This window comes from Dama dama, chromosome 9 (genome assembly GCF_033118175.1).
Source record: "Dama dama isolate Ldn47 chromosome 9, ASM3311817v1, whole genome shotgun sequence".
Taxonomy (NCBI): Eukaryota; Metazoa; Chordata; class Mammalia; order Artiodactyla; family Cervidae; genus Dama; species Dama dama.
In genome coordinates, this window is record NC_083689.1 from 82,007,248 (window position 1) to 82,151,426 (window position 144,179).

General features: G+C 38.5%; 3 protein-coding genes and 1 non-coding gene across 15 annotated transcripts; 3 read left to right on the forward strand and 1 right to left on the reverse strand.

Annotated features, from left to right (window-relative positions):
- The first annotated feature begins 9,093 nt into the window (after nucleotides 1-9,093).
- Nucleotides 9,094-66,734, forward strand: ZFYVE16 (zinc finger FYVE-type containing 16). 9 transcript variants are annotated; one of them, XM_061151911.1, is made up of 19 exons: nucleotides 9,358-9,584; nucleotides 12,393-12,516; nucleotides 22,950-23,058; nucleotides 23,697-25,951; nucleotides 27,522-27,618; nucleotides 30,356-30,517; nucleotides 33,177-33,319; nucleotides 35,193-35,568; nucleotides 36,759-36,881; nucleotides 40,509-40,664; nucleotides 41,988-42,212; nucleotides 44,854-44,936; nucleotides 45,900-46,004; nucleotides 46,366-46,513; nucleotides 47,844-47,924; nucleotides 59,050-59,212; nucleotides 60,810-60,915; nucleotides 61,854-62,021; nucleotides 64,758-66,734. In XM_061151911.1, the coding sequence occupies exons 3-19, from the start codon at nucleotides 22,989-22,991 to the stop codon at nucleotides 64,920-64,922; spliced, it is 4,626 nt and encodes a 1,541-aa protein (XP_061007894.1). In that variant the 5' UTR covers nucleotides 9,358-9,584; nucleotides 12,393-12,516; nucleotides 22,950-22,988; the 3' UTR covers nucleotides 64,923-66,734. The 9 variants fall into 9 exon arrangements, with proteins under 9 accessions (XP_061007895.1, XP_061007900.1, XP_061007894.1 ...); XM_061151913.1 differs by having other exon boundaries at nucleotides 9,358-9,548; XM_061151914.1 differs by having other exon boundaries at nucleotides 9,358-9,548; nucleotides 12,467-12,516.
- Nucleotides 46,568-46,708, forward strand: LOC133063064 (U4 spliceosomal RNA). Its single transcript, XR_009694359.1, has one exon. It is a non-coding gene; the product is annotated as a U4 spliceosomal RNA (small nuclear RNA).
- A 6,965-nt stretch (nucleotides 66,735-73,699) lies between the features above and the next one.
- FAM151B (family with sequence similarity 151 member B) lies at nucleotides 73,700-104,565 on the forward strand. Of its 4 annotated transcripts, none has more exons than XM_061151918.1 (6): nucleotides 73,700-73,856; nucleotides 78,919-79,044; nucleotides 89,556-89,721; nucleotides 95,838-96,055; nucleotides 98,483-98,618; nucleotides 102,564-104,564. In XM_061151918.1, exons 1-6 carry the CDS (start codon nucleotides 73,832-73,834, stop codon nucleotides 102,721-102,723), a joined length of 831 nt encoding a protein of 276 aa, XP_061007901.1. In that variant the 5' UTR covers nucleotides 73,700-73,831; the 3' UTR covers nucleotides 102,724-104,564. The 4 variants fall into 4 exon arrangements, with proteins under 4 accessions (XP_061007901.1, XP_061007902.1, XP_061007903.1 ...); XM_061151920.1 differs by having other exon boundaries at nucleotides 73,810-73,914; XM_061151921.1 differs by lacking the exon at nucleotides 73,700-73,856 and adding an exon at nucleotides 75,009-75,119.
- An 11,638-nt stretch (nucleotides 104,566-116,203) lies between these two features.
- Nucleotides 116,204-120,825, reverse strand: ANKRD34B (ankyrin repeat domain 34B). Its single transcript, XM_061149495.1, has 2 exons — nucleotides 120,764-120,825; nucleotides 116,204-118,674 (listed from the first exon to the last, which is right to left on the reverse strand). Exon 2 carries the CDS (start codon nucleotides 118,650-118,652, stop codon nucleotides 117,114-117,116), a length of 1,539 nt encoding a protein of 512 aa, XP_061005478.1. The 5' UTR covers nucleotides 118,653-118,674; nucleotides 120,764-120,825; the 3' UTR covers nucleotides 116,204-117,113.
- Between the last annotated feature and the right edge of the window lie 23,354 nt (nucleotides 120,826-144,179).

Genomic DNA, 144,179 nt, shown 5'->3' on the forward strand with positions numbered 1-144,179 from the left:
CATTGCTCACTGAGGAAGGCTTTCTTATCTCTCCTTGCTATTCTTTGGAACTCTGCATTTAAATGGGTATGTCTTTCCTTTTCTCCTTTGCTTTTGGCTTCTCTTCTTTTCACAGCTATTTGTAAGGCCTCTGCAGACAGCCATTTTGCTTTTTTTCATTTCTTTTTCTTGGAGATGATCTTGCTCCCTGTCTCCTGTACAATGTCACGAACTTCCTTCCATAGTTCATAAGCACTCTGTCTAATACATCTAGTCCCTTAAATCTATTTCTCACTTCCACTGTATAATCATTAGGTATTTGATTGAGGTCATATCTGAATGGTCTAGTGGTTTTCCCTACTTTCTTGAATTTAAGTCTGAATTCAGCAATAAGGACTTCATGATCTGAGCCACAGTCAGCTCCCGGTCTTGTTTTTGCTGACTGTATAGAGCTTCTCCATCTGTCGCTGCAAAGAATATAATCAATCTGATTTCAGTGTTGACCATCTGGTGATGTCCATGTGTAGAGTCTTCTCTTGTGTAGTTGGAGGAGGGTGTTTGCTACGACCAGTGCATTCTTTTGGCAGAACTCTATTAGCCTTTGCCCTGCTTCATTCTGTACTCCAAGGTCAAATTTGCCTGTTACTCCAGATGTTTCTTGACTTCCTACTTTTGCATTCCAGTCTCCTATAATTAAAAGGATATCCTTTTTAGGTGTTCGTTCTAGAAGGTCTTGTAGGTCTTAACAGAACTGTTGAACTTCAGCTTCTTCAGCATCACTGGTTGGGGCATAGACTTGGATTACTGTGATACTGAATGGTTTGCCTTGGAGACGAAGAGAGATCATTGTGTCGTTTTTGAGATTGCATCCAAGTACTACATTTCTGACTCTGTTGACTATGATGGCTACTCCATTTTTTATAAGGGATTCTTGCCCACAGTAGTAGATAGAATGGTCATCTGAATTAAATTCACCCATTCCAGCCCATTTTAGTTCATTGATTCCTAAAATGTCAACATTCACTCTTGCCATCTCCTCTTTGATCACTTCCAACTTGCCTTGACTCATGGACCTAACATTCCAGGTTCCTATGTAATATTGCTCTTTACAGCATTGGACCTTGCTTCCATCACCAGTCACATCACAAAAACATGTTGTTTTTGCTTTGGCTCCATCCCTTCATTCTTTCTGGAGTTACTTCTCCACTGATCTCCAGTAGCATATTGGGCACCTACCGACCTGGGGAGTTCATCTTTCACTGTCCTATCTTCTTGCCTTTTCATACGGTTCATGGGATTCTCAAAGCAGGAATACTGAAGTAGTTTGCTATTCCCTTCTCCAGTGGACCACATTTTGTCAGAACTCTCCACCATGACCCGTCTATTTTAGGTGGCTCTACACAGCATGGCTCATAGTTTCATTGAGTTAGACAAGGCTGTGGTCCATGTTATTAGATTGGTTAGTTTTCTGTGATGATGGTTTTCAGTCTGTCTGCCCTCTGATGGAGAAGTATAAGAGGCTTATGAAAGCTTCCTGATGGGATAGACTGACTGAGAGGGATACTGGGTCTTGTTCTGATGGACTGGGCCATGTTCAGTAAATATTTAATCCAATTTTCTGTTGATGGGTGGAGGTATGTTCCCTCCCTGCTGTTTACCTGGGGCCAAACTACTGTGGAGGTAATGAAGATAACGGTTCAGTTCAGTTCAGTTTAATTGCTTAGTCGTGTCTAACTCTTTGCGACCCCATGAACCCCAGCACACCAAGCCTCCCTGTCCATCACAGGGAGTCTACTTAAACTCATGCCCATTGAGTCGGTGATACCATCCAGCCATCTCATCCTCTGTCGTCCCCTTCTCCTCCTGCCCCCAATCCCTCCCAGCATCAGGGTCTTTTCCAATGAGTCAACTCTTGGCGTGAGATGGCCAAAGTATTGGAGTTTCAGCTTCAGCATCAGTCCTTCCAATGAACATTCAGGACTTATCTCCTTCAGGATGGACTGTTTGGATCTCCTTGCAGTACATGGGACTCTCAAGAGTCTTCTCCAACACCACAGTTCAAAAGCATCAATTTTTCAGTGCTCAGCTGTCTTCACAGTCCAACTCTCACATCCATGCATGACCACTGGAAAAACCATGGCCTTAACCAGACGGACCTTTGTTGGCAAAGTAATTTCTCTGCTTTTTAATATGCTATCTAGGTTGGTCATAACTTTCCTCCAAAGAGTAAGCATCTTTTAATTTCATGGCTGCAGTCACCATCTGCAGTGATTTTGGAGCCCAAGAAAATAAAGTCTGACAGTGTTCCCACTGTCTTCCCATCTATTTCCCATGAGGTGATGGGACCAGAAGCCATGATCTTAGTTTTCTGAATGTTGAGCTTTTAGCCAACTTTTTCACTCTCCTCTTTCACTTTCATCTCCCTCAAAAGATCCCAGGCATGTACTGCCACAGTCCATGCCCCCAACCCTGTAGCAGGCCACCACTGACCCACGCCTTCGCCGGAGACTCCCAGACACCCAGAGGCAAGTCTGCTGTGGGGTCACTATTCCCTTCTCCTGAGTCCTGGTGCCCAAGGTTCTGTTGTGCCCTTCAAGAGTCTATTTCCCACTCCTATGTAAGTTCTGGCAGCTCTATAGTGGGGCTAATGGCGACCTCCTCCAAGAGGACTTACACCATACCCACACCCAGAGCCCCTGGAAAAGGTCAGTTTTCATTTCAATCCCAATGAAAGGCAATGCCAAAGATTGTTCAATCTACCGCATATTTGCACTCATCTCACACGCTAGTAAAGTAATGCTGAAAATTCTCCAAGTCAGGCTTCAACAATACATGAACCGTGAACTTCCAGATGTTCAAGATGGTTTTAGAAAAGGCAGGGGAACCAGAGGTCAAATTGCCCACATCCGCTGGATCATTGAAAAAGCAAGAGAGTTCCAGAAAAATATCTACTTCTGCTTTATTGACTATGCCAAAGCCTTTGACTGTGTGGATCACAACAAACTGTGGAAAATTCTAAAAGAGATGGGAATACCAGACCACCTGACCTGCCTCTTGAGATATCTGTATGCAGGTCAGGAAGCAACAGTTAGAACTGGACATGGAATAACAGACTGGTTCCAAATAGGAAAAGGAGTACATCAAGGCTGTATATTGTCACCCTGCTTATTTAACTTATATGCAGAGTACATCATGAGAAACACTGGGCTGAAGGAAGCACAAGCTGGAATCAAGATTGCCGGGAGAAATATCAATAACCTCAGATATGAAGATGACACCACCCTTATGGGAGAAAGTGAAGAAGAACTAAAGAGCCTCTTGATGAAAGTGAAAGAGGAGAGTGAAAAAGTTGGCTAAAAGCTCAACATTCAGAAAACTAAGATCATGGCATCTGGTCCCATCACTTCATGGCAAATAGATGGGGAAACAGTGGCAGACTTTATTTTCTTGGGCTCCAAAATCACTGCAGATGGTGACTGCAGCCATGAAATTAAAAGAGGCTTACTCCTTGAAAGGAAAGTTATGACCAACCTAGACAGCATGTTAAAAAGCAGAGACATTACTTTGCCAACAAAAGTCCATCTAGTCAAGGCTATGGTTTTTCCAGTAGTCATGTATGGATGTGAGAGTTGGACTATAAAGAAAGCAGAGCACAGAAGAATTGATGTTTTTGAACTGTGGTGTTTGAGAAGACTCTTGAGAGTCCCTTGGACTGCAAGGAGATCCAACCAGTCCATCCTAAAGGAAGTCAGTCCTGAATGTTCATTGGAAGGACTGATGCTGAAGCTGAAACTCCAATACTTTGGCCACCTGATGCGAAGAACTGAATCACTGGAAAAGACCCTGATGCTGGGAAAGATTGAAGGCAGGAGGAGAAGGGGACGACAGAGGATGAGATGGCTGGATGGCATCACCAACTCAATGGACATGAGTTCACTGGCTTGGAGAAGCCTGGCTTGGAAATTTTGATCATTACTTTGCTAGTGTGTGAGATGAGTGCAATTGTGTGGTAGTTTGAGCATTCTTTGGCATTGCCTTTCTTTGGGACTGGAATGAAAACTGAGCTTTTCCAGTCCTGTGGCCACTGCTGAGTTTTCCAAATTTGCTGGCATATTGAGTGCAGCACGTTCACAGCATCATCTTTTAGGATTTGAAATAGCTCAGCTGGAATTCCATCACCTCCACTGGCTTTGTTCTTAGTGATGTTTCCTAAGGCCCACTTGACTTCATATTCCAGGATGTCTGGCTCTAGGTGAGCGATCACACCATCATGATTATCTGGGTTGTGAAGATCTTTTTTGTACAGTTCTTCTGTGTATTTTTGCCACCTCTTCTTATTTTTCTTCTGCTTCTGTTAGGTCCATACAATTTCTGTCCTTTATTGTGACCGTCTTTGCATGAAATTTTCCTTTGGTATCCCTAATTTTCTTGAAGACCTCTCTAGTCTTTCCCATTCTATTGTCTTCCTCTATTTCTTCACATTGCTCACTGAGGAAGGCTTTTTTTTTTTTTTTTTCATTTATTTTTATTAGTTGGAGGCTAATTACTTTGCAATATTGTAGTGGTTTTTGCCATACATTGACATGAATCAGCCATGGATTTACATGTGTTCCCCATCCCGATCCCCCCCCCCACACACACACACCTCCCTCTCCATCCCATCCCTCAGGGTCTTCCAGTGCACCAGCCCTGAGCACTTGTCTCATGCATCTAACCTGGGCTGGTGATCTGTTTCACCCTTGATAGTATACTTGTTTCAATGTTGTTCTCTCTGAACATCCTACCCTCGCCTTCTCCCACAGAGTCTACAAGTCTGTTCTGTACATCTGTGTCTCTTTTTCTGTTTTGTATATAGGGTTATCGTTATCATCTTTTAAAATTCCATATATATGCGTTAGTATACTGTATTGGTCTTCATCTTTCTGGCTTACTTCACTCTGTATAATGGGCTCCAGTTTCATCCATCTCATTAGAACTGATTCAAATCAATTCTTTTTAATGGCTGAGTAATATTCCATAGTGTATATGTACCACAGCTTCTTTATCCTGAAGGCTTTCTTATCTCTCCTTGCTATTCTTTGGAACTCTGTGTTCAAATGGGAATATCTTTCCTTTTCTACTTTGCCTTTTGCTGCTCTTCTTTTCACAGCAATTTGTAAGGCCTCCTCAGACAACCATTTTGCCTTTTTGCATTTCTTTTTCTTGGGAATGGACTTGATCCCTGCCTCCTGTAGGATATCACATACCTCCATCCACAGTTCTTCAGGCTCTCAATCAGATCTAATCCCTTGAATCTATTTGTCACTTCCACCGTATAGTCGTAAGGGATTTGATTTATGTCACTGAATAGTCTAGTGGTTTTCCCTAGTTTCTTCAACTTAAGTCTGAATTTGGCAATAAGGAGTTCATGATCTGAGCCATAGTCAGCTCCCAGTCTTGTTTTGCTGACTGTAAAGAGCCTCTCCATTTTTGGCTGCAAAGAATATAATCAATCTGATTTTGGTATTGACCATCTGATGATGTCCATGTGTAGAGTCTTCTCTTGTGTTGTTGGAAGAGGGTGTTATGACCAGTGTGTTCTCTTGGCAAAACTCTATTAGCCTGTGCTCTGCTTGTATTCCAAGACCAAATTTGCCTGTTACTCCAGGTATTTCTTGACTTCCTACTTTTGCATTCCAGCCCCCACTAATGAAAAGGACATCTTTTTGGGGTGTTAGTTCTAGAAGGTCTTGTAGTTCTTCACAGAACTGTTCAACTTCAACTTCTTCAGCATTACTGTTTGGGGCATAGACCTGGATTACTGTCATATTGAATGGTTTGCCTTGGAAACGAACAGAAATCATTGTGTCACTTTTGAGATTGCATCCAAGTACTGCACTTTGGACGTTTTTGTTGACTATGATGGCTACTCCATTTCTTCTAAGTGATTATTGCCCACTGCTGCTGCTGCTAAGTCGCTTCCATCATGTCCAACTGTGCAACCCCATAGATGGCACCCCACCAGGCTCCTCCTGGGATTCTCCAGGCAAGAACAGCGGAGTGGGATGCCATTTCCTTCTCCAACGCATGTGCTGCTTCAGTGGTGTCCGACTCTGTGCAACCCTATGGACAGCAGCCCACCAGGCTCCTCTGTCCACAGGATTCTCTAGGCAAGAATACTGAAGTGAGTTGCCATTTCCTTCTCCATTTCCTCACCCACAGTTTTAGATATAATGGTCATCTGAGTTAAATGCACCCATTCCAGTCCATTTCAGTTCACTGATTCCTAAAATGTTTATATTCAGTCTTGCCATCACCTGTTTGAGCACACATTGGTGAGCAAAATATCCAGTCTAGGAAGACACATGTCACTTCACACAGTTCATCAGCCTGAATCAGTCACTCGGCCCTATTCAACCACATGGGAACCAGAAGGTACTCTGCCATCACATGTCCAGAAGAGATAAGAACTAGAAATACTTGGCAAAGAATTCTGACCCCCTCAACAAGAAACCCTGTGTCATGATGTTGAAGCAGTATCAGACTTGAGCTCTGGGCATGACGGTACCATGTATCACCTCTAAGAATGTATCCAGATACAAGTGCTCATTAATCATTTTGGGTATATTTCTTTCTGATGATTCATAGTCATGAAATATATTACATGCAGAGATTGCATAATGAATATTAAGTAATTGGTTGACTCAGTTATGAATTCAGCAATTCTTTTTAAAAGGAACTATTCCATTTTTCCTCTTGGATTATTAAAGTAATATGTTCTCATTATTAAAAAAAAAAACTTGGAAAATAATGGAATACTCAAAAGAAGAGGGAGAAATCACCCATAATTTCACCTTCCAAAAATAGAGTTACTATTTTAGTAGAATTCCTTCCAAATTTTTTCTATATATTTTTAAAAACTAGCTGGCATGCTCACCAAAATGATAACTATTTCTTCATCGGTGCCATTGTTCTGAATAGCTGATTTAACTGGCCCTAACTAGCTGACAATTTTTTTTAAAGATGTTTCAGCTCTTTTCCTTGTAACACTGGTATTTTAGCATGGCTATATAGCACTTAAATGCTAATCAGTAACTAACTGTTGCAGGTCACATTCTGTATTTTGGAGCAATGAATCCCTAGTTTAAAAATTGTTTTTTAGTCTCAGACCAGCCATAAAACAAATGAATAATTATAATAGTTATTTTTATATGTTTCTGGTATTTTCTCTACCCAGTTTACTTATGAAAAGGGAACAGCTTTGGAAGTTCATATTACAATGAAATTTAAGCCACTTAAAATAATCAAGATTCTAGTTGCCTTTCAAAATAATAAAAACTGCTGATGATCCAAGTAATGGCTAGTCTAAGGAATAAATTAACCAAATATGTTAGAACTAGGATGATGGCTTTTCCAGAGTCCATTTAGTTATAAACTAGACTCTTTAGGTGAAAGATAATACATCAATATATTTCAGTAATTATTACTCAACTTTTTCCAAGAACTCTTTTTCCTTAATATTTTTTTGGGCATTGCATTTGATGTGTAGATTTATTTCAACCAACAAAGAAATGTTGGCCAAGCATCTACACACAGCTCTTGTAATTTTACTATACTGCAGCAATCTTTCAGCTGTTTACGTTAATAAATGAAAGAATAACACAATGGATTGTGAACTTTTTCAGGAAAAAAATCATAAATTATCCATCTTTATAGTACTTACAACTCCTAGCAAAATGCACTTTATAGAGGAAACACCCATAAACAAATAAATGTGATACAAAGTACAATCTGTATGTGAAAGGTATTTGAGTTTTTAATATATTTTCCTGTTACTCATCTAAATCTTTGTATTCTGAAATATATCCTTATAATTTCCAAAAGAAAAGCTACTTATTAGGTCATGTGAACATTTCTTGAAATGAGTTGACAAGTAACTTTACAAAATCTTTGTCCTCATTTATATCCCCAACAGGGCATGAGTGCTCATTTCAGTCTACACTCACCAATGGAGTTTACTCACAAAGTAAACAAACTAATTAGATCCACAGGACATGTCTCTTTTGTCTTCTCATTATTAATGAGTTTGAACATTAGTAAAACATGCAGTACACATTTCTTATTTTGTGAATTGACTGTTCATGTCGACACTTTTCCCATTTATCTGTTTAAGGTCTTAAGTGTTTTCTATTTCTAGTCTTTGTCCTCACATTGTGCAATATAAATACTTCCATCTCAAATAGGCACTTGTATACATGCATCACTGCTGTAAGACTGTTTCTATAAGGGTTAGTGACTTCTTTTTATTTATCTGGGAGCAACAGCATACATACAGTAGAGAAAATGCACACTGCACTTGGTAGAATTATTCTTAGGATTAAATGAATAATCTAAGCAAAGCACTTAGAGCAGTGTCTGTCACATAGCAGATGCTCACTAAATTATTTTAAGAAATCAATACGTTTCCCTGTTGAGCCAAACCTACACAATTTCATTTCAGAGTTTAGGAAAATCAAGATGAAGTATCTTTGAAAGATCACAAACCATACGTCCAAGTTGTAGATTTGGATCCTGACTCTCAAATCTTTCACCACAAATTTACATCAGACTGAAATACTCTTGAGATGCTAAAGCTCTTGAAATTTCTGAAAGACCAGTATGGATTGTGAAATTTAAAACTTTTTGGCCACCGATGGATTATTTTCCCTAGTCTGTAACACTCTGCACCCACATTGATGTCTTTTCATCCCTCATTTAAATTTATAGGAAATTGGTGGTGAAAATAGTAAAGCTCAAAGAAGCCCAAATATACATCACATGATTGACGTTTACTTCTCCAGATGAGTTAGCTTTTGTTTGCAGACAGAAGAGGCAGCTGTTCTCGTGGCCACTGTCAGAAAAGCAGAACTAAAAGCAAGTGAGAGGCAAAGACAGAGCCCTTGGGAATGGCCAGTCAGCTTGAGGGCTTAAGGCTTGGCAGTCGGTTAGGAGCATTTCTGTTGCTGCCAGGAGGAAGGGTGGTGGGGTGGTTACAAAACTAGTCTGAAGCCAAAAAAAAAAAAACTGAGGTTTTCCGGGATAGCAGCAGCGCCGGGGGCGGGGGGAGCAGGCCGGGTTGGCTGCCCAGCAGGCGGGTGTGTCCAGTCCAGGCCGGAGGACGCAGGAGGCCGGGGGTGGGAGGCGGGGGGCGCTGCGTCTAGGTCAGCGAAGGACGAAAGAAGCCGGACAATGACACCGGCCGCCACCGGATCCCGCCTCGAAGGCCTCTAGTGAGAAACCGACTCCCAACCTACGGCCGATTTTCCCGGCATTCGCGAGACCTCGGAGCCTCCTCAGGCATTTCCGGTAAGAAGCCCAGGGCCCGGGGCTTAGACCCCTGCATCGCTGCGCGCAGGCGCCTTGCGATAGTAGAGGCCGCGGACGCCGAAGGAGGGGGCGTGCGAGTCAGAGGAAAGCCTCTTCTGCGCCTGCGCTGTCTGCTTTTTCCCCGGTCGCGGAGGGAAGGGGTTGGAAACAAACCTTGAGCCGACGTCTAGCACTCTCTGGACTCCAGGCCGGGGTCGCCCTTCAGTCCTCCGCGCGGCGTCTCGGTAGGTCGTCAGAGAGCTCCGCAGGGGTGTGGGGAGGTAAGAGTTCCCTGTTACAGACGTCTTGGCTTCTTCTCACCCCTGTTGCCCTCCCGGAGGGGGCGGGGTGGCCGCTGGTCGCGCTGAGCTAGGCGCTGGGTCTGGCTCTCCTGCGCCTCCAGGGGCAGAGCCTTGGGCCCCCCGGAGCCATTCCTTTTCCGACCTCCCCCCCACGAAACTGGCTGGGAAATCAGCACCCTCAACCTGAGCGGCCCCCTCGGTAAAGCCTGGAGGGCCGAACCAGGCTAGGATGGCAATCACGGCGACTGTTTGCCGGGTCCCACCCACCTGGGCCGCCCGGAGTGCTCGGCGCTGCCCGGGGGAGCGACCCCCCTGGGGCCGCGGCGGGTGGAGGGAGAAGCGCCCCCCGTGACCCCGGGCCGCCTGTCCGGCCGGGGCTGGGGTGCAGCGCCTGCCCGAGGGGCTGCCGTTCCTCGGGAGAGAGTGGCAGCCTCTGCGCCGAAAGGACTCGGCCCCCGCAGACCGATCTGTCATCGCCGCCCGAGCTCTAGCTAAGCCTGTTCCGGCACCCAGGCATTTTTTTTTTTTTTTTCTGATTGTTTTAGACCCGAAGGACGCAGCGGTGTTCCTTCCGTCTACGTTTTCTTTTGTACCTTTGAAAAATTATAAAAGGTGATCTAACTTTTAAACTGTTAACTTCATTTGTACTGCTGTGATTGCCTATTATTATATTCCAGACTGAGGGTGTTCTTGCACCCTCTAGCCCCCACATTGGATAACTATTTTTTTCTTTGACAAAATAGGCAGCTTGTTGATCGAATTAGGTTCCTTAATTTATTGTTTCGAGCTTGTCTTTTGAATTAGCAGTTCAGTGGTTTGATCTAGTAGAACTAGTTTTTCATCTAATTTCTTTCTTTTTTTTCCTCCCCCGGATATTAAACTGCGTGTTTAGTGTAAATTTTTTTTAATATTAAAATAAAGGAAAAGGGAAAATAATCAACTATGATTCCACAGTTAAAGGTAATCAGCAATAGTTAATTTTGACTTTTTACCTGAGTCTTCCCCGTGGCATTTTCTTAATTAAGATGATGAGATTTTATATACAGTTGGATTACCCACTTTTCTTGCTTAAAATTATATTTTGAGCATTTCCCCATGTTTTAAAAAAACTTCATAGATATAATTATGATTTTGATTACACTACTGATACATGAACAAACTATCTTTTGAAATAGTTATATTACAGGTAAAACTAAATTACCTGTTAACTGTCATCCCCTGATATGCTAGATAATATGAAAGTATCACAGTTTATTTAATCCAGTGGGTCTCAGGTTCCCTTTCTACACTTAAATATTATCGAAGAGTAATAGAGTTTTTGTTTTTCTAATGAAGTATATATGCTACTTTAGAAATTGAAACTGAAAATTAAAAGTTTTCATTTATTCATTTAAAATTAACAATAAACCAATTAATTATATATTAAAAATAATGTTTAAAATAGCTAAAGTATTTTTAAAAAAATATTAGGTGGTTTTTTGTTTGTTTTTTTTTACATTTTTTGTAGATCACTTTAACATCTGGTATTATAGGAGACAGGTAGAATCTCATTTGGTGTGCTACCTTATTTAAGCTGAAGCATATTAAGAAAATCCATCCTTGCACAGATAAATATTTGGACAGGAAGGTCTTCACCCCCGGAAAGATTTGGGGTTTTTAGGGGCCCTCAGGCCACAGTTTGAAAAGGCTGATTTAATCATTCTCATATCAATGAGCTGTTAGATTCTTTGCAGTTTTCACTATTACAAACACTGCAACATTGAAAGTTCTTTGTAATGTATATAAGTTGTATGTAATGTATGTTTTTGAGCATAGTACTAGTGTTTCTTTAGAAGTAGAGTTGCTAGGTCATAGAGTATGTACCTTTGTCTTGACAGACATAAACATTACTTTTGATGTCTACATAATCTTTTATGTCCTAATGTTGGTGTCTAGATTGTTTTAATTAATGATCTGGCAAAATATCTTTGCATAGTTTTAGTTGTTTTGAATTATTTTCTTGAATTTATGAAATGTGAATTATTAGATCAAATCTTAGGAATCTTTCTTGAGTCTTTTTGTATATATCGTCATATTGTTCCCCTGACTGAGTATACCGATTTACTTCTTATCATCAGGGTCTGTGAGGCTCTTTTTATCAGACCCTTACCAACCATGTGTGCTTTTATTATTAGAAAGATTGTATTCTGATTTAGTAGGCAGCTAAAGGTATGTATTCTAATTTGTGTTACTTTGATAGTACAGACTGTACACTGAATTTTTTTTCATGATTTTACTAATTGTTTGTTCATATTTTTTGCCTATTTATGGTCCAGTGTCCAAGTGTTTTTCTAAAAGATTTGTATTATCTTTTTATATTATAAGGATACATGCTATCATTTTTTGAAGGAAAGGAACAAAATTAACTTTTTTCCTATTTATAGTAGTTTATTTTTGTTAAAAAATACTATAAGGACATATAATATAGATGTGAAAAGCTTACATAATCTCAGACACCATTATTAATAGTCTGGCGTTTGCTCCTCTGTTTTTTTTCATTGTGCCCTTGGCTAATACTATTTTTTTTTTTTACAACTTATTTGTAAAAATGAGTTTGTATTATGCATGAGTTTTTATAGTTTGATTTTTTTCTTTTTTTTTGTCTTTTAACATTATATACTGGATATTTTTCTATAGAAGTACGTAGAACTCTGGGCAAAGTTCTTTCAGAGTGGCTTTAGGAATACCAGTTGTGACCTTTAGTTTTCTGATATCAGGCTCCTGTCCTCTTCTGTATTCTCTTCCTAGGTGATTTCATCTGTTAACAGCTATGTGCTGCCAATTTCCAAATCTTTATCTCAGACCTCTCTCCTGCATTCCAGATCCTTACATTCAGCTACCTATTGGACATCTCCCCCAGGACATTCTCAAGGTACTTCAAACACCAGTTCAAACGCAAACTCTTTGTTTTCCCTCAGTCCTGCTCCTCTTTGTATGGCCTGCTGTGGTCAGTGGTACTGCTGGCCACCTACTCACTTGTGATGGCAACCTAGCTGATCCTAGCTTTCTCCCTTGTTTTCACTCTCCAAAAGTCACCATTCTCTAGCCACTTTTATATCTGTTTCCTTTCTGTCTAATCTGTCTCAGTTCAGGCTCTCATCATCTCTCACTTGAACGATTTTAGGAGCATCCTTACTGTTGGTTTTTTGTTTTCTGGCAAATCTTCCACGTTGTTGCCAATTTGGTTTCACTCATGAAGAGATTTTTAAAAATCATTTTTGTAAAACTAAATAGTGTAAATATTTGTTTGTAAAATTATGTGTATGTAAATAACCAAGTGAGTAAAGGTACTACTTAAAGCAAGTTATTATGCACATGTAAATAAAATTCCTTAGAATAGGGATTATGTCTTGTATTTCTTTTGTGTCTTCTGTACAAGGTAGATTACTGGCACAATAAATCAGTCTTGACTGAAATGGAAAGTATGTGCAGTTTAATAAGATTTCATGTCAAAAGATTTCAGTATCATACTTCCTTGGTGGCTCAGATGGTAAAGAATCTGCCTGCAGTGCAGGAGACCAGGGTTTGATCCCTGGGTCGGGAAGATCCCCTGGAGAAAGGAATGACAACCCACTCTAGTATTCTTGCCTGGAGAATTCTGTGGACAGAGGAGCCTGGTGGGCTACAGTCCATGGCGTCGCAAAGAGTTGGACATGACTGAGTGACTAAGCACACACCCCATTATACCTTTTATAAATTATTAGATTATGATTAATTATCCTACTTTTTTTTTATCTTTTGAGTGCCTTAACATAGTGCTTAGTAATACAGTGCTATTTAGATAGAAATACTTTGTAAGTAGAAATACTTTATTAAGTATTACTTACTAAATTCTATATTCTTTAAGAAAAATTATCTGGCTTTTTCTAATGAGAATTGTTTCCTTCAGTTCTGCACTTTATTTTTTTTTAATACATTTTGTATTCAGAATTCCTTTATTACTTTTTGCTATGTTTATTTTTAAGGTAATATTTATCAAAAGGATACCTGTACATAATTTAAAAAGTCAAATAATACTACAAGACTTATAATGAAAAACAGCCCTCTGCCCTCATCCTCTCCCATAAATCCCCCTCTGCAGAAGCAAAAGCAGAAGCAGCTTTTCTAAGTGTTCCTCATCGGAATCACAAAACACAGAAATAATTTGACCAACTGCTTTCTCAGTTCCCCCAAGGGTGATTTATAACTATAATTGACCCTTGAACAACTGAAGTTTGAACTGCAGGTCCACTTATTCGTGGACCTTCATTTTTTCCAGTAGTAAATAAATACTACAGTACTACATGATCCTGCTTGGTTGAATCCATGGATACAGAGGAATTTCAGATACTGAGGAGCTGTGGATATGGAGGGCCAACTGTAAGTTATATACAACTTCATGCAGAGTCAGCTCCCATAGCCCACTGTTAAAGGGTCAACTGCAGTAACACTTTAGATGCATAGGAGAGATGTTAATTCATTACATAGAGTGGATGCCTCAGGGCATTAAGGATTAATTCTCTCATAGAACCTTTATCGAGAAATGTTGCCCCACAGTCAGCAATTATTCAACTCTTTTTTTCACCTCTAGGTTTTTAAATAAGATGCTTTCTTATACAGCTCTCTCTCTCTCTCCTACTCCCATCTTACCACAAAGTAAACAAATAAGTTTTAGATATTATTTACCAACTTCTGTTACAGAAGGTGGGAGTTTAGTTTTGTTATACCAACCTCCACGTTTAAATACCGCACTTCTCTCCTTTATGTTTGCATGTTATATGTTAATTTTTAGGGGCTTCCCAGGTGGCTCAGTGGTAAAGAATCTGCCTGGCAATGCAGGAGATGAGGAGACGCAGGTTCCATCCCTGGGTTGGAAGGTCCCCTGGAGGAGGGCATGGCAACCCACTCCAGTATTCTTGCCTGAAAAATCCCATGGACAGAGGAGCCTAGTGGGCTACAATCCAAAGGGTCCCAGCACACGTTGTTTAACCATGTAAATATTTTGTACAGCTGAACTAGGTAGTATATTACAATGATACATTCTTAGATAATTTTGTGTTTTTCCTATAGTTAAAATTATCTTGGTTTCTTAATATATCTTTTTTTCATCTTTTATTTAATATGTTAACAACCTTTCAGACAAGACGTAAATCTTTTGGTAGATTCTCATGTATCAGATAATCTGTTTACTTTGCAGCATCTTTCCTGTCACCCTGCTTCCATCTTGATGGGTAGCTCTCTAGACCTGTTGCACAGCTGTCTTCCTGAAGTGTCTGTTTATGGTCATCTGTGAATTTCTTTTGTCTCTCCCCTGTGGTGGATAGCTTGTTTCTAGGATGTCAGGTCTTTCTTCCTTGGTGTCTGTTACCTTCATGTTGGCAAAGTACATTTTCTAGTAGTTCCTGAAAAAGACCGAATGGGAGGTAGATTTTGACATACCTCCTTCATTGTGTGTGTGCAGTGTATGTGCACATGCGTTTCCTTACTTTCTGGCGTTATAAGATACTCCATGCCCTTCTTGTATATTTCCTGTCCCAGTCTTAGAGTCAGCCATTTCTGCAAGGAACCTAGAACTGTCTTGATTTTAGGCCCTTTTAGCTGATGGAGCAAGAGGTAAATGGGTTTATGATAATATCTACAAATATTTCAAGTAAAAAATTATTACAGATGTATAACCCCCTGTGTCCATATTAAGATAAACATGAATTTATTCTGATGTCTCCAGCTCAAATTTGTTACCATATGGATCATATCCTAGCTTCTTCCCCTTAATTTAACTATAACCTTTCCCTCTAAAAGTGGGAGACCTTGCTCCCACCATCAGCCATCCATTTATTTAATTTCATTTCTAACATGTGTATGATGGTTTCAGAATTAACCTGTACCCCCATGAGAAACAGTTTTATCAACTAGAGCAGCGGTTCTGCTGGGTGGTTGGCCCAGGGATCAGTTTTGTGGAAGATAAGTTTTCCATGGACCGGGGTGGGTAGGGTGCTTTCAGGATGATTCAAGTGCACTATATTTATTCTGTACTTTATTTCTATTATTTTATATCAGCTCTACCCCAGAGGCATTAGATCCTGGAGGTTGGGAATCCCTGAACTAGAATATAATGCTTGTGTTGCTTTTAGACTCCACTCATTTCCCAAGGTAGAACTTTTATTTTTCTATCCTCTTCAGCATGGTTGTTTTATGTATTCATAATGCATTTAGACATTTTTTTTTCAAATTCTGTGTTCCATCTGAGTTCTCCAGCCTTCTAAATATTTTTTAAATTTGCATACATTGAGATTGTTCTTTGTATTATAAAGTTGTATGGGTATTAACAAACAATGTTTTGTATTCACTATTATAGTATTATACAGAATAATTTCACCACTCTAAAAAATTCACTTTGCTTTACCTGTTCAGTCCTCCCCTAGTCCAGAGCACTGGTTATCACTGATGTATTTACTGTCTATCTAGTTTTACCCTTTTCAGGATATCATAAAATTAGAAACCTATAGTAGTACATAGATTTTTTTTAGACTGACTTCTTTTATTTAGCAATACCCATTTAAAATTTATCCATCTTTTTGTGGCTTGATAGTATATTTCTTCATATCACTGAATAATATTCAGTGGATAAATAAATTCCATTGCGTGGATGTACCAAGGTTTATTTATCCTCTCACCTATTGAAGGACATCTTGGATGCTTCCACATTTTGGCAGTTATGAATAACATTGCTATAAACTTTCACACCTAAGTGCCTGTGTGGACATAAATCTTTAAATCAATTGGGTAAATACCTAGTATTACCGTTGCTGGATCATATGGTAAGACAATGTTTAGTTTTATAAGAGACCACCAAGGTGTCTTCCAAGGTGACCGTACCCGTTGCATTCCTAAATGAAAGTTCTTGCTGCTTGGTCTCCTTGGGGCATTTGGTATTGTCAGGGTTTTTTTTTAATTTCAGCCATTGTAGTAGATGCGAAAAGGTATCTTATTATTTTAATCTGTAGTTCTCTAAAGATAAATGATTTCAGTGTTTTATCGTATGCGTGTTTGCAACTTTTTCATCTTTTTTAAATTAAAAAGCAATTTTATTTATTTCGTTTTTGGCTGTGCTGGGTCTTCATTGCTGTGCAGCCTTTTCTCTAGTTACAGGGAGCAGGGGCTCTTTTTTGTGGTGCATGGGCTTCTCGTTGCAGTGGCTGCTGCTCTCTCAAAGTATGGGCCCTCGGGCGCGAGGGCTTCAGCAGTTGTGGTTCCTGGGCTCTGGCACGTACTCTCAGCGGTTGTGGCACAAACTTAGTTGCTCCGTGGCATCTGGATCTTCCCAGACCAGGGGTCAGACGTGTGTCTCCTGCATGGCGCGTGGATTCTTCAGCACTGAGCCTCCAGGGAAGCCTTTGAACTTTTATTTCGTATTGGAGTACAGCTGATGAACAGTAATTGTGTTTGTTTCAGTGTACAGCAGAGTGACTCAGTTATACACATGCATGTACCCATTCTTTTTTAAAATCTTTTCCCATTTAGGTTATTACAGAGAATTGAGCAGAGTTCCCTGTGCTGTATGTTGTTGTTCAGTCGTGTCTGACTCTTGGTGACCCCACGGACTGCAGCACGCCAGGCCTCCCTGTCCTTCACCATCTCCTGGAGCGTGCTCATACTCATGTCCATTGAGTTAGTGATGCCATCCACCCTGTGTTATCCTCTGTTGCCTCCTTTTCCTCTTGTCCTCAATCTTCCCAGTATCAGGGTCTTTTCCAGTGAGTTGACTCTTTGCATCAGGTGGCCAAAGTATTGGAGCTTCAGCATCATTCCTTCCCATGAATATTCAGGATTGATTTCCTTTCTTATTTGGAGACATATCTGTTCAGAACTCTTGCCCATTTTTAAATTGGATTGTTTGTTATCTATTAGGTAGGCTAAAAAGTTTATTCAGGTTTTCCCATAACATCTTATGGAAAATCTGAATGAACTTTTTGGCCAACCCAATAATTATTGAATTTTAAGAGTTTTTTGAGGATTTTAGATACAAGTCCTTTATCAGTTATGTGTTTTGCAGTATGTGCAGTATGTGTCTGCTCCTTTCTCTCCTCCTCTCCTGAAACTCTTATAATGTAAGGTTAGTACATTTAATGTCGTCTCAGAGGTCTCTTGTCTTTTTTTTCCTTAATTCTTTTTTTTTTTTTCCTGTTCAGCTTGAGTGATTTCTACTACTCTGTCTTCCAGTTCACTGATCTGTTCTTCTGTATTATCCTACTGCTGATTCGTTCCAGTGTATTTTTTTCTTTCAGTTACTGTATTCTCCAACTCTGTTTGGTTCTTTATATTTTCTAATTGTTTGCTAAAAACTAATTTCTCACTGTGTTCATCTGTTCTTCTACCAAGTGCTTGAGCATTTTCATGATCATTACCATGAACTCTTTATCAAGTGGGTTGCTTATCTCCACTTAGTTCTTCCTCTGGGGTTTTCTTTTCTTCCTTCATTTGGGACGTACTCTCCTGTTGCCTCATTCTGTCTCTGACTCTGTGTGTTTGGTAGGTGGGTTGCACTTCCTGCTCTTGGACTAGTGGCCTTATGTAGAAGGTGCCCTGTGGTGTCCATGGCACTCTCCCCTCTCGTCCGCAGACCTCTGTGCTGTAGGGAGTGCACTCTAGGTGGACGGCATGGGCCCTTCCTTTGTGGTGGGACGACTGCTGTGGGCATCCTGGTAGGTGTGGCTGACCTCTGGTTTGGTTGCCAGGCCCTAAGTGGGAAGGCTGCCCGCTGCTGGTGGCAGGGGCAGGTCCTAGCATGGCTGGCTGTATGGCCTGGGGTGTCCCAATCCTGATGCTGGACTGCTGGTGAACAGGGCTGGGTCATGAGCTGATTGGCCCAGGACTAATACTGGCCCATTAGTGGGCGATGCTGGGTCCTGAGGCTGGTGTTGGCCTGCCGGTAGGTGGGGCTGTTTCCTGACATGGGTGGCTTTGAGATCTGGGGTGTCCTGGAGCTGATGCTGGCCTGCTGTTGGTTGGGTCCAGATCTTGTGGCTAATAAGCCAGAATGATGCTTATCATCACAAGTATCCAAATGGTAGAATGAGCTCTTCAAAATCACCGATGCCAGCCTCTGTGTCCCCAGGGTAAGTCCCAGTTGCCTCCTGCCTCTCCAAGAGGCTCTCTGAAATCAGCAAGTGAGTCTGACACAACCTCCTCTCAAATTACTGCTTCTGCCCTGGATCTCAGAGCATGTGTGATTTTGTGTGAACTCTTAAGTCTCTCTTTCTCCCGGCCCTCTGGCTTTCCTGAGTGTAAGCCTAAAGCCTCATGTTTGAGGGGCCTTGTCCTCCTGTTGCAGGACCTCCAGGCTGGGAAACTTGCTGCGGGGCTCAGCCTTCTCATTCCTTGGGCAGAACCTCTGCGATCGTTCATACTGTTTATGGGTCACCTGCCCAGGGCTGTGCGTCTTAACTGTACCATGTCTCCACCTTTCCTGCACGTCTTGTTGTGGTTTCTTCTTTATGTTAAGTTATAGAAGATCTTTTCTGCAAGTTCTCATCAGTGGTTGCTCTTTAAATAGTAATCTTAGGACTTTCTTGGTGGTCCAGTGGCTAAGACTGTGCATTTCCAAAGCAGGGAGCCTGGGTTTGATCCTTGGTCGGGGGACTAGATCCCACATGCTGCACCTAAGTTTGCCTGTGACAACTAAAAGATCCTGCATGCCACAACAGATCGAAGATAACCACATGCCACAGCTGAGACCTGGCACAGCCACAATAAATAAATAAATATTTAAAAAATAAATAGTAATTTTGATGTGTCCATGGAAGGAGCTATAGGTATTTTGTAGATATTCTTTACCAAACTGAAGAAGTTCCCCTCTAATCATAATTTGCTGAGAGTTTTTATCATGAGTATTGGGTTTTGTCAAATGATTTTTCTTTTGCCTCAGAGTTATTTGATAACTCTTCTTTAGTCTGTTGATGTGGTACATTACATTGATTAATCTTCAGATGTTGAACCCACCTTGTATACCTGGATAAATCCCATTTGGTGGTTGTGTATAATTCTGTTTATGCACTGTTGGATTCAGTTTGGTAGATCTTGTTGTAGATTTTTACGTCTATGTTCATAAGCTACATTGGTCTGCAGTTTTCCTTTCCTGTAATGTCTTTATGGTTTGGTGTTAGAGTCATGCTGATCTTATAGAATGATTTAGGAAGTGTTCCCTCTGCTTCATTTTTCTGGAGGAGACTTTGGAGAATTGGGATCATTTCTTCATTAAATGTTTGATAAAATTCACAAGTGAAGCTGTCTAGAGTTGGTGACTTATTTTGTGGAGGGTTATTAATTATTTATTCAGTTTCATTGATATATGTAGGACTTTAGGTTTTGTTTCTCCTGTGGGAATTTTGGTAGTTTGTGTTTTTCAAGAAATTGGTCCATTTCATTGAAATGATCATGTTTGGGGATATAGAGTTCATAATATTCCTCTATTTTTCTCTAAGTGTCCATGATATCAGTAGTTATGACCCCTCTCTCATTTCTGATATTGGTAATTTGTATTTCTCTCTTTTTAAAATTAGCCTAGTTTATCAACTTTACCTTTGTATAGAGTTTTTGGTTTCAGTTATTTTCTTCATTTCTTTGTTGTTTCCCTGTTTTTAACTTATTGGTTTCTGCTCTAATGTATTTTATTTATCTTTTCTGCTGCCTACTTTGGCCTTAAATTGCTTTTTTTCTGATTTCCCAAGATGGAAACTTAAAGTATGGATTTTTAGATCATTCTCCTTTTTTAATATATGCACTTAATACTATTAAAAACCCCTCTAAGCACTGCTTTTACTTCATCCTGTAAGCCTCACTTGAATTTTTAGATTTCTGCTATCAATTTCCATGATTGCTTTTTTCTCCATATATTCCTAATGTATGGCTTCCTCTTGCTGTTTCATAGTTGTGTTGCTTTTTTTCTGAGAATGTAAGTTTCCTTGATGTTTTCTTCTTCCTATATTATCTCTTCCTCCAAGTTCCTTTTATTTCTTTTGGTGTCTGTGTGTTTTCATGTACTTTTGTGTATGTATGGTATAACCACAATTTAAAAATAGAAATAGAAGTAATACACTTAAATGAATTAGGATGACATACCATTGTTATTGAGAATTGTTCTGAAGTTTACCTTGTGCTAGGATAATTAATTGTTCCTTTGAAGATGACCCTTTCCTTCTGTCTCTTCTGTCTTCAGGATTCAAAAGTTTCACTATAGAGTAACTATGGATTCCTCTTTGTAGCCTGTTGAACCATGTGAGCGTTAGGGATGCTGACCTTCTCTGCTGTCAAAAATTCTTCCATAACCTATAGTCAGTCCTCCGTATCCATGGTTCTTCCATATCCATGATTCCACCAACCCTGATTGTGCAGTATTGCAGTATTTACTATTGAAAAAAACCTGCATGTAAGTGAACTGTGCAGTTCAGACCCATGTGGTTCAAGGGTCAGCTGTGTTTATGTTGCTTGGTAGTGGGTGGCCTGTATCTGTTGTGCCTTTGATCAGTGCTGGAACTCCTAGCCGTATCTTTACAAGCATGCTTGTTCCGTGCTCTCCATCCTCCTGGTAGGGCGCCACTCTCATTCTGTCATCCATGTTTCTTCTTTTCATATTTTCTTCTTCCCTGTTTCTCTGGGCTGCATTTGAGGTTATTTCTTCAGATAGGTCAGTTCTTTGATTCTGTATTAAACTCTGTCTAACCTTTTTAATTATGTCTTTAAAGCATCATTTTTTTGAGCCTTGTGTCCCCAGTTTGTGGTAACTATCATCAGTGACTCTAGTAAAGCACTCTCATTTGTTTATTGTCTTGTATCTTTCATTTCCCTCTCCTTTTCCTTACTCCAGGCCACCATTCACATGTGTTTAATAATGTATATCTTTTTGTTTGTATATTATTGCAAAATTTGTATTGTGTTTTACAAAAGTAACAGCTTGTAACAGACCAAAAGCTTAAAAAGTCATTCACTATCAACTGTTTGAGGAACATTGCTGGAAGTGTTTCCCCGTCTGCACTTAGTCTTAATTGCTTTCTTATGACATCCTTTAATTTGTCGCTCTATGCTTGAATTTTCTGTCAACATGCAGTTAGTGCTAAAAGCTTGATTAGATTTGGAGTCAGTTGCTGTTTTTATCTTTTAAGTCAGGAATATTTTGTATGTGATTCTGTGTTTTCCACATGAAGCACATAATGTTTGGTTCTTTCACATTTATTGATGGTGAAATTGATCACCGGATTCATATGTATTGGCCTGATCCCACGTTATAAAGTTTCCCACCAGCCTTTCATCCAACAGTTTTGACATCCATTGATAGCCATTGCCTAGTCAATTTATTGCATTAGGGACTGTGAAGAGATGATTTTTAAAATGTTAACATCCTTCTGCATTTATCAACTGGAATTCTTATCTAAAGAACTCTTCCTTAGCAACTATTTTGTTATCCTAAAGTACATTTTGTAAATAAAGAGCAAAATAAATTCTTAGTTCTTTTCTCTTAATATATCAATTTTCAGAGTAATGGGTTACTGCCCTAGCAACCCTCTAGTGAGTGGTGGTTTTTGTTTCTGTTTTTAGTATCATTATGATCTCTTGGTGTGTGTGTGTGTTTAATCCACTTGATTTGTGGTCAGGCCTCATTTATTTGATGTTCACTTGTCCCATTTAAGCCAGTGGGATCACCTTCAGCTTAGCCCCTGTGTTCTTTTATATTTTCCCATTAGTCATTGATAGATTCCTTCAAGGTCTCTCAGGCTTATTTGGTGGAGTTCCTGCCACAAATCAAAGGTTCATCTACTTTATTCATAAAGTTAATTTTAGCTTTCTTGTACCTCTCTCGTATGCTTATTTTCTGTTTCTTTAATTTCTGCTCTTATCTTATTTGTTTTCATTCTTTCTTTCCTAGTTTAAGCATCTAAGTCTCTACGTATCTGTTGAAGTGCCACTTTTACTGATTCTCACAACTTTTTACATGCAGTATTATTTATATGTAGTATATTTTATATTATTTGATACATGGTACTTACAACTATTTTTAGTTTTAAGCTATGAATTCTTTGACCCATGAGTTATTTAGATGAGTGTTTTAAATTTTACAGTAGTTTATGTATACATGTTATATTGTTAAAGAGTTTGTTTTCATGTCATTTTTGTATGTATAGAGGAATTTCCCCAAATATATCACAGATTCTTCAAAACAATACTCTTAAATTTTATTTGTGTCTATTCCCTAACTATGTTTCTTGGCATGCAATACGTGGAATTAAAGGAATATAATGAATTAAAGGAACTATCATACTTTGTATTTTTTAGCCACACAAGAATTAAATTCTGAATAAGTCTACAAGTAGAATGGACAGTTATTTTAAAGCAGCAGTCAGTGACTTGGACAGACTTCTCGATGATTTTGAACAGAATCCAGGTTTGTTGATTTTTCATTTGTACCATTGATGTAATTTTAAAATGTTGGTAATTAGTACCCTTAGCAAAATAAGGTTTCAATTTTGGTCACATGGTTATCTTCTGTAAAACATTCACATATCTCATTATAATGAATTAGTGTAATCTTATACTGAATAGAACCAATAGCCAGACACAGAAGTAAGAAAACTAGACGTTTCTTTCCAGATATAAATTTAGGTAAAAGAAAGACCTTTAAAACCAGCATATGAACCAGCTAAAAGCAACTTGAGAGTTCTTCATGAAATTGGTATTTCGTTACTATGAAAGATCATGTCTTCCCTGTCTCAGGATGAAGACAAGGAACCTGGCGGGCAGCACAGAGAAGTTAGATCGTTTTGCAGCTTCTCCTCAGTCTGGTTTTTATAGTGCAACAGTTATTTTAAGTAGAGTTTCTATCATATTATGACATCTACATTTAAAGGTAAAAACCCCAAATAGTTTAAATCTAAATAAAAATAATTCTGAAATTATTATCAGTAAGAGAGTAATCTATCTCTGGTCTAAAAAAACAAGCTTAGAAGTTGTAGAAACCATAACATCTTTGTAATAATTTTGATTTGGGTCTCCTGACTAACATTATATTCCTGTTTTAATTAGATGAACAAGATTATCTCCAAGATGCACAAAAGGCGTATGATTCTAAGCACTATTCAGTCTCTTCGGAGTTGACTGCCTCACAAGTAACTTCATTGCTACCAAAGGATCAACAGTGCATTAATTGTTGTGTCTCATCAGAAACAGGTTATGAGACAAATCAGATTGCCCTGACTGAAGAAATACTTGAGGGACTAACTTCTATACAGAATGAAAAAAATGTAACAGGGCTTGATCTCCTTTCTTCTGTGGATGGTGGCACTTCAGATGAAATCCAGCCCCTATATATGGGACGATGTAGTAAACCTGTCTGTGATCTGATAAGTGACATGGGTAATTTAGTTCATGTAACTAATAGTGAAGAAGATATTAAAAAACTATTGCCAGATGATTCGAAGTCTGGTGGAGATTCCTTGATTGGACTGGGTTTATCTTCAGTATCAGAAACTTTCTGTGTGTCTTCAACAGACCATGGTAATAATACAGTCAGAGAGGAACAGAATGATGTCAGCTCTGAATTACAAAGCAGAGGAATCAGTGGAACTACAGAATTTGGTGTAAAAATGGATACAGCACTTTCAGATTCATGTAATTACAATGAGAAAGAAAATGTAGAGGATAAAAAGATCTCTAATCAGTCAGAACCAGTTGTTGATTTTAACATGCCATCTGCTTTGACTCAACAAAGTTCCAAAGTGTTTGATGCCAAAGACTACCCACAACACAAGAACCAGCTATGTGAGTTAGTAAAAGCTGTTGGCTGTTTGGTAGAAGAGAAGGAAGAGGTGCCAGGTAAAGCTGCCACAGAATGTTTAAAAGAAGGAGGCAGCAGTCTTCCAAAAAATGGAGGCTTATGCTTAAATGATTCAAATGTAAGAGATGAAAACTCCAAGTTACCCGACTTTTCCATTGAGGAAGATAGGACTGCTATATTTATAAAAGAATCTGTAAAAGAAGACTCCAGAAATTTAGATCTTAATGATAATAGAGATGTAATCCAAGATTCTGCTTCAGCTTTACATGTTTCAAGTGAAAATACATACTCCTCACTGTCCTGTCTTCCAGTACCTGCGTCTTTGTGTGGATCTTTAATTGACAGTAAAGGTCATGGTGATTTTTTACCCCAGAATGAAAATAAAGATAATGTACAGGATGCAGTGACTGTACATGAAGAAATACAGAAGAAAGTTACTCCAGGTGGGGAATCTTTGAAGGAGACTGATCTTTTGAAACAGGATAAATGTAAAAACATACTTCATCAGCCATTAACTGAAAAGATGGGAGATACAAAGGTAGATTCTAACCAGATGGTAATTAGAGTTGAATCTGTGGATTACCCTGATAACAGCAGTTCTTCTACACCCGCAGAATCTCAAATAGAGCTTTCTGGTGCTACTGCCCCAGAATCTCCTGATCATTGTGAAGGTCTCACTTTTTCAAGCAGTGATATTGATGGACAAGACTTAGATTACTTTAACATTGATGAAGGCATGAAAAGTGGTGCACCAATTAGTGATGCTGAACTTGATGCCTTTCTCACTGAACAGTATCTTCAGACAAGTAACATAAAATCATTTGAAGAAAATATAAATGATGCAAAGTCTCTAATGAATCAGATAGATATGAAAGGCCTAGATGATGGAAGTATTGATAATATATATTTCGATGCTGAAGCAGGAGCTACTGGGGAAAGTCCTGGTATTAATATGATTTGTGAAACAGTTGATAAACAAAATGCAGCTGAAAATGGTAGCCTTTCTTTAGGTGAAAAAAGTACAGTTCCAGTTGAACAAGGGTTATCTAGCAGTAAGTCTGAGATTACAAATGAATTATCAGTCTCTGATAGTAACAGTCAGTCTGTTCATGTTGGAGGGGCCAGACCTAAGCAATTGTTTAGTGTTCCATCAAGAACAAGGAGTTCAAAGGAATCAAATAAACTGGATATTCCAAATATGCCTGAAAGTAAACCCAGGATAACAAATACCACTGTTCCAACCACCTATACTACAGATTCTGTGACTGACCCTCGGGTTAGCTTCAATTCTAATTACATTGATATAGAAAGTAATTTTGAAGGTGGGTGTGGTTTTGTAACTGCAAATGAAGAATCTCTTCCTGCAAACACTTGCAAAGATGGCCTTGTTTTGGGCCAGAAACAACCTACTTGGGTTCCTGATTCAGAAGCTCCAAATTGTATGAACTGCCAAGTCAAATTTACTTTTACAAAACGGAGACATCATTGCCGAGCATGCGGAAAAGTAAGCTATAAAAATGTTTGTCTTTTATTCTTTTGAGGCATTTTAAATGAAATTTTATATGACAGAAAAACTGATTAATAGACGATTAAAAGATTCAGTTAATTTAAAATCATTGTTTTTCATTTATGTGGAAATATATAAAGCACTGCCATTTTTATAGATTGCTTGAAGTTTGAATAAATGTCACACAGTCATGGGTATTACATACCAGGAAATGAGGAACGCTGATTTTTGTGAAATCTAACAATGTGTGTCATTTTCTCCCTGACATTAATACATCAGATGTACAGAATTCAGTTAGATTCCAGTTTATCCTTGAATACTTAATTTCAGGACTATTCTGCAGGTAGTGTTATGCTTGATACCTGAGGTAAACACGGAGAAAAAAAGCAGATTGACTTGCCCGAGGTTCAGAACACTGCAGATAACTTCATTTGTGTTCTGTCTTAATTGTCTGTGAATTCTAAGACTTGCCTATAGAAATAACATTGCATTTTTTCCCAAAATGGCAACCCACTCCAGTATTCTTGCCTGGAGAATCCCACGGACGGAGGAGCCTGGTGGGCTACAGTCCACGGGGTCGCAAAGAGTCGGACACGACTGAGTGACTTCACTTTAGTTGCAGCAAGTAAGGGCTACTGTTTAGTTGCAGTATGCAGGCTTCTCACGGCAGTGACTTCTCTTGTTGAGGCTCACAGGCTCTAGGGCACAGGCTTAAGAGTTGTGGCACACGGGCTTAGCTGCTCTGCGGCACGTGGGATCCTCCTGGATCAGGGATGGAACCTGTGTCTCCTGCATTGGCCTGCAGAAGCCCTCTATTTGTGGTTTTTGTTTTGTTCTGTTTTTTTTTTTTAACTGAGTGTAGTTGATTTATAATATTATGAAAGTTTCAAGTGTACAACATAGTGATTCCCAATTTTTAAAGATTATACTCCATTTGTAGTTATTATAAAATCCTGGCTATATTCCCTGTGCTATACAACACATCCTTGTAGTTTATTTTGTACTTGTTAGTTTGTGCCTTTTAATCCTCTGCCCCTGTCTTGCCCTTCCCCACTTTCCTCACTGGTAACCACTAGTTTGTTCTCTGTAAATCTGAGGCTGTTTCTCTTTTGAATAACATTCTACTTCTAAAAGTTGTAAAGGAAGGAGACCTCCCTGACAGTCCAGTGGTTAAGACTGTACTTCCACTGCATGGAGTGTGGGTTTGATCCCTGATTGGGATTTGAAGATCTCACATGCAATGCAGCACAACCAAAAAGTTTAAAAAAAAAAAAAAGGTTTGTAAAGGATGACAGAAAGCTTTTAAAATTGTGAACTTATTACTTAAGAAAGTTTTTTTCCCCTTCTGATTAGTGTAATTGATTTAAAGGGATTCTCATCAGTAATATAATTTTAAGTTGTAGAAACCTCATTTAAGTAAAACAATAAAAATAAAAAATCATTTTAATAATTACCTATGATTACAGTGGTTAGAAAAATTGTCATGTAATCAGAAAAATGGTGTTTGCCTCCAGTAGGTATAACCATGCTTGAAACAAAATCAAATTTGATATTTTATTCTCTTCAGGTATTTTGCGGTGTCTGTTGTAATAGGAAGTGTAAATTGCAGTATCTAGAGAAGGAGGCAAGAGTATGTGTAGTCTGCTATGAGACTATTAGTAAAGGTGAGTATTAATCTGACATATCTTCTTCCAGTAATTGAATATATCTTAAAAACAACTAGATTGTGACAAAGATAAACTTCTTTATTTTCTTAAGGCGAGGACCTAGTGTTGACTTATCTGGCTTAGGTGGGACATCCCAAGGCTTGGTTTCTCTTCTTTTTGTTCCACTCTCACAATTATTACTACCAGTCTGGAAAGGAAGCATTCAGTTTCTGGAATGGCAGTTCATTAACTTTTAACAGGTACCAAGTCCCTAAATGCTACATTTCATCTGCCTATTTGTTTTTGTCACCATCATTGTCATCCTCATCATCTTAATCTAAACATTTATAGAATATCTACCAGTAAATAGTATCCAGTCTTATATATTAATAGCATAAGGCAAGATAATAGTTCCCACCTTATAGAAAATTACAACCTACAGTGGGAATGAAAGATAAGATAGTAATATTTATAATTTTTATATAAATTTGTAGAATTGTTACACTATTTGTACAGTTTCATCTTGTACATATTTCTTTCCTTTCTCAGTTTTATAATTTTGTTTGTATGTTTAGCTAGTTTACTATTATTATCAGCAGAAATCTTGGTGGTCTTGCTTGAGTTCTCACAGTTGTGTATGTGTCTGTATATGTGTATGTTTGTTTTTTTCTTCAAATACACATTTGTTCTTTTGAGTACTTCTTGGCATTTTTAAAGATTTGTTGACAGTTTAATTCCTAATTCCAAGCAAATATTACTTGGGACTTTTTAGACCAGACCTGTGCACTAGCTCAGGTACTGCTTCCTGTTAGCCAGGAGAATAAATACTTGATAATAATTTGTTTTTCTCTTTTGAATGAAGATAAATTTTTTCAGCAATTCTTCAAAAAGCTCTGATGTGAGTCTGTTAGCCTGAGGTAAGCTGCTTTACTCCCTGCTGTTGACCTCTGCTCTGGAAGATAATAGAGTATAAATCTTTTAATATTTCCATAATACCACCAGTCTTTGTGAAGAATTTAAGTACTTAGAGTTGTTTTGTATTTTGCTTATGCCATTTCAGTAGTCTTTAAGACTACTGCTGGTGCTACTGGCCAAGCAATCTGCTAGAATTAAGAAATCTTAGAGCAAGCTCCAACATAATTATGTCTCCCTGGTTAAAAATAAAGCAGCCATGAAGATTTGAAACATTCTTTGAGTTGACAAGTTAGATTTTTAGGTGAACATTAAAATATATTCTGACTTTAAGGATCCATCCAGGAGAGATGATACAGTCATTAAAGAAATCTACTAGGAAACTGAGATCAAGCATTGGTTTATTAAAGAAAATATTTTGAATGGATTTGTTTATTTAGGTATCTGTTTTATTTATTCTGTTTTGATATAACATGTAATTTCATTTGTGACTCTGTTTATCATTAATTTATACACCATAAGAAAACATAAATAAGTTACTTTAACACCAGCATCAGGGTTGAAAATAGTAGACATGATCATTTAAAATAGTATTACTAATAAGAGGAGAAAAATGTCTCAAGGACTTTTTTTAAGACAAATTCCAGGAAGAAGTTTCATTATAGACTGGATATGAGGAAGTTGTGCTAAGACTTTGTAAATTTTAAAGAAGCATGCATGTGAGTGCCATTACATAAACTTAGGGTAAGTTGGAAATTACTTTGAAACTCTGAATATTATGTTTGATTAGTGGAAGTCATTGCATGAGAGTGCTAATTCAGTGGCGCTTGAAGAAGATTATTGTAGCAGTGGCAGCATCTGTAGCAGATCAATTTGGAAAAATGCTTACAGGAGAGCTACCAGTGCTGTTCCATGTACTTTGGATACAAAATCATTCAACAGTGTACAGACACTGTTCTGTGCTTTAGAGATCCAGCTGAAAACAACACATATTTTCTGTTTTTATGGAACTTTTTGATCTCCTAGAGCTTATGAATGTGGGGAGTGATGGATAGGATAGCAAAGAATATCAGATAGTGATAATATTCTAAATCAAAATAAAAGAGTGTAAGAGGGATAGATGGTAACAGATTCAGGGGCAAGAGGTGGTCATTTTAAAAGGTGGTAAGAATAAGGGTTTATGATAAGATGATATTTAAGCAGAGACTTGAAGGAGATAAGAGAATAAAGCTATGTGGCAGAACATGCCAGGCAGAGAGACCTGTAACAGCACAGACCCTAACCTGGAAGAGTGCTTGCTTCACTGCTGAACAAGAAGGCCTCAGTGGCTGTATCATGATGAGTAGGTAGGATTTTAGGGAGAAATGATGTCAGCTAACTAGGAAAGCAGAGGCGGAATTAATAGAAATGTAGACTAAGACAGAGTCTTGTGGGCCACTGTAACAACTTAAATTTTCATTTCAGTAGGGAAGCCATTAAAGGATTTTAAACAGAAGAGTGATGTGATACGATTTATGTCTTTAAAGAATCACTAGGAACTATACTGGAAATAGACTGTAAGGGTACAAGGGCAAAAAACAGATGGTCATGTTAAGTAACAGTGATTTTCTTTAGTAGATACCAAACATAAGCCAAAATTATATTGAAATAACTAATTGGTAGCTTATACTGAAGTAGAATGCTGCCAACTAAAATAAGGAAGTAAGAATATTATCTTTCCCACGTTCTACTTCTTGTTTCGCCATTTGATTTTTTTCTCCTTACAACTTGAAAAATAGAGTATTTATCATAACTTACTTTGAAGTTTAAAAACATCTGAGATGAATTTTTTTTCCCTTTATAGCTCAGGCATTTGAAAGAATGATGAGTCCAACTGGTTCTAATCTTAAATCTAATCATTCTGATGAGTGTGCCACCGTCCCGCCTCTTCAGGAGACTCAAACATTGAGTATACCTTCACCTACAGCTTTACCAATCTCAGCACTTAAACAACCAAGTGTTGAAGGTAACTAGAAGAAAATGCTGTCTAATATTAAAGATAATTATTAAAATAGAAGTTTTCTAATATTCAGGGAATCTAGTGAGAATAGAGAACCTAGACTAGCTACCAGAAGGAACTTAATACAGGAAAGTAGTTAGAAGGGTATGAAGGGTATGTATGTTAGAAGGGTAGAAGAACAAAAAGGGCATGCTCATGTGACACTCAAGGGTGGAAGAAAAGCTATGACAAACCTAGACAACGTATTAAAAAGAAGAGACATTACTTTGCCGACAAAGATCCGTCTAGTCAAAGCTATGGTTTTTCCAGTAGTCATGTATGGATGTGAGAGTTGCACCATAAAGAAGGCTGAGCACTGAAGAACTGATGCTTTTGAACTGTGGTGTTGGAGAAGATTCTTGAGAGTCCCTTGGACTGCAAGCAGATCCAACTAGTCCATCCTTAAGGAAATCAGTCCTGAGTGTTCATTGGAAGGACTGATGCTGAAGCTGAAGGTCCAGTACTTTGGCCACCTGATGCGAAGAGCCAACTCATTGGAAAAGACCCTGATACTAGGAGGGATTAAAGGCGGCAGGAGAAGGGGATGACAGAGGATGAGATGGTTGAATGGCATCACCGACTCAATGGACATGATTTTGGGCAAGCTCATGGAGATGGTGATGGACAGGGAGGCCTGGCGTGCTGCAGTCCATGGGGTCTCAAAGAGTCAGACACAACTGAGTGAGTGACCAAGTGACTCAGAGATTAGTAAGTGCAGGAAGCAGCCGCTATCCCTGGGGTTGGGAGAATGAAAGGGGAGAGTCAGTGTTACTAGAACTCAGTACAGGAATACCAGGAGATGCTTGGTTCTCAGACTTGGTGTTCATGGTAGGGTACCACATCATGCGACTGGTGCTGTTGCTTCTAGAGGAACACCAGGTGGCAAATGCTGGGGCCATTAAGGAGCCTCATAGGATTGGTGTCAAGATGACTGAAGGAGTGTTCCCAGCTTGATTAATTGATTGATGTAAGGAGTACTGAAACTCACAGGACATGTAGGTATATCTGGTGGTGCTGCTGCTGCAGAGATCCTGGCGGGAACTAAAAACAGAAAGAATTCCTTCTCTTCCCACCTTTCAGTCTTCAACCAGTGCCTGTCATTAGTACCCTGACCAGAACCAACTAGCAGGGGGTCTGGGACTTGCGCTTTTCAGATGTCCAGAGAGTATCAAAGAGCACCATGTGGAAGGGTGGGCTTGGATTTGAAAGACAATAGGTAAATAATTGGCATGTCTCCCTTTCCTTAAAAATCTGTTTTTAAATGTGTATTTCACCACAATAAAAAATGTTTCTTATATCTTCTAAAAAACTTTTAAAGATTTAAAAACCTTTGGTCTCTCTGTTCGTTTCTACAACCTATTGTAGTAGGATCTTGAGTAAAACCTGTACAGACTTTTATTTAATTTTCAAATTGAAATATAGTTGATTTACAATGTTGTGTTCTTTTCAGGTGTATGATGCAGTGATTCAGTTATATATGTATATATATTCTTTTTCAGATTCTTTTCCCTTATAGGTTATTATAAAATATTGAGTGTAGTTCCCTGTGCTATTCAGTACTGTGTATATTTTTCAACATAAACTGTTAGTCTGTAACATGCTAGAAAATAACTAATTGTCAGACAAATTCAAGCATTTCTGTCAACTATTTTGAGTTTCACTTATCTCTAACTTAATAGCTATTTTCTATTTATCATTGTAACTTAAGAGGTTCAGTATGTATGGTTATATATGACAACTCTAAAGATGATGAATCTGCTTTTTAAAATATTTATATATTTTCTTATATTGACTTTAAAATTATTAAATTATGAAGCATTGCAAATACAGGAAAGATTCCTTTTTAAATATATCCACCCATGTTGCAGAAATTATATATGAATCCAATTTTTTCAGTGTTGTTTGTATTTTGATATGGAAAGTTGGTCCTTTTGATGTTATGTTCTAAAATCTGGTAGGAATTTTCATAACCTTCCTCCATAGATGCTTTTTAACAAAAGAGAACAGATATTTATGCTGACATCTAGTTATTTCCTCCAAATTTGAGAGGAAAATATTAATTACTATTAAGAAATGTAAATTAATTATATTTAAAAATGTAAATATCCAACATTATAAGAACAAAACATGTCATGCTTCTGTTAAGTTAGAAGTAGAAATTGACCTCGGATGCCCAAATGATCCCATTTCTTTTTTTAGACTTTTTATGCTTCTTTCTTCTGTTCTTCATACTTTTTCCCTTTGCTTACCTTCCACGCTCTGGTCTATTCCATTTTCCCTCCCTGTGCTTTAGTCCCTAAACTTTATTTGGTCTCCATACTCACAAAGTTAGCCTTAATAATATAGGCTTTAAATCTACATTTGATGTCTTTAAGGTGTAACCTCTCCTGTCTACACTTTTTTTGACTAAGGGATTCCTAGGGCCAGCCCTGCCTTTGTAGGAATTAGGAAAAAAACTATTCCAGGTAGATGAATCACAAAAAGCTATTTCTGTAGGCCTTAAAACCCTGAAATGCAGGGCTTGCCAATAGTTAGAAAAAGTTTTTGAAAACTTTTCCTGACCTATTTAATATTAAATCATTGCAATATCAAATTAAAATGCATTACTTTTTTAAACTGATTCTAGGATTATGCTCCAAAGAACAGAAGAGAGTATGGTTTGCAGATGGTATATTGCCCAATGGTGAAGTTGCAGATACAACAAAATTATCATCTGGAAGTAAAAGATGTTCTGAAGACTTTAGTCCTCTCTTACCCGATATGCCGTTGGTAAGGAATCTAAAGAATGACTTGCTAATTAGTAAAATTTTATTTCATAGGTAATTCCTTGTATGATTATTAGAGTCGTTGTTTAGTTGCTAAGTCATATCTGACTCTGACGACCCCACAGACTATAGCCTGCCAAATCCCACGGACTGAGGAGTTTGGCAGGCTATAGTCTGTGGGGTCGTCAGAGTCAGATATGACTTAGCAAGAATACTGGAGTGGGTTGCCATTTCCTTCTCCAGGGGATCTTCCTGACCCAGGGATTGAACCTGCCTCTCCTGCATTGGTAGGCGGATATTTTACCACTGAGCCACCAGAGAAGCCCCCGATTACTAGAGTACTTTTTAAAAAATTCTTTGAGCTTCATTAAATGAGAAACATATGATGTAGTGAATATATTTTAAATTTTATTTTTTAATGCCAGTTTAAGGCAATGATTCTTAAATTTTTTTTTAATCTCAGGACCCCTTTATGCTCTTAAAAATTATTGAGAACTCAAAAGAACTATAGGTTATGTGGGTTATGTTTATTGATAATTACTGAATTAAAACTGACAAAAATTTTAAACAAATAAAAATAAACTCAGAAATAATATTTTTATGAAGAGTTTTCAAAATAAAAGTTTAGTGAGAGGAATAACATCGTTTTATTATTTTGTGTGAATTTCTTTAACATCTGGCTTAATAGAAGATAGATTGTTACATCTACTTCTAAATTCAGTCTGTTGTGATATGTTGTTTCAGTTAAACTAAATGAAGAAAATCCTGGGACTTCACTGACTTCCTGAAAGGGTGTTGAGATCACTGGACCACATTTTGAGAACCACTAGTATGGGGAAATAGAACTGAGATTTAGTAAGGCAATTCAGACTAATTTGTTTAATGATTTTCAAACATTCAGTGAAGTATCTGATGGTAGTATATATGTTTATATTTACAGAGATGTACTAGGTATTAAATAGAAGACATAATATAGAATCCCAACCTACTAAGAACTCTTAATTGTAAAATAGTATAATACTTATAAAAGCAAGTATTAACATATGAAGTAGAAATCTTGTTTATTCATTAAACAGAGATTTATTGAGCATCTCCTCTGAGCCAGTTACCTGGTTTATCCAGGGTACATATATTAGACAAGATGCACATGTATCCTCTTTTCAAGTTCCCATACTATGTAAACTTATGTTGTTTGTCAGTAAGAATTCATGAGCTAGGTTTTACAAGGAGCCGTAATTACCAAAAGTAATTCCCAAAAGTATGTTCCTTAGCTAGCACCTACCCTCAATCAATATTTTAACAAAATGGAATTTTTACAGAGGCTAGTATTACTTGAGTTCATAAACAGTTCTCTATTGACTCAGGTTTGGCCAGTCTAAAAAAGCGGGGGGCGGAGGGGGGCTTAATTGAAGCAGATTTAATGTATAGTTTATTCCAGATCGCTACTGTTGTGGAATATATCGATCATTTTGCTTCCTAACCACTCCCCTCTCCGCCTTCTCCCCTTTTCCTCTTCCTTGCCACCTCTCAGCCAGGCATTTTTGTCATTAGGAGGAGGAGTGCCTTGGGTTGAACTAATAAACATGCTCACTTTGTGGTATGGAATAGGATCCTGAATTTCTCCTTGCCTCCTTTTTCCAGTCTATGAAATTAAAGTCACACTTAGCTGAGCATATAGTAAAGCTAAACCTGTGTGTACTTGAATTTAGAAGCAAGATGGTACTGTTTCTTGGGAAATTTGGCTTCTAAAGAATTTCTGAGCCCATTTTGATTTTATTTATTCTTTTAAAAAGATATCTTTTGACTGTAGAAATCAATATTTCACATTTGAGCAGAGACCATGAACTGATTTGGGCTTTGTCCTCTGTATTTCACAGATGGTAGACACAGTGGACCATGCCCATTCTATTCCAGTGGAAGAACCAAACAGTGACACAGGAGATACAAGAAATGAGATAATTCGAAGTCCTACTTGTCAGGTTCCACTTGTGGAAAAACTGCGTGCGAACACAGGAACTGAGGGGTTGCCTGCATCTGCTGCTTTTACACTAGACGATGATGTTTTTGCAGAAACCGAGGAGCCATCAGATCCTACTGATATCTTGGTTAACAGCAGTTTACCTGTTGCTAGTGCTTCAGATTATAGGTTATTGTGTGGTATTGATGATAATGTTTGCAATAAGATTAGTCTTCTACCTGATGATGAGGACAGCTTGCCCCCCCTTCTGGTTACATCTGGAGAAAAGGGATCAGGTAGGATAGCATTTATTTAAAAAGCAGTTTTGTTATTGTTTTTTAAAAGAAGAATATATTGATGAGTTTTGTCTCTGATATATGAAATGTTATTTTTTTAAACTTACTGTGGTTGAAATATGTATGATGGCATGGAACACTAGTTTACAAAAAGTCTTACTGTATAAAAACAATTCTAAAAAGATCTGACCTCTTGAGTTTATTTGAATGTGAATGTGATTCACTTATTTGGGTCCCTAATTTAAAGTCCAGTACAGCAGAAAAATTCATAGACTCTAAGTCCTGTATTAGTTTTGACTCCATATCATTTTTTTTTAAAGATGCATAGTGCCTAAAGAAAAGAGAATTGGATTGGATGACAGAAATAGAAATTTTAGTTCCTCATCTGCTACATAATATACCTATGACTTGAAGCATAATTTAATCTTTTGGGCCTCAGCTTCCTTTGTAAAAGAAAATAATATAGGTGGTCTCTAAGGACCTTTTTAAGCTGGAGATTCTGTGGCTATCTCCCACCTTGGAATAGTTCCCTAAGAATACATCCATGTAACTCCAGGCGTTATGCTGCATCCCACATGAAATGAGTATGTTCTGTCCCTGATAGTGTAGGAGAATGAAGGCTAGGATCTCTGTTCTGTAGGTAGGAGCTATTTCATGATCCTAGTGATAGTGGCAAAAATACTGTAAGCCTGATCTTTGCATGCCATTGGTATATTTTCCTGTCGATTGTCAAGTTCTTTCTTAGCCACTTGTCACTGACCTAAGGCATATCGCAGCAAGCAGTATATACAGTTTGGGTCTAGACTACTTTTACAGTTGCAAATTTCAGAATTTATAATTGGAGTGGCTGGCAGATTGGAATTGACTTTAGAAAACTGTCTTAAAAGCTTAAAGGTGCTGAAATTGTGTCAGTATACTGTTTAATCAACATATTTGTGTATAGACTATATATGTAATATAATTGATCAGAATTTATATGTATTCTAATATTAATATATTCACATAAGTTGTAAAGTAAAAATTAGTAGTATATAACAGTTGTCTGGTTGTTGATTGATTTCATGACATGTGTTTTTGCTTTTTAACTGAGATCAAGTCATTGGCGGATTTATAAATGTGGCTTTTTTATGATAGGCATATTTAACAGGAGACCTGTTTATTCTAATTAATATGTTATCTTTATGTTTTAGTGCCTGTAGTAGAAGAACACCCATCTCATGAACAAATCATTTTGCTTCTTGAAGGCGAAGGTTCTTGTCCTGTTACTTTTGTCTTAAATGCTAATCTACTTGTGAATGTCAAGTTAGCATTTTGTAAGTAACGATTTATTTTTCTTTGCCTAATTGGTAAGCAGGATTTCTGAATCATTAATTTCATTGTCAGGTTGAATTTTGATTCGCAACTGTAAAAAAATAAGCAGTATTAGATACTGATTTTTTTAGTCAAATATTAATATAAATAAATTTTGCAGTTTTACATGCAATGAGATTTGAAGTAATAGTTTAAATATTTACTTAGTTCAGTCACTTGGTTGTGTCCGACCCTTTGCGACCTCATGGACTGCAGTACACCAGGCCTCCCTGTCCATCACCAACTCCCGGAGCCTACTCAAACTCATGTCCATTGAGTCAGTGATGCCATCCAACCATCTCATCCTCTGTCATCCCCTTCTCCTCCCACGATCAATCTTTCCCAGCATCAGGGTCTTTTCAAGAGAGTCAGTTCTTCGCATCAAGTAGCCAAAGTATTGGAGTTTCAACTTCAGCATCAGTCCTTCCAATGAATATTCAGGACTGATTTCCTTTAGAATGTACTGGTTGGATCTCCTTGCTGTCCGAGGGACTCTGAAGAGTCTTCTCCAAACCACAGTTCAAAAGAATCAATTCTTCGGTGCTCAGCTTTCTTTATACTTCAGCTCTCACATCCATACATGACTACTGGAAATACCATAGCTTTGACTAGATGGACCTTTGTCGGCAAAGTAACGTCTCTGCTTTTTAATATGCTGTCTAGGTTGGTCATAATATTTCTTCCGAGGAGCAAGCGTCTTTTAATTTCATGGCTGTGGTCACCGTCTGCAGTGATTTTGGAGCCCCCCCCAAAATAAAGTCTGTCACTGTTTCTATTGTTTTCCCATCTGTTTGCCATGAAGTGATGGGATAAGATGCCATGATCTTAGTTTTCTGAATGTTGAGTTTTTTTGTTTTTTTTTTTTTTGAATGTTGAGTTTTAAGCCAACTTTTTCACTCTCCTCTTTCACTTTCATCAAGAGGCTCTTTAGTTCTTCACTTTCTGCCATAAGGGTGGTGGTCATCTGCATATCTGAGGTTATTGATATTTCTCCCAACAATCTTGATACCAGCTTGTGCTTCATCCAGTCCAGCATTTTGCATAATGTACTCTGCAGATAAGTTAAATAAGCAGGGTGACAATATACAGCCTTGACGTACTCCTTTCCCGATTTGGAACCAGTCTGTTGTTCCATGTCCAGTTCTAACTGTTGCTTCCTGACCTGCATACAGGTTTCCCAGGAGGCAGGCCAGTTTGTTGTAATCCTCACCGTCAAAGGCTTTGGCATAGTCAATAAAGCATATGTTTTTCTGGAACTCTCTTGCTTTTTCAGTGATCCAGCGGGTGTTGACAATTTGATCTCTGGTTCTTCTGCCTTTTCTAAACACAGCTTGAACATTTGGCAGTTTACGGTTCATGTACTGTTGAAGACTGGCTTGGAGAATTTTGAGCATTACTTTGCTAGCGTGTGAGATGAGTGCAATTGTGCGGTAGTTTAAGCATTCTTTGGCATTGCCTTTCTTTGGGATTGGAATGAAAACTGACCTTTTCCAGTCCTGTGGTCACTGCTGAGTTTTCCAAATTTGTTGGCATATTGAGTGCAGCACTTTCACAGCATCATCTTTTAAGGTTTAGAATATCTCAACTGGAATTCCATCACCTCCACTAGCTTTGTTTGTAGTGATGCTTCCTCAGGCCCACTTGACTTCGCATTCCAGGCTGTCTGACTCTAGGTGAGTGATCACACCATTGTGATTATCTGGGTCATGAAGATCTTTTTTATATAGTTCTTCTGTATATTCTTGCCACCTCTTCTTTATATCTTTTGCTTCTGTTAGGTTCATACCACTTCTGTCCTTTATTGAACCCATCTTTCCATGAAATGTTCCCTTGGTATCTCTAATTTTCTTGAAGACCTCTCTAGTCTTTCCCATTCTATTGTTTTCCTGTATTTCTTTGCATTGATCACTGAGGAAGGCTTTCTTATCTCTTCTTGCTGTTCTTTGGAACTCTGCATTCAGATGGGTATATCTTTCCTTTTCTCCTTTGCCTTTTGCTTCTCTTCTTTTCTCAGGTATCTGTAAGGCCTCCTCAGACAACCATTTTGCCTTTTTGCATTTCTTTTTCTTGGGAATGGTCTTGATCACTGCCTCCTGTACGATGTCACGAACCTCCGTCCATAGTTCTTCAGGCACTTTGTTTATCAGATCTAATCCCTTGAATCTATTTGTCACTTCCACTGTATAGTCATAAGGGATTTGATTTAGGTCGTACCTGAATGGTCTAGAGGTTTTCTCTACTTTCTTCAGTTTAAGTATGAATTTGGCAATAAGGAGTTCATGATCTGAGCCACAGTTAGCTCCCGGTCTTGTTTTTGCTGACTGTATAGAGTTTCTCCATCTTTGGCTGCAAAGTATATAATCAATCTGATTTAGGTATTGATCATCTGATGATGTCCATGTGTAGAGTCTTCTTTTGTGTTGTTGGAAGAGGGTGTTTGCTATGACCAGTGCGTTCTCTTGGCAAAACTCTATTAATCTTTGCCCTGCTTCATTCTGTACTCCATGGCCAAATTTGCCTATTACTCCAGGTATTTCTTGCATCTACTTTTGCATTCCAGTACCATATAATGAAAAGGATATCTTTTATGGGTGTTAGTTCTAGAAGGTCTTGTAGGTTTTCATAGAACTGTTCAACTTCAGCTTGTTTAGCATTACTGGTCTAGGCATAGACCTGGATTACTGTGATATTGAATGGTTTGCCTTGGAAACAAACAGAGATCATTCTTTCATTGTTGAGATTGCATCCAAGTACTGCATTTTGGACTCTTTTGTTGACTGTGATGGCTACTCCATTTCTTCTAAGGGATTCTTGCCCACAGTAGTAGATGTCAAGGTCATCTGAGTTAAATTCACCCATTCCAGTCCATTCAGTTCACTGATTACTAAAATATCAGTGTTCACTCTTGCCATCTCCTGTTTGACCACTTCCAATTTGTCTTGATTCATCGACCTAACATTCCAGGTTCCTTGCAATATTGCTCTTTAAAGCATCGGACTTTACTTCTATCACCAGTCACATCTACAACTGGATGTTGCTTTTGCTTTGGCTCTGTCTCTTCTTTCTTTCTGGAGTTATTTCTCCTCTGATCTCCAGTAGCATATTGGGCACCTACCAACTGGGGGAGTTCCGGTGGACCACATTTGGTCAGAACTCACCACCATGACCTGTCCGTCTTGGGCGGCCCTACAGGGCATAGCTCATAGTTTCATTGAGTTAGACAAGGCTGTTGTCCATGTGATCAGATTGGTTAATTTTCTCTGATGGTGGTCTTCATTCTGTCCGCCTCTGGTGGAGAAGGATAAGAGGCTTATGCCAGCTTCCTGATGGGAGAGACTGACTGAGGGGGAAACTGAATCTTGTTCTCATGGGCGGGGCCATGCTCAGTAAGGGGCTGTGTTCCCTCCCTGTTATTTGACCTGAGGCCAAAACTATTGAAATAATCTTACACAGTTACACAAGTAATCTTATACAATTCAGTTTAAAGTTTTTGTGAGAACATTGGGGAAATAAGGAGTTTGAAAAGTTGTGCTTCATGCATAGGACAATTAGAAGTTGACATTTATAGTTGTTTGCTTTTGTCACTTAAGATTCCTCAGACAAATACTGGTACTTCTCAACCAATGGATTGCATGGCTTGGGACAGGCAGAAATTGTTATTCTATTGTTATGTTTGCCAAATGAAGATACTCTTCCTAAGGACATCTTCAGATTGTTTATCACCATTTATAAGGATGCTCTGAAAGGTACAGTATTTTATTTTTAACTGTTCAGACCAGAGGATGGGTAAATGAGGGGCATTTTGCAGTGCTAACTATACTAAAGGTTTATTTTATGAAGAGATTACTGATTACTTAAAAGAGCTTAGTCATCATTTTCAGTCTCCTTAAATCTAACATTTTACGTGATTAGTGTCTTTATTGTTTTCTTTTCTATTTTAAAAGGTAAAATATATTTACCTTCTTGATCTTTTTATGTGTCTACACAGTAGTCCCCCTTTATCTGCAGGGGATAAGTTCCAAGACCTCAGTGGCTGCCTAAAACTGGAAATGGTACCGAACCCTATTGTACTATTTTTCTGTAGTATATATATACTATATGAAAAATAGCATATATGTATGTGTATATATATATATATATATATATGTGCTGTGCTCAGTCGTGTCCGACTCTTTACGACCCCATGGACTGCAGCCTACCAGGCTCCTCTCTCCATGGAGATTGTCCAAGCAAGAGTACTGGAGTGGGTTGCGATGCCCTCCTCCAGAGAATCTTCCCAACCCAGGAATCAAACTTAGGTCTCCTGTATTGCAGGCGGATTTTTTACTGTCTGAGCCACCAGGGACATCCAAGAATACTGGAGTGGGCAGCCTCTCCCTTCACGGGAGGGCTTCCTGACCCAGAAATCGAACTGGGGTCTCCTGCATTGCAGGCAGGTTCTTTACCAGCTGAGCCACACAGACACCACACACATACTATTTTTTCATACATACCTATGATGAAGCTTAATTTACAAATTAGGCAGAGTAAGAGAACATCCGAATTGCCAACATCACTTCTCTTGTGCCTTGGGGCCAATGTTAAGAAAAACAAGGGTTACCTGAACACAAGCACAGTAACTGTAACAGTTGATCCAATAACTGAGACTGCTCCTGAGCGACTAGTGGCCTGTAGCATATGCAGTGTGAGCATGCTGGACAAACAACCCATGGTGTGCTTCACATCCCAGTGGGGAGGGGCAGGATAGCAAGAGATTTATTTAATTTTCCATTTGGTATTTTTGGACCACAATTGACCAGAAACCATGGAAAGGCTTTTCACTTGACCATGAAGTAAGGAGAAAAGTTTAAAAACACCTGTGGTTAGAAACATTCTCAAATTTTTGTTCACAATTCCCAATCCGCAGAAATAACTGCACTTTGTGCACACAAGGTATTTAATGCTTCTTCAAGAGTGAAAGTAAGGAAAATATATTGCTTTTCTTTAAGAAAGTTTATATTGGGACATTCAGACTCAGAATGCCACTTCAAAACAATTCAAAATCTTTTTATTAATGATTTTATTTCTAGGAAAATATATAGAAAACTTGGACAGTATTACCTTTACTGAGAGTTTTCTCAGCAGCAAGGATCATGGAGGATTTTTATTTATTACACCTACTTTTCAGAAACTTGATGATCTCCTATTACCAAGTAATCCTTTTCTTTGTGGAATTCTTATCCAGAAGCTAGAGATTCCCTGGGCAAAGGTTTTTCCTATGCGTTTAATGTTGAGATTGGGTGCAGAATATAAAGGTAAGTTTTAGAATAATAAGTTATATAGGTTCATATACTGACTGTAAATAAGAATTTCACATATCATTAAAATGAATTTTTAATGTATTAATGGGACTACTTTTTGTTTTTGTTTTACTACTTTTGTTTTGATGTACTTTTAAAATTCTAAAACAGCCCTCCTCTGGTACAAGATTAGTCTAGACAGCCTTGATATGTTATGAGTTTCTAGATGTTCATAATTATTATATTATTAACTTAACATTAAAAATTTTTTGAACTTCAAGACCAAACACAGAAACCCTTGAAAAGTTTTCTTAAAAGTATTTCCTGTAAGGAGTTCATTTTGTTATGTTGCCTATATATTAAGAAGGTAAATCATTGTGCCTTACCCCAATTTGTACATACTATAATGCCAGACATAAATGGTTGTGAAGTAATAGTCCAGGCTTATGTATATTTCTAAGGTTATCTCTAAGCTAAAATAATTTATGTGTTAGACTTTTGTCCCTTACAAAAAAGAGTAATTTATTTATTGCATGTAAAGTATATCACATATAAGGAAAATGTAGGCATTTGCTTCTCATTTAATGGATATTTTCTTGGAGGAAAAGTAAATGTAGAGAAGTTATAAAAGTGACCATTTCTATTTCAAAATGGACAAATTCCATGAAAGAGACATACATTTAAATCTATTTGGCAAATTTATTAATCTCTAATTTGAATGGATGGTCCTTACCATTTAAGATTTAAATACGTGATACTATTAAATTGTGTTGTAAGAAGTAAAAAATTAACTTTCATCTCAGGTTTTGTACTGTGAACCAGAGAGCTTAAGAGATAGCATTCTGAGCCATGTGTTTCATCCATTCAGCCTCATGTTTTGTCTCTGATACTGATACTTGTATGTTATTTTTATGGAAAGTTAGGTCAAAATACTGGCTAATCTTAAATCATTATGGAACATAATAATCTGTAAATTTGGCCAGTATTTTTGCCAGTATCACTTCTATATACTAAATCTGTTTTTCTTATACTGAAAATAGGAAAATCACAGAGTAATATTTTGAGAGACTTCTCAAAATATCAGGTTGGAGCTGGAAAACTATGACAGCTGTTTAGTGGTAATGAGAAAAATTACCAGTTATACACAGAAGTTAATTAGTCTCTGTTTTCCGAGTTCTTTGTGTTTTGCTGGATTTTAGATAGACCAGCATTTTGATGTTACTGGTGTTCATGCCACTTTAGACTAGAACTTGTATTTGTGGGGTGTGTGTGTATGTGTGTGATTATTTTGTTTTAGAGATAATATACCTATGGAAAAGTTCATGGCAAAAGTTAGAGTCCCAGGATTAAAGATTGAAAACTGTCTGAAATTAATAATTTTCAAATAGCAATTTCCTGCACTTTTATGTTGAGACTATTTGGAATATCATTAAATGTTGAGTTAGATGATTTATGAAGTCCCTTTTTAACTCTGACAGAATGTCATTCTAAGTCATAACCTTTTGAAGATAAATGTTTTAGGTAAAATTACCTCTATCAAGTTGCAAAGGATGCTCCCTTATTCATATACAATGAAGTAAAAAAATCAGCCTTTACCTTAATTATATTATTTACCATTTTAATGTGTTTTACCACTAACTTGCATTTTTTCTGTATTCTCTGTCATCCAAATAGCTTAGTTGTCATTTTTTAAAACTAAAAAAATGTGTTTGTAATAGCAAAGATGTGAGTTGCCCTTACTTAATTTTTTTTAAGTAGATAATGTCAGGTGTGTTTTCTTAGAGTCTTAAGAAAGTACATCTATATAATAGGTATTAAAGATTTAATTTAATACTTAATTTAAGGTATTAAAATAGGTATTTATTTAACCTAAGCTGAGGACTGAAATTCTCAGTTTAACATGTCTGATTTTTACCGTCATAGAAATAGTCTTATCTTCCTGTTCTTACTTTCCTTTTCTTGTCCATTGCCACCAAGGTACTTTTCTTTTTTGGTGTGCAGTGTTTATGGTGTCCTAGAGAAAGAGAAAAGTAGTTAGGTGACAGATTCCATGTCACTTCTTTGCACTGTCTTCCTACATGTTCCTTTTATCATGGTGATCCAAGAACTATATCATCCTTAATTAACACAACTGAACATTAATTACAAATCCCTTAAAAATCTTGAATTTTTCATACTTTGTTTTAAATTTTCAGAATGTTTCTTTTTAAATTATGAGAACTTTATAGAGGTCCAGCCAGTTATGGTAATTTTGCAGACATTATAATGTTTGTAAACAACATGTATGATGAAAAGATTAAGTGCTTTGGAATTGGGCAATCCTGGTTACATATCTCTTTTAATAATTATTAGCTTAGAAACCACAAGCAGGGTTATTAATCTCTGTCTCTACTTCCCATTTGTAAAGTAAGTGTAGATATACTTGCCTAATCGGATTGTTAATGCAATTTAAATAGGACACCATATGTAGAGGTCCCAGTTCAGTGTAGCATCTAGTACATACACAATATGGGTTAATGTCACCTCTTACTCTCCCCAAAGATCAGAATAAGTGGTATTTATTCATAAATTTTGAAAAATGAGAATTAGCTGTAATAAATTCAAGGCTTCTTTTGGTTTTTGTTGATGGTAACCAGTTTTCTATCCTTATATATAGCATATCCTGCTCCTTTAACAAGTATCAGAGGCCGAAAACCTCTTTTTGGAGAAATAGGACACACTATTATGAACTTACTTGTTGTGAGTAATTGAACTGTTTTATTAAGTATTATTATATTGCTACTTAAAAAATTAATTTAGCAAATTTTATATATTTATTTTTTCTATTTTAATTTGGCATATTTGTTATAATGAAAGTTCATTTATAATAAATTCTAATTTATTTAACATAAATGAGCTTTTTTGATGAAGTGCTTTTAGAACACATTTCTTCATTTATGTATACCTGATTTAAATTGCCTATGATTTATTCAGCTGCAGTGCTTACACATTTAGGTAATGTGAGATTTACACAGTTGTTGAAGTTTTAGTAAAAGTACAGTCAGTCAGTTTGGTGATTTTGAGCAAGCTGGCCTAAGTCATCTCATTTTTACTAGGAACTATTGGATTAGGTGATTTCTGGTTCCCTTGTACTCTAATTTCTCTAATTTTGTGTTTACCTTTTAATATAGAAAAGTATTTCAGTGGACTTGCTTTTATTTATAAATGTTCAGTTAGAAGACCTATTTTGGAAGACATATAACTGGAAAGAGGAGCGAAAGTGTTAGTCATTCAGTGGTGTCTGACTCTGTGATCCCATGGACTGTAGCCCGCCAGGCACCTCTGTCCATGGAATTCTCCAGGCAAGAATACTGGAGTGGGTATCCAGTTCCTTTTCCATGGGATCTTCCCAACCCAGGGATTGAATCCAGGTCTCCCACACTGAGGATTCTTTACCATCTGAGCCACCAGGGAAGCCCCAAAGAAAAGAGTAGATCACCCTCAAATACTAGAGTTCTTCCTGAGAATATTTTTATATTATTATAATGTAGCTGGAAGGATTAGTTTGTTTGTGAAGTTGGCATTGCTTTCTGGATGGCATTTTGGTAGTTATGTATGACAAGTTTAAAAATGACAGATAATCTTTAAAAAAAAGATTTAATGAATGGGTAAATGTTCATGAATAGTAGTATGAGTTTTATGAAATATCATTGTTTTATGTAGGACCTTCGAAATTACCAGTATACCTTGCATAATATAGATCAGCTGTTGATTCATATGGAAATGGGGAAGAGCTGCATAAAAATACCTCGGAAAAAATACAATGATGTAAGTATAATTACTTGATTCAAGTTTTGAAAATAATATTGAACATTAGATTTCTTTAGAAGTGTGTTAAATTTCTTGTTCTGAATTGGACTAATATATAATGGCAGGAAAAAGTTATTGTTGAAATTTAAGATTTGTTTCCTAATAGAGGATATGTTTAATTCTATTTTTTCTTTTTCTTACTATTTTTATCTGTATTTTAATTGAGGTAATTTTATCTTAAAACATTTGTTTCTGACCCAGGGAGTTGTCCAGACTAAAAGCTTGATAAAGATGGTCAGAAATATGACTCTTTGAATTATTGCAACTAATAAAGGCATAAAATGTTAAAAATATTTCTAAATGAGTATTTTTTCCCTAGGTAATGAAAGTAATAAATTCTTCTAATGAGCATGTCATTAGCATTGGAGCTAGTTTTAGTACAGAAGCAGATTCTCATCTAGTCTGTATACAGAATGATGGAGTTTATCAGACACAGGCCAACAGTGCTACTGGCCATCCTAGAAAAGGTGAGTATTGGTTCCTAGTGTTGATCCATAAAACCATCAAAAAATAGAATTCCTAGCTTTGCGCAGTGGCAGTATTGTAGCCAATGAGGTTTATCCGAGGCGCGATTATTGCTAATTGAAAACTTTTCCCAATACCCCGCCATGACGACTTGAAATATAGTCGGCATTGGCAATTTTTGACAGTCTCTACGGAGACTGAATTAAAAAAAAAAAAAAAAATAGAATTCCTTTCAAAGAGGAAATGTATATGTAGATGTTTTACTTATTTCCTGAATTGAAGATGATGAAACAGTATATTTTAAATATTTATCTATACAAACAGAAAAAAATTGCTTCTAATTTGTGTGTGTGTGTGTGTTTTTATCTTGGGCAACATTAGGTTTAAAGACTTGGGGTACAGTATTTATTTTGATGTCTTCAGGTTTAGTGTGTCTCATATAGTGCGTTCTCTGGAGTGTTTTTGCCAGAGTGTTTTGCAAGCTCTGCTGCAACTCCTAATAGCAGGAAGCACAGGGTAGATAAGTGTAAGAATGATTTATAAAACTCTTAAGTGTCCAGGAATGTAAAAATGATAAAGATTACATTACTCGGCTGAATGGTCTCAATGACTGCTGTGATTACCAAATCCTTGCGATACAGATCCTAACAAATTGAGTTAAGTAGAAGATAGTATTCCATAAAATTAATACATTATTATAAAATAACATTTAAAATAGACATTCTGACTGCTAATAAAATTTTTTCCTCTGATTATAAAAGTATGTGTGCTTATTTGTAGTAAGCTTGGAAAACGTGTTTCAAGGAGTAGTAAAAAGAAAAAAGTGAGATATGGCCTTTGTTGACATTTTAAGATATTTCCTTCTTATATTGATATATATGTTAATTAGATGATTTTATACTAGATACTTTATATTGTGCCTTTTTAAACATACCATTGACATCTTTTCCATTAAAATTAATTTTAAATTAAAATTTAAGAATTTAACATTTGTTTGATAAATACTTATGTAGACAAAATTCACAAGGTATAAGTATTTACACTGCAAAATCTCCTTTCCTCCCTAGACCCCCCAGACTACCCTTTTCCACTCCCTACAGACAACCAAACCAACATTATCAATTTTTGGTGTATCTTTTCAGAGACTTCTTGCTTGTGTGTATATTTAAGCAATACCCCTCCATACACACACCTTTCTTCTACTTTTTTTTCCCTTGGCTACACTATGTGGCATGGCAGAACTTCTCTGACCATGCATTTAACAAATATCATATACCATAAAAAGAACAGTTTAAAACATAATTATTATTGGTTATTTTTTTTTTTAATCAGTGACAGGTGCAAGCTTTGTGGTATTCAATGGAGCTCTAAAAGCATCTTCAGGATTTCTTGCTAAGTCCAGCATAGTTGAAGGTATGAGTTTCTTCTTTAAGATTGCTTTAATGTAAAGATGTTTTCTGTCTCCTTTTAAAAATGTATTTGATACTTACAAAAGAATATATGTAAGTTACAAAGCATAATACCTCAAACTTAGGTAAATCATCACTCAGCCAAGAACTGCTACTGCTATTGCTAAGTCACTTCAGTCATGTCCGACTCTGTGCGACCCCATCCCTGGGATTCTCCAGGCAAGAACACTGGAGTGGGTTGCCATTTCCTTCTCCAATGCATAAAAGTGAAAAGTGAAAGTGAAGTCGCTCAGTCATGTCCGACTCTTCGCGACCCCATGGACTGCAGCCTGCCAGGCTCCTCTGTCCATGGGATTTTCCAGGCAAGAGTACTGGAGTGGGGTGCCATTGCCTTCTCTGCAGCCAAGAACTAGAACATGACTAATATTCGGGGTCTACCTCAAGCCTGACAACTCTGCTTTAACCTGCATTTCTTGTTTGTTTATAGCCTAAAGGTCAGTCTGACGTGAGAGCTTAGGGTCTTCTCAGGTCTGGTCTTAGCATACACACATGCTGGGTGTGCACTAGTATTGCACATGCATAAGGCCTCCTGAACTCCCAGATACATGGTAGAGCCTTTCAAAGTATTTATGGACATCTCATTCCCCAGATTTTCCTGTGAGTATTTGGCCTATTGTTTGCCTTTACTATTATATGCTGCTGCTATGATATTGATCACTGGCCGCTACTTGTTTTTGACAGATGCTCCCTGAGGAAAGACTTACTTTCCACAGGGCAAGCTTAAGAGTCCAGTCAAATAATGACATTGTATACAGAGTCTCCTAGGGAGGAGTCTTCCAGAAACCACCTGACCAGTCAAAAAATGACAGTTCTCCGGTAATGAAATTTTGAAGGAGTTCTAGCCCCATTTGCCCTCTCCAGTGTATACCAAGCTGTTGGTTTTTACTATGACTGCTGACTGTTGGTTTTTAAGGCTAATGCTAAACTGCAAAGGAGGGGAGGGGACTAGGAAAGTTAAAATGACACAAAGCTTGCTGTTTTTAATCACAATTCTGCCATTCTTATAAATACTCTCCAGATTGGCACAAGTCTTTGGTTAATTTCCAGAGTTTCAAAAAAGTTGCTTCTGCCACTTTATTAGTTTCCTTGTTCTTTTTATGGAGTATTTTCAGAGGTTCTTAGTCTGCATTCTCACTAATATCATCCTCCATGCTATCGCAGTTACATAGCTTTATAGGAAGTCTTCGTATCTCTGATGCCACACACAGGCCTTGTTCCTCATTTTAGTCGTGCTCTGGCCAGTGTAAGTCCTTTATCATGTTAATTTTAGGATCAGCTTGTCAGGTTTAGAAGGTCTGTTGGACTTTTTATTGTAATTGCGTTAAATTGCTACTTTTATTTTGAGAAATTGGCATATTTTCTATTTTCATTGTTCTTATCCATGTACATTGGGTACCTTCAATTTATTTACATAATACTTAATAATATTTCTTCCAATAAAATTTTTTAGTTTTTCTGTAGGACTTGAATGTCTTTTCTTAATTCATTCCTTATTGATCTTATTGCTGATGTAAATAGTATTTATTTTAATTTTAGTGTAATATAAATGCCATTATAATTTTTTAAATTTACTTTTTATGGAGGTAGAGTTGATATGAAATATTATGTAAGCTTCAAGTGTACAACAAAGTGATTCACAAGTTTTAAAGGTTATATTCATTTATAGTTACTATAAAATATTGGCTGTATTCCCTTTGCTGTACAATATATCCTTGTATCTTATTCAGTTTACACATTCTGGGTTGTATTTTTTAATCCCCTACGCCTTTGTTGCCCCTCCTGCTTTACTTCTCCCCACTGGTAACCCCTAGTTTGTTCTCTATACCCATGAGTTTGTATTTTGTGTTACATTCACTAGTTTTATTTTTCAGATTCCACATATAAGTAATATGATACAGTGTTTGTCTTTCTCTGACTTAACTTCAGTTGATGTAATAATACACCCTCCAAGTCCATTCTTCTTGTTGCAATTCTTGTCATTATTTTCATGGCTAAGTAGTATTCCATTGTGTGTGTGTTCTGCCCATTTTTAATCAGGTTGTTTTGTTTTGTTTTTTGATGTTGAGTTGTATGAGCCATTAAGATATTAATTCCTTATCCTTGCAAATATTTTCTACCATTTGGTAGCTTGTTTTTTTGTCGTTTCAATGGATTCCTTTGCTATGCAAAAGCTTTTAAGCTTAATTAGTTCCCATTTATTTTTGCTTTTATTTTCCTTTGCTTTAGGAAACAGATCCAAAAAAATACTGCTACAATTTATGTCAAAGTATGTTTAGCCTTTTTCTTTCCTAGAAGTTTTATGGTTTCTGATCTTACATTTAGGTCATTCATCCATTTTGAGGGTTTTTTTGGTTTTTTTTGTACATGGTATTAGAGAAGATTCTAGTTCCATTCTTTTATATGTTGCTGTCTACTTTTCCCAGCACTGCTTATTGAAGAGACTGTTTTTTGCTCTTCTGAATGTTCTTGTCTCTGTTGTAAATTGATTAACCACAAGTGCATGGATTTATTTCTGAGCTCTCTATTCTATTCCATTGATATGTGGTTCTGTTTTTGTGCCAGAACCATACTGTTTTGAGGATTGCTGTAGCTTTGTATTAAATAGTTCAGTGTGAAGTCAGGGAGCATGATTCCTCCAGTTCTGTTCTTTAAGATAGTTTTGGCTGTTTGGGTCTTTTATGTTTCCATACAAATTTGAAAATTGTTTGTTCTAGTTCTGTGAAAAATAACCTTGGTATCTTGATAGGCATTACATTGAATCTGTAGATTGCCTTGGGCAGTGTGGTCATTTTAACAATATTAATTCTTCCAGTCTATGAACACATCTCTGTTTATGTCATCTTCAATTTTTCAGTGTCTTACAGTTTTCTGAGTAGAAGTCTTTTACTTTCTCAGGTAGGTTTTTTAAATTTTATTCTTATACCCTAGGGTGGGGGAAAAAATACCCTAGGTATTTTATTCTTTTTGATGCAGTTGTAAAAGGGATAATTCCTTAATTTCTTTTTCTGATAGTTTGTTAGTGCATAGAAATGAAATAAATTTTTGTATATTTTATATCCTGCAACTTTATCAAATTTATTGATGAGCTCCAGTAGTTTTTGGATGGCATCTTTATTATATTGAAGTACGTTTCCTCTCTGCCCACATTCTGAAGAGTTTTTATCATACATGTATCTTGAATTTTGTAAGAAGCTTTTTCTGTGTCTACTGAGATGGTCATATGGCTTTTATTCTTCAATTTGTTAATGTTGTATATTTCATTGATTGATTTGCAGATACTGAAAAATCCTTGCATCCCTGGGACAAATCCCCTTTGATCATGGTATATGATCCTTTTAATGTATTCTTGCATCTTTTTAAATTAAAATTTTTATCTATTTTGTTGCTGGTACATAGAAATTAAACTAATTGATTTGTGTATTTTTATCTTATAACCAGCTGTATTGCTAAACTTGTGTCATTTAAATAATTTGCCTATAGATTCTTGTAGAGTTTTTAATATAATTAAGTATAGCATATATTAATAATGATAGTTTCACATCTTTCTTTAGAGCCCCATGCCTTTTTAATTTATTGTTTATTGGCTAGGACTTCCAGTAGAAACAGTGACTGCAAATGTTCTTGTCTAGATCTGTTTTTCTGTGTCTGTGTGTGTGTGCGTGTGTGCGCACGCACGTGCGTGCATGTGTATGCACTCAGCCTGGTCCGACTCTTTACAACCCCATGGACTGTAGCCTGCCACACTCCTTTGTCCATGGAATTTTCCAGGCAAGAATACTGGAGCCAGTGCCACTCCCTTCTCTGGGGATCTTCCCAACCCAGGGATGAAACCCCATATCTCTTGCATCTTCTGCATTGGCAAGTTGATTATCACTGAGCCGCCTGGGAAGCCATGTTTCCATTGTTGGTGTTAATCACTTGGTTGTGTCCAACTCTGTGATCTCATGGACAGTAGCCTGTCAGGCTCCTCTGTCCAAGGCATTTTCCAAGGGATTCTCATGTAAAAATGAGTGAGCTTTATGACTCAATTTTGTGTGCCATATCTGTCATTCTGATGATGGAATGTGATATATTGAGTTATATTTCTTATATCACATTGTATGTGATAAGGAATAAGGAAAAACCTGTTTTATTTTTGTTGAATTTTTTAATGATAGGTTTTGACTTTGTTCCTTTTTTCAGGGCAGCAATTTGCCCTGTGACCTCAATTCTTTGATAGATCTAAGAGTTACTCATTTTACATTTGTTCAGTTTTTAAATTTTTTTATTTAATTTTAATACTAGAAAAAATTAAAATTGAAATATTGTTGATTTATAATATTAGTTTCAGGTGTACAGCACAGTGTTCAGTTGTATGTATCTTTTTTACATATTATATTTTTTTTACAGGTTTTTTCCATTGTAGGTTATCAAAGATAATATGGTTCCCTGTGTTATACAGTAAATCCATGTTATTTATATATATATCAGTGTGTATCTGTTAATCCCATACTCCTAATTTATCCCACCTCTCCCTTTCACCTTTGTAACTATAAGCCTATTTTCCATGTCTGTGTGTCTGTTTCTGTTTGTAAATAACTTCATTTGTATTATTTTTTAGATTCTACATGTAAGTGATAAATAATATTTGTCTCTGTCTGACTTCACTTAGTATGATAACCTGTAGATTCATGTTGCTGCAAATGGAAATATTTCATTCTTTCTTATGATTGAGTAATATTCCACTGTATATATGCAACATCTTTACCATTCATCTGTTGATGGATACTTAGATTGCCTCCATGTCTTTGCTGTTATAAATAGTGCTGCTATGGACATTGGAATACATGTATTTTTGTTTGAATTAAGACTTTTTCTCTTTTTTGGATATATGCCCAGGAATGGCCTTACTGGATCTATTTATTTATTGGAGTTCTATTTTTAGTTTTTTAAGGAACCTCCATGCTATTTTCCATAATGGCTGCACCAGTTAATATGCTAGTAACAGTGTAAGAGTGTTCCCTTTTCTTCATACCCTCTTCAGCATTTATTTTGTAAATTTTTTGATGGTAGCCATTCTGACTGGTGTGAGGTGCTATCTCATCGTAGTTTTGATATGCATTTCTCTAATAATTAGCAGTGTTGAGCATCTTTTCATGTGCTTGTTGGCCACCTGTATGTTTTCTTTGGAAAAATGTCTGTTTAGGTCTTCTGCCCTTTTTTTGATTGGGTGGGTTGTTTGATATTGAGCTGTATGAACTGTTTGTATATTTTGGAAATTAACCCTTTGACAGTTGCATCATTTGTAAATATTTTCTCCCATTCCATTTTGTCTATGGCTTCCCTGCTGTGCAAAAACTTTTGAATTTGATTAGGTTCTGTTTGTTTATTTGTGCTTTGTTTTCTTTTGTCTTGGCAGACTGACCTAAGAAAAGATTGCTATGATTTATGTCTAAGAATGTTTTGCCTGTGTTCTCTCCTAGGATTTTTATAGTGTCATGTCTTATATTTAGGTCTTCAAACCACTTTGAGTTTATTTTTGCATATGGTGTGAGGGAGTGTTCTAGTGTCATTGATTTACATGAGGTGTCTGGCTTTCCAAGCACCGTGTCTTGAAGAAACTCTTTTCTTCATTGTACAGTCCTGCCTCCTTTGTCAAAGATTAATTGACTGTAGGTGTGTGGGTTTATTTCTAGGCTCTTATCTTTTGTTTTCTTGATCCATATATCTGTTTTTGTGCCATTACCATATTGTTTTGATTACTGTAGCTTTATAGTATTGTCTAAAGTCTGGGAGGCTTATTGTTTTTTTTTCAGGATTGTTTTCAAGATTGTTCTTTTTTCAGGATTTCTTTGACAATTCTGGTCTTTTGTGATTCCATATAAATTCCATATAAATTTTAGGATTATTTGTTAAAGTTCTGTGAGAAATGTGATGTGTAATTTAGTAGGGATCACATTAAATCTGTAGATTGCCTTGAATAGTATGGCTGTTTTAGCAATATTAATTCTTCTTGTCCAAGAGCATGGAATATCTTTCAATTTCTTTGAATCATCTTCAGTTTCCTGTATCAATGTTTATACTTCTCAGTGGATAAGTCTTTCACCTCCTTGTTCAGGTTTATTCATAGGTATTTTTCTTAATGCAGTTTTTGAAGGGTTTTTTTTTTTAAACTTTCTGATATTTCATTGATAGTTTAAAGAAATGCAACATATTTCTGTATGGTAATCTTGTATCCTGGTCCCTTGTTGAATTCATTTATCAGTCTTAATAGTTTTTATGTGGAGTTTTTAGGATTTTCTATATTGAGTATCATGTTATCTGCATATAATGACAGTATTTTACTTCTTTCCTTCCAATTTTTATCCCTTTATTATTTTTCTTGTATGATTGCTGTGGCTGGGACTTCCAGTATCCTATTGAGTAGAAAGTCACTGGAAGTCAAATTCTCTCAGTTGTGTCCAACTCTTTGTGACCCCATGGATATACAGTCCATGGAATTCTGAGCTAAAAGGGAAGCCCAAAGTCACTTAGTCGTGTCCAACTCTTTTCGACCTCATGGACTGTATGTAGTCCACCAGGTTTCTCTGTCCATGGGACTTTCTGGGCCAGAATACTGGAGTGGGTAGCCGTTCCCTTCTCCAAGGGATCTTCCCAACCCAGGGATCGAACACAGGTCTCCCACATTGCAGGTGGATTCTTTACCAACTGACCCACCAGGGAAGCCCAAGAATACTGGAGTGGGTAGCCTATCCCTTCTCCAGTGGATCTTCCCGACCCAGGAATCAAACCAGGGTCTCCTGCATTGCACGCAGATTCTTTACCAGCTGAGCTGCCAGGAAAGCCCATGTTGAGTAGAAGTTAGGTTTATTCCTAGTATTTATTTTTCAGCTTTTTTCTTATTGTAAAGGTGGAACTGACAGTTTCCACACTCTTTACATGTTGGAGCAGACACCAGAAATCTTTAGTATTTTTTGTAATACAAATTGGCAGGCTTTCATTTATCTAAAGTTGTCTACCTTTCATTTTTCTGAAACTGTTTTTACTTCATTCTCATTTTTTAAGGGTATTTTTCCTAGATATAAAATTCTGCTTTGAAAGTCTTATTTTCTTTAAAGATGTCACTTCTTTGTTTTTTGGCCTTCATTGTTTCTAGTGAAGACAGTAATCAGTTCAGTTGGTCAGTTGTGTCCGACTCTTTGCAACCCTGTGGTCTGCAGTACACCAGGCCTCTCTGTCCATCATCAACTCCCGGAGTTTACTCAAACTCATGTCCATTGAGTCGGTGATGCAATCCAACCATCTCCTCCTTTGTCGTCCCCTTCTCCTCCCGCCTTCAATCTTTCCCAGCATCAGGGTCTTTTCAGATGAGTCAGTTCTTCGCACCAGGTGGCCAAGGTATTGGAGTTTCAGCTTCAGCATAATTTTAAAATTTTTCCTTGTATTTAATATGCCCTTTTTCTCATCTGTTTTCAGGATAGCCTCTATCTTTGGTTTTTCACCAGTTTTACTGTGATGTGCCTCAATGTGGTTTTCTTTGTATTTATCCTGTTTGGCATTTATTGAGCTCCATGTTTGGTGTTTGTTGTGCTCTTTTGATGTGTGTGTCAATATTTTTCATTACATTTGGGGAATTTCATAACCATTTTAAAAAATGTTCTGATCTTTCTTCTCCTTCTGGGAGATATATATCTATGTATATGTATATGTATATCCATATCTATGTTAGGCTGTTTTGTATCATCGTGTAGAGCAGGAAATAGCAACCCACTCCAGTATTCTTGCTTGGAGATCCCATGGACAGAAGAGCCTGGTGGACTACATACAGTCCATAAGTCACAAAGAGTTGGACATGACCAGGCGACTCACACACACACACACACACACACACACACACACACACACACACACACACACAACACACACACACGTCTTTGATGCTCTTTTTTTTTTCCTCTTTTTTCTCTGGGTTCTTCAGATTTGATCATATTTGTTGACCTTTATATTCTCTGATTCTTTCTTTTGCCATCTTCAATGTACTTTTTTTTTTTAGTTGGAGGCCAATCACTTCACAACATTTCAGTGGGTTTTGTCATGCATTGATATGAATCAGCCGTGGAGTTACATGTATTCCCCATCCCGATCCCCCCTCCCGCCTCCCTCTCCACCCAATTCCTCTGGGTCTTCCCAGTGCACCAGGCCTGAGCACTTGTCTCATGCATCCCACCTGGGCTGGTGATCTGTTTCACTATAGATAATATACATGCTGTTCTTTCGAAACATCCCACCCTCACCTTCTCCCACAGAGTTCAAAAGTCTGTTCTGTACTTCTGTGTCTCTTTTTCTGTTTTGCATATAGGGTTATCATTACCATCTTTCTAAATTCCATATATATGTGTTAGTATGCTGTAATGTTCTTTATCTTTCTGGCTTACTTCACTCTGTATAATGGGCTCCAGTTTCATCCATCTCATTAGAACTGATTCAAAAGAATTCTTTTTAACAGCTGAGTAATATTCCATGGTGTTCAATGTACTATTAAACCTGTCCATTAAGGTTTCTATTTCAGTTGGACTATAAAGTTCTAGAATTTGGAGGGAGGGTTTCCCAGTTTCTATTTCTCCATTAAGATTGTAAAAAAATCTGTTTATTCATTTAGCTGATATTTGCTTTTCCATTCTTTGAATGTATTTTTCTTTAGGTGTTTGAATATTTTAGAACAGATATTTCAGTATTTTAAAGTTTTTTTTGTATTTAATCCAATGTTTTGGCCATCTTATGGTTAATTTCAGTTTTTTCAGTTCCGTTGCTCAGTTGTGTCGTACTCTTTTCAACTCCATGGACTGCAGCACGCCAGGCCTCCCTGTCCATCACCAACTCCCGGAGCTTGCTCAAACTCAAGTCCATCAAGTCAGTGATGCCATCCAACCATCTCATCCTCTTTGGTCCCCTTCTTCTCCCACCTTCAGTCTTTCCCAGCATCAAGGTCTTTTCTAGTGAATCAGTTCTTCGCATCAGGGGGCCAGAGTATTGGAGTTTCAGCTTCAGTATCAGTCCTTCCAGTTTTACAGGGGCTCACAGTGTCCTGTCACTGTCTGGTAATTTTTTATTATGTACTGTCATAGATATGCTCAAGAGACTTTAGGTTGTTAGCTTTTGCTGAAGAAGGCTTATTTATATTTAAGCTGGCATTTTCATGTCTGTTTATCTTAAGCCTGTGTAGTCTTTATTTTGTATTTTTGTAATAGATGGGTCTGTGGATATCCTAAGGTATTTACAGTCTGGCAGGACTCATTTTCAAAATCTCTTTTGCTTGTAGATTTTGTAAGGGCTCTCTCTTGGCTCATAGTTCAGGTTAATGAGGTTCTATTGTCTATTTTGGTTGGTCTAGACTACCAATGTTCAAGCTGGTTTTAGAAAAGGCAGAGGAACCAGAGATCAAATTGCCAACATCTGCTGGATCATCAAAAAAGCAAGAGAGTTCCAGAAAAACATCTATTTCTGCTTTATTGACTATGCCATGGCCTTTGACTGTGTGGATCACAATAAACTGTGGAAAATTCTGAAAGAGATGGGAATGCCAGACCACCTGACCTGCCTCTTGAGAAACTCGTATTCAGGACGTGAAGCAACAGTTAGAACTGGACATGGAACAACAGACTGGTTCCAAATAGGAAAAGGAGTACATCAAGGCTATATATTGTCACCCTGCTTATTTAACTTATATGAGTTTCTCAGAGTACATCATGAGAAACGCTGGGCTGGATGAAGCACAAGCTGGAATCAAGATTGCAGGGAGAAATATCAATAACCTCAGATACGAAGATGACACCACCCTTATGGCAAAAAGTGAAGAAGAACCAAAGAGCCTCTTGATGAAAGTGAAAGAGGAGAGTGAAAAAATTGGCTTAAGGCTCAACATTCAGAAAAGTAAGATCACGGCATCCGGTCCCATCACTTCATGGCAGAGAGATGGGGAAACAGTGGCTGACTATTTTTCTGGGTTCCAGAATCACTGCAGATGGTGACTGCAGCCATGAAATTAAAAGACGCTTACTCCTTGGAAGGAAAGTTATGACAACCTAGACAGCATGTTAAAAAGCAGAGACATAACTTTGCCAACAAAGGTCCGTCTAGTCAAGGCTATGGTTTTTCCAGTGGTCATGTATGGATGTGAGAGTTGGACTATAAAGCAAGCTAAGCACCAGAGAATTGATGTTTTTGAACTGTGGTGTTGGGGAAGACTCTTGAGAGTCCCTTGGGCTGCAAGGAAATCCAGCCAGTCCATCCTAAAGGAGATCAGTCCTGGGTGTTCATTGGAAGGACTGATGTTGAAACTGAAACTGCAGTACTTTGACCACCTGATGTGAAGAGCTGACTCATTGGAAAAGACCCTGATGTTCGGAAAGATTGAGGGCAGGAGAAGGGGACAACAGAGGATGAAATGGTTGGATGGCATCACCGACTCGATGGACATGAGTTTGGGTAAACTCTAGGAGTTGATGATGGACAGGGAGGCCTGGCATGCTGTGGTTCATGGGGTAACAAAGAGTTGGACCCGACTGAGTGACTGAACTGAACTGAACTGAGACTACCAATATCTCCTAACATTGTTTGAATTCTAGTATCTCTGTTCTGTTCCCAACTGTATAATAGCTGTTTTCTCTTGGGCCTCATCCAGGGTCACTATTGTGTCCTCAGTTTCAGTCCGCGGACTCAAAGAGACCCTTGAACACAATCTCCAGGTGCTCCCCTTTTTAGTGTCTTGACCACAGACTTCAGTCTTCCCTAAACCCTTATCTTTGACTTCTCAGCCCAGAAAGGCCATTGTAAGTTTAATGGTAACCATGCAGAAGTTGTCCTTAGAGAGCTTGGACAGTTGTGGGCTCACGTATTGAATATTCCTGTAGGAACCTTGCTATTGTGCTTCCTGTCGTCCAGAGATGTTTTCTGACAGAAAACAATCATCAAAATGATTTAAAATATGATTTAAAACTTTTGTGGAACATATTTTGATGGCAAAATTTATGGCATAGACATATAAATTTATATTTAGTAAAAGAAATGTGAAATATAACTCTCATTTTTAGATGGCTTAATGGTACAAATAACTCCAGAGACTATGGATGGCTTGCGGCTAGCTTTACGAGAACAAAAAGACTTTAAAATTACATGTGGGAAAGTTGATGCTGTGGACATGAGAGAATATGTGGACATCTGCTGGGTAGATTCTGAAGAAAAAGGAAACAAAGGGTAGGCATTTTTTGTTATCAAAATGTAACTGATTTGATGGAGGAGAAAGGATAAAAACATGCTGTTAACAAAATTAAATATAAATATAGAATTATACCATTAATTTAAATGCATATACTTTCATTACTAAATGCAGTATTTTTTCCAGAAATGTACCTAACCAGCATCATGTGTATTTCTTTATCTAGGATGCTGTAAATTATTAAAGGGTGGTCAGTTTGGGAGGGGGCCAGTGATACAATGTGCACTGTGTAGCACTATAGGCTTTATGCCAAGTCTGAGAAAGACAAGCTACTTTGTCTCCCATATGGTACTTGAGACACATACCTATTTTCACCTCAGACTACCTCTTATATACCAGATATGTATTTCGGTGAAATTATTTCACAATTTTTTAATTAATTTTTTTAATTGAGGGATAATTGCTTCATAGAATTTTGTTGTTTTCTGTCAAACCTCAACATGAATCAGCCATAGGTATACATATATCCCCTTCGTTTTCAACTTCCCTCCCCATCCCACCCCTCTAGGTTGATACAGAGCCCCTGTTTGAGTTTCCAGAGCCAAACAGCAAATTCCTGTTGGCTCTCTATTTTACATACGGTAATGTACGTTTCCATGTTACTCTTTCCATACATCTCACCCTCTCCTCCCCTCTCCCCATGTCCATAAGTCTATTCTCTATGTCTGTTTCTCCATTGCTGCCCTTTAAATCAATTCTTCAGTACCATTTTTCTAGATTTTGTATACATGTGTTAGAATACAATATTTATCTTTCTCTTTCTGACGTAGTTCAATCTGTATAAAAGGTTCTAGGTTCATCTACCTCATTTGGACTGACTCAAATGTGTTCCTTTTTATGGCTGAGTAATATTCCATTGTGTTTATGTACCACAACTTTTTCATCCATTCACCTGTCGATGGACATCTAGGTTGCTTCCATGGTCTAGCTATTGTAAATAGTGCTGTAATGAACAGTGGGGTACATGTGTCTTTTTCAGTTTTGGTTTCCTCAGGGTATATGCCTAGGAGTGGGATTGCTCGGTCATATGGTGGTTTTATTCCCACAATTATTTTTTGTAAGTAATGGAATCCTTTGGATGTTTATTCTGTATTACGTTGATCCATTGTAAATACAAACAACTGAATTCAATAATATATGTTTACATTAGAGACCTTATAGAATATTAATGCCATTCCCTCTTTTCTTCAGTTACCCATTTTCTTTCTTTTTTTGGAGACTGGCTAAGGGATCTGGAGCAAAAACAGAAGAGGGCTAATGCTGAAGGATTCCAAAATAGAGTTTTTGAAATACATAAGATAGCTTTTCTGTTAGGAGACTATTTAAGGTATTTTAAACCTTAGGTCTGAATTGGGCATTTGAAAAAGTAGATATAATTTGCTACACAATTTAAAAAATCTTGGTAAATGAATGTGAACTACAGTTTTAATTATTTTGTCTGTAGTTGAGATGTTTTAACTGCTACTTTAAATTAATAGCTTTCATAATTTTTATCCTTATTCCATTTGTTCAAGTCTTATAATTCACTTCATAGAAAGCACTTTGGTTAATAATTCTATTACATTGTTTCTGCAGTGTTATTAGTTCAGTGGATGGAATATCATTACAGGGATTTCCAAGTGAAAAAATAAAACTGGAAGCAGATTTTGAAACTGATGAGAAGATTGTAAAGTGTACTGAGGTATCTTAGAAAATGATCCTTTCTGTTTACATGCTGTGTTTGGATATATTTTTGTTAACTTGGAGATTTCACAGTACTCAACTTCTGAATGTTTCAGTGCAGCTTATTACACTTTACATTACACCTTGAGACACACATATCTCCACCCCAGACTGCTTTTTATCCACCGGATCTGGATCCCCATAGGATTATTTCAGTTTATTATATGGTGATACAGCCTGTCAGCTCACAGTTAAGTTTTGGCAGCAGTGCCATCTTTGTTTGTGCAGTAATGTGTTATTTGACCATAGTGTTTTCATTTTTCTCTTATTTTACAAAAAATAAAATATTTTATAGATATCAGTTTATAATCAGAATTCACATATGTAAGTCATTTTTACTTGTTCCAATTTTTAAAAATATGATTAAAGATAATGTGAAACTATAGCTTCCCAGCCCCTTAGTCTACCTGCATATTCCCCCTCATTCTACCTCTTGGGTCAATCAGTGTTACTAATTTCTTAGGTATTCTTTGTGATTTTAGGTACATACAAGATAAACAGAGACTATAGAGGATACCGAAATTACAGAACATTATTTCTTTGTTTGATCTTAACTTCATTAAGATGTCTTTATAAGATGGGTATTTTGTAGGATGGACTCATTAATACTCTTTTTTTTTTTTTTTTAATACTCTTTTTTAAACTGAGTTAACAAAGCTTTTGTTGCTACAAGTTAACTTTAGGTAAAAACAGCTAAGTCATTCCTGTATCCCCTAACCTTTGGTTTAAGTTTTTACTTATAGATCAGCCCAAATATAGAGAATGTTCTTAACTAGTGAATTTCATGGCACTAACCTTGGAATTTTATTCATAAAGTTGAATTGAAATTAGCAATTGCATTTTTAAAGCTACTTTTAGTCTTAATCATGACTTGTTTCCTAACTGAATATATTTCAGGTATTCTACTTTCTAAAGGACCAGGATTTATCTATTTCAGCAGCTCGTTACCAGTTTGCAAAAGAAATCGCCATGGCTTGTAGTGCTGCACTATGCCCTCACTTGAAAACTCTAAAGAGTAATGGGATGAATAAAATTGGCCTCAGAGTTTCCATTGACACTGATATGGTGAGACATGTTTTTCTGATGTATTTCTGAACTGAATATATCTTATATTAAAATAATCAAAAGTTTTTTTAACCTTTTACTTTGGGATGACTGGAGAGAACTAGTATTTGTTGAACATTAATATTTGGTATGTACTTCATGTACATCGTCTCCTTTACTGTCCACAGCAGGGGCCCATGAAGTTTTTTTTTTTGGTAAAAGGCCAGACAGTAAATAATTTAGGCATTGTTGGGCTATCTGTTTTCTTTCACAGCTACTTAACTCTGCCATTGCAGTGTGAAAGCAGCTATAGACAGTATATAAACAAACTTAGCTGTGTTCCAGTTAAAGTTTGTTTTCAAAAACAGTGGGTGGGCCACATCGACTACAGGCCATAGCTTACTCATCCCTGCGTTACAACATTCCTGCTTGATAAGTAGGTTTTTAAATTATGCTTGTTAGATTCTATATTTATATGATTTAAAATCATGAAAGTCTAATAAAAGTGTTAAAAAGGGGGAAATTTCAGTTTTTTCCTCCTGTGTAGGGAAAAACCTATTTCTTCCCTACTCTTTCTTTCCAGTCTGTCTCTTTTAACTAGTCACAGAAAACACTTTTGGTCACCAGATGTGTAGAGGCTTTCCCCCACACCAATAAGCAATTCTCAGACACAAGCAGGGTATCTTAAGAATTCAACTTAATTTTGACTGATCTATGCAGAGAGGGACTTCGCTGGTAAAAGACTTCCCTGGTAAAGGACTTCCTTGATAAAGAATCTGCCTGCAAAGCAGGAGAATTGGGTTTGATCCCTGGGTTGAGAAGACCCCTCCCTGGGGAAGGGAATGGCTACCCACTCCAGTATTCTTGCTTGGGAAATCTGGATCATGGACAGGAGCCTAGTGGGCTGTGGTCCATGGGGTCACAAAGAATATGACATAACTGTCACTTTTTCACCCAGAGATAGCATCAGAACCTCCAGGTCTTACCAGACTGCCTCCTCCCCTACTTCATATGCCAGTCACAGTCATCACCTGTGCCTTTGACCAACCAGTTATGATCAGAAATTCCAATGACCCCCCCTCCTCCTTGGGTTTAATTAATTTGCTAGAGCGACTGACAGAACTCAGGGAAACATTTGCTTGTGTTTGTAAATTCATTAAAGGATACACAGATGAAGACGTACATAGGGCAAGGTCTGGTAGGATCCTGAGCAGGAGTTTCCAGGGGTATTATCTCATAAGTGTGTGTATATATATATATATATAAGGGCCACCTCATTAAACATTTTCAGAGAGCAGCATTCACACAATTCTCTTATTTGATGACCTCTAGAGGTACTAACTCCAGGCTACAATGTAAATGGTTTCAATAGAGTTGCTGAGATAATAGCCCTGGAAAGACCTCCTTCCTGCCCTGACTCCTAACACTTTAGTCCACTTCCATACTCTGCTTCATCCTTCCTTCCTAGTCAGGCAGTCAGATGTTATCCATTTCTGTGTATTCTTTGTAATTTACATGTATGAGCAAGTAAATTTGTATGTCCTTTTTGTTCTACTCTTTTCACTTTTTTTTAAAAAGCAGTGCTTTAACTTATATCTTAGGGAGATTTCATATTAATTACACACTCTTTTTAAAAGTTGCATAGTAGTAGTTGACTATATAAATGTACCATAATTTATTTAGTTCTTATGCATGTTTGGTATGTACTGCTTGATATTTAAGGTATCCACAATATTTGCTTTTGCTTAACATGAGTATATAACATTCCTGGAACTCCCAGGTCCAAGTATGTAGTCAGTAGATATTACCATATTGTCTCAAATAGAGGTTATGACAATTTATACTTCTGCCACAATTTATGATAGTATTCTTTCTCTCACATTCTTGTCAAAGCTGTATATAATCCAATTTTTGAACTTTACCAATTTACTAGGTTAAAAAATTGTACTCCAGTAGTATTTTAATGTACATTTTTAGCTGCTTCCAACATCCAGTATAATAGATTTCACTCCAGGTTTTTCATTAGAACAGTCAATCTTTTTCTCTTTTTTTGGCTGTGCGGTGCAGCATGTGGTATCTTAGTTCCCCAGCCCGGGATACAGCCCATGTCCCTTGCAGTGGAAGAGTGGAATCTTAACCACTGAACTGCCAGGGAAGTCCCAGAATGGTCAGTCTTAACATGAATAATTTCATATGCTAAAGGTTTGCTTTTCTTTAGGCAGGATGTGTTACAGTTCTTATTGGAAAAAAGAACTTATATTTTTATCTATTAAAAGTTCCTTTTTCAAGGAAGCATCTGATAATTATTTAAGTAATTACTGTTAATTTTTTTAGTCATATGTATTAAAATGTAATTTTCACCAGCAAAATTCAATTCAAATATTATTTTACAACAAATTAAAAATATTTTTAAGCAGATCTTTTTAAAAATACCATGGGGTTTTTACTTAAGTCGTACTGATAATTATTCAAAACCTTGGTCCACCGTGTGTTTTACATGTTCATAGAGGAGAGACCTAAAGTAAAGTGCGGGCAATTTTATTTTCCTAATATCTGTGGGAGGGACAATTATAATTTATGTAGTAGATGGGGAAATAAAAGAGAATGTAAAACATTATTTTATGAATGAAAATATGAAGTATTGACATGCTTAAATAGAATGATACTCTTAAATAGTTTATTTTATATTTATCTGGTGAACTAAAACAAGATTGCTCGCTTTGTAGGATTGACTTACCAAGATTTTTTTTTTCCCAGGTTGAATTTCAGGCAGGATCTGAAGGCCGACTTCTTCCTCAGCATTATCTAAATGATCTTGATAGTGCTCTAATCCCTGTGATCCATGGTGGGACCTCCAGCTCTACTAGTTTACCGTTAGAAATAGAATTAGTATTTTTTATTATAGAAAATCTTTTTGAGTGAAGGAACTGAGTCGTATCATATATTACAAATTGATTTGTTAAAACTAACTCCAGCACTAAGGCTGAAATGCCACAAACACTAAAAGAAAATATGTTTGATGTTTGAAACTTGTAAACTTTGCTTTTTAGGCAGGTAATGATCTTTTAAAATTCATTAGCACAATATTTAAATCTCAAAAAAACTGAAGAGATCCACAGTTTTTGAAGCTTTACTGGAAAAGACAGATTTCTTTTGTCCTTAAGAAATTTGTAGCATTTACTGTGTTGTTTAAATGCTAAAGCCAAAGTATCTGCACTTTTATGCCAAGAACGATTTTAGTGAAGGCTCCTTTCAGATGTAACCTTATGAGGGAAATACCTGTTTTGTTTATATGCCAGTTAAATTACTGGTTTCTAAAGTCTGTTAAAAATGTATTTCAGTGGCACAGACCAGTTTCCAGATCTTAGACATATATGATAATTCTTTGAATAAGGCAGATTAGCTTATTTGTTTAATTGGAGTGGAGACCTACCTCCATGATTAGATAAACAGATTATTTGCATTAAAATCAGAATTTTGCCTTTTTTCTTTCTGAATTATTATTTTATATATATATATATGACTTTCTGTTGATTAAATGGGTATTCTTAAAATAATTGTGGGTGCTTCAGGATTTTGTGCTTCTATATTTAAGTATATTGTTTTTATAGCGAGGACATGTGATTTGGTATGTGTTTTATAAATCTTTAATAATTTATAAACAGGTGATATTTTTGTATTGCATTGCTTTATTTTTCCTCCTTTCCTCCCAAAGTATACCACTGTATATACCACTTCTGAGAGTGATTGACGACAGGCCAGATGACCCTTGAAGTAGTCATTATGTAGCAATAAATGAAGCCTGAAACAGGTGTTTTTTTAACTTCTCCTTGAAATCTTAGAAGTTTCTTGGCAAGTCTGCATATTTTCATTGACACCAATGTATTAAATATAAATTTAAATGAACTACTTACTTTTGCATACTTTAAATTCTTTATATGGTAATTATTTTTTATAACAGGATACTAACATAAGTTAAAGTCTATGTATCTGAAACTGTTACAAAACTTTCTTCTTTACTTCAAATAGCAAAAAAATTTTAAAGTTCATTGTGTTTTTAAAAAATCATATTTTAGTTAATCCTGTCATTTAAGTTATATAAAATATAATCATTATTTTAATGTTTTTTAATTCTTATGTGGAATATATATGTTTTTGTATCAGAAACACTCCTATGTCTCACGAAAAGGAAACTACACTAAATAGCCCTGTTTTAAGAAAAGTTTAAAGAAAAGCTGTTTAAAGAAAAGCTCCCTCCCTGAGGGAGGCCCGCTTTCCCCGCATCCCGTGCACTCTGCTCCCAGGCCCGGGAGAAAAGCGCTTCGGGGTGGTCCTTTCTCAGGGCCCTTGCCCCTGAGCCTGGGGGCCAGCTAGGGGGCCCACACTCCCAGGCCAAGGCAGAACCACATGCACACGTCTGCCCTGTTTTAAGAAAAGATCTATGAAGCATCTCAACTTGAAGACAAAGTCAGGGTTGTAATAACTCAGGATCTTAGGTCTCAGGCTAGGAAAGACAAAATTTGAATCAGTTTGGTCATATGGTTCCTACTAAATCATATCTGTAGTACTAGCCAAAGACATGGCATGAAGGAAAATATCAGTCTTCTGGAAGTAACTACTTCATAAACAATGTAAAATGTTGCAGATATTAAATAACATGTAATAACTTGTGAAATTTGTTGACATCATATAAGATAAAAACAAATGCATATTAAACTCAATTTGTTTTCTTTATATATTTGTTGTTTACTTTACAGTGTAAGTTAACTATACAGTCTATGAATACTGAATTTACTTTAAAATAACCAGACCAGAAGGTAGAGGGCTCTTCCCATGATGGGATGGCTTTGGATTTGTTCCCATAAAGTTTTTACATTTAATAAAAATTGGAGTTATTGTATCTTTGGAGGCACTAAAGTATTCTTTGTAGATAAATGTTTCTGAATGCATTTGTCATGTTCTTCACTGATACTTAATTTAAAATTTTAATTTTTTTAAAGATGAAGAAATAGAATGGTTCTTTGTACTCAGTCTACAATGATCTATTTTTGGTCTATGCCTTTTAAGAGTACTGTTTTTCTCTGAATTTTGAAATACGAAGGAAAATTTAGCCCATTTGTTTTTTGCAGCCATCTGGCAGACTTTCTGTGTCTATATGCTTGCTATACACAGAGCACTTTATTAAGCTTCATTGATTGAAAGATGAATAAACTAGTTCTTTCCCTCTTGGAGATGAATATGTAAAGCAGATAGTTAACAAAGAAAAAGTAATTTGCTAAAATAGCAATATGACTTTTGAGTAACTTGTTGGAAAACAATCCAGGAGGATAGCTGTACCAAAAAATGAGAAGGCATGGGCATTAAACTTGCCTTGGCAAGAGGTGAGCATCTGAAGAGTAGATAATATGTCAAAACATTGAATTTTCCCTCTTAAGGCAATTTAAAGAGTCTTCTGTGTTGTGGGAATATCTTTCCTTATAATTTAATCATAAAAGGAGTAGCCTGACTATGGTGTTTCAACAGCCTAGATTTAAATATTGTTTTATAAGAATACAAGGTTTTTTTTAATAGCAAGCATAACTTTGATAACTTGACTCAAGTTTTAAAAGAAAATATCTTGAAATAAACCAGAAACCTCTGAACAATCCTAGGTTTTAATTTATTCTTTTGTGGTTAAAATAATGGTTCATACATAATATATAAACGTTAAAAAATCAGAAATGTTAAAAACTTACCAATATAAGTTTTCCTGCCGACTTTGTATGCATCTATCTTGTTTTTCTCACTCTCCAATCTCAATAAGAAGTGATTTTTATTATTGTGTATCTTCCCAAGGTTTAGGTACAGTAGAAGCAAATAGGAATATATATTTTTATTTTTTCCCCCTCATTTTTTATACAAAATATAGTGTGCTGTTTACACTGAAGAACTCAGTGTCATCTCCTCAGTTACTTTTGATTATGTGGCTTCTACTTAGAAAAGTTATGTGGCTTCTATCTTAAAAAAGTTTCACTGCTTCTCAAACTACTATTTGATTGATAAAAGCAATCTTAATTGCAGAAAGGCAAGAAGAATATCCATTATTGGGATTATGACCATATGTTTCAGTAGGAGGACTATTTTTCTCATAACAAATTTTTACAAAAATACTTGCAGGGTTATTTTTTATTTGAGCTATATTTAAAACCTTTATTTTTTTTTTTTCTTAATACTAAGCCTCACCATCTAAATTTATCTGTTACCACTTAATTGACACATTGTTTTTTTGTTTTTTACATCTGATTTTTAGTATGTTTAAATCTTCTCTTTATAGTCTGTGTTTTGGATTTAGCTTAGGTTGGGATGATACACAATATTTAACACCTTTTGGAAAATATCTGCATTCGCATTGAGAAAATTACAGCCATATTTTCATGTTTTTACAAATGAAGAAATATGTCTAATTCAAGTGCTTTATTCTGAACCTCTGAATATAAAGTTGTTTTTTTTTTCCCCCTTTTGGTAAAATAAGATACTAGCCAGCCTCCAAAATAGCCCACAATGATCCCTGCCTGTTGGTATTCACACCCTTGTGTAGTCACTTCCCACATTGTACCACTGTTGGTGTTTGTGACTAATAGAATATGGAAGAAGGGATGGGATGTTATTTCCAATATTACATTATAAAAGTTCTATGGCTGCCATCTTTGGTACATTTCTCCCCACCTCTCCCTCCCTGTCTGTCCCTTTCTCTCTCTCCTTCTCTATTGAGTCACTCATTCTTGGGGAAGTCAGCTGCCAGGAAAGTGGAAGGGGATCCTCCAACCCTAGTCAAGACATCAAATTGCAGCCCCAACCACAGCTTGACTGTACTGTCCCAGAGACCACGCAACTAAGCAGTTCTTAGATTTCTGAATCTCAGATATGTTTTTTGTTGTGTTTTTATTTTAATTGGAGGATAATTATTTTACAATGTGATGGTTTTTGCTATACGTCAGTATGAATCAGCCATAGGTATACATGTGTCCTTCCATCCCGAACCCCGCCTCCGTCCTCCCTCCCTACCCTATCCCTCCCTCTAGGTTGTCACAGAGCACTGCGTTTGGGTGCCCTGCTTTATGAGTCAAACTCACACTGGTTATCTGTTTTACATATGGTAAATATATGTTTGAGTATTATTCTCTCAAATCATCCCACCCTTTCCTTCTCCCACTGAGTCCAAAATGTCTGTTGTTTTAAGCTGCTACATTTTCTGTTGGTTAATTTACATAAAGCAACTAATATTAGGTAACTGAAACAAAATACTGATATCTCACAGCAGCTCTAAGTAAAAATTTCTAAAAAAAAAATTGCTCTGACAAAATTAAGCGTAATTCTTAACAACATTTATGGATTGCATGCCACAAGGAGTATGTGCTAAGTACAGAGAATACCATGAGAAAGAGTAGGTTTGGCCATGTAAGAACAAAGATGGGACTGTAGGAAACTCTCTTTCTCCAAATTGCTTGTTAGGATATTTAGAGTATGCCTTTGCTAAAAACCAAAGCTGATTAAAATACAAAAAGAGGAGAGCTGGGAGCCGCGGCGGGCGGCTCGCTGCTGCTGTGCGCCGCGCTGCTGGCGGTGGGCTGCGCGCTGGGCCTGCGCCTGGGCCGGGGGCGGGGGGCGGCGGAAAAAAAATAAAAATAAAATAAAATAAAATACAAAAAGAATCTTAAAACCTCAAAGAGATTTTAAGACAGTATGGAACATCCAGTCAAAAAAAAAGAAGTGAGCATGGGCCCCTAATATGATAGCCTAATGGGGTAAGGGGGACAGATATCAAAGTTCAAGACCCACACAAGATGGTGAATCTAACAGGAATTGTGAATCCGACAGAAGAATAGTCCCCTACAATAGTCCCCTACAATAGTCTGAGATTCCCTCAGAGGGTTTTGGCCTTTGGATGAAGATGAACCAGAAATATAAATTATGTAAAATTACAGCCAAGTTTACAATTGCCTACATCTCCCAAAGACTCAAGCATTCAACTTGCTTTAAGGTGGTCCCCCACTGGTGATGCCTCCTTCAGGTGCTAGGAGGAATAGAACTGTAAATTCTCTCCATAGAAAGTAATTGTAGGTCTCAAATTAATTTTCAAATATGGTATCTATTTGCACACAGTAAAAACAAAACACACACACACACACACAAACTGAAAAGGCACGTGAGGGAACTAGATTCCAGAAGCAGGAATTAGTAGAAACAGGTAAATTTGTATCACCTTAGATATTAAATTTATGCTTTCTGTGTTTAAAGAAATAAACTGTTAAGTACCTGTAGGCAATGGGAAATTAAAAAGTGATGGAACTAATCTGGGAAATACAAATATTGCAAGAATATTTAAAAATTGGGAAATAGGTTTAATGGCAGAATAGAATATAGCCAATTGGAAGGCTTTACAGACTGGAGTATAAATCAGTAGGTGGCTTATAATCCCAGCCAGTGGTTTGATCTGTTTCGATGTCAACTGTCATGTGCTCTTCAAGAGGGGAGCTGGTCTTTTGTGAATTTTCTGTACATAAGTATTTGTTACAGATATTTTAGCAAATGCTTTCTCTTGCTTGTGCATATCTTGGCTGGCATTACAGAAAAATAGTGTAAACATTATTTCCTTACTGGGGAATGAGGGTTTTTTCTTTTTTTTTTAGTGTGGGTGGGTGGGTGGGTGGGTAGGGTATGGTTTATGTTGAATGTTTTGTTTTTCTTCTGCATAAAACATCATGTTGTGGGATCTTTAGGAAACTTCATACTGTATGAATAAGAAAATATTTGAAACTTGAAAAAAAAATCAGGAGAAATTAATCAGAATCACAGGTCATACTTCCACAGACACCTCATCTCATTCCACTCCTAGAGGAGGAGTACATATAATCTCACCACCTCTACCCAGATCAGGTTAATTAGAACTTATCTTTATATCATTTATTCCTATTTAAATATTTAAATATGTCATCAAAAGCAGCTCCAAGCTATCAGGTCAATGCCCATTTTTCACATTCTAATCTTCATAAACCCATGTACATCATCTTTCTTCAATGTATCATGTACCCTTAACACATGAAACCCTTCCTTTGTGGGAAAAAAATGAAAAGTAATCACACATATTTGCTATAAAATTTTCCAAACACTTGAAAATAGAGAAAATCTTAGTAATATGAAATTCCATGTACTCATTCCTATAACAATCCTCAGATTTGAAAGTTAATCAAGATTTTCCACTTTTGCTTCATTTACCTCTTGATTTCTTTGCTGGAGTATTTTCAAGATAATCAGACATCATTATCTCATGCCACTTACTCCACTTGCTGTGCTGTGCTTAGTCATGTCCAACTCTTTGTGACGCCATGGACTGTAGCCCACTAGGCTCCTCTTGTCCATGGGGATTCTCCAGGTAAGAATACTGGAGTGGGTTGCCATGGCCTCCTCCAGGGTATCGTCCCAACCCAGGGATCAAACCCAGGTCTCCCGCATTGCAGGCAGATTCTTTACATATTCCACTATATAGTTCTAAAAAATGGACAGTGAAGAGTAAGTTTGAGCCAGTTACTATAAAAATCTAAAAAATATTGCCCCAATATGGTGATCAACAGGTCATAAAAACTTTTGTACTAAAAAAAAAAAAAAAAAAAAAAAACCTTTTGCACTGCAACTGGTATGATCTAGAAAGTGAAAAGACAACCTGCGGGACTTCACTGGTGGTACAGTGGATAAGAATCTGCCTGCCAACGCAGGGGACACAGGTTTGATCCCTGGGTTGAGAAGATTCCGTATGCTGTGGATAAGCAAGCCTGTGTACCACAACTGCTGAGCTCGAGCTCTAGAGCCCTTGAGCTACAACTGAAGCCAGCGCGCCTAGAGCCTATGCCCCACAATAAGAGAGGCCACTGCAGTGAGAAGGCCTGCACACCACAACTACAATAGCCCCCACTCTTCGCAACTAGAGAAAGCCTGCATGCAGCAAAGACTCAGCACAGCCAAAAATAAATTACTTAAAAAAAAAAGACAGCCTGTAAAATGGAAGAGAATATTTGTAAATCAAACATTTGTTAAGGAATTTGTAGTCGGACTTTACAAAAAATTTTTACAATTCAACAAAATCTCCGCAAATAACCTAATTTTAAAATGTGCAGATAATTTGAATAGACACTTCTCCGTAGAAAATATATAAAAAGCCAATAGGCACTTGTAAATAGTTAAGCATTATTAGTCACTAGCAATACACAAAGACCACAATGAGATGTTACTTCATATTCATTTCGATGACTATAATTAAACTTTTTTTAAGTATTGGGGAGGATGTGGAGAAACTGGAACCCTTATACATTGCTGGTGGGAATGTAAAATGTCTTATGTAGCTGCTTTGCAAAACTGGCAATTCCTCAAAAAGATAAACATGAGTTAACATATGAACCAGCAATTCCACTCCTATGTATATACCCAAGAGAAATACATCCACATATACTTGCACACAGAATTTTGTACAAGAGTGTTTATAGCAGTCAAAATTCACTAGTAGTCAAGAAATGGAAACAATGCAATGGTTCATCCATTAATTGATGAATGGACAAATAAATGTGGTATATGCAAACAATGAAAATTTATTTGGCCACAAAAAACAAGAAAGTACTGATACATGCTACCATAGGGATGAACCTTGAAAACCTGCTAAGTGAAAGAAGCCAGTCACAAAATAACAGTATGATCTCATTTAAATGAAATGTCCAGAATGGGCAAATTCATAGAGCCAGAAAGTGGATTAGTGGCTCCCTAAATTTAGGAAGGAAATGGGGAGTGACTGCTTTGGATGATGGAGACATTCTAAAATTGTGGTGCTGGCTGCACAATGCTATGACTACACTCAATTGTAAATTGTACCCTTTAAATGTGTAACATTTTGTATCATTAGGAAATGCAGATCAAATACAAGCCGATCAACTGTATGTCTCCAGAAAGATTTTTCTTTAAGATAAGTGAAGTCATTGAAATTTAGTGTTTTCTGAAACTCAAGAAATCTTTTGATCTTGAGGAAATCCAGCCTAATTGAAGACACAGTGAGATAATTGCATCTCGTCTGGACTTAACCTATGTCAAAATCTGCAGAGTTGGGCGAGAAGGACTGCCATTTGTCCTTTATGTAACGTGTGCTATTTGTTATCCTAATTTTACAACTGACAGACTGAGTGGAATTAGTTACAGTACTAGAATAGGCAGTGATACGTTGTTAATTCTCATCAGTCTGACTCCACTGGCGCTTTTTCCAATCCCAGCTTGGTTGTGGAAAGGAGTTAGGGAGGGCAAAGGCGCTGGGTGGGAGACTCTGACAGGAGTGTTTCTAATGAAAACCGTCAGCAAGAAGAGGGGACAGAAAAAATTTGACTTAGCATTTCAGCCTCCTCATGCAGGAATACTCATCTTTATGAAGCTATGATTTCATGTCATTTTTTAGGATGTTATCAAATTAAAAAGAAAAATATATATATCGAACTTTGGAAATTCGTGCCCCACTGCAGCAGCTAGGCGTCTCAACACAGCCTCCGTCCTCCCTGACGAGACGTTCTACAGACTACTGTGACTACTTTTCAGAAGAGCAAGTCGCACGACACTTGAACGCGAACAACAGCCGGCAGGACCGCGCACCCGCGAAACTCGAGCTGCAGCCTCTGCGCGTGCGCATTGCTCCTCAGCCGCTTCCGCCTCCGTCTCGCAGGCCACTCCTCTTAGTCTGTCGAGTCGGGTTTTCTCGCCACCGGTGACGGGTCGTCAGAGGTGCCCACCCTCGGCGCCTGCGCAGACTGAGGCTCACTGTCACCATGACAGCGCCCGCCGGGGGCCCTGGTAAGCGGGGCTCCCCCGGCTCCGAGTCTGAGACCGTGCTCCACACTGTTGGCTTGCAGTGAGTGGACATTTTCTCCGGCCCGGTGCCGTAGTTGGGGGCCCTTTTGAGAGTCTCCTCTGGTGGCACTCCTTCCTATTTTGAATCTTCGTGGTTCGCGTTCTCCACGTGTGCCCATAATCAGCTGGCCTAGAGCCTTGGTTCCCAGTGTGGGCGTTAAAAACGCGAAAAGCTTTTGGGGAGTTCAAGAATGGCAAGAATATTGTGCCTTTTTGTAAAGGATTTCTTCTTTTCAAAAGAGCAGTTTTAGGTTCTTAGGAATACTAAATGGCAGACCTGGAGGTTCTCCATTCAGCCCTACCTGACATACGCATGCGTATTCAGTCGTCTTGGCCTCTGCGAACCCATGACCTGGGATTTTGCAGGCAAAAATACCGGAGTGGTTTGCCATTTCCTACTCTAGGGACAAATACATAGCTTCCCATTATCAATCTTCCTCTTCAGAGTGGTACTTTTGTTAACAGCTGTGAGCCTGCCTTGATGTATCACAATCACTCAAAGTCCATAATTTACATTGTTCACTCTTGGTGGTGCAGGATCTGTGAGTTTAGACAAATGTATAATGAATGACATGGTCCATGGTAGAGTATCATACAAAATAGTTTCACTGTCCTAAAAATCCTTTGTGCTTTACCTACTTATCTTCCCCCCAACCACTGAAAATCAGTGATCTTTCTATTGTATCCATAGATTTTTTTTTTGTCTTTTCCAGAACGTCATGTAGTTGGAATCATAGAGTACATCGGCTTTCCACATTGGCTTTTTTTCACTTAGTAATGTGTGTTTAAGCTTTCCCCATGTGTTTTCATAGCTTGAGAGCGCATTCCTTTTTAGCGAACCGTAATAATCCTGTTGTGTGAGTGAACCACAGTTTATCCATTCATATTCTGAGAGAGATCTTGGTTGCTTCCAAGTTTCGGCAGTTGTAAATAAAACTGCTATAAACCTAAGTGTGCTGTAAATAAAACTGCTAAAAACATAAGTGTGCAGGTTATTGTATGGACATAAGTTTTCAACTCCTTTGGGTAAATATCAAGGGGTGATTTCTGGATTGTATGATGGGAATATACTTAGCTTTGTAAGAAACCGGCAAGCTTTAAAGTGGCTATACCATTGTGCATTCCCACACAATGAGTGAAGATTCCTGTTATTCCACATCCTCACCAGCGTTTGATATACTAGTGTTCTGGATTATGGCCATTTTAGTAAGTATGTAGTTATACCCTATTGTTTTAATTTGTGTTTGATGAAAAGTGATGTGGAGCACCTTTTTATATGGTTGCCATCTGTCTTCCTTGTTAAGGTGTCTGTTAAGGTCTTTGGCCCATTTTTTTTTTTTTAATGGGGTTGTTTTCTTATTGTTGAGTATTAAGAGTTCTTTATATATTTAGGTTAATAGTCTTTTATCATATGTGTCTTTTGCAAATGTTTTCTCCCAGTCTGCAGCTTATTTTTTCATTCTCTTGATGTTATCTTTTGCAGAGCACAAGTTTGTCATTTTAATGAAGTCCAGCATATCCATTATTTCTTTCATGAATGGTGCCTTTAGTGCTGTATCTAAAAAGTCATTGCTGTATTGAAAGTCATCTATGTTTTCTTCTATGTTATCTTGTAGGAGTTTTATAGTTTTGAATTTTACACTTAGGTCTATGATCTGTATTGAGTTAATTTTTGTGAAGGTATGAGTTCTGTGTCTAGATTTTTTTTACGGGAAAAAAAAAAAGTTTGTTGAAAAGGCTGTCTTTTCCCCATTGTATTGCCTTTGTGCCTTCATTGAAGATCAGTTATCTCTATTTATGAGGGTCTGTTTGGGGGCCTCTCTGTTTTGGTCCGTTGATCTATTTGTTTATTCTTTCACCAAAACAACACTGTCTTAATTGCTGTAGCTTTATAGTAAGTCTTGATGTTGGATAGAGTCATCACTTTGTTCTCCTTCTGTATTATATTGACTATTCTGAGTTTTTGCCCTCCGCATACACTTTAGGACCAGTTGGTTGATAGCCACAAAATAACTTGGTGGGATTTTGATTGGAATTGCTTGAATCTATAGATTAAGTTGGGAAGAACTGACATCTTGACAATATTGAGTCTTCCTATCCATAAACATGGAATATCTATCCATTTATTTAATTCTTCTTTGATTTTATTCATCAGAGTAGTTATCCTCATGTAGATCTTTACATATTTTGTTAGCTTTATCCCAAAGTGTTTTGGTTTTGTGGGTTTAATGTAAATGGTATTGTGTTTTCAACTTCCACTTACTCATTGCTGTGTAAATAGGAAAACAGTTGACTTTTGGGGAGGGGGGTGCTGCACTAGGTCTTCATTGTGACATGCAGGCATATAAAAATAACTCTTTAAGTAACATTCTGGTTGCATCCATGTTGCTGCAGGTGGCATTATTTTGTTCTTTTTATGGCTGAGTAGTATTCCATTGTATATATGTACTACATTTTCTTTGTCCATTCATCTGTCCATGGACATTTAGGTTATTTCCATAACCTGGCTATTGTGACTAGTGCTGCTATGAACATAGGGGTGAATTTTTTTATTTTTGTTTCTTTGTTTGTTTGTTTTCTACACCACACAGCATCTTTAGTGGGATCTTTAGTTCCCCAACCAAAGATCAAAAACCCATGCCCCCTGCACTGGAAGTGCAGAGTCTTAACCACTGGACTGCCAGGGAAGTCACATATCTCATGAACTTCATTTTTAACAGCCACATCAATTACATATTTTACCATGAGGATAAATTGTGATTTAATTACTTACCATTGTTGAACATTTCTGTTTTAGCCAATAATTCCTGTGCCTTTTTAAGATGCATAAGTTAAACATTTAAAAAATGATGACCATATATTTTCATCTGAGTCTGAAAGGTCTGTGACTATTGCATATACTATAAAGGGACATGTGTTTTTCTATAGGAGACTGCTTGGGGGATAGTGGATACTATAATTAACTCTCCCCTTTCTTTATTCTGTAACCCAGTATGCAGAGTAGTCACTAAGTTCCATGAATATTACTTAGAAGTTATTTTTATATGCCCCTCCATTCTCTTATCAAATTTTATTTTCTTTCTATGTCTTGTCAGCAGTTTATAATGGCCATCATTAAGTTTTAAAACTGTTGTTATGTAGAATTAATAAACAATTAATGCACACTCATGCATAGGGAATTTGTAGCCACTTGGTAGGTACTTAAGTGTTCAAAACAATGAACAAAAATTGGGGAGGTAAGGTTATAGATAACTCTTACTGTTTTTCAGCCTTTTCTCCTTATTATGGGGGCTTCCCCCATGGCTCAGACAGTAAAGAATCTGCCTGCAATGCAGGAGACCAGGGTTCAATCCCTGGGTTGGGAAGATCCCCTGGAGAAGGAAATGGCAACCCACTCCAGTATTCTTGCCTGGAGAATCCCACAGACAGAAGAGCCTAGAGGGCTACAGTCCAAGGGATTGCAAAGAGTCGGACACGACTGAGTGACTAACACTTTCACTTTCAGTGGGATATGGCATTGTATGAAGTAGAACTGATTCAAGTATTTTAGTCTTAACTAAATTAACTCACACATTTTAATGCCTAATTAAGAAAAAAAATCTGGTCTGCCAAAAAGTAGTCGAAAGATACAGGAATTATGTATATTTGTACATGCTAGAGAAATCTAAAAATACTAACTCAGAATTTACTTAGTCACTCATAAGTGTTGCTGACACTCATAATTTGAAGGTGAATATGCTTAAATGTTGGGCTTCCCAGGTGGCGCTAGTGGTAAAGAACCTACCTGTCAGTGCAGGAGACATAAGAGACAGTGGGTTTGATTCCTGGGTGGGAAAGATCCCCTGGAGGAGAGCATGGCAACCCACTCCAGTATTCTTGCCTGGAGGATCTCATGGACAGAGGAGCCTAATGGACTGTAGCCCATAGGGTCGAAAAGAGTCAGACACAACTGAAGTGATTTAGCACACACGCATGCTTAAATGCATAATTTAAAATTCTAATGGTTAATATAAATATAGAATGGAGCCTCAGGTGGAGAGTTTAAGTTCTACAAAATTTTGATGTTTTTAATATAGCTTTGCATTTACATACGTTTTACTTAATTATGGGTCTAGAATTGGAGAAGATACCATGTGAAAATTCCTGCTTTAAAATATCTGCTTCTTAACAGTTTTTTTTTTCTTCCTGCATTTCTCTTTACACTTCTGAGGCTCAGATTATCCTGTATGTTTACTAATCATTGCTTACATCATATGTAGCATGCATGTGTGCGTACTCAGTCGGGTCCGACTCTTTGTGACCCCATGGACTGTAGCCCCCACACTTCTCTGTCCATGGATCCTCCAGGCAAGAATACTGGAGTGGGTTGCCATTTCCTATTCCACATTTATAGCATATTTATATATAAATAAATATATATATATATATCTTTATATTTGTCACATCTTAATGTATGCTGAGTCACTTCAGTCATGTCTGGCTCTTTGTGACCCCATGGACTGTAGCCCCCCACGCTTCTCTGCCCATGGATCCTCCAGACAAGAATACTGGAGTGGGTTGCCATTTCCTATTCCACATTTATAGCATATTTATATATAAATATATATATATATATATATTTCTTTACATTTGTCACATCTTAATGTATACTGAGTCACATCAGTCATGTCTGGCTCTTTGTGACCCCGTGGACTATAGCCCCCCACGCTTCTCTGTCCATGGGATTCTCCAGGCAAGAATACTGGAGTGGATTGCCATGCCCTCCTCCAGGGGATCTTCCCGACCCAGGGATCGAGCCCTCATCTCTTACGTCTCCTTCATTGGCAAGCAGATTCTTTACCACTAGCGCCACCTGGGAAGCCCATCTTGATACTGGTTCTTAATTTTTAAAAAATCTTTTCTCAGTTTTATTGCTTTGTTTTTCTCCATCAACATATGCTGTGCCCTTTTGATTAAAAAAAAATACCCTATAAAATTACTTTTAATATGAATGCCGTCATTTTAGGGTCTTGGAGTGAAAATATACTGGAATATTTTCTGAGAAATAACCAGATCACAACAGAAGATGGCGCCCAAATCATCTGGTATCATGCAGCTAACCACAAGGTGCAAATGAATGAGGCACTGAGAAGTAAGTCAGTATTCCCCATGCTTAGATGAATTCAATTTTTTTTTTTAAATCTGGTCATATTTGCAGGTACCAGAGCCTTAGATGATTCAAGTGTAAATTCTTGGCTAATGTAAACATTCTTCTAAAAGATCTCATTTTATTTGCAAAATGAACAAATTTTCCTAATGGAAGAATTTTCTCATTTTCCAGAAATTATTTACCTTTACTATGCCTTATTTAAAGTTCTCATGTATTATTACATTTGCTTATATATAGTAGTGATTTAAGTAAAATGTTTAAGATCATGATTGTATGTCGTACATATTTTTGTGTCTTTCACAGCGTACTCAGGAGAGGCTCAAAAATATTTATCTAATGGATGAATGAAGCCATTGAATGATAATTTATAATGCTTTGGGCAGTATTTATGCCTGGGCTAGAAACCAAGCCTTCGGGTTTGCTAACTCCATCTGTAATCTTATATAGATGAACACTATAGCAGTTTAGTTAGCCTTTTCCTGTGAAGTACCCCTTTTGGCTACAACGGTGCAGGAGAATGAAGGTGTATCATCAGAGGGATGGGGCATAGCTTGAAGTGCCCTGTTCCAACAGAAAGATTTCCTTGTAATCTCATATTTTATTGTAAAAATTTTCACATTTACTCAATTGACACAATTTACACATCTAACTCAATTGTGTATCTGGATAATGTATCTGAATATATTTCTTTTATTGAAAAGATATTATTTTCAGTTGCTTTTCAAAGGGAAGAAATTTGTCTTCTAATATTTAATGCCTCATAATTAACACAGTGCCTAGCACATAATAACCTAACAGTGGTTTTTTAATAAATAAATTTTAGCAGAAACAATGCTTAAGGAAAACATTGATTAATGGCTTCCTGGAGCTGAAATGAATAGGGGCTGGGGAGTAAATGCTAGTGGGTACAGGTTTCTTTTTGGAATGATAAAATTTTTCTGGAATTAGATGGTGATGATGGTTGCACAGGGCTTTCCAGGTGGCTCTAGTGGTAAAGAACTGCACTGCCAGTGCAGGAGATGTTAGAGAAACGGGCTCAATCCCTGAATCGGGAAGATCCCAGGAGGAGGCCATGGCAACCCACTCTAGTATTCTTGCCTGGAGAATCCCACAGACAGAGGATCCTGGTGTGCTACAGTCCATAACGTCGCAAAGAGTCAGACACGACTGAAGCGACTGAGCACACACGCACGCATGATGGTTGCACAACCTTCTGAATATTCTGAAAACCACTAAATGGTGTGCTTTAAAAGAGTAATTTTATAGCTTGTGAATTATATATCAATTTTTTAAAATAGAAGAAAATAGGAAGAAATATATCTATTATTTGCAGACAATATAATTTTATATTTAGAAAATCAAAAAGATTCTACAGCTAAATGATTGTAACTCATAGGTTGATATAGACAATCTCAACCTTTTTGACAATATAAAAATCAAAGCAGAAAATAAATTGGATTTCTCTGTAACAGCTAAAAATTTGGAAGCAATCTTTAAATTTTATGGTTTGTAATAGTAAATGTAGAAGTCTCAGACCTAGAAATAATTTAATTAAATATGAATACTTCTAGCCTTGTTTTAAAAATAATCAATGGAAGTCATTTCCAGTTGCCGGCAGTCTGCTGTTGACCTGGGAATTTTTCATAGGTTACTTAGTTTTCAGATAATATCCTCTTTACTTTCTCTCAGTCAACCAGAACCCCAAGTTTTATAGTTTTGGGTGTACTTTTTATCAAGTCCCTTTTTTCAGTCCTGGCTAATCTTGCAATTTCTTTCAAATACAAAGGAAAGAAAACAGGTTCCTGGAGACATGTATCACACTGCTTTATCTCATTTCTTTCAGAATATTTAAATTTAGTACAGCTGTTATTAATGAAGCTGTTTCTGTTTTCATTAATATGTGATATTGGATTTTCAACAATGTCTGTGATTTAAAAAAGCAAAGTACAGGAGGAACAATATAGGAGTGCCATTTGTCGACATAAGAGTTGCATTGTCAACACATCTGATCTCAGAATAGTCAAAATTGTTTACAAACGTTATTACATATAATGTTATTTTTTGTTATGACAGTTCTGCATGTAGATTTTTGTTTTTATGTATATATTTATTTTTTGCATGTAGATTTTTAAAATGTATATTAAAAGAAATGCTTGTTAAAAATAGAAATTATTAAATCTCTTTGAGAATAAAAAATGTCATATTTTTAAAAAAACCTTTGTAACATATTTAGGAAAAGTGTGACTATAGTCATCAGCTAAATGTATTAATAAAAATATAGTAAATTGCTGCATTAGGGCATGTAAACAGTATAAGCAAGATAGATATTTTTAACTTCATTTCTATAAACATATTTCTTTGAGCTTTGTTTTAATGTAAGTAGCATCTATTTGGGATTTAGCTGTTTTCTGTTGTCTGGCTCTTGTCAAAAGTTGGGGCTCCTATGATTGAAGTGTTAATCTTGATGTGCAGACTTCTTCCTCTGACTCTCCCTGAGATGGGAAACATAGTTGTGTCCAATTCTTTGCGACCCCATGGGACTGTAGCCTACCAGGCTCCTCAGTCCATGGAATTTCCCAGGCAAGAGTACTAGAGTGGGTTGCCATATCCTTCTCCAGGGATCTTCCCGACCCGGGGATTGAACCCGGGTCTCCCACATTGCAGGCAGACACTTTACCGTCTGAGCCACCAGGGAAACCCAAATATTTCTTTGAGCCCCCTTTTTTGGGTGGGGGGGCAAGAATACTGGAGTGGGTTGCCATTCCCTTCTCCAGGAGATCTTCCCGACCCAGGGATAGAACCTGGGTCTCCCGCACTGTAGGCAGACGCTTTACCGTCTGAGCCACCAGGGAAGTCATAAGCATATTTCTTTGAGTTTTGTTTTAATGTAAGTAGCATCTATTTGGGATTTTCTTGTGTAGAAAATCACAAAAAAAACTAAAGCTGTTTTCTGTTGTCTGGCTCTTGTCAAAAGTTGGGGCTCCTGTCATTGGAGTGTTAATCTTGATGTGCAGACTTCTTCCTCTGACTCTCCCTGAGATGGGAAACATGGTGACCAGGCAGTCTCCCAAAGAAGAGGCATACCCTGACCTTCAAAAACCTTCTACCCAACAGCCGTGGGTGGGAGAATAGGGAGAGAGGCTGGGCAACTCACATACATGTCTCCAGGTCAGATTTCCCTCTCTTCTGAAAACTAGTCTATCCAACTTCTTATTTGCTGTTTTCACTTATAGAGTTCTTGTGCATCAACAGAAAATTTGATTAAAGATTTACTGAGCATGGCCCTGCCCATCAGAACAAGACCCAGTTTCCCCCTCAGTCAGTCTCTCCCATCAATAAGCCTCTTATTCTCATCCATCAGAGGGCAGACAGAATGAAAACCACAATCACAGAAAACTAATCAAACTGATCACATGGACAACAGCCTTGTCTAACTCAATGAGACTATGAGCCATGCCCTGTAGGGCCACCCAAGACAGATGGGTCATGGTGGAGAGTTCTGATAAAGCGTGGTCCACTGGAGAAGGGAATGGCAACCCACTTCAGTATTCTTGCCTTGAGAACCCCATGAACAGTATGAAAAGGCAAAAAAATAGGACAGTGAAAGATGAACTCTCCAGGTCGGTAGGTGCTCAATATACTAATGGAGAACAGTGGAGAAATAGCTCTAGAGAAAATGAAGAGATGGAGTCAAAGTGTTTAAAAACAACACCCAGTTGTGGATGTAACTGGTGATGGAAGTAAAGTCCGATGTTGTAAAGAACAATATTGTGTAGGAACCTGGACTGTTAGGTCCATGAATCAAGGCAAATTGGAAGTGGTCAAACAGGAGATGGCAAGAGTGAACATCAACATTTTAGGAATCAGTGAACTAAAATGGACCAGAATGGGTAAATTTAACTCAGATGACCATTATATCTACTACTGTGGGCAAGAATCCCTTAGAAGACATGGAGTAGCCCTCACAGTTGACAGAAGAGTCTAAAATGCAGTACTTGGATGCAATCTCAAAAACAACAGAGTGATCTCTGTTTGTTTCCAAGGCAAGCCATTCAATATCAGAGTAATCCAAGTCTGAGCCCCAACCAGTAATGCTGAAAAAGCTGAAGTTGAATGGTTCTATGAAGACCTACACTACCTTTTAGAACTAACCCCCAAATAAGATGTCCTTTTCATTATAGGGGACTGGAATGCAAAAGTAGGAATTCAAGAGATAACTGGAGAATTGACAGGCAAATTTGGCCTTGAAGTACAGAATGAAGCAGGGCAAAGACTAACAGAGTTTTGCCAAGCGAATGCACTGGTCATAGCAAACACTCTCTTCCAACAACACAAGAGGACACTTCACACATGGACATCACCAGGTGATCAATACCGAAATCAGATTAATTATATTCTTTGCAGCCAAAGATGGAGAAACTCTATACAGTCAGCAAAAACAAGACTGGGAGCTGACTGTGGCTCAGATCATGAACTCCTTATTGCCAAATTCAGACTTAAATTGAAGAAAGTAGGGAAAACCTGAAAAATATTCAGGTATGACCTAAATCAAATCCCTTATGATTATACAGTGGAAGTGACAAATAGATTCAAGGGATTAGATCTGATAAACAAAGTGCCTGAAGAACTATGGACGGAGGTTTATGACATCGTACAGGAGGCAGTGATCAAGACCATTCCCAAGAAAAAGAAATGCAAAAAGGCAAAATGGCTGTTTGAGGAGGCCTTACAACAGCTGTGAAAAGAAGAGCAGCGAAAGGCAAAGGAGAAAAGGAAAGTTATACCCATCTGAATGCAGAGTTCCAAAGTATAGCAAGGAGAGATAAGAAAGCCTTCCTCGGTGATCAATGCAAAGAAATAGAGGAAAACAATAGAATGGGAAATACTAGAGACTAGAAAATTAGAGATATCAAAGGAACATTTCATGCAAAGATGGGCACAATAAAGGACAGAAATGGTATGGACCTAACAGAAGCAGAAGATATTAAGAAGAGGTGGCAAGAACACACAGAAGAACTATAGAAAGAAGATCTTCACGACCCAGATAATCACAGTGGTGTGATCACTCACCTAGAGCCAGACATCCTGGAATGTGAAGTCAAGCGGGCCTTAGGAAGCATCACTACGAACAAAGCTAGTGGAGGTGATGGAATTCCAGTTGAGCTACTTCAAATCCTAAAAGATGATGCTGTGAAAGTGCTGCACTCAATATGCCAGCAAATTTGGAAAACTCAGCAGTGGCCACAGGACTGGAAAATGTCAGTTTTCATTCCAATCCCAAAGAAAAAGACAATGCCAAAGAATGCTCAAACTACTACACAATTGCACTCATCTCACACGCTAGCAAAGTAATGCTTAAAATTCTCCAAGCCAGGCTTCAACAGTACATGATCTGTGAACTTCCAGATGTTCAACATGGATTTAGAATAGGCAGAGGAACCAGAGATCAGATAGCCAACATCCACTGGATCATTGAAAAAGCAAGAGAGTTCCAGAAAAACATCTACTTCTGCTTTATTGACTATGCCAAAGCCTTTGACTGTGTGGATTACAACAAACTGTGGAAAAATCTTAAAGAGATGGGAATACCAGACCACCTGACCTGCCTCCTGAAAAATCTGTTTGCAGGTCAAGAAGCAACAGTTAGAACTGGACATGGAACAACAGACTGGTTCCAAATCGGGAAAGGAGTATGTCAAGGCTGTATATTGTCACCCTACGTATTTAACTTATATGCAGAGTACATCATGTGAAATACCAGGCTGGATGAAGCACAAAATGGAATCAAGATTGCAGGGAGAAATATCAATAACCTCAGATATACAGATGACGCTACCCTTATGCAAGAAAGTGAAGAAGAACTAAAGAGCCTCTTGATGAAACTGAAAGAGGAGAGTGAAAAAGTTGACTTGAAACTCAGCATTCAGAAAACTAAGATCATGGCATCTGGTCCCATCACTTCATGGCAAATAGATGGGGAAACAATGGAAACAGTGAGAAACTTTATGTTTTTGGGCTCCAAAATCACTGCAGATGGTGACTGCAGCCATGAAATTAAAAGATGCTTGCTCCTTGAAAGAAAAATTATGACCAATCTAGACAGCATATTAAAAAGCAGAGACATTACTTTGCCGACAAGGGTCCATCTAGTCAAAGCTATGGTTTTTCCAGTAGTCATGTATGGATATGAGAGTTGGAGTATAAAGAAAACTGAGCACCAAGAAATTGATGCTTTTGAACTGTGGTGTTGGAGAAGACTCTTGAGAGTCCCTCGGACAGCAAGGAGATCAAACCAGTCAATCCTAAAAGAAATCAGTCCTGAATATTCATTGGAAGGACTGATGCTGAAGCTGAAGCTCCAATACTTTGGCCACCTGATGCGAAGAGCTGACTCACTAGAAAAGATACTGATGCTGGGAAAGATTGAAGGAAGGAGGAGAAGGGGACGACAGAGGATGAGATGGTTGGATGGCATCACCGACTTGATGGACATGAGTTTGAGTAAGCTCAGGGAGTTGGTGATGGACAGGGAGGCCTGGCGTGCTGCAGTCCATGGGGTCACAAAGAGTGAGACCTAACTGAGTGACTGAACTGAAATGAATGGGCATCACATTCTTAATTGTGTTTGCTAACATGTATTTCCTGTGATCCTTCCTCTCTCAGTAAATGGCACCATAGTCTGCATATATTCTTAAGCCAGAAATCTGGGAGTCATCTATTCTTTGTTTTTTGGTTTTTTTTGTATCTACCCTATTGGACATTATAATTCTATTCCAAAATACATTTTGAATTAGTCCACATCTCTCCATCTCTGTTGTCTTCACCCTAGTCCAAGCCACCATGATCTCTTGTCCTTACTACATAGCTTCCATTCTTATTCTTAAAAGAACCATTAGGAACGTAATTTACATGGAGCCTGAGACTCTTGACACTGTCATTTAGTGATTTTTTTTTTCTACTCATGGGCAATGAATGGCGTTAATAAATGGAGAAACTGACTATTACTCTTAAGGAATTCCAAAGCCTACGTGTTCCTTTACAACTGCACTGGTAGACAAGATGGAATGCCTACATATGTTATACTAAATACCACTTTACTGAGAAATCATGTTTGTGTGACTTATAAAATTAGACAGACGCTTGACCTATTTCATCTTAAATATAGCTCTGTTTAACTTTTTTTGAGAAACTGCCAAGCTTTTCTGAAGCAGCTGAGTGGGTTCTTATATTCTCACCAGCAAAGTGAATGATGTTTCCAATTTCCCCATGTCCTTGTCAACATTAGTTATTGTCTGTCTTTTTCATTATAGTCGTCCTAGCATTTGTGAGTTGGTATCTCATTGTAGTTTAGATTTGCATTTCCCAGAAGATTAATGATGTTGAGCATCTCTTCATGCAGCTATTGGAAAATGACCTGTATGTGCAGCTGAGTAGCTTTTTCAGCCTATTTCCTGGCTGTAGAAACTGGAGAGTTCATAGATTTCTTTTCAAAATCCTTCAAGCTGGGCTTAAGCTGTATGTGAACTGAGAACTTCCAGATGTACCAGCTGGGTTTAGAAAAGGCAGAGGAATTAGAGATCAAATCACCAACATTCCTTGGATCATAGAGAAAGCAGGGGATTTCCAGCAAAAACATCTACTTCTGCTTCATTGACTATGTTAAAGCCTTTGACGGTGTGGATCACAACAAACTGTGGAAAATTCTTAAAGAGATGGGAATACCAGACCACCTTACCTGCCTCCTGAGAAACCTGCATAAGGGTCAAGAAACAACAGTTAGAACTTGTCATGGAACAACGGACTGGTTCCATATTGGGAAAGGCTGTATATTGTCACCCTGCTTATTTAACTTCTATGCAGGGTACATTATGTGAAATGCCAGGCTGGATAAATCACAAGCTAGAATCAAGATTGCCAGCAGAAATATCAACAACCTCAGAAAAACAGCTCATACCACTCTAATTGCAGAAAAGAAAGAGGAATAAGAAAACCTCTTGATGAGGGTAAAAGACAAGAGTGAAAAAATCAACACTGGTTGATTGTTGGTTTAAAAATCAACATTTGAAAAACTAAAATCATGGCAACTGGTCCCATCACTTCATGGTAAATAGAAGAGGAAAAAGTGGAAGCATGACAGATTTTGTTTTCTTGGGCTCCAAAATCACTACAGGTGGTGATCGCAGCAATGAAATTAAAAGATGCTTAGTTCTTGATAGGAAAGCTGTGCCAAACCTAGACAGCATATTAAAAAGCAGAGACATCACTTTGCTGACAAAATTCCATCTAGTTAAAGCTATGGTTTTTCCAGTAGTCATGTATGGATATCAGAGTTGTACCATAAAGAAGACCGAGTGATAAAGAATTGATTCTTTCAAATTGTGGTGTTGGAGAAGACTCTTGAGAGTCCCTTGGACTGCAAGGAGATCAAACCAGTAAATCTTAAAGGAAATCAGTCCTGAATATTTATTGGAAGGACTGATGCTGAAGCTGAAGCTCCAATACTTCAGCCACCTGATGCGAAGAGCTGACTCATTAGAAAAGACTCTGATGCTGGGAAAGAGTGAAGGCAAAAGAAGGGAGTGGCAGAGGATGAGATGGTTAGATAGCATCACTGACTCAGTGGACATGAATTTGAGCAAACTCCAGGCGATAGTGGAGGACAGAGGAGCCTGGCATGCTACAGTCTTGCAAAGAGTCGGACATGGCTTAGCAACTGAACAACAGCAACAGCAGACCTCTTTTCATTTTACCTCTCTCTCTTTTTTCCGGTCCAAGTCTGTAACAGTTCTATTAAAAATGTACTGGGATTTTTATATATCAAGTTATAAACCATCCCTTTAGTCAAAAGCTTTACTGCCAAATCTCTTTGAGTCAGGTCTCTCTCCTTTGGTTTGCTAGTTAGGGTGGTATGGGTTAACACCCTTAAGATTCTATAAGTTCTTTTATCTAGTTGTATCGGTATCCAAGGCTCCATATTTCTCAGGTCTTAATAAAGTGTCCTGTAGTTGTATCCTTGATTCGGCCTTGATCCTGAGGCTATAGTTTACTAGCAGCATCCTGGACTTGACTTTTGGACTGAGGCTTTCTCTTCCTTTGAGAATCTTTCACCAGATGGAAAGAGTGGTTTTATTTTCTAACTCACACGAGTTCTGAGCTGGAAATATTTCCTCATTATGCTGCTTAGAGTCTAAACAGCTAATTATTTAACTCAGCTCTTTCTTTCCATCCTTTATCATAGGAACTAAAAGAAGCCAATTAACGCTTTCAACATTCTGCCTGGAAACCTCCTTAGCCAAATGCACAAATTCATTAGGCATCCTATCTATCTTCCACCAGTTGCTACAAGTGCCAGGGTTGCCAGAAGTTTCACTGCTATGTAAAAAGAGTTTTCTCAGTGCTCTTCCAGCCTCTGTTAACAGTGCCTTTCTAGAATCTACTGGATTCCAAAGCCAGTGTCACACATTTCAGGTTTTTCTTATGCCAGTGCCCCACTTCCAGATAACTATTTCTGCTTGTTTTCTGTTACTGTGTGATAAATTACCTCCAAAACTTCGTGGCTTCAAATAACAATGATTTATTATTTTTCCTGATTTTGTGGTTCTTCTCTTCCATGTGGAATAGGTTGGGGACACTCATGTTGCTGCACTTGGCTGGTTGCTCAGCTGGGCCTGGAAATTTTGAAATGGCCTCACTCACGTGTCAGAGACCTAATGCTGTCTGTCAGACATGAAGCTTTAGTTTTCTTCTATGTGGCTTCTCTCTCTCTATGTGGTTTCTGAGTCTTCAGAATTCTTACCTGAACTTCTTTACATGGTAACTGGCTTTCCAGAGGATGGAAGCAGAAGCTGCCAAACCTTTTAAGAGCTAAGCCTAGAACTGACAGTTTTCCTTTTGTTGGTCAAAGCAAGTCACAAAACCAACCCAGATTCAAGGGGAAGAGAAAGAGAGGAGAGGATAGGAGGAATTGTTGTCAGACATCTTTGAAATTAGTCTACCAAAGCCTGCTAAGTCACACTAAGTGACTAGTGAAGCTTCTTACCCATTCCAGGGATGTGTGCTTTTACATAGTAGCTAAGCTTTGGGTCAAAGAACTGAATCTGTAGCATAGTGTTTCAAACATAAACAATAAACATCTATAGTTTCTAATTTCAGGAGTGAGAAGATAAAAGTACTATTTGTGTTCTCAGAAGCTTCAACAAATACTTATTAAGCTCCCTTTTGTATACTCACTTTGCTGTATACTGGGAAGAAATTAGATATTAGGACAACAGTTTGCGGATGACCTAAGCAAAGATATTTAACTCCTCACTACCAGTTTGCTCATGACTAACAAATAAGGGCAACGTGCAAGGCCTGACATAGTACCTGGCACTTAGTTGTTTCTCAATAAATATTATTTTATTTCCTCCTTTTTATCTTCCTCAAAAAGATACTGGATATGCCATCTGCTGTAGTCTCTATTAACACTAACATAGATTCTTTTATGTGGACAGGTACTGCTCATATGCTAGAGGCCGATGTCATTCTTCCAAGCGATGGATCAGAACATGGCCAACCAATCATGGCCCATCCTCCAGAAATAAACAGTGATAATACTTTACAAGAATGGCTGGCTGAAGTTATTAAAAGCAGTAAAGGCATCAAGCTGGATTTTAAGAGGTATTTGTATAAACATGTTCAGTCTTCTGGTTGTTGTAGAATAACAATAAGGGAAAAAAATCAGTAACTTCTTATTTCTGTACCTAAGTAACTTTATACTTTATCTAAACTGAAAATGGAATTGCAAATTAATATGTTTCAGGAATGGACCAAAGACCCACAGAGTTGTCTGCTAAAATTGTTTCTTGGGAACGTTTTGAGGCTAAACTTAATTTTTATAAAGGAATTTATCATAACTGACCATTGTAGTAATAGAATGGCAAATTTTTTTTTTCTATGTGAATAACTCCCAGTACCTTTTTAAAATTTTAATTGGAGGATAATTGCTTTAAAATGTTGTGTTAGTTTCTGCTGTACAATGAAGTGAATAAGTTGTGTGTGTATATATATATAATATCCCCTCTCTCTTGAACTTTCCTGCTCCCCCACCATCCCACTCTTCTAGGTCATCACAGGGCGCGGAGCTGAGCTCCCTGTGTTATACAGAAGCTTCCCATTAGCTACCTGTCTTACACATAGTAGTGTATATATTTCAGTGTTACTCTCTTAATTTGTCTAACCCTCTCCTTCCCCCACTGTGTCCACAAGTCCATTTGAAAGAAAGAAAGTCAAGTCACTCAGTCGTGTCTGACTCTTTTCGACACCATGGGCCTTAGCTCGCCAGGCTCCTCCATCCATGGGATCTTCCAGGCAAGAGTCCTGGAGTGGGTTGCCATTTCCTTCTCCAGAGGATCTTCCCGACCCAAGGGTTGAACCCCAGCCTCCTGCATTATAGACAGACGCTTTACCGTCTGAGCCACCAGGGAAGTCATAGAACAATACAAGTCCACAAGTCCATAGAACAATACATTTAAAATGCTGCTTTCATTAAGAAGTAGTCTGAGAGAGAGTTGGCAGAAGTTGGGTTAGTTAATGCCTTTCCTGCTTGATTTGTGTTATTATATTTGGGGAATTATTTAGAATTCTTTAATTACTAAAAATAATGTTTTAGAAACATTGATAATGAAGAGAGCAAGATTAAGTATCATTTTCTTCTCCATGGCCATCACAGAAAGTTTTACTTTTGTGGTATTTTGGCAGTGTAAAAATTATAGGTAGAGCCAGGGATTTGTTGTGACACCATAAAAGCTCTTCATGAAACCCATGAAGGCAATTGCTGTGAGAATCTAGGATGTGTGGTAAACTTACTTTATCTTTGAACAATATTTTAAAATTGAATCATCTCAAGAAATGAATAAGAATTGGAAATCTTATTCATAGGGTTTTTAAAAACCTAATAAGCATTTAATCATTAATGCTTGGCAAGCAAAACTTTAGATCTCCTTGCCTTTTCATTTGTTGTGGGGCTAAATATACTAGTAAACCTCTTTATACTGTGAATGAAAACTATTGTAAGATCTTAAAGCTTTTGGAATGATAATAGTCCAACTCCATTTTATTGACAAAGGAACTTAGTCCTAAAGAGGTTACGTGACAACAGCTAAACTTGAGAGCTGAGCTAGGATCAGATTCCAGGTTTCCTAGAGCCAGTCCAGTGTTCTCTGTAATGGTGGTTTAGTCACTCAGTTGTGGCTGACTCTTTGCAACCCCGTGAACTATAGCCCACCAGGCTCCTCTGTCCATGGAATTTCCCAGGCAAGAATACTGGAGTGGGTTGCCATTTCCTTTTCTAGGGGATCTTCCCAGGGATTGAACCGGCATCTGCTGCATTGCAGGTGGTCTCCTGCATTACAAGTGGATTCTTTGCTGACTAAGCCACCAGGGACCATGAAATAAAGTATTTAATCCTTAGTGCTTGGCGAGCAAAACTTTAGATCTCCTTGCCTTTTCACATGCTCAGTTTTCTGTTTTTAATGTTTACCATTGCCCATAGACTTGTTCTCTATGTGATATACTCTCTGATTCCTCACCAGTCAGATCAGCTCATTCATTCCTAAATGCTAGCAGTCACCAGTAAAAGGCTGTGACATTAGAAAAAGATTTTGCATGTTTTTTGATCATACATATTTGAAGGGGAATGAATTTAATAACAATTATATAAACACGTACTGTGTGTCAGACACAGTTCTAAGAGTAAGAGCGTGCTCAGTTGCTCAGTTCTGTCCTATTCTTTGTGACCCTAGGGACTATAGTCTGCCAGGCTCCTCTGTCCATGGGATTTTTCCAGGCGAGAACACTGGAGTGGTTGACATTTCCTCCTCCATGGTCTAAGAGCACTGAATGTTAATTCATTTAATCTTTATAACAATCCTAAGAAGTAGGTTCTTCCTATTCTCATCTTCCAGATGAAGGAACAGAGGAATTTATAGATTAATTGAGAGAGAATTGTTATTTTGCAATATTTACACATTGAGTCTTCCAGGCTAGGAATATAGTATATTATTCTTTGTAGTAAACATTGTATTTTGCTGTTGGGCAAAAGTTTATCCTCAGTCTTTTTTTTCTCCCCAAATATGGCATTTCCTCCACATTTACTCTTCCAGAAGAATTTTGTAATTATTTTATAACATTCCAGAAATTAAAACTAATTTTTTCCTAAGTAAGATTTTGTGTTTTTCTTAATACAGGTTTTTTTTTTTTTAATCGAAGTTTCTGGAAGGGGAAAGTGGCGGTACTATAGTCTGTTGCATTAGTGATAATTAAAACATTTACATGTAAAAGAGAATATGTATATTAAAATCTTACTTCATTATATTCTGTGTCGTAGCTCTTTATGTCTAACTGTGCAGTGCTTTGCACATGGTAGACACCTAATATATGCTGTTGCAATGTCAGTTTGGTGGGGAATGTGCTGAGACTAGGTATTATCAGATGGTGAGCCATCGTTAAATAGCCTGATGTCAGTTTACTAAATTGAGAAAGGCTAAGAAGCTTCCTGTTGAATATAAACCAGAAGTTAGTGATTAACCCAACTCCACAGACACCAGATTTCTTAAGAAAGCAGAACCATTTCTAGAAAAGGAGAGGAGGTCAGCTGTAAGACATGTGTGGATTAGTTTAAGGTTTCCTCCTACTCCACTTTTGAAGAGCAGAACCCCACCGGCACTTAGCTGCTGCTCTGGGACTTGCAGACAAGCAAGCTTTGGAGTAAGAGGTACAAGTTGCTTAAGTACCTTGTAATAGGTACAAGGTACTAAAAATGAGGGAATTTTGTAGGAAGTACAGTTGGCCAGATCTCAGAATTGTGGTTTTCAACACAGCGTTGATACCATTCAAGGCAGAAAGCATTTGAGACAGAGAAATGACAACATCTATATTAGAATCTGTTAAAGTCCTGCTTTAGAGTTTATTAACCCACTATAATCTAGGGCCTGCATTTCAGGGGCATAAGAATGAGGGAAAAAAGCAGCTTATTACATGGGAGCAGAGTTAAAGAGAGGCTGATTTCCTCTGGTTTTAGTGAACAGTATCCTTGCTCACTAATAAATATGACCCTATGAAGCAGAAGAGATCAAGAAGAGATGGAAAGAATACACAGAAGAACTGTACAAAAAAAGATCTTAATGACCCAGCTAATGATGATGGTGTAGTCTCTCACTCAGAGCCGAATATTGTGGAATATAAAATCAAGTGGGCCTTAGGAAGTATGCTGCCAATAAAGTCAGTGGAGATGATGGAATCCCAACAGAGCTATTTAAAATCCTAAAAGATGATGCTATGAAAGTGCTGCACTCAATATGTCAGCAAATTTGGAAAACCCAGCAGTGGCCACAGGACTGGAAAAGGTCAGTCCTCATCCCAATTCCAAAGAAGGGTGGTACTAAAGAATGGTCAAACCACCAGACGGTTGCACTCATCTCCCATGCTAGTAAGGTTATGCTCAAAATCCTCCAAGCTAGGCTTCAGCATTACACGAACTAAGAGCTTCCAGATGTCCAAACTGGGTTTAGAAAAGACAGAGGAACCAGAGATCAAATTGTCAACATTTGCTGGATCACAGGGAAAGCAAGGGAATTCCAGAGAAATATCTATCTCTGTTTCATTGACTATGCTAAAATCTTTGACTGTGTGTATCATAACAAACTGTGAAAAACTCTTAGAGAGATGGGAATACCAGACCATCTTACTTGTCTCTTGGGAAACCTGTATGTGGGTCAAGAAGCAACAGTTAGAACCTTGTATGGAACAACTGAGTGGTTCGGGATTGAGTAAAGAGTCCGAAAAGGCTGTTTATTGTCTCCCTGTTTGTTTAACTTATACACAGAGCACATCATGCACAATACCAGGCTGGATGAGTTACAAGCTGGGATCAAGATTGCTGGGAGAAATATCAACAACCTCAGATATGCTGATGATACCACTCTCATGGCAGAAAGTGAAGAGGAATTCTTGAAGAGTCTCCTGATGAAGGAGGAGAGTGAAAAAGCCAACTTAAAACTAAATATTAAAAAAACAAGGATCCTGGCATCTGGTCCTTTCACTTCATGGCAAATGGAAGGGAAAAGGTGGAAGCAGTAACAGATTTTTTCTTCTGGGGCTCTAAAATCACTGTGGATGACAACTGCATCCATGAAATTAGAAGATGATTGCTTTTTGGCAGAAAAGCTATGACAAACCTAAAACAGTGTGTTAAAAAGCAAAGACAAAAAAGAAAGCAAAAACATCATTTTGCTGACAAAGATCCATATTGTCAAGGCTATGTTCTTTCTAGTAGTCATGTATGGATTTGAGAGCTGAACTATAAAGAAGGCACAGTGGCAAAGAATTGATGCTTTCTAACTGTGGTGCTGGAGAAGACTCTTAAGAATCCCTTGGAAAGCAAGGAGCTCAAACCAGTCAATTTTAAAGGAAATCAACCCTGAATACTCTGGAAGAACTGATGCTAAAGCTGAAGCTCCAATACTCTGGTCATCTAATGTGAACAGCTGGATCATTGGAAAAGACCCTGACTCTGGGAAAGACTGAAAAGGGAGGAAAAGAGGGCAACAGAGGATGAGATGGTTGGACGGTATCACTGATGCAATTGACATGAACCTGGGCAAACTCCTGGAGATGGTGAGGGATAGGGAAGCCTGCTGTGCTGCAGTCCATTGGGGTTGCAAAGAGTCAGATGTGACTGGCAGCTGAACAACATGAACAACAATGATGACATTATCAGTTTCTGCTCATAAAGTAGGAAGCCCAAAAGGAGTGAGGAAGAGTGGTGGAAGCATAGGCAGAAGGACTTCAGTCCATTAAGAAGAAAAGTTGAAGACTGAAAAGGGGTGCTGCATGTTCTCTCTCCCAATATCCATCTCCCAGATTCTTAGTCCCTCCAATCATTGTGTTCATTAAAAGCTAATTTTCTGAGAAATATGCATAGGCCTCAAAGATTCAGAAGCGATTCAAGATTGTATTTAGTGTAGTTTTCCAATAAAGTTTGTGTTTATATTTTTTAAAAGTAAAAATTATATTGGCTGTTCAGAGTCTTATTATTTCAAAATGCATTTGTCCAAAAAGACGTAGGGAAGTAAAAGGAGTGAATTTGCTTTTTCGTTTAAAAGTAACTAAAATATAGTTGTCTCAAGTTTTCAGAAAAGATGTTCACAGTAGAGGAGAAAAATGAAGTTTACAGAAGCTTTAAGAAAATGTTTTAATTTTACATTTTGCAGTCATTTTTAGAAATGTGTTTGTGTGTCCAGACTCACACAAGAAACATAAAGGGAAAGAGGCTCTTTTCCCCAAGGTCATTAGCCAATGTTAGAGACATGGTGTCTGAGTGCACTTTGGGTATTTTCATAAACTGGAATTTGCAGGTTGTGAGTATGTTTAATTTTCAATCCTAATTATACATTCTTCGATGAGTGAATGTTTGTGTCTTTTCTTAAATTGTTTTTATACTGAGTGATCATAATACAGGGTTTTGAAACATCTTTCTATCTACAGGTAGTGGCATTATTCATACTTTTATAGAAACTTCTAAGTATCTTCATGAATAATAAATATAAATCAGTATTTTAAGATATGGCACATGTTAACTTTCCTCTCTAGTGATATCTAATCTTTGATTTTATTTAATTCAAGCATTATGATATTATACTTTTATTATGAATTTGAGAATGTTAAAGCCACTAGTCTAAAAGAACTTTTTACTTTTACTTTAGGAATGTTTCTCATTGACAACAAATTGTCTTTAGTTTGGCAGCTGTAGAACCATCCATGATGCTCTTGGAAAATGTCAAGAGGCATCTGAAGCGTCCGGTGTGGATTAATGCTGATGTTCTTCCTGGTCCAAATGGAAATAGCAGAGCAGTGGATGCAAAACCTTTTATAGACACTGTGACATCCTTCTTTCCAGATGTGACATTTTCCCTGGGTTGGACAACAGGATGGCATCCTGAGAAAGTGAATGAAGGTGATAATTTAAAATATGTGTTCCTTTTTGGTCAAAGTAACATATATTCAGATATAAAAATAATAACCTTTAATACAAAACCAAAACCATGTTCTGTAAATCCAAGAGCCTAATGGAGTGAAAGATCTGGCCCTAAAGATGTGTGTATGACTCTTCCTTCCGTTATTTCAGATAGATCTCGTTCACTGGTGATATTTTGTCACCAGGCTCCCATAGAAAATATTTATTTGCGAGGTCTAGAATAACCAAAGCTGCCTGTTTACATACTTTAAGCAAATTCTGAGTTGGTCTGTCTGTACTTGTGGAGCATTCTGTACTCTTTTTTTTCTTTCACTTTGAAGCAAACTCTGTATGTTGGATGAAAGATGAAGAAGTGGGAATGAAATCTTTTTAAGTGATGTAAGGCCAGAAGTAGGGGATGTGTGGTTGAAGAGCACGGATTCTGTTCCCTTGATATTAGAAGGTCCTCGAAATGTAGACTGCTAGAAAGGAAGCTTGGTGCCCTCATGCCCTCTGGCTAGACAGAGGGCGTGGGAGGCCACGGGACTTTCCTCTCGGGGAAGTTTCTTCTTTCTCTTCATGTACTCTTTTCGATGGACCTGATATTCAGCTTCTTTTTCCTGGATGAAACTTGTTACACTATTTGGATTCATCTTTTTCTTCATACATCCCTATTTAGTGACTGTCCAGTAAAATCACTAATTAGGGATCCTAAATCAGGGATCCAGTAAAATCAGATGCTCTGGGACACCTGAGCACATGGTAAAAATAATTAACCAAGAAGATATTTAGAGTTTATGGAAATGTTAGCCTTTATCTTGTGTTTAGGGCATTTTAAAATTTAGTTATTTGCTATTACTGTCTTTAGATGTAAAGTTTTAAAATCTAAACATGAGATTAGTGTAACTGCTATCTGGTGCGTAGTGACATTTAGGTTAAAACCCCTGGACCAACAATTGATATAATCGAGAGAAAAATGGTATACTTTAAATTTGTTCTATTTTAATTTTCTAATCATTTTATTAGTGTCAGTAAAGGATTTGGCCTATAATTCAAAGTGTTTAAAGAAGGTAAACTAGCAACGATTTAATAGCTTCCATACTGCTTCGGATCTCTTTTTAGTCAGTGTAGTCTAGCTCTGACTTTAATCTCAGGCTTGAACTGAATTAAACCATGTCTGGATCTTTAAGTCATGTTGGTGTTGAGTGTTTCCAGGCTACTTTTCTCCTGCTGGCCTGTGGTCATTACCACCATGTGTTTTATCCTCCCTTACTTCTTATGCTACAAATTTTAGGAAAGAGAGTTTATATGTTTGTAGTAATGTAAGTAGTAGCTTATGTTAGCAACCCCTTTTTCTAATTAAACAGATACAATTTTCTAGATTTTAAAGGAAAGCAGACCTATCCCTTCTTTCATGAGGAATTTAGCTGCTATAGGCTTTTTGTAGATTGTTCCTTTACAGACCAGTACTTTTTCAACCTACTTTTGATAGAATTTAGGGGTTATTTTTAAAATATACATTTTTTTTTCTGAAGCTGTTTATAAATAGGCAGATATATTTTCTACAATGTCTAAACTTGATTTAAAACACAAAACACATATGTAAAAGCCAATTTAAACGCTATTTCTATTTTAGATAAAATGTGTAAGTAATTTGGACTAGCCTCCACATTTTAAAAAAATTGAAGTTAATTATTACTTAAATAGCTCGTAAGTACCTAGCAACCATCTTTTTCCTGGAAAAGAAAGCTTAACACAAGTGGCAAATCTTAAGTTTATAGAGTATATTAATGATGCAGAGCCTTAGAATTTTAAATTTTATATATATATACATACATATATATGTATATATATATGTGTGTGTATATATATATATATATATATATATAGTGCCAACATTTCCTTTTTTGTACTTGATAGATTAATCAATTCTTTTCTAAGGTTTCAATTTTTTTGTTTGATTTGCTCTTGTTCATTTGTGACATTACTTTAGATATAATTTTTTTATCTGCATCCCACTCAAAATATTTTCCTGCATTAAGTGGTATTCTACTTTCTCTGAATCCAAATGGAAATTTTACTGAATTACCTATGAATTTACATATTCATATATAGTTTAATTTTTACCCTTCCCTGGTGGCTCAGATGGTAAAGCGTCTGCCTGCAATGCAGGAGACCCGGGTTTGATCCTTGGGTCGGGAAGATCCCTTGGAGAAGGAAATGGCAACCCACTCCAGTATTCTTGCCTGGAAAATCCCATGGTCAGAGGAGCCTGATAGGTTACAGTCCATGGACTTTCTCCTAATCCAAATGGAAATTTTAATGAATTACCTATGAATTTACATATTCATATATAATTTAATTTTTCCTTAATTGACTTTTCAGGATTCTGGTGAGAAAAGTTAAATTTCTTTCTTTTCATTTCAGGTTACAGTTGGACAATGGTGAAAGAAATGGAATATATATGTAATGAACTAAATCAGCCTGTAACATTTCCTGTCAGAGCAGCATTAGTCAGGCAGTCTTGTTCTCAGTTACTTTGGCTGTTGAAGCAATCAAACAGGTATGTGTAGTGTGTACATGTGAGTGTGTGTGAAAGACAGAAAGATGAAAACTGCCAATACAGACAGTGTGTGTGAGAGAAAGAGACAGAAAATGGACACTGATTCTGTCAGTGCTCAGACTTCCTCACTGGAATGAAGTTCCTTGATGAATCTTAATATCAGGTCTTTCACCTCTATTCCACACAAAACCTTTTGCACATAATAGGTACCCAGTAAATGTCTGTCATTTTTTTCAATATGCTAAACATTAACAAAAAAATTATAAATGGATACAATAATTGCCCTTTGAATTCTGTCATAATCCCAAGTCTTTTCCATATAAAAATTTTGTTATTTTAAAAATTAATTGTTTTGGCTGTGCAGCTTGTGTTATCTTAGTTCCCTAACCAGAGATTGAATTTGTACCCTTGGCAGTGAAAGTACCAAGTCCTAACCACTGGACTGCCAAGGAATTCCCCATATTTTATTATTTTAGCATGTCATAAAAATTTGTTGGACCATGTATTAAATATTATAAAGCTACAGAGAGTAAAACAGTTTTGATACTATGATTTTTAATAGGTTAGTCAATAGGACAGCAGGGAAAGCCTAGAAATAAACTCAGCCCTATCATGAAACTTAGGATAGGAAAAGGCTGGTATTTCAGATCATTGGTGCAAAAGTTCAATAATTTGTATTGGGACAGGCAACACTGTAGGAAAAACAAAGTAAATGGCCTTCCTTAATCTTCCTCCAAAATAAATTCCAGATGAATTAAAGATTTGAATGCCAGACAATAAATGCATAAAGAAAACACAATTGATGATTTTTTTTTTTTTTGTATGTATGGTTTCAGAATGGAGAAGACACTTCTTGGTAAGGCACAAAACCCAGAAGCAATAAAAGGAAAGTTTGATATATTTGAATACAAAGAAATGAAAAGATTCTGGTAAAACTGCCCTCAACACATATGTTACATAGTTGTAAACAATTCTAACAAACAAATAATTATCACAAATCATCCAGAGAAAGACCCAGTTTGATAATTCACTGTACTTTAGAGAGTAAGGGAAGCATATACTCAAATATTAGAGAAATATCCATATTCCTGTGGGTATTGAGTTTTTACTAAATGCTTTTTCAGTTTTTATAAAAATAACCATATTTTCTCACATTATATATTAATAAAATTATATTAGCATTTTATATATTGAATCATCCACACATTTACAGAATAAATCCCTCTTGATTGAGATTTATCATTCTTTTAAAGTCTGCTGAATTTTATTGCTAATATTTTAGTTAGAATTTCAGCATTTTAAAGTGAGATTGGTCTGTAGTTTTTTCTTTCTCAGTTTTGAGTATCTATATCATGGACATTTCATTAAAAAAAACTAAGGACCTTTCTTTCTTTTTACATTTACTAGGATGTTAAAAATAACATTCAAATAGCCTGTACATGAGTTTGAATAAATTCAGCGTTGAAACCAACCTAGTGCTTAGTGTTAGAGGCTCAGTCGTATCTGACTCTTTGTGACCCCATGGACAGTAGCCCACCAGGCTCCTCTGTCCATGAAATTCTCCAGGCAGGAATACTGGAGAGGGTTGCCATTCCCTTCTTCCTCAATTTTTCCTTTCCTCTCATACACGCAACAGTCCTAAAGACTTCAGGCCCATTATTATGAAAAATATCCTCAGTCTCAATCAGTTCAATATTTCCTTATACTAGATCTCAGGTCTTGCATTCTTGGCAAGCTAATCACATACTTGTCCCAATTCCCAAATCAGTTACTTCTTCAAGGATCCCTTCTTGAGTATAGTGGCAGGTGGTATTTAGAAAGCAAAATCTGGGATTTTAGTATAATCATTGCTCCTAGAGTGTCAGTGTTTCCAGGACTGTTAAGGACGGGAAAGAATTCTTAAGCAAGACACAAAAATCACTAGCCATATAGGATATGTTTGAGTAATTTGAACACATTAAAATTTGGAAGCTCTTTCCATCAAAAAACACCATGAAGAATATGAATAGGTTGGGCAGAGTTGGGGAAGATTTTTGTATATCAAAAGGTCTCTAATCAGAATTTATAATGAATTCTATATTCTATTATGTGCACATCAGAGTTCATCTATTATTGAATGATATTTGGATTATTCCATGGTTTTGTCTATCACAAAAATTGGTGTTGTGAACATTCATATATATATATATATATATATAAATGTGGGCACACACATACATCCTGGTGCAAATGTGCCTAAAGATTATATCAGGAAGGAATTTCTAGAAATAGAATTTCTAGGTCATAGGGTGTTCATATTTTTAATTTTAGTGAATACTGCTAAACTATTTTCCAAAGAAAATGAATAAACTGTGGCTACATGTTTCAACTTGAATACATTTCACAAAAAATATTCAGCAAAAGAATCAATACCGAAAATATTACATCCCATATGATTCCACTTATATAAAATTTATTAACAGGCAAAAATTAAACTGTATTGTTTAGGATGGATATACAGGTGGTAAATAAAACATGAAGATGGCAGCTGAAAAGTCTAGGTTGTGAGAACTCTGGGGGAGAGGCGAGGCTATGATGGGGCTCTGATATACAGGTGTCTCCTAAGGTGCTGGCAAATTTCTTTTCTTGGTTTGTGTTGTGTTACACTGGATTTCATTTTATAATAATTTGTCAAAATTTACATTTATGTTTTATGCATCTTTTCCTATATGTTATTTCACAGCAGAAAGAGCTTTAAAAATGAAACCTGAGAGGTGATTTGAATGAATGCAATTTAAAATACCCTTAGGCAATTTTATTTTTCCTGTTTTAGTTTGTATACCATAGTGGGAGGATTAAAAGAGGCAAAATAACACTGGAAAGCTCTTCTTTTAACCTAAATTCATATCTGTTTTTTTTTATAAGGTTTGTCTCCATGGTGCTTGAATAAAGTAATAAAAATGCCATTTTTTGCAAAAATATGTTTTTAGAGTAATTCTTATTTTTTTTCTGTGTTCCCCACTGTAGTTTAAAATTCTTTTAGGTTTGTCACATAATACTATTATGGAGCAAAATCCGAAGTACTTTCCTTTGTTACATTTCCAGAATGGTGTTATCATCCTTAAGGACAGTAATGTGTCAGTATAATAATAAGAATATATATATTGGTTAGACTGTTTTCCCATCTTTAGTAGAACAACTGCTTTGGAGATTTTCCCCTGGATTCTGACATGTTTATGAGGAAAATAAATATGAAAATACTTAAGAGATTTGCATTTCTCTAAATTCTAATAAGAACAGTGTAATAGTAATGTCACCAGAAGAAATGAAAATACATGATTTAAGTAGCATTTTAATTTCTGAGCATATTCTTGCATCCATAATCAATCTGCATATATTATTATTGTTTTTTGACTCCAGAAATAGATCTAGGTTTATTCTGTTTGACGTTCTTATATCTCATACAGAAACCCCCAGAAGGGATAGCAGGGCCGCTTAGAAGTGAATATGAATGTTGGGAATGTCAGTGACAGTTGTATCTCTTCACTGTCCCTTCTAGTCGTGCTTTTGACTCTGGCCTGGCTGCTGAAGAAACCAGGTTAGAGCTGTGGTTTTGTGTGGGGAACAGATTCCTCGATAAACAGCACAATCTCCTCTGTTTTTTTGTCCAAAATTGGGCCTGTTTACAGTGCTAACCATTCTAGGTTTCTAAAGTCATTAATTCAGATATGAGGGTTACCTAATTTAGGCAATAGTGATGTGAATTTTATTCTCTCTAGTCCCTTTGATGTTGATGAAGGAATGAAACAGGAAAATACAGTTCCACCAGTGCTAATTAATTTTTCTTCTGTGTGAATTTGGGTTAGAGACAAATGAGAGTGACTGTGTTTAGGCTTGTTGGAATTCTTCATCACTGTTTCTTATCTTTCTCTGTTAACTATATAATTCTGTTTTGTTTTGATGCAGGTACAGCCTGACCATTTGGACTGGAAAAAATGATAGCTATTCCATTGAAGATTTACTTTTTATTAGAGATCATTTTGACAAAAAACGAGTTTTCTATGACATCTTGGAACCACAAAACCATGAATTTAAACAAGCCATTGGAATCAAAATTAATCTCTAAGATGAAAATTCTGCTAAATTATTTCATGTTTTGCTTTTGCAATCCTTCTTTGTCTGATCTGAATTAATTACCATATAAATTATGATGATTGATTTATGTTCCAGTTCATCCAGTCAAAAAATTATTGAGCGCTTACTCTTTAGGCTTATGTCCTTATAATACCATACCTACCTACAAGATTTGGAAAGAAGAGATTTCATTGGGCCTCATATAATAATGATTTAGGAAAATGAATCTTTAAAACCCTTAATAAAAATATTTTGGTATATTGAAAATAATTGAAAAAATCCACGTGTCATACAGATACTAAATTACATGTTGGTGCTAGCATTACAGAGATTCCATAAAAATATGCCATCCTCTTTTCTTTTCCCTGGAGAACTAATTATTTCAGAGACTGCAAAAGAGAAAGAGGGCTTTAAAAATGTTTTTAACTTTCACAGGGTTGAGCAGTTTTCTTATAACAAGATCAAGTCTATTTACTGAAAGCAATGAGGATTAAATTAGGATGTATCTAGAACTTCCTTATTGTTCAGAGCATTCTGACAGCCGTATATTAATGTGTTGTTTTATATTCTTTGTTTTGATCATAGTAACTTATCTAGAGTGAGCAAAATACTATTGGAGAGCAGAATTGTAATCCTGGTAATCTGTTATTTGTTTTTCAAGTTTTTCACCCACACTACTTTGTTCCAGGCCCTTGTTCTACTACTAGAATTTTTTAAATTATTTCCTCATGACTTCATTCCTCACATTACTCAAAGAAGCCCTGGATAATTCTGCTGGAAAAAAAAAAACAACACAACTTTAAAAACACCTCTTTCTTAATGCCAAATCAAAAATCTCTAGGGGCTTCTTAAATTCAAACTTCATTGAATTTTACTCTTTCAATACCCTTCCTAATATAGTCCCACTCTAAAAGTTAATTCAGTGTCCTCAGCACAGTGCTTTGTTTCAAAAATGCTTACACCATCAGTAATCTCCAGATTTTACTTTAACGATTACTTTTAACTGATACTGTTCACTAGTTGTGTCATACATTGTAATTATGTCTCCTTAGCTAGACTATGAAGTCCTTCATGGTGAGAGAACATTCTTAATTGTCTTTACAGTATCTGGCATAGTCCTGAGCAAGATATTCAGAAAAACATGTTGCTTTCTTTGATTTATTGAAAAGTAATTTACCAATGAATGTCCTAAGATATGTAATTTGTCTTTTATCAACCATTTCCCCCCAGAGAATAAAATAGTGCTGTGCAGAGAAAAGAGCTTCGGTTTTGAATTCAAATAGACTTCCCTTACAGCCCCACCTCTGTCCCTTGCCAGCCATGGATTTGGGAAAATATTTAACCTTATTGAGTCTTGATTCCTTCATGTATAAAATGGGGGCAGGAGGCTGGGCGGAGGATGAGGATTCCCTTGTAGGGTTGTTGTAAAGATTAAGGGAGATTCTTGCAAAGGAGGCATGTAGCTCAGTGCTTGTCTGGTAGCAAGTGTTCAACAGATAGTCCCTTCTTATTAGACTTACCATGTGATCATACCCATTGTAGATAGATAGCGGTAAGAGATATAACGTGAAACATTGTACACATGCCAATACTTAAAGAAAATGATCATATTCTACTTTAAATTTTAGCTACAACTGAATATGGTGCTATTGGTCAAATAACACCTAAAACTTCACTTTCTATGGTTGTTTGCCAAAAGCAAAAGGTGAAATTTCATAATTATAAAATTATAACAATTGTAGCAAAGAATAACTCTTAAAACCTATTGTTTACATTATAAATGTTCAAAAATGACCATGCTTTGCTTTCACAAAAAGAGTTGAATTTATAAGTGAATTACATTTAAGTTTAAAATAAAATTCATTTGCCCAGATTATTTTTACTATTTATCTGGTCTTCAATAATATTTTTTAAAGTATTAATCTTGAAGCCAAATACCTTTATATTGAGAAATTTATCAACTGAGTGTTATTTAGATTAAGATTTAAAACTATATTTTAAAGTGTTCTCGGGAATAAAAGGACTTTCCAGGTGACTCAGTGGTAAAGAATCCACCTGCCAATTCAGAAGATGCCAGAAATACTGGTTTGATACTTGGATGGGAAAGATAAGCTGGAGGAGAAAATGGCAACCTGCTTCAGCATTCTTACCAAGTAAATCCCATGGACAGAGAAGCCTGGGGGGCTACACTCCATGGGGTCGCAAACAGTTGGACACAATTTAGCACATATAAAATTATATAAGAGAATTATAAAATTTATTCTGTTGAAAAGTAAAATTTAAATGGATTATGGTCCATATGGAAAAAAGGATAACGATCCCTACTTCACACCCTACACAGATAATAATTTGAGTGGGATCTTAGGCCTAAAAGTGAAAGCTAAATCTATAAAGCATTTAGAAGAGAATAAAGGAGAATGTTTTCATGACTTTAGGCAATTATTTCTTTCCTTTTTTAAATTTCAGCTTTATTGAGATAAAGTGACACATAAAATTGTAAGGTATTATTATTAAATATTTGGGAAGAAGTTCACAGACACAAGTAAATGATTTAATATCACCTGTTTTTTTCTCTCCAGATTCTCTGGTTTAATGTATTGATATTAAGATCCCATAGCATCCAAACGCCATTTCTCAAGCCTGCAGAGCAATCCTTGCCCTAGAAGATGCTTTTGTACAAGATCCAATTGTTCAAAAAATCAGAGCTTTTAAAAGGAGAGTGGCTTATGACCCTGTAAAAGTGATTTGATTGCTGAGCAACCAGATGCATACTCATTTATCCAGTGGGAAATTGATGCAAGTTATTCAGAACAGGTTGTTCATTTGCTTGTTTGTTGGAGCTAGGGTTTTAGGTTTTTCTTTGTAACTAAAACAACAACAACAACAACCTAAATACCTAGTGAATATATAGAAAAATGTGATATTTCTCATTTTGAAATTTAAGATGGGCGTCTACCTAGTATGAGCTTACTATCTTGTAAGTTCATGAATCAATGCAAGGAATACCGTGTGTTAGAAAGATGGCAATAGTAGTGCTGAAGTACTTTTTAGTCTAGAAAATGAGAGTATAATGAGTTAGTGAAATGGAAAATAACTGATAACAGGTCTTGGAAGAAGTGGGACAGGATCCAGGAGTGCTTGGCGGCCTCAGCAACAGGAGTTCAGGGGCCTTGATCCAGAGTCCCACCTCAGCGTCACTCTTCTAGTCTTCATTGTGATTACCTATCTGTTCCTCGCACATCTGGACTGCCAGGCTTTGGTCCAGAGACCTTAATTTGTCCAGTCACTTGTGTCTGTCATGAGGGAGACATGTAGCAGTACTTCAGGGCTCAGTAGGAACTCTGGGATTGTGGGGGGCAGGGGTGGGGGAGGAAAAGGGACACCTAATTGATGTCTGATTTATTGAAGCAGGGCAAATAATTCAGAAATGATTTCTATCTCAAGGCTCTTATCGTCTAGTAGGGGGAGCAAAAGTGAAAGCGAAGTCACTCAGTCGTGTCTGACTCTTTGTGACCCCATGGACTGTAGCCTGTGAGGTTCCTCCATCCATGGAATTTTTCAGGCAAGAGTACTGGACTGGGTTGCTGTTTTCTTCTCCAGGGGATCTCACTGACCCAGGGCTGAACCTGGGTCTCCAGCACTGCAAGCAGACGATTTTACTGTCTGAGCCTCCAGGCAAGCTTGAGCCACAGAGGAAGCCCAGTAGGGGGAGGGAGACTTGTAAATAGTATGTTGGATATTTGCTGTAACTCCTGTAATGGAACTGTACTCCAGGTTGTGGCAAGAGACAGCAGTCTGTTCTAATTTGGAGAGAATACTTAAGTTATGTTAAGTAAGATTCACCATGTAAGCAGAGGGAATGGCCTTTCTGACAGAAGCGCATGAGCAGAGGAACTCTTAAGGAGGAAAAACTTGTTCAGAAAAGTTTTTGTGGAGGCACTGTATCTCAAAGCTGAACATTTAGGCAGGGGCCAGATTCACTTTTCAAGCTAAGGAGTTTGTTCCTTTTCTCTCAAGCTGTAGGCGGCATCATACCATTTTAAGCAGGGATGCGTTATCAGTTTTGAGTGTTACAAAGATGATTCCAATGGCATGAGAAGGAGCCTTAGAATTCTTGAAAGGAGATGACGCCTTGAATTACTGCTGCTGCTAAGTCACTTCAGTCGTGTCCGACTCTGTGCGACCCCGTCCCTGGGATTCTCCAGGCAAGAACACTGGAGTGGGTTGCCATTTCCTTCTCCAATGCATAAAAGTGAAAGGTGAAAGTGAAGTTGCTCAGTCGTGTCCGACTCTTCGCGACCCCATGGACTGCAGCCTGCCAGGCTCCTCCGTCCATGGGATTTTCCAGGCAAGAGTACTGGAGTGGGGTGCCATTGCCTTCTCCAGCCTTGAATTAAGGTGGTAGCAAAAGGAGATGGGAAGGCTCAAGATATAGAGGAAAGGTTAAGAGGGAAGAACTTTTAAGACTTTGTAAACTAGTTGAATGAGAAGTATGGGGGAGGAGGAAGAATCTAATAGTACATATTTTGGGCTCGTGTAACAGAGGGTCAGGAGGAGCCACTGACCCAAACAGGATAAGACAGAGGCTAGATATTGCTATATTTCTCAGTGATTTGATGACATTGCTACTTTATACCAATTTGGAAAGAAAAATAAAAACCCCATCTTCCTGCCTCTGAACTCACCTCCCATCTATGGTCATACCACACGGAACACGCCCAATCTCGTCTGAACTCATCTCCCCTTCCGACTTTAGAAAGAATGCTCTTTAATTCAGTTTTCCCAGGTAGCGCTGGTGGTAAAGAATCCATCTGCCAGTGCAGGAGATGCAAGAGTGGAGGGTTCAATCCTCAGGTCAGGAAGATCCCCTGGAGTAGGAAATGGCAACCCACTCCAGTATTCTTGCCTGGAAAATTCCATGGACAGAGCAGCTGGTGGGCTATAGTCCATGGGGCTGTAAAGAGTTGGACTTGACTAAGCTCTTTAATTCTATCAGTTTCTTAAACAACTACACCCACTCCCCAGTAACTGCTACTTTACTACATATTTTTAATTATGCCATAATTTTAACCAACAAAAGCTACCTCACAGCCTAACCATCAGAGTAGAGAGAAAACAGGCAAACCTTGAAAGGTGCTCACCCAACCTCCTGTCCTCTAAGGGAGGCTTTTTGGTTTCTATGCTTCTGCTTCCAAAAGGAACCAGTCTGACTAAATCAGGCAGTTGAGTTGTTCTGGGTTTGATTGCTGCTATAGAATCTTCATAAAGGCTGGTCATTGCCCCTTTCTTCTTTATCCCTTTCTTGGGGGTCACATAATGTAGTAAGAATTTAGAAAATTTAATTGAAATATTTACTGTGAGAGTCTGTTGCCACTTTGTGAATTGAAGAGCTAATCAAAAAATTCTGAATTAAAGTTGAAGGGTGTGATCTCTTCACACAGCCTGTTGAGCTCCGTCCGTAAGCCAAGGTCTCTATAAGGTCTTTCATGACTTCCCCAGGGCTTTCTCCTGGTGCACATCCTCTGCTAGACTATGATTATTTTATGGGTTTGTGTTTTGCTCTCAACTGTGCTGTTGGGAGAGAGGTTATTCATCATTTTTTTATGATACCTGGTCAGAACAGGCCCTTAACAAATAATGGATGAATGGATGGATGGATGACACAAAACCTCAGCAATTCTCTTAGATCAATTGTTCTTAAAGTGTGGCCCACAAACCCCTCAGTGTCCCTGAGATGCTTTTAGAAGGTGGATGAGATAAAAACCATTTGTGAAATTGCCTGTCTCACTGTGTTGACACTTGCAGTGATGGCAGAAAAAAGAATGTTAGGCTCAGCTGTCGATACCCCGTGTGCTGTGTGCTGCGCTTAGCCACACAGTCGTGTCCGACTCCTTGTGACCCCATGGACTGTAGCTCGCCAGGCTCTTCTTGTCCATGGGGCTTCTCCAGGCAAGAATACTGGAGTGGGTTGCCAGGCCATCCTCCAGGGGATCTTCCCAACCCAGGAATCGAACCCAGGTCTCCCACATTGCAGGTGGGTTCTTTACTGTGTGAACCACCAGCGAAGCCCTGAGTATGAATCAAATCCATGGCATCGACTATCAGTCATAATCTCCACTGCCCCACATGCTCAAACAAAAAGGACACAGGAATATCATCGAAGATTCAGCAATAATTAGTCATTTCAGTCAATCTTGATCTTGAGTACATATCTTTTTAAGATTCCATGTGAAGGAATTGAGGTAGAGTACAGCTCTGTTGTACTGAAGTTCAGGGCTTGTTTTAAAGAAAAGCCCTTGATGCAAACTGAACCAGCCATTTTTTTCATGAAAAAAATATTTACTTGAAAGAACAACTGACAGCCCGGTTACTTAGTCTTGGGTAATTGGCAGATATTTTATCAAAAATGAATTAAAGCAAGCTTGTCACTTAAACGAAAACAACTGACAGTATCTTCTGCCAATGATAAAACCTGAGTTTTTACATGAAAAATTAGAATTTAACTAAACTTGAACTCATCATTGTGAGCTTGACAATTCCCAATACCTAAGGACTTTGATATCAGTGATGATACTAATAGATATTATTTTTTAATGCTACATAGTACAATGTGTCAACACTTAGAATATCTGCATAACTCAAGGAATCATTGTTTTACAAATTACTAATGCATGATATTATAAGGTCTTGCTTGGATAAGGAATCCATTCAAAGTGCAAGACAAAGCAATGAAATTTAATGTAACAGAAAATGAAAGTTCCTTGGTGTGGCTTCAAATTCTATACTACAACTAACCGTTTAAGAAACTACCACCTACTTAACAAGTTTGAGTACAGTATCAAGAAAAATGATCTACAGTTCTAATGAGGTGGGTAAAACTAGAGCCTATTATACAGAGCAAAGTCAGTCAGAAAGAAAAACACCAATACAGTATATTAACACATACATATGGAATTTAGAAAGATGGTAATGATGACCCTATATGCGAGACAGCGAAAGAGACACAGATGTAAAGAACAGACTGTTGGACTCTGTGGGAGAAGGCGAGGGTGGGATGATTTGAGAGAAGAGTGTTGAAACATGTATATTACCATATGTGAAATAGATCGCCAGTCCGGGTCTGACGCATGAGACATGGTGCTCAGGGCTGGTGTGCTGGGATGACCCTGAGGGATGGGATGGGGAGGGATGTAGGAGGGAGGGTCAGGATGGGGAACACATGTACACCCATGGCTGATTCATGTTAATGTATGGCAAAAACCACCACAATATCGTAAAGTAATTAGCCTCCAATTAAAATTAAAACAAACAAACAAAAAAACAACAAAAAAATAAAATCTTCATGAAGAAAAAAAAAGATGGATGATCTATAATTATCTTAAAAACTTATTAAATTATTTCTTCTTTTTATATATATCTGTGTGATACCACATTTTCTTCATGTTTCCACTAAACATTTTACAACAGATTGAAGCAGAAACACAGATGAAAATCCAGCTGTTTTCTATTAAGTCAAAATTTAAGACACTGCAAAAACATAAAACAGTGCCACTCTTCTCACTAAATATATTTTGGAAAATGTAGTTATTTTTCATAAAATATTTATGCTATTGTGTAATGGGCTTGGTATTTTAAAACAATATTTTTTAAATGTCCCAGTTTTAAATTTTAATGTAGTAAATATTGATACACATAACCCAGATATACAAAATACAAAATAACAACAAAAAACCTTTGTGATTCTAATTTTTAACACTATAGAGTTCTAAGACCAAAATGTGTGAATGTATCAAGGTGTATCAGGTGTTCAACATTTGTGAATAAAAGGTTTATGCCATTTCTGCTTTGATCATTCTAGCATTGTTTCTTTAAGCTATAAAATGTAGGTCAGTCAGTCAGTTCAGTCGCTCAGTTGTGTCTGACTCTTTGCGACCCAATTAGACTGCAGCACGCCAGGCCTCCCTGTCCATTACCAACTCCCGGAGTTTACTCAAACTCATGTCCATCGAGTAGGTGATGCCATCCAACCATTCTCATCCTCTGTCGTCCCCTTCTCCTCCTGCCCTCAATCTATCCCAGCATCAGGGTCTTTTCAAATGAGTCAGCTCTTCGCATCAGGTGACCAAAGTATTGGAGTTTCAGCTTCAGCATCAGTCCTTCCAATGAACACCCAGGACTGATCTCCTTTAGGATGGACTGGTTGGATCTCCTTTCAGTCCAAGGGACTCTCAAGAGTCTTCTCCAACACCACAGTTCAAAAGCATCAATTCTTCGGCACTCAGCTTTCTTTATAGTCCAACTCTCACATTCATACATGACTACTGAAAAAACCATAGCCTTGACTAGATGGACTTTGTTGGCAAAGTAATGTCTCTGCTTTTTAATGTGCTGTCTAGGTTGGTCATAACTTTCCTTCCAAGGAGTAAGCGTCTTTTTATTTCATGGCTGCAGTCACCATGTGCAGTGATTTTGAAGCCCCCCCAAAAAAGTCTGTCACTATTTCCACTGTTTCTCCATCTATTTGCTGTGAAGTGATGGGACCAGATGCCATAATCTTTGTCTTCTGAATGCTGAGCTTTAAGCCAACTTTTTCACTCTCCTCTTTCACTTTCATCAAGAGGCTCTTTAGTTTTTCTTCACTTTCTGCCATAAGGGTGGTGTCATCTGCATATCTGAGGTTATTGATATTTCTCCTAGCAATTTGATTCCAGCTTGTGCTTCATCCAGCCCAGCATTTCTCATGATGTACTCTGCATATAAGTTAAATAATCATGGTGACAATATACAGCCTTGACATACTCCTTTCCCGATTTGGAACCAGTCTGTTGTTCCATGTTCAGTTCTAACCGTTGCTTCCTGACCTGCATACAGGTTTCTCAAGAGGCAGGTCAGATAGTCTGGTATTCCCATCTCTTTCAGAATTTTCCACAGTTTGTTGTGATCCACATAGTCAAAGGCCTTGGCATGGTCAATAAAGCAGAAATATATGTTTTTCTGGAACTCTCTTGCTTTTTCGATGATCCAGCAGATGTTGGCAACTTATCTCTGTTTGCTTTGCCTTTTCTAAAACCAGCTTGAACATCTGGAAATTCATGGTTCATATATTGTTGAAGCCTGGCTTGGAGAATTTTGAGCGTTACTTTACTAGCGTGTGAGATGAGTGCAATTGTGTGGTAGTTTGAGCATACTTTGGCATTGCCTTTCTTTGGGATTGGAATGAAAACTGACCTTTTCCAGTCCTGTGGCCACTGCTGAGTTTTCCAAATTTGCTGACACATTGAGTGCAGCATGTCCACAGCATCATCTTCCAGGATTTGAAATAGCTCAACTGGAATTCCATCACCTCCACTAGCTTTGTTCATAGTGATGGTTCCTAAGGCCCACTTGACTTCACATTCCAGGATGTCTGGCTGTAGGTGAGTGATTACACCATCCTGATTATGTGGGTTGTGAAGATCTTTTTTGTATAGTTCTTCTGTGTATTCTTGCCACCTCTTCTTAATATCTTTTGCTTCTGTTAGGTCCATACAATTTCTGTCCTTTATTGAACCCATCTTTGCATGAAATGTTCCCTTGGCATCTCTAATTTAAATGTATTTTGTGGCTAAACATATTCAATCCTTGAAAAATAGTTTTATTAGTCTTTATTTATTTTTTTATTTCTTGGCCGCAGCACTCAGTTTGTGGAATCTTAACTCCCCAACCAGGGATTGAACCAGGCCATCAGCAGTGAAAGTTCAAAGTCCTAATCACCAGACAATCAGGGAATTCCCTATTAGCCTTTAAATTGAAAAATATATATGCAAGCAGTTTTAAGCCTCAAACAGTACAGAAGTATATTGAAGTTGTTTTTTAGTTAAAAGGCTATATAAAATAATGACCCATTTGGAACTTTGTAGAGGAAAGAGAATAATTATAACCATTGTCTTACCAACTTATCAAATGTTTTCTAGTTTTTAAAATTCCCTTATCCTTATATTTATGAGAAGCAGTAAAAATCTGAAGTGTGTACTGTACGCCAGGCATTGTACTAAAGAGCCTCTGTGACATGCTGTGATCTCTGATAAAGATACTGTCTCCTGATACGCTCTTCAAAGCTGAAGCCTTAGGTGTCAAAGCTGTCTTATAAAGTTGGAACTCTTGGCATGAGCCATGAAGTCCTTGTTTTGATGATTACCTTCTTTCTGGACCCTATTTTCCATTTTGATCCAACTGATACTGCCTTAGGTACTGTCTTGTTCTGAAACATTTTGGATGTAATAATAGAATCCTACTCAAATTAACTCAAATAACTGAGGCTAGGGAAGAACTTACCATAGGAGAAATATCCAGAAAATTTAGAGAAATGTTGAACACTTAGGCTGCAGGAAGGGCAAAATCTAAGACCACTGTCCTAAGCAACTAAGACAAGGTCCTTAGTAGTGGGAGGTCACAAACTCCAGTATGCCACAGACAAATTCAGATACTGAGAGAAAGCCCCCATTGGTTCATCTCAGTTTGCGGCTTTGTTCCTTTGGGTCACTTGTCCATCCTTCATCCAGTTTACTGTCGGGAAGTAAGGGAACCAATGGGATGATATGATGCCTTAGGCTGCCCCTTCTAACAGCTGCACGCAGAAACAGCCAAGAATGTACCTGGTGGTGTACCCCCATCTCTTCATTCTTGAGAATTCTGATGCCTTGATGCTCCATTTGTGTGGAACTGGGATAACCTACATTTACCCCTGGCTATGATAATGCAAGGGGGTCCCCAGTGAATTCCTAAAATTCTACCTGTATTTATTCCAACCGGTGTCATGAAACCTTTTTCTCCTGTGAAGGAACCTGGAATGATCAGATGGTTATCACAGTTTACATTCTGGTGGACTGTGATTGAATCCCTTGGTAGAACTATTCTTTCCTTAGATGTCAGATTCCTCATATTTATAGGACCTAAAGCTGTAGGGATAATATAGACTTTTTTTTTTTTTTTAAATTGAGAAGAGCCTTTTTGAAATGTGTTGCCTGACAGTCAAAATTCATATTTATGCCACTAAAGCTAACAATGAATAAACATGAAAATAAAGCTAAGAAGTTGCATGGATAACTGAAATTCAAAAATGTAATCTCAATCATTAGTTTTCAACTTGTCCCAATGAATCTAGAATTGTCAAGTAAAGCCTGTCTCAAAAAATCTTTGAAGTTCATAAGACTTTGATGGTTAGTCAAAGGAATCTCTTTTGTTAAATCTTTGATTAACATCTATTCTCAGCCTGTTTCCAAAAGTGATTGTTATCTTCCTAGGATAGGTAAAATAATTGAAATATTTTTGTAACTTCAATTTTCTGGCTTTAGTTGTTTTTCTTAATCTGGAGGATTTGGACTAAGTCAGTCATCAGTCCTTTCAGTACTTAAGGTCAAATCTCAATTGAGTCCCACGGGATGACTTTACAACCAGGCTCAAACAACCTCAGCCCCTAAAATGTTCCTAGGATTGACAGAAGACTAAAACTCTTCCAAACATGGCCAACAAAGTTTTAATACTTTAAATATTATTTTCATGTTGGGATAAGAGTAACAACAAAAGTTATTCTTTCTTAGCTTTCTATTTACTCAAAGAAAACGTATATGGCACAATTTCTCTTCAGATTATGTTAATTTTTATCATTAGTATGTGTACTATATAATGAAAAGTAAAAAACAGCACTGATACTCAAAATGACATTTAAATCTTTATTGATATCATTTTTTATGAACTAATCAAGCTACATATTCTTCCAAACCGTATCCTTACAACTTGAAGCCAAGAACTTTTCTCAGTATTAAAACTTGCAAAAAGGGTTTAGTTACCTATAAACATCAGGCACAATTCTAAGTTCTGAACCAAAAAATACTTTTAATGCAATTAATATTAATGTTTTTCAAAACATTAAATGGAAAACTTCCAGTTTCCATTTATTTTTCAAATAAAAGCCACAAGAAATTAATTACTATGTTAAACAACAACTTGCTTATATCAAATTATGTCATCGTGTCAATTGCCAGGACCTCAAATTAATATACTCAGGCTCTGTATAGTTTGATTTACTCTTTGTTGTAAAACTGCTAACTTGAAATAAGGACTCTGTATAGACACCATATTTTGAAATAATATAGATAGTATATCCATAATATTTTATGATAGTAGCATCACATTCATTTATTTTGTTAGAAATTATTCACAGGTCCTAAATACTAGATAATTAGAATGTCACACTAAGGATATTACCCTTATTATTCTAATTATATAAATAATCTAATAATTATATCTCAGTAATAAAAAGATATTCTTTAATATTGACCGAATACTTAATACATTTTGTAATTAAATTTTCTACCAGCTTTCTTAATTTTAGCTAACCTAATATAATCTAATAATCAGTTTTCCTTTTTTACAACAAAGCAAGCATTTAGTTTCTTTTTGTGATAAATCCCACACTTTTTTTTTGGTTGTATTTATAAAGACAAGAATAGTTTAATACAACAAAACAAGAAATGCTTTTAACAGTTGTATTATCTTGTCATTGGGAATCTATGACTAAGCTTCAAAAAACAATAACAGGGATGAAAAGATATGGAGAAAGAATTCCATAAAATAACATTAAAAATGAAAAAGGCAAAAGCCCACTCCAGTAGTCTTGCCTGGAAAATTCCATGGACAGAGGAGTCTGGTGGGCTACAGTCCCTGGGATTGCAGAGTTGGACGTGACTAAGCATGCACACACTGAACTGAACTGCACTAAGATATAGTAATAGGTAACTGAACTGCAAGAAGATATAGTAATGGATTAACACACTTGAAACACAGGGCAACCATGTGTCAAAAACATTCAACAGATTCACAAAAACCAAAAAGAAGAGAACACAAAAATGAAACTCATCAAACCACAAAAGGAAAAACAAATTTTTTTTTTAAAAAAAGCAACAAAGAAGAAACCAAAAATTACCTGGAAAACAAGGTTAACAAAGGCAATAAATACACACCTATCAGTAATTACCTTAAATGTCAATGGATTAAATGCTCCAATTGAAAGATGCAGAGTGGTTGACAGGATAAGAAAACAAGAGCCTACAATATGCTGCCTATAAATGACCCCTATGGGGCGAAGGACACACATAAACTTAAAGTAAGGGGATGGAAAAAGATATTTCTTGCAAACGGAAATGACAAGAAATTGGAGGTAGCAATACTCATTTCAGACAAAATAGACTTTAAAACAAATGTCATAAAGATAGATAAAGAATGACACTATATGAGGATTAAAAAAAATCTGGATCCACATTGAATTTATGGACTGAAGAGTTAATATTACACCAAAATGCCTCCGTGTTTTAAAAAATCAATACTCTATTACACTGTATATATGAAGCCTCATTGAACTATTCTCTCTACATTTGTGTGACTGAAAATGTCCATAATATAAAATAAAGAAAAAGGTTCTGTCAACAGCAAATGAACAGAAATGTTCCTTTGACTAATAATCCTGTAAATTCAATACTGCAGAAGCTTAATTATCTGGAAGAAATTTCAGTAAACTCTGTCACAATGTCAAGCAACAAACTAACATTTTTGTTGTTATAATTTCTTTTCACTAATATTTTGTGTATTTTAAATGTATTCTATTCTTGCTTTAGTCTTACTGTGTTTGCTCTTGGGAAATAGAATAAAAAGAAGAAAAGTTCCTATTAAAAAAAAAAGGCAAAGCAAAAAATAGCACACAAATATTTGGCATAGATTATAACTAGCTTATAAAACTCAGATCTGCCACTTTGACACTGATTAAGCTGACAACACATATTAGCTGCCTTGTCTACTATAATGGTTGACCTTTAAAAATATTAATTAGATTGTCACCTACCTGCAGTCAAGATTTTTCAAGAATTAGTTCATTCTTTCTTTGTAGCTTAGGCTTATTGACCATAGAACAATTTATAGCTGTTAATGTTTTCTTTTATGATGTTGGCATCGTGGCAAATTACAATCTTGAAATGCTTTTTTAAAAAATTACTGATTTGAACACAATGTTTCCTAATAAAATTTTGGCAAAATTGAAAACTTTAAAGTTATCGCCAACATATGTAACCTTCTTTGTTTGCTTATTTTTGTTTAAATTAAAAACTTGGACCACATAAAGTGTGTTAAATATGGAAGGTTTTTAAAACAAATCGCTTTGAGAGAATCTCTTTTCAAAAATTATCTATTTGTATATCTACAGTGCATAGTATGATGGGACACAGTACATTTTGATAACCCCTAACTATTATGAACTAACCAATAAAAAGATTTAAAAGGATGAACATTTGAATCTTCTAGTTCTGTATTTTTCTGGCTAAACGTGAACAAAATGTATTTTCTAGCCATGTCTTAAAAATTAACTAACTGCTTAATTTGTTCTGTTTGCAATGATTGTCTCCTTAACAACATCTTTTTACTTTTGAATTCTTTGGGGAAACTAGGAACTGTTGGCATAAGCACTTTTTGACCGCAAGAAAGAAGGCTGGAAATCTTGTTGCTGACATTGATATCTGATATGGGAGGGTGAGGGTTCACATTTAAGGGTGGCAGGAATCCTGGTCTGGTTTGTGTACTGTTGTGATCTAAAGGGAAAGCTCCTGAACCACGCCTTTCTAAAAGGGCATGAGTTCTCCTGCTCAGGGGACCTGGGGGCATATTCTCCAACAATTCTTTGGAGCCTGATAGCAAGGAGGAAGATGGCGAGAGAATCTTTTTCTTTCCTATAAGTGCTTTGCCATCGTCTGAAGCTGCAGGGGTAAGACCAGCCGAGAGCTGGGAATCAGAACTGTAGTGATTTGCCCCTGAGTTTCTTTTTTGAACTATACTTCTCAGGGTGGAAGCAAATATTGTCTGGTTAGAGTCTGGGTCCTGATCCACTGGGATGTCAATGCATTGCTGATTTCCTTCAGAAAAAAATGATTGATGATTTACTTCGTCAAATGACATCTTTCTTGAGCTGGCCTGATCAAAGGCTCTTAGCAAATGCGCAGTGTCTTTTACATCAATACTTTGGTGCCTAGTAATGAATCGCTTGGAAAGTGCCAGCCGGTTGGCTTTGTAGGATAATTCTTCCTCTGGAGTAATATCCTGGAGCTCCTCTTGTAAGGAGGCCACTCTGTGCATTAACGAAGGAGGGCTCCTGATCCAGTGAGGAGCCTGAGGGAGCTTGGGCCCGTTAGGAGCCAGACCAGGCTTCCTCACAGGGGAGCCTCGATCCCCAGTATCATCACTGCTTCCTGCAGGCTCCAGATCTTTAAAGCCAAAAAGTGTCGTTTCAGTTTCAGAAGAATGTGAAAGTGGCGATGAGGCTGTTTTTAAGTCTATTTCTGAAGGAGAGGCACAGCTGGCTGGGGTATGACACCCATCCATACCCCCAGGAGGCATATTTAAGTACTGTTTGGTGGTGTGTCTGCCAGAGGGCGATTTTGCTGTCGTTATGATAATGACCTCTTTCCCCTTTGCCCTGCAAGCACTAAGGAGAACTTTCAGGGTCTCTCTATCTTCTGAATTTATAGCATAAACCAGGGCCGAGGAACTAGAATGATCTTGCAAGCTGAGGTCAGCCCCGCTCTTTAGGAGCAACGAAACAACTTCAGGACCAGCTTTTTCTAAGCAAGCATGCATTAAGGCAGTTTTCCCAGATTTGTCCTGTATGTTGGGATCAGCATTGTTTTCTAACAGGTACTTAACCATTTTGGCTTTACTGACACTCTGGTGATCAACATGTTTGGTCTTACAAGCAATCATTAAAGGTGTTTCCCCACGGTCATTGCTCTCATTGATGTAGGCGCCACCTTCCAACAAAAGTCTTGTTAGGCGAAGCCGGCTCTGATGGACTGCTTTAATTAGAGAATTTCCATCACTGGAAATTTCAACACATTCATCCATCTTCAAAAGTCAGAATCAATACCTGGTTATCAAAGAAGATGAAGAACAAAAGATTAGTCGGAATCAATGTCCCAATTTATATTCATGTTGTTATTCACAATTTCTGAAATATGTCTAGAGAAAGAAGACATAAATAAAATTGTTCTTTAATAAATACAGAGCAAAATAGTGAATTGCAAAATTAAAAATAATTTTAGAATAGTAACAACCTTTAGGGCATTCAAACTAAAATTTACTTTTAAAATCTTCATTGAATATTTATGATATAACACTAGCCTGATATTTCTCTAAACCCCACATTGACTATATAATCATCATCTTATTTTCTACTTGGAAAAGTTTTTTTAAAATAATATTAAAATGCAAATTTAAGCCAAAAAGCCAAATTTATGAGTAATTGCAACTGAATCAACTGAAGTAGAACATGTTTATGGCAGCTTAATATAAAATACTTCTTAGTATTAAATTACCTAAATATGCTCTTCAACTAAATAATATAATTAAGATCTAGATTTCCAATTTGAGGAGCATTTTGATGTTTCTTTTAAAGGATGAAAAATATCTGGACTACAAGATGTTAAAATAACTGATGTGTCTGACACTGAGATAGGAATGGTGAGTATGTGATTATGCATTTTTCTTGACTCCATTATTTAAATCATATACTGACTAGGTTATGGGGTTAGAAACGTACTATTGGGTTAAATTTTGACAGCTGCTTTAAAGGAGTTTTCTAGGCTAAAAACAAATGAAGACATGTAGACTTCATAAACATTTTGTTATCATTAAAATGGAAGATGATTTATGTTTAATTTATTCAAATAATTTAGATTCAAACTCACTCAACAGATAATTTCAAAAGGTGGTAAGAATTATATCTTTATTGAGAGCCAAGGACATGTTAGTTTTACAACAGTCCTTGGAGGTAGGGATAAAAAGCAAATAAAAGTTTATGTAATATTTAAGTCTATTTCATTTAATTTGGTAGCTTTGATAAATTGAGGATTATTTATTCTACTCATTTACTTTTAAGATTAAGAATATTGGACATGAACTTCTATTGGATAGTAGAATAGATAATAAATATGACTTCTTAAAAGAAAGAAGAGATGAAGAGAGCAGAAAGAAAGTGAAGAAAAAAGAGATAGACATGTACACAGAAATTAATGCAGTGATAAACAGCTATAAGCTCTTAATATTGTGATGGGTTCTGAGTTATAAAGGTACAGGCCCCAGCCCTGAGGAGCTTATACAGCTCTTTGGAATAAGCAGCTGGTTACGGCTTAAAGTCATGAGAACACACAGACTTTAATAGTGTGAGGACAGAACAGGGGCTTCACAGAGACCAGCCATTTGAGCTAAGCCTTGACGACTGTGAAAGAGTTTAGCAGGAAGAAAAAGGGGGAACGGAGAAGTAGAGGCCATTTCTTGTGCAAAGACCTGAAAACTTTAATTAGCACAGTTATTTATCACAGATCAGGCTCTATACCAATACCATAATCAACTTTAGGAAAATACTTTAGCAGCTGATTATGGTTACGGTGATACGGCAGAACAAACACATCTAATTTTTAACCCTGCCTGAAACCCCCTAAAAGTAAAGATTTTTTTTTCAGAAAGATAAACTCACAAAGATAGCAGGAAAAGGACAGAAGATGACAGTAACATTTTGGAAGCCAGAAAGCAAATGAGCCAGTGGTAACTGACTCAGCCAACCTGAAAAGGCTGTGCCTCGAGTCATCGTGGCAGAGTTGAGAATGAACCTGTGTACACTACAGAATCCTCGAAAGAGGCAGCAGCCGGAGGCTCTAGAACTAGCTAGTGGAGCAAGTGGAGAGTACAGCCCTCCTAGAGGGGTAGGAGAAGGGCCGTGAGAGAGGCAGTTAGATCTGGGATTTGCTACAAGAAGTGTGGTGGTCCTACCTTGGACCCCCAGCAGTGGCCCTACCCGAAACTTGTTAAATGTGCAAAATCTCAGGCTCCGATCCCAGACCTACTGAATCAGAGCCTATGGTTCAACTAGATCCCCAGGTGACTTGCATGCACATTAAAATATGAGAAACACTTCGCCACTCCAAGCCACTCGGAGACAGAGGACTATCATTTCCCACCTCAAAAGATGTCCAGTTTATTCTCCAGAAACGGTGAAACAGAGAATCTCTGGACTGACAGCCGCTGGGTAAATCTGAGGACAAGAAAACAGGAGAATAAGTGACTGTATGCTTCTTGATTAGTCGCTAAGTCATGTCCGACTCTTCTAGGACCTCATGGACTGTGGCCTGCCAGGCTTCTCTGTCCATGGGATTTCTCAGGCAAGAATACTGGAACAGGTTGCCATTTCCTTCTCCAAGGGATCTTCCCAATTCTGGTACTGAACTCTTGCAAATCCATATCTCCTGCACTGCAAGCAGATTCTTTACCACTGCACCACAACAACGACGGTATGCTTACTGACCATCAATATCAAAGGACTCACAGCACTGCCCCCCTACTCAGCTTCAAAAGGACAGCACCCATATCTTTATTCTTCAGAAGAAAATGGAATAGGCTCCTCTCAAGAATGTGACCTACCAAGGAGAAAATACCTAAAGTATACTGATTACAGGGATTCTTCAACATGCCACCCAAATCATCCCATAGGGTGGTATAAAACATCACTCATGTGCTCAAAGCTTGACATTAGCTTTTTAACCCAAGCCCTTTAATCATGAGAATGCAAACAAAAAAGCCTCTTATATTAAAGGTAGAGACCAGAACAAATAGGAAAATGTAACCTGGAGAAGTCCAGAAAATGAAAGCTTCCAAAACTCATTATCCTCAAAAGGATAAGAAGATATTGTAACCATGAAACAAGGATACGAGTCTATTAAAAAGAATATTCAGAGACTGTAAAAAGCTCTCAAAAGATAAAAACATGATACAAACTGCAAAACTCAATAGAAGGGTTGAATAATAACGTTGATAAAATCTCTAACACAGTCAAGCAAAAAGAATAGAAAGAAAAAAAATGAGAAAATTAGAGGACTAGATCAGGAAATCCAAGATTCAACTAACAGAAGTTCCTGCTAGAGAAAATAGTGGGGGTGGAGGAATGGGTGAGCAGGAGAGGAAATGATGACTAAGATCAAGAAAATTTTCTAGACGTGACGGACACAAGTTCTTGAATTGAGAGGGGCCAATTAGAACACAGCACAATGGATGAAGACAGACCCTGACCATGGCACATGGTTGTAAATTTCCAGAACACTGAGAACAGAGAAGATTCCACAAGTTTGGAGGCAGGTAAGGGGAGTGGAATGGATAAGTCACCTAGTAGAGGATCAAAAATTACAAAGGATTCAGATCTATCAACAAGAATAATGAGAGACAACAGAGGGATATCTTTTTTTTTTTTTAATCTGAAGGATAAATGATTCCCAGGTTAGAATTCTCTCTAGCCAAACCACTAGTCAATAATTGGGAATCACTTTCAATTGAATCCAATTCACTTTCAAGAATCTACTGAAGAATATGATCTATCAAGATGAAATGGTGGAACAAGAAAGAAGAAACGAGATCTGGAGATCATCAGAGGAGAAGCAACAAAACTCCCCAGGAAGATGGTGAGATGCCAGGATAATGAATGTGCACAGGCATCCTCTTTGAGATTATACCGCCATTTTACCATCTTGTTAACTGAGGACCAAATGCCTTTGGATATTCAGTATCTGGTCTACACTGTAGCCTGCCAGAAGCCCTGTCACGGTAAATCCATGTTTCCCAGGATTCACTCTTGACTTGCCCAGAAGGGCTCCTGTAAACACTCAGGGATGCTGAGCTGAACCGAGATCCAGAGATTGTTCAACTTATCTTCTCCTGAGAACTTCTGCCATATTTTGGCAATATTGATCCTTTATTCAACTAATTTGTGCTTGCTACCCAGTTCGCCAAAAAATAAACAGTCTACTTAAGGATTATATACAAGTGGGAAACTGGGGAAAAAAGAAGCAAAGGGAATGATCCACACAATAGTTAAGACCAAGTGACCTCTCGGTGGGGATCAGGAGAATAATGCACTTTGGGAGGGACACAGAGAGGTTTTTAAGATTCACCTAATGTTCTGTCTCTCAACCTGGATGGTGTGTATATAGGTGTCCATTTTATTTTTTATTTTTCAAATAGTATACACTTCATATACTCCTCTACACGATACTACTATCGTATAGAAAGTAATACATAAAATACATTATTTTTTGTCCTCTGTGCAACCTTCTAAAAAAGCTATTCCAGAACCAGATGTACCTGCAACCTAAGAATTTATGGCTGGCTGACAGATTGGGGCCCAATTCAGAGGTCTATTCAGAATGTGAAACATCTGAAAAGAGTTCACATGAGACAGTGATCACAAAAAAAACCCTTCTTTTAGCATTTTTCATATACAAATGGGTTTAATAAAGCAAAGAGACTTATAGAAATGAGCTGGAACATAACATAAAATATAAAAACTACTCTGTAACTGCCATTCGAGAAGAGGTAATAGTATCAATCATGTAAAAACACCTCTGACCAAAAGTAGCATTTGAGAGAGAGATTCAAATGAGAACCAGTTGCCAGATACCAGATTTCAGTATTAAATATAGTTTCTAGTATTGGAGCCAATCCTCTTCCTTTTTTTTTAAGTTTTAACAGAATCTTTTGGAACAACATTCAAATTTTTTCACCTATCCTCATGTAGAGACCTCTCTTCACAGTGCTAAACCTGGCCACTTCCTGCCATAACTTTCCCTCCCACAGGGAAAGTTTCCCTCTCACTGGGAGAAGAAGGGGAGCTGGCTGGGATGTCTAAGCCAGGCAGCGGTTCCGCCGCGGTCCTGTGGAAAGAGAAGGTGCCGTGGGCTCCAGGGCTTCAGAGAAGCTGGGAAGTGGCACCTCTAGCTGGTGGCAGCTAGCAAAGGTGCGGCCACGCGGCTGTAGGCAGACCCGCCCCTGAGTACTGCAGGCTGTCAAAACAACAAAGGCTTAACTTGCTCATTATAAAGACTTCTAAGCCTATTGGACTGATCACTTTTTAAAAAAAATTTTAATTTTGTATTGGGGTACAGCCAGTTAACAATGTTGTGATAGTTTCAGGTGAACAATGAGAAGGGACTTAGCCAAACATATACATGTATCCATTCTCCCCCAAACACGTCTCCCATCCAGGCTGCCACATAACACTGAGCAGTTCCATGGTCTATACAGTAGGTCCTTGCTGGTTATCTATTTTAAATGTCGGACTGCTCACTCTTTAAACTGTTTACACTTAATAGAGAAATTCTGAAATTGTTTAAACATTAAATTTTTCAGAAAAAAAAGTTACCACGTACTTTATTCTCCATGTGCATATATATTTTTGGTTTCCTAGTGTCTCATCTTGTAATCAGGACTTTATTGGAATAACCCCCTTTTTTTCATGCCTTCACCTTCTTTCAGTCTATTCTTTTCTCTCACCTCATCCATTTGCACATCAAAAATGCTGATACTGAAGTTTGACTAATTTACTCTTCATAGAAGTGAGCCCCACCTGGGATGAAGACCACTTCTCCAGGCTACAGTGATCCTAGTTCAGAAGTGTTCCTGCCTTATGTCTCTTCCTTGGAAACATCCCCACCCAGGGCACCTCGTACTACTACGGTACTCACCCAGTCAGGCTCTGTTATACTCTAGCTTGTAAATGATCCCCCAGGTCAGTGACACCTTCCAAACAGACTGTTCAACTGGAGAAAATCTGAAGGTCAGGTAGACCCAGATTCCCACCCTGACTCTCCTAGTTTCTAGCTGTGTGCCCTGGTCAAATATCTCAGCCTCTCAGAGTCTTGGGTTCCCCATCGGTGGAAGACAATCATAAAACATTCATCCCCTGGGGGCTGGTGATGAAATCAGACAACACCTGGAAAAAGACTTTCCTGTATGCCTTCCTACTCACTGTGTTCTTCTTTTTAAAATTTTTATCTCAGAATTTAGCCATCTTTTATTTTTATCCTGTCTCTACAGTGAAAAGTGAAAACGTTCGTCGCTCAATTGTGTCCGACTCTTTCCAGTCCCATGGACTGTAGCATGCCAGGCTCCTCTGTCCACAGGGATTCTCCAGGCAAGAATACTGGAGTGGGTTGCCATTTCCTTCTCCAGGGGAATCTTCCTGACCCAAGGATCTAACCCGGGTCTCCTGTATTGCAGGCAGATTCTTTATCAGCTAAGCCACTGGGGAAGCCCACCAAGTCTCTAACTGACAGGCTATTTAAATAACATAAAAAATTTAAAATGTTGTTTTTCTAGAATCTGTAAATAATGTTTGTAAACATAAATGGAACCTAATAAGTGAACTATGGAATAAGCTACCCCTTTAAGGGCATTTTCCTTATAATTTCCAACTACAGTAATTTCAGCATTAAAGATATGAGTAATGTAAGATATTAATTATTAAACAGCCAGATAAACTGCTTTTATTTTTAAAATTAAATTGTCTTTAACAAGGCGCATGATTCATCATGGCATATTTACTCTACTCTTTTACTGCCTCTCTGTCTTCTCCAGGGGATCTCCCCAACCCAGTGATTGAACCCAGGTCTCCTGCATTGCAGGCATATTCTCCACCATCTGAGTCACCGGGATGGTCTCCACCTCCCAAGGTCCTTCTAAAATTACACTTTATTTTTTAAGAAGATATCTATTCTGAAGAACAAAGAAAACGGAAAGAGGGTAGCATCAGATGATCAATTTCAAACATGCTGAGGAGACAGAGGTGGGGGTGGCATGGTTAACTGCCTTAACATAGTAGAAGCTACAACATAAATCCCCCCAGGGAGATGGCCCCAGCGAGAAGAGAGCCAGTTTACCAGCAGGACCCTGGAAGCTTAGGACATGGAGGTTCCAAATGACACAGAAATGGGCAATGAGGCACACGGCTGAACATGACAGGATGGTTGGATAGAACAACCAGACCCCCAGAACTTTACCCCACCCTAAGTAGACAACAACTCTCCTGGGCAAGAAAATGAAGATTTGTTCTCTAAACAAATTGATCAGGAAGGCTCCAGCCGTAGAAGCCACGTGCTGAAAATGGGGGAAACTGAGAGTCTACAGGCTGCATGGTGCAACTCCCAGCTCGCTGCCCTGTCACCAGGGGGCTGGGAGGTAGGAAAAAGAAGTAAAAGGCATTGGATCTCAGAATTATGAGCCCTATTAAAAAATCTCTATAGATAAGTGAAGCAATTCAAATCATAACCACATTCGCCCCTCCAGACACCCACTTTAAATGGAAATAGAAAGTTACCTGAAAATGTTATTCAAAATTTCATACTTCACTTATGTCTTTTCTCTCCTTGGATGAGTTTTCTGTCAGCCAGCTGTCAGTTCCTACTAAAGGAAATCAAAGCTATTCAGAGCAACATAAATACCAATAATTTGTCCCACACATCTCTCCCATTAGGAGTCTAGTTTTTTAATTCCCTGTTAAGGAGGACATCCCCACAGTGTTTATGCAGTTAATCATGTTTCACTGTTTATAAATCTGTGAAGTGTTAGGAGTGGATTCTACGCAGGGCAATCCTGTGTGTCCACACACAGACACGCATTCACGCACACAGGACGAAGCCTGCTCTGCAAGGACCGCTGAGCTGTGGCATTCACCTGGTCTGCCCCATTCCATGCTGAGGTCTGCCCCATTGATGCAGCTGAGGAGGGAAAGGTCGGAGAACTCTCAGAGTCACTTCTCTTACCCGCCTGCTCACCAGGAGTTAATAGATATTCCCATGTTCCTTCTCTTATGTCTCCTTGCTTCTTAGACACCAGCTTCCCACAGGGTAGAGTTCTGTTTTGAGTACCTGATTTGTGTGGTCTCTATGGACTTCCCCTGTGGCTCAGCGGTATAGAATCCGCCTGTAATGCAGGAGACGCAGGGTGGGGGTTCAATCCCTGGGTCCGGAAGATCCCTTGGAGGAGGGCTTGGCAACTCACTCCAAAGTTCTTGCCTGAAGAATCCCCACGGACAGAGGAGCCTGGCGGGTTGTGGACCATAGGGTCGTAAAGAGTCGGACACGACTGAAGTGACTGAGCACGCACAATTGCCACAGGGGCCAAGGTGCTTTAAAAGTCGTCTTGGAGATACTAGGCTTGGTCTTGCTTGTGGCATTTTTCTCCCCAAGCCACCCCTAGTTTTCCTGTCATTCGGGAAGAAATTTTACTTTCCTTTGAGCCTCTTAGTCCACCTCCAAATAGGATCTATGCTTCCTCCCAGAAAGTTATTAATATTTATCTGGCCATGGTGAGAAAGGGCAGCGAGAAGGAGGGGGTGTGTGGAAATTAACAAATGGGTTTCGAGCTGGAAACTCAGGCCCTCACCTCTGCAGCAGGTTACCCTGTCTTTGTGCTGCCTGCAGGGGACCAGAGCATGCTCAGAGGGGGCAGCAGGCTGTGTGTCAAAGCCTGGGGCTCTGTCTCCTCCCAAGTCACGAACCCTGGAGAAGCCGTTCCTCTGAGCCTCTGTTTCCCCATTCCTAAAGTGGGGATAATATTTACTGACAATGACTGTGAGGATTTCAGAAGATCCTTATATATTTGCCACTTAGGAATTCAATCATGTCACTTTCTAAACATACATCACTCAATGCAAGTGCTCTGGGCTAGGGGGTCTAAGATTGGGGGCTAAGGTGCCTCCTGTTCCTCCACCTATAATGGGCCTAACAATTACATGGAGAGCTTGTTAATTAGATCCCAGACTCCACTCCCCATAGCGGGTGCTTCTTGTACATACTTGGGAAAAATCTGCGACAAACTCGTCCCCCAGTCCCACTTCCTATTAGCTATCAGTCCCTGCCTGAGGCTCCCCCACCAGGCTGTCTCCATCATTTCACCTCCAGGGCATCTGAGGCTTAGCTCTGCTGCAGGAGCAACGGGGCAGAGAGAACTGCCCTGCCTGAGTGGGCAAAGAGAGCCCACAGGTCCAGAGAAGAGTGCGGCCTTGAGTTACAGCAGCCGAGGTACTGGAGGTCTGCTGCCCTACCCTTCCCAGACAGGTCTGAGAAAGTCAAGCTTTGTAGTGGGCAGCCCAGGCCAGGACGTGGAGGCCAGCTGCGCCTGGAATGAGGCAAGCCTGCCCAACACCAGCAAAATACGCATCTCCTTCCCCATGCAAGGGAAGGGACAAAGCCAGAACAAGAGATGCCACTGAGATTGTCCCAGGGAACGTCATGACTTGCCAGGTAAAGTGTTCTCTGGCACCGGGCTTGTAAGAAATATTTACAAACGACCCAAGCTGGTGCGGTTTGCTGTCTTTCCCACACGTACCCCCAAAGGGTTGGTTACTTCTACCTACTGCAGCCGACCCCAGGTCTCTGGTGCTGGGCCCTGGGGAAGCTGCACCCTCACATCCCTCTGCAGAACCCGCACCACCCCCGCCCCCCCAACCCTGCCTTCCCAGCACACACACATAAAGACATGCAAACCTATACCGCCAAGTCTCAGGGAACCAACGTGATGGGATTTCCAGGCTGCCGAGGATTCTGGCGGCGTCCTCACAGTCCTCGCGGCCTCCGGAACGGAGTTGTTGCCTCAGTTTTTCCCGACAGCGGGGAGGGAGCGAGCCCGAGGAGCTGTCGGAGAAGGGCACAGGAAGGTGACTGGGGCGACAGCGTCGGGACACCGATGGGGGCGGGGTGCGCGTTTCGGCGCCTCTGCTCGGAGCCAGGGTGCAGCTGGCAGGCTGAGGCGATGGCCCTCCACGAGAAGGGGTTCTGAGCAGAGTCGCTGCGGAGCGCTCCCCGCACCGCCCGCCCGGGGGACACGGCCCTCACGCCCGAGAGGAGAAGCCATTGCCCCTCTGCTGGGGGCAGGCGCACCTCCGGACCCCGGTTCTCTGACAAGGGGCCTGGGGTCCTGGAGCCCCAACAGGCTCCGGGGGCCCGGCTGCCGGCCCTTGTGTGACTCGCATTTGTGAAGACCGTACTGCAAACGACTCCGCAGCCCCCGCTAGCCCGCGCCCCGCGCCCGGCCCGCACCTCCCACAGCCAGGCGGCCGCAGGCACCTGCGGAGACGCGCCCAAGTCCGCCCCTCCGACCCGCGCGCTCTGGCAGCCGAGCGCGCGCCGTTCCCGCTGCGGCGCCGACCCGCGCCCGCGAGGCCCCTGCCCGAATCCTCTCAGATATCCTGCGGCCGCCGGCTACCCTCATCACTTCCCCAGCGCTGCAAGGCCGAGGAGGAGGCGAAACTCGCTCGCCCGCGGGGTCCGAGCCCGCGCCGCCGCAGAGCCCCCGCCAAGAACGGGCGGGGACTGCGGGAGGGGCGAGTGTGGGTTCCGCGGAGCGCGCCCGGCTCGGCGGGGCAGAGTCTCTGGAAAGGACCCTGCACTCCGGCGGCCCTCGGTGGGCGCCAGGGCTCCGCAGTGCCAGGGCGCGGGAGATGCCGGCTCCCAGGGCCCAAGTATACCCGGCGGGGCGCACGGAGGCCCTGGGCCCGGGCTGCGCGCTCCGCGCCCTCCTCCCGGCAGCCGACACGCAAACCAAAGTTTCCCTAAGTGCAGCCCGCACGGCCGGCGCCGCACACTGACCTGCGACGCGCTGTCGAGTCGGCGGGGGGCCTCCCGCCTCCCGGGTTCCGCTCCGACCCTTCGTGCCGGTGGACCCAGGGCGCCGTCCGGGCTGGGATGTTGTCTCCGCTGGCTGCACCGCCGCTCGAGTCGCAGATCCTGGTAGGCGCAGCCCTGTCCCCGCCCCCGCTCGGCGGAGAGATGCGGGCAGCGGACCCGGAGCTGCGAAGCGTCGGAGCGGGGGCCGGGAGGCGCGCACCTCGCCAGAAGCCCGGGCTGCGCCTCGTTTCCGCTGGGAGTGACGCGCGGGTTCGGGGCTGTGCTGCAGGTGGGGGCGGCGGGGCCAAAGTCTGTTCCGGCCCCGGGGCCGAAGTGTGGCCTCTGAAGCTCCGCCTTTTGTCCCCTCGAGTGTCCTCCACCCGCTATCCTCACACCCCAACCCGGCCACCGCGCTTTGACTGCGGTGATTTGACCCAGAGCAGGGGCGGCAGGGTTTTTTCCACTGCAGGGCGTCGGTCACCTCTACATAATTGCTCTTGGTTCCCCCTGTCTATGTCTGCGTCCTCCTTCTAGTTCTGATCCACACGGCTGGTCCACGCGTCTGTCCTCCACGGGTCGCTCGTCCCCTTTCCCGTCCCAGTCCCCTGTTTTGGTAAAGCCAGAATCTCACTTCAGGTTGAGGCAGTCGTGGGAGCAGCTGTTCTTTCGTTTTTGTGAGTTTATAACTTGATTCTAGTATTATCAAAGCATTAATACATATTAATTGATGTATGTTTTACGTGTGAAACTCCTCTATAGAATTAAAAAGAGACGAATTTTAAAAGAAGCAATGATTTGAATTCATTTATCAGGAATCATTTGGTGGAGAAAGGACAGTGACTGTCTTTTATGGTTGTTCAGATGACGTCAGTTAAAAATAATTTGTAGTTTAGAGTCCTTAAAGGGGGAAAGTAGATTTAACTTTGAGCGGATTATTTAGAAAAATAATCTGCTAAAATTGGCCCTTTAGTAAGTATATGTTAAGTTCATAGGTTATTTTAACCTAGGGTTGAGCTCTACGGAGCTGGAGTCCTAGGTTTGGATTGTCCGTTGCCCGCATCCATTTGTTTGTGGAAATCAGAATTAACAGGAAGGGATTGGGCAAATTTGCATGAGGGCACAGGTCTCCTTTCCCCCATTAAAGAAGTTTTTATTAGTGTATAGTAGATACTTGGAAAAGACCCTGATGCTGGGAAAGATTGAAGGCAGGAGCAGAAGGGGATGACAGAGTATGAGATGGTTGGATGGCATCACCAACTCCATGGACATGAGTTTGAGCAAGCTCCGGGGGCTGGTGATGGACAAGGGAAGCCTGGCCTGCTGCTTCCATGGGGTCAGGGAGAGTCAGACACCACTGAGGGACTGACCTGAACTGAACTAAACTGATAGTAGATATTTAATATGTATGCTTTTCACAGTTTCAATGATTTTGCTTAAACTAACGCATCATTAACATCCACAGACAGACTATTACTGGTTCTCCAGAAGACTGTCTCTTTTTTCTCTCTTCTAGGGGGCAGGGTAGTGGCTTCAACCAGCATAGATTGCTTTGGCTTATATTTACATTTTATAGCAATTGAATCATACAGAATATACTGTTTCTGGCTTCTCTCTCTTAAGAATGTGTTGAGGAGGTGCATACTATATATAGATTTAGCTTTTTTCATACTTTTATTTATTTATTCATTTTTGACAAGCAGTGCAAGTGAAGAGTCTTAATCACTGGACTGCCGGGGAAGTCCCTCGCTTCTTCCTTCCTTTTGCTGTATAGTATTCCACTGACCTGTTTTGGGGCTGATGGTGGAACTGAAGGGACTGACTTCCCATAATAGGTGAGGTGAGGTGAGGATGAGCTGGGGTGAAGAAGAGTCTGTTCATCTAGGCAAGCATGCCCTGCCTTCATTGTAACTTGAATATTAAAAGGTGAAGACTAACAGTCAAGGCTTGAGGATGAGAACATATAGTTTCTATTTACTCCTGGTCTCACTTTAGTTCAGCAAGTGCAACTTGAAGGAATATGAAGGAAATAGGACAGATGTTATAATCTCCACTTTACTGATGAGACCAGCAGGGCTCTGAGAGGCCCTCTAATTTACTCAAGGAGGCTCGGGAATGGAACCAAGAATGGTATGAGTCTTGCAGTTCTTCCTGTTGTCCTTGGCATTCCTCCAGCTCCATGCTGTGTGAGATTCACTGAGATCCCCAGGTGATGAGAGCCGAGAGGCAGAACTGACCCAAGGTGTACAAACCAAATTAAACACATCGTATTTTGTGGGTGATAAAGTGGGATGATCTGGAATATGAAACGTGTTGTCTTCATGGTTTTATACCCTTAATAATATGTTTTCATGGGGTTTTAGGAACAAGTAAAGATAAATGCCTATGTTTGATAAGCATCTTGATCCAAAATCCTTCCAACTATTTTCTGCCTCCCAGAAATAAGCTGAACACTTTGGTCTACTGATGGAACCCCTCCAGTTCTCCTCAAAATAGTGGTTTATAATTCACTTACTATCTATTTAATTCAGATCTCAAGACAGAGAGGAGATGTGTGCCATTTTGAGTTAAAAAGTCCCATGGTTATCATCATCGTACTCATCATCGTTATTCATAACTATTTCCTTTCTTGAACAGCTATTTTTCCCCTGGACTTCTTGTCTTCCTTTCCACCACGCCCCTCTCTCCTTAAGCTTTTCTGTCTTGGCTGCTTACCTAAGTTGTTCCAAGAGCTCAAGGATAGTGTCAAGTCTTTTATATCTCCTTTTACTTCACTCTTTTCAAATTTTAATTGACTGCTTTCTGCTTGCTGTCCCCCTAGGATTCTGTGATTCTCCTGGATGGTCCTATATCTATCTTTTCTTTTCTTAACTTACTTCCTCTATTTGTTGGTACATATCTCCAGTAACTTCCCAGAAAGTATACATGGAAGGTAAATTTTTGAGTCCTTGCATATCTGAAAATGTCTTTATTTTGCCCGAACACTTGTTTGATAATTTTTCTGGGTATAAAAATTCCAAGTTGAAAATGATTGTTCTTCAAAAGTCTGAAAGCATTCTCTGTCTTCTAGTTCCCAGAGTTATTGAGAGAAAATTTGAAGCCATTCTGATTTGCAGTCTTTCAGTTGGGATGTTTTCTTCCCTCTGTCTTTACAAACATGCAGCATTTACCCTTTTTTTTTCTACAGTGGTTTAAATTTCACTATTGTTTGCCTCAATCTGTGTCTAGTAATATTTTTATGTAATACTTTAGGCACTCAGTGAGCCCTTTACCTGGGCTTCCTAGGTGGTGCTAGTGGTAAAGAACCCACATGCCGTGCAGGTAGATGTAAGAGAAGTGGGTTCCATCCTTGAGTTGGGAAGATTCCCTTGGAGGAGGGGCATGGCAACCCACTCCAGTATTCTTTCCTGGAGAATCCCATGGATGGAGGAGCCTGACAGTCTGCAGTCCATAGGGTCCCACAGAGCTGGACACAACAGAAGCGACTTGGCACACAGGAAAACCCATGTTGTTCAGTTCTGGGAAATTTTCTTAGAAAGCAGTTATTAAACTGTGCAGTAAACATTATATGGGCAATTAGGGTGGTATGAGCACTTACTTGATTTTCAACTGTGAAGGCAAAGCACAGAAGACTTCATATAACGTCAGGGAATTCCCTGGAAGTCTAGTGATTGGGAGTCTGCACTTTCATTGTCACAGGTACCATTTCAATCCCTGGTGGAGGAATGAATATTCCACTAACCATATCGCATGGCAAAAAAAAAAAAAAAAAAGGAAAAAAATAATTATAATTTCAGAAGAGAATAACTTTTGTCAACTTTAATAATGCAAAAATTAAAATACAGATGACAGAGCATGGAGTTAGGAGAAAGTGAGTGAAAAGAAAGTGGAGAGGGCCTCCCTTCACAAAGCAGGGTGTGGCTGGTGAAAATACTGTCTATGTTTGATTGAACAAGAAATGATAGAGGTACTCACTGGAGACACTTGAAATAGTGATACCTATTAGGGTATATTACCTAATAGGTATACTAGTGATACCTAATAGGTATATTAGTGATATACCTATATCCCCTATATCCCCTAATAGGATATTCCCCTGTTAGGGGAAGGAGTGGTAGAATGAGGCTTTAGCACCATGGGACCAAACCAGGATTGGTGGGAGAGGGGATAACCTGTATTGGGGATGGATGAGGGAGCTAGCATTTAAACAGGTAACCTTCCTTGACTATGTTTTATGCCCATCAGTTCACATGTTTGTTTTTTTTTTTTTTAACTTTTTAAAGGAAAAAAATGTTGGAGATAAAATTCACATAACGTAAAATTAGCCATCTTAAAGACAACAATTCACAATTTTTGAAAGCCTTAAGTGGTGTGTCTCAGAGCAGTTGTGGTAGACAAGGAATGACAGGTGACACTGTGTGATTGGTGTGGAGATGGAGGAGTCGGGGAGGGGGCTCCAGAAGCCTTCCTCCCACCCTCTCCCTCCATCCCCAGGTTCCTAGGCCCAGGGGACCGCTGGGCCCACCAGGATGGTGGTGGGGGTGTTCTGAATCCAGTTCAGGCAGCATGGAGCTCTCCTCCTCTGGCCTTGACAGCCTGTGGCCCCTGACCTTCTCAGCAATACAGGAAAAATATTTAGTTTCAGCTCTTGAGATGCAAATACATTTTTCAAGGCTGTTTTCACTTAAGATTCAAACACAGTGAATATAATCTTTGGAGGAGGGTTCTCTTTGGGACAGGAAAGGCTATAGGAAGACATTAAGCTAAACTTCTTGTCAGACTGAGCAAATCAGAGCGTGTTTTGCTTCCTCTGTTTATCATTTTCTCCCCACTGGTTCCTTTCCACTCCTGTCTTCGAGTTTCCCTCTTTGCCTACACTGTCCTAGCACACAGGGAGGCCCCTGGCTGAGCATTCTCTAACATTTTCTAAACCTTAAGAGCTTAAAGTGGAGAAAGGCTGCTGTTTCCAAGCTGCCAGCAGTGTTCTGATTCATTTTAGGAGAAAATTGCTTTCCTGTTCTGGGGGGAAAAAATGCTTCTGATGTGCTAAAAAGATAAGAAGTTAGGGCTAACAGCTCCATTTCAGAGTTCATGCTTGAAATCCATGAGCCTTGGACCTGGATGTATTTAGTCTCCCAAAGCCCTGGCTGTCAACAGACGGGTGCCACACACCGTGCCCTACGTGATGGGAGGAAAGAAAAGGGTCACAAAAGGAGAGCTTCACCGAGGTCTTTGAAGGTTACCAGTGAAATAGCGCAACTCGGATAGGACTTGAACCCACTGTCTGTTAATTGAAATCACCCACCTGGTCCCAGGACTTACTAAAGCTCAGGTTCTTTATGTCTCAGCACAGAAAGAGTTTGGTGAGAGGCAAAATGATAGTTAAGAAGTAGATTTATTGAGAGAGAAACACTCCACAGAGGGTGGGTCCTCTTGGAAGGTGAGAGGCCCGGACATATGGGGTGGTTAGTTTATATGGGCTTGGTCATTTCATTGGCTAATGAGTGGAAGGAGAAGTCCAACTATTTTGGAGAATGGATGGGGATTTCCAGGATTGGGGCCGCCGCCCACTTTTTGGCCTCTTTCCCGGAACTGTCATGGCGCCTATGGGTGTGTCATTTAGCACTGAAGCGACTTAGCAGCAGCAGTGTGTTACAATGAGTGTATAATGAGGCTCAAGGTTCACTGGAATCCAGATCTTTTAATCAGTTATGTTGCATCCTCAAGGGCTAGGTTATTCTTTTTAAAGGTTGTGCCCTGTCCCCTTCCCTTCTGTTTCACCAGCAACCAGTTAAATATGCTTTCTGTCCAATCCTTGATCCTTAAGCCAGACTGTCTCTTCCCTGGGAGTAGGAGCTGGGCTGCTGTCTCTGCTGCATAAGGAGTAGATGAATGTTTAATATGGCACTTCTGGATTGAAGATTGAGCCCTTTGGAGCTGAGAGGTCCTTCTGCACATTGGCTTCTATGACATTATAAAAAGGCTGGAATTTTCCAAGTTTTAGAAGATGTCTGTGATTCTTTTCTTGGACTTTGTAAATGACTTAGCAAATACAACTGCAGGGGCAGCAGTACAAAGGGGTCACCCAGTTTCAGGACTACTTTCCCAGAACCTAAGTGGGTAGATCCAAAACCCTATTATGCAAGTCACAAGTTCAGGACCATGAGGAGAGGCTGTACATTATGATGGGAAAGGTTGACTGCATTGGAGGTAGAGTTGGTATTGGAGCCTGACGCAGAGAGAATGAGTGTTGGACTCTGAGAAGAGGATCCAGAGCAGGCATGATAAAGGAGAGACTAACTGGGAAACCCTTGAAAAAGGGATAATTGACCTAAGGACTTTGGGGGCAACCAAACCATGCTCTAGATTTAAATACCAGTAAAGATAGCTTTGGGCCCAGTTCTTATCTCATACAAATCAGGCTATATATATGTGTGTGTGTGTATATATATATATATATTTTTTTTTTCTTTTCACATAAAAAAGAAGTCTAAGCCTGTTTCCTTCTTTCTTCTTATTTCAGCTTCAGTTTTCATCTCATGACCACAAAATGGCTGCATAACTTCCAAGCATCATGTCCAAATTCTAGACCAAACGAAGGGTAAGGGTCAAAGAACCAAAGATGTATGCCACTTGTACCTCTCCCTTTTGTTTATTTGTTTTCTCAATACAACAATAGTTTTCCTTGCTGCCTGCCCCAATGATTTCCCCTTACATTTATTAGCTTGAATTGGTTCATACCTCTACTATAAGGAAAGCAAACCAAGTTCAGCAAACTAGCATAGGTTTCTAGCTGTGACCTAGAAAATTACTTAACCTCTTTGTGTTCTAGTTTCCTTGTCTGTAAACTGGGCACTGGACCATAACTGTGCCTATTTCAGAGGGTTATTAAGAAGATTAAATGATTTAATTTTTTTGTAAAGCACACAGAACACAGCACCATTAAAGTGTCTTTTTAAGATAATTTTGTGTGTTATTTTTGGCTGCACTGGGTCTCCATTGTTGTGCGCAGGCTTTCTCTAGGTTCAGCGAGTGGGGCTACTCTCTAGTTGCAGTGCCTGGGCTTCCCACTGTAGTGGTTTCTCTTGTTGTGGAGCATGGGCTCTAGGGTGCGTGGGCTTCAAGGGCTTTAGAGCACAGGCTCAGTAGTTGTGATGCATGGGCTTCGTTGACCCGTGGCATGGGGAATTTTCCTGGACCAGGGATCAAACTGGTGCCCCTGCATTGCAAGGTGGACCCTTAATCACTGGATCACCAGGAAAGCCCTGAAGTGTTTTTTAAAACTATTAAAAGGGAAAAGTAGTCACTGGATGGACAGTTAGTAGGGCCCACCGTTAAGCATGGCTCTCCTGCATGGTTATTCTCTTTTGTAATAACAGTCTATTGAACATTATAACCTAATATTAGCTGTACTTTGGAGGATTAAAGGAATGGTTGCTGTCCTCACTGGGCATAGGTGCTTGGCAACAGCTTGGAAAAGCGTTGTAAGGTGATTTGTAGAGAGTGGGGTAGGGGCTAGACTCCTTAAAGTAATAAGACATAACTGCAGGAGTTGTGGCAGAGCTGAAGCTAGGCTATAGCTCCATTTCCTGGCTTCCCTTGCAGCTAATGTGGCTACGTGACTTTTGCCAGCAGAGAATGAGCAGAAGTGAAGTGTGATTGAGGGAAAACCCCTGGCCTCTTGCCTTTGTGCTTTCTCCCATCTGATGGCAGGAAGGGCAATGACTGGAGCTACTTCGTGAAGACAGCAGAGCTGCTAGGAAGCCTGGATCCCTGAATGACTTCATGGTTCAGAGCCGCCCACTGACCCTGGACTGTTATATGAGAGAGAAAGAAATTCCTGTTTTGTTTGAACTATTGCATTTTGGATATTGCATATTCATTCCAGCATTTTACCTCAACTAATAAATTATTTCCATAGTTCAAAATAGTATCCATGAAAATATATTTGCTAATGATATGCATAAGATATTTCTAGAAGGGTATTTAGGCTACCTGTAGAGGGGGGAACTGAGAGGTTGGGTATTAGTAGTGGGAGGGAATTCTTTTTTTTTTTAATTTTTTTTTTTTATTAGTTGGAGGCTAATTACTTCACAACATTTCAGTGGGTTTTGTCATACATTGATATGAATCAGCCATAGATTTACACGTATTCCCCATCCCGATCCCCCCTCCCACCTCCCTCTCCACCCGATTCCTCTGGGTCTTCCCAGTGCACCAGGCCCGAGCACTTGTCTCATGCATCCCACCTGGGCTGGTGATCTGTTTCACCATAGATAGTATACATGCTGTTCTTTTGAAACATCCCACCCTCACCTTCTCCCACAGAGTTCAAAAGTCTGTTCTGTACTTCTGTGTCTCTTTTTCTGTTTTGCATATAGGGTTATCGTTACCATCTTTCTAAATTCCATATATATGTGTTAGTATGCTGTAATGTTCTTTATCTTTCTGGCTTACTTCACTCGGAGGGAATTCTGTCTTGTTTAGTTTCTTTCTGACTCCATGTTGCTGCTCAGTCACTCAGTCCAACTCTTTGTGATTCCATTGACCACAGCATGTCAGGCTTCTCTGTCCTCCACTATCTGTAGGAGTTTGCTCAGACTCCTATTGATTGAGTCAGTGATGCCATCCAACCATCTCATCCTCATCACCACCTTCTGCCCTCAATCCCTCCCAGTATCAAGGTCTTTTCCAGTGAGTCAGCTCTTCACATCAGGTGGCCAAAGTATTGGAGCCTCAGCTTCAGCATCAGTCCTTCCAATGAATATTCAGGGTGATTTCCTTTAGGATGGACTGGTTTGTTGATCTCCTTGCTGTCCAAGGGACTCTCAAGAGTCTTCTCCAGCACCAGTTTGAAAACATCAGTTCTTTGGCACTCAGATTATGAGCTCCTTATTGTAAAATTCAGGCTTAAATTGAAGAAAGGAGGGAAAACCACTACCATTCAGGTATGACCTAAATAAAATCTGATTCCTTATCTATTTACAGTTGTTGAAGTTTGACCCATATAAATGTAATACTTATTGAAAAAATTAAAAATTAATTCATTAATTAGAAATGTTGATTTGCACCACTGTACATTGTGCCAATTCCTCACTGATTGGCACTCAACCAGCATGTGACTCCCTTATTCACTAACCCTATGGCCAGGGAAAGGAGAAAGGTGATGAATTAAAACTGGCAGAAAGGAGCAGCTAGGTGAATGCCTTTTTAAAAAAATGTTATTTATTTATTTGGCTGTGCCAAGTCTTGGTTGTGGCATCCAGGATCTTTAGCTGTGGCATGTGGGATCTAGTTTCCTGACCAGGATCAAACCTGGGCCCCTGCATTGGGAGCAAGGAGTCTTAGGTACTGGACCACCAGGGAAGTCCCCTGGGTGAATTCTTGAACAGAAGGCAGAGCTGTGGCATTTTGCCTGAGTCTCTGGCCAAGACAGCGCATCTGGGCGCCAGCAATTGGACTCCTTATCTCTTATCAGATTGTGCGTCAGCGTGAAGGAGATGGTCACTGCTTGCAGATTAATGTCACTTTCATTTCCTGAGAATCCTATGTCCTGAGATGGTATCTTTTAATAGAGGCACTCTACGAGACTTGCTCTGAATTTTTGGCTGCTTGAGGAAGGTGACTTTTTATACAATTGAAGCAGAATTCAGTTTCCATCTTTGTAACTTGAGTTGATTTTTCCTGCTTTCTGTATTTTATATTGGTATGAAAAGATGATTTATTATTTTCCTATTCATGGTTTCCAACAAGACTCCCATTTCAAAGCCAAAAGGAAAAAGACAGTATAATATTGAGTAATTTTCTTCTTGGGGACAAAATGGGGGTTTCTTCATTAGTATGAAGCAAGGGAGGGGCTTGTATAATAGCTCAGAGTTTTCCCAAAATCTAATGGATATTTGAAATTATATTTTATCCTCATTTTATATTGTATTTTATTGTACAGTGATTCCTTTTATAAACTCTGGCTCCTGGAAGAACACTAACCCTCTTTCCTGGTGGACACTGATGGCGTTTTTGCCTCCTAGGCATCCTTGAACTCCATGTGTTTTCCCCAGGAGGGTTTGTCAGGTGAAATATTTGGTAAATTAGTAACAGAAAAGGGGATCAAATAGCTTCAGAGATCACTTTTTCATTATTTGAGTTAGAACATCAAAAAACGAATAATCTGATTACTACCAGTTTAATCGTCCCCACTGGTTCCCAGTTGCCCACTAGACTAATCTTTATGCTGGACCCTGAGGGTTCCTCACCCAGCCTGACACAGCTCCTCCCGGGCTGACTGCCCGAGATCCCCTGAGGGATTCATCTGAAGCCACAGCCAGACAGAGCTGCTGGTTCCTGGGTGCCTGGCCCATGACTCACCTCTCAGATGCTACCTGGTCATGAAATACTTTCCTCCAGTCGGAGGCCACAGCTGTTTCTCCAGGGGACCAACACCCCCGGTCTTATGTCACAGTTATTGGGTCTGTGTTGCATGCCCTTGGATGCAGAAAGCAGGTCTTAACCACCTCTGCCTCTCTTGAGACCCTGGCCCAGAGCTGGGCACATGTAGGTGCTTGTCAGTGTGAATTGCACTGAACAGGTAGAGTGCAGCTAAAGAAATGAACAGAAGTGTACTCTCTGAGGTTGGCAAACCAGACAAACCGAGTTTGGCAAGCCAAGTCCTAACCTAGGGCAAGCCCTAGCCCTAACCCTAACCCTAAGTGTACTCTCTGAGGTTGGCAAATCAGACAAGCCAAGTTGGCAAGCAGAGTCCGCTGCTTTCTCATTTTTTGATAGTTGGAGACAATCAAAAGATGATTATTTCATGACATATGAGATGACATGAAATTCACATTTCAGTATTCATAAACAAAGTCCTGTTGGAACCCAGGAATCACACCCAAGTTTACACTTGGGTTGTGGCTGCTTTCCTCCTCCCAGGGCAGAGCTGGGTAGTTGCAGCAGTGATCATATGGCCAGCAAAGCCAAAAATATTTACTATCACTTTATAGATAAAGTTTGTTAGCCCCTGCTGTATAAGTTGAGGTCTTTCAACTGGAAATACACACTTTTGCACTTTTCCAAATCTGCTGTTGTGCTGGGGACATAAATGGTTCCTATTTCCCTGTTGTTGTTTTTTTTTAAATACTATTTACTATTTTTGAAATCTTCTGAGCAATAGTCCTATGTATGATAAACGAGAAGTATTCAATTCCTGCTAACCTCAAGAACGTTCAAGAAAGGTATATTTGGTACATCAAATAAGTACCTGTGATATGCAGGTAGGAGGTGGCTCTTTGGAGATAAGATGATGAGGGAGATAAACATAGCCCCTACCTTTGTGTTGCTAATTTTTATGTGGGAAAAAACAGAAACAAATCCATAACACATTTTTGGAGTTTTTTGTTTGTTTTGGCCATGCTGCCTGTAGGATCTTAGTTCCTTGACCAGGGATTGAACCAGGCCCTTGACAGTAACAGCACGGAGTCCCAACCACTGGACCGCCAGGGAATTCCCTTATAATAACACATTGTTTTAATAGAGTTCGAAGGTGCTCAGGAAACAGCAGAATACTATCATAGGTGGCATCAGGGAAGGTTTCTCAGAGCGGGCAACATTTCCATTGATACCTGAAGGACAAGTAGATAGCATATCAGTGAAGAACAGAGGGACTTTTTCATGGAGAGAAACATACTTCTCGTCTATTTCAGCCTTGGTCATTTGAGGATGTCTGTTATATGCATCCATACTTATTTCATAATGACTACTTTCTTTGTACAAGAACAAAGGATGGACTGGTGTAGGGAGGTACTTTGTGTTCCAAGATAAAGGACTCTGGATTGCTGGTTGCTTGTTTCTTTTTAAGGAGGTTTTCTTTGCTTGGCCTCTGAATATCTTAAAAACATAACAAAAACCAAAGGCCTCATACAGGCGGATCCCCTGCAGGTCCTCAGACAAGTTCTCTGAGCTTACCACGTGTTCTTAGTCCTTGAGCTTGTGGACAAATCTCTCCTGTATTATGTTGGCCTTGGGAGGGGTGCCAGTTAACGACCAGTCCAGTACGAGCCTTCCTGCCTTCTTGTTCTCAGGGTGGAAGACCTGTTGCGAAGTCTGAGTGGATTTGTTTTGGAAAGAGACTAGCTCTAGTGTCTCTTCCAATACGTGTCATCTATTACAGATTCCAGGTACCTCAGACATTCCAACTGATCTATAAAACCAGGACAGTGCACCATCTTAGGGAAACTAGCATCAGCTCTGTGAAGAACTTTGGGCGAGAACTAAATACCAGACAGTATTATTTTTACTTGAAAACTCAATGGACAGCCTCTATTCAGAATGAAGATGTGTTTTTTTTTTTCCTTCTGGTGACTCATTCTTCATTCCAAATACTCATTTTGTCATGTAGAGGACCCATGTAAATATGAATAGCCAGCCCAATAAATTAGTCAGCATACTGATGAATATGTTTTCATTTACAGGACCAACTACTGATTCACGTAAATCAATGAAGAGACGAAGTAATGCTGGTATAATTGATCAGATATAAACCTCTCCAAAACATGATTAACCTCTTACATATGCCTTCAAGATGTGGTACGTTTATAATCATAAGTGAGAAAGCTATGTGTCATTTTGCGTTGTTTAGCATCCAAACACCTTTTCTATTTAGGCAGATCCAAGATGAGTGGAGGCCAGGATCTGGCTTCCCACTCTGGAACCTGAAGCAAAGCAGGTAATTCCCCTTTGGACCCCCTTTGACCTGTGTGTGGACATTTGGCCAAGGCCCAGCCAATCAGAGCCTCTTTGGTGAGACTTTGGGTCTTCAGGGAGTGATAATAAGGCTAGAGACAGCCATAGATCATTCATAGTGGCTGGATGGACTTGAGTCTTGGGTGTGTTAGGTAATTAGAATAGCAAATAGGAGTCCAGAATGGCGGTGGCTAAAAGACAAGGAAGGGAAAAGCCCGCGAAAATAGAACAAAGGAAGGTCCGAGGACCGGAGTGAGGACCTCAGGTAGAACAAACAGCATTCCTAGCTAGCCCAATTTACATAGGGCAGGCCCAGGGAGAGGCAAAAACATATAAAAAGAGGAGCCAAAAGGCTAGAGGTCTCTCTCTCTCCCACATGCACTTGTTCTCTCTCTTTCTCCTCTTCGCATCTTTTGGGTCAGCATGCCCTCACGCCTCAAGTGAGGATGTATTTTCCTTTTACTTTCTAAATAAAACTGATCTGTCCAAGAACTATAAACATGGACTGTCTGAGAGCTGTGATGCGCTGAGGGCTTTAACGTCCATCGCTTCAAATCTTGGTTGTGACGAGACAGAACCGAGGAGATTACACTCCCCTGACAGGTGGATGGTGACAAGTGTTCAGGGAAGAGATGCTGGGGTCCAGCACCCTACCCTTACTGACCCTCTGGTGGAGTCTGATTGTGCAACACAGCCCCGAGTTCCTATTTCCAAGGCTGATTCCTCAGTTACCCTGAAGTTCTTTGAGGTATCAGATATCTTTCAGGTAAGTTTCTTTTCTGTACAAATTAGCCTGTGTTGGTTTTATTATTTGCAGTAACACTGGCTGTATATACTCTATGTGAGAGTATGATACAAGGTTTTATTCTGTACCTGGTCCAATTCTGGACCAGGAAGGATTAATTTAAGAAAAAAATTACAGTTACTTTAGGGTCCAACTGACAGGAAAGCATGTATTTTACAAAGGATGTTGTGTTCTAACATGTTTTTTCAGTGCCTTTAATTGCTACTCACTGTTTTAACAGACAAAGGACTGATCAGGGACAGGCCACAGTCTTCAAGAGCCTGACAGAAAGGCTGTGGTATTTTAGAATTCAAAAGCATCTCTGAAACCATCTCATCCAAACCCCTCATTTTGCAAATAAGAAAATTGAGATTCAAGCTGGCTAAATGATTCACCCCAGATCACATGGCCAGTTAGTGGAAGTGCAGGGGTTATAATCTGACACCATTCCTGGAGGAAAGATGGGCAGGGTAGGGAAGGGAGTGGCAAAGACAAGTATCCAGTTTGCAGAACTGAGATCAAAAAGTGTGTTTGTGAAGAGTGGCTATAAGCCGTGATGATGCTGGGATTCTTGGCCTCCAGAGGAGAGGAATTCGATCTTGGGGCCAGTGATGAGGCCTGATGGCTCAGAGCTCTTGTGTATAAAGTTTTATTAAAGTATAAAAGGGATAGAGAAAGCTTCTCACATAGACATCAGAAGTGGGCCCAAAGAGTGCCCCATTGCTAGTTTTAGCAAGGAGTTATATACCTATTAGCAAGCTGCTAATTAGAGAAAGGAAATATCTCAAAACTGAGAGAGTGGCACCAGGCCTGTCACCCACAACATGCATTTTGAGATAGCATTGGCACAGGTGAGTCATCCCAGGCCATAAAACAATTGACAGGAATCTTGAAGAAAGTCAGGTTGCCAAGCAAATACATAGTTTCATTAACATAGCTTAAGAGAACATTTCCATAAGAAAAATGCATTGGTTAGTTCAAGGTTTGAGAAAAGTTAAGTTCAGGGGGAACCAGGTGTCATTGTGGCAACACAGAATTTTAAAAGAAGCCTTCTTTTAATTTTGTATAGACAAGGGGAAAAAAGAAAAAGCCTGACACTTGCAGTCTATTTCCTTCCCTTGGGGATCCCTAGCCTTCCTGACTATTACCCTGTCATTTGGTTACAAGGCCAGAGCGGTCACAGAATCAGGTTACAAAATCAGAGGAAAGTTAAGTGTTGAGTTGCTGCTGGAATGCAGGGATGGATGGAATGCAGGGAACAGGATAGACTCAGAGACAGGGCCATACCTCAATTTTCTCTCTTGTCCCAAGGATGTGTGGACAAGGAGCTGAAGCATTTAAGCACTTTCTTTTCCAACCCTGTAGAAACTTGTCACCTTTCTAAAACTCTGGTGATTCCAGCTGCAACTTCTGAAACTTTGTTCCCTTCTT

What these genes read in the sequence shown, in the direction of transcription:
- ZFYVE16 (XM_061151912.1), top strand. Translation starts at nt 22,989, where the DNA reads ATGGACAGTTATTTTAAAGCAGCAGTCAGTGACTTGGACAGACTTCTC. An exon ending in TTATAAGGATGCTCTGAAAG is followed by an intron (nt 40,665 to 41,987) that starts GTACAGTATTTT and finishes TTTTATTTCTAG; the next exon opens with GAAAATATATAGAAAACTTG. An exon ending in CTATTATGAACTTACTTGTT is followed by an intron (nt 44,937 to 45,899) that starts GTGAGTAATTGA and finishes TGTTTTATGTAG; the next exon opens with GACCTTCGAAATTACCAGTA.
- FAM151B (XM_061151918.1), top strand. Translation starts at nt 73,832, where the DNA reads ATGACAGCGCCCGCCGGGGGCCCTG. An exon ending in AATGAATGAGGCACTGAGAA is followed by an intron (nt 79,045 to 89,555) that starts GTAAGTCAGTAT and finishes TTATGTGGACAG; the next exon opens with GTACTGCTCATATGCTAGAG. An exon ending in TCCTGAGAAAGTGAATGAAG is followed by an intron (nt 96,056 to 98,482) that starts GTGATAATTTAA and finishes TTTTCATTTCAG; the next exon opens with GTTACAGTTGGACAATGGTG.
- ANKRD34B (XM_061149495.1), bottom strand. Translation starts at nt 118,652, where the DNA reads ATGGATGAATGTGTTGAAATTTCCAGTGATGGAAATTCTCTAATTAAA.